The 139,472-nt window shown below is 44.9% G+C and overlaps 9 protein-coding genes and 1 pseudogene across 29 annotated transcripts; 3 read left to right on the top strand and 7 right to left on the bottom strand.

Annotated features, from left to right (window-relative positions):
- Positions 1 to 840: 840 nt before the first annotated feature.
- Lpar5 (lysophosphatidic acid receptor 5) lies at positions 841 to 1,977 on the bottom strand. Its single transcript, XM_026403273.2, has one exon. The coding sequence runs from the start codon at positions 1,975 to 1,977 to the stop codon at positions 841 to 843; it is 1,137 nt and encodes a 378-aa protein (XP_026259058.1).
- Positions 1,978 to 20,285: 18,308 nt separating this feature from the next.
- On the bottom strand, positions 20,286 to 22,899 carry Acrbp (acrosin binding protein). Its single transcript, XM_026403303.2, has 5 exons — positions 22,857 to 22,899; positions 22,356 to 22,574; positions 22,014 to 22,108; positions 21,406 to 21,523; positions 20,286 to 20,773 (listed from the first exon to the last, which is right to left on the bottom strand). The coding sequence occupies exons 1-5, from the start codon at positions 22,897 to 22,899 to the stop codon at positions 20,286 to 20,288; spliced, it is 963 nt and encodes a 320-aa protein (XP_026259088.2).
- Positions 22,900 to 23,561: 662 nt separating this feature from the next.
- Ing4 (inhibitor of growth family member 4) lies at positions 23,562 to 31,317 on the bottom strand. Of its 4 annotated transcripts, none has more exons than XM_026403245.2 (8): positions 31,254 to 31,317; positions 28,139 to 28,210; positions 26,324 to 26,490; positions 26,032 to 26,146; positions 25,759 to 25,867; positions 25,364 to 25,511; positions 24,586 to 24,647; positions 23,562 to 24,483 (listed from the first exon to the last, which is right to left on the bottom strand). In XM_026403245.2, the coding sequence occupies exons 1-8, from the start codon at positions 31,288 to 31,290 to the stop codon at positions 24,444 to 24,446; spliced, it is 750 nt and encodes a 249-aa protein (XP_026259030.1). In that variant the 5' UTR covers positions 31,291 to 31,317; the 3' UTR covers positions 23,562 to 24,443. The 4 variants fall into 4 exon arrangements, with proteins under 4 accessions (XP_026259030.1, XP_026259031.1, XP_026259032.1 ...); XM_026403246.2 differs by having other exon boundaries at positions 25,759 to 25,864; XM_026403247.2 differs by having other exon boundaries at positions 26,041 to 26,146.
- A 2,425-nt stretch (positions 31,318 to 33,742) lies between these two features.
- On the bottom strand, positions 33,743 to 56,472 carry Znf384 (zinc finger protein 384). 14 transcript variants are annotated; one of them, XM_026403291.2, is made up of 13 exons: positions 56,304 to 56,472; positions 56,045 to 56,106; positions 55,138 to 55,197; positions 46,753 to 46,823; positions 46,202 to 46,439; positions 45,919 to 45,966; positions 45,376 to 45,709; positions 44,397 to 44,489; positions 39,923 to 40,147; positions 39,052 to 39,234; positions 37,482 to 37,560; positions 35,785 to 35,943; positions 33,743 to 35,257 (listed from the first exon to the last, which is right to left on the bottom strand). In XM_026403291.2, exons 4-13 carry the CDS (start codon positions 46,816 to 46,818, stop codon positions 34,850 to 34,852), a joined length of 1,833 nt encoding a protein of 610 aa, XP_026259076.2. In that variant the 5' UTR covers positions 46,819 to 46,823; positions 55,138 to 55,197; positions 56,045 to 56,106; positions 56,304 to 56,472; the 3' UTR covers positions 33,743 to 34,849. The 14 variants fall into 14 exon arrangements, with proteins under 14 accessions (XP_026259076.2, XP_077654396.1, XP_077654398.1 ...); XM_077798270.1 differs by lacking the exon at positions 56,045 to 56,106; XM_077798272.1 differs by lacking the exon at positions 56,045 to 56,106 and having other exon boundaries at positions 46,753 to 46,819.
- Positions 56,473 to 62,586: 6,114 nt separating this feature from the next.
- On the bottom strand, positions 62,587 to 65,596 carry Pianp (PILR alpha associated neural protein). The gene is made up of 5 exons (XM_026403306.2): positions 65,557 to 65,596; positions 64,776 to 65,284; positions 63,955 to 64,036; positions 62,951 to 63,172; positions 62,587 to 62,608 (listed from the first exon to the last, which is right to left on the bottom strand). The coding sequence occupies exons 1-5, from the start codon at positions 65,571 to 65,573 to the stop codon at positions 62,587 to 62,589; spliced, it is 852 nt and encodes a 283-aa protein (XP_026259091.1). The 5' UTR covers positions 65,574 to 65,596.
- Positions 65,597 to 82,906: 17,310 nt separating this feature from the next.
- Positions 82,907 to 89,123, top strand: Cops7a (COP9 signalosome subunit 7A). Of its 5 annotated transcripts, none has more exons than XM_026403223.2 (8): positions 82,907 to 83,014; positions 83,470 to 83,674; positions 85,913 to 85,988; positions 86,209 to 86,297; positions 87,194 to 87,396; positions 87,693 to 87,798; positions 87,954 to 88,105; positions 88,261 to 89,123. In XM_026403223.2, exons 2-8 carry the CDS (start codon positions 83,513 to 83,515, stop codon positions 88,298 to 88,300), a joined length of 828 nt encoding a protein of 275 aa, XP_026259008.1. In that variant the 5' UTR covers positions 82,907 to 83,014; positions 83,470 to 83,512; the 3' UTR covers positions 88,301 to 89,123. The 5 variants fall into 5 exon arrangements, with proteins under 5 accessions (XP_026259008.1, XP_026259011.1, XP_026259012.1 ...); XM_026403226.2 differs by having other exon boundaries at positions 82,933 to 83,039; XM_026403227.2 differs by lacking the exon at positions 82,907 to 83,014 and adding an exon at positions 83,035 to 83,124.
- A 1,457-nt stretch (positions 89,124 to 90,580) lies between these two features.
- On the bottom strand, positions 90,581 to 93,939 carry LOC144254854 (ribosomal protein eL22-like pseudogene; annotated as a pseudogene).
- A 5,989-nt stretch (positions 93,940 to 99,928) lies between these two features.
- Mlf2 (myeloid leukemia factor 2) lies at positions 99,929 to 104,466 on the bottom strand. Its single transcript, XM_026403259.2, has 9 exons — positions 104,275 to 104,466; positions 103,645 to 103,723; positions 103,262 to 103,388; positions 102,977 to 103,012; positions 102,317 to 102,370; positions 101,783 to 101,911; positions 101,491 to 101,650; positions 100,735 to 100,949; positions 99,929 to 100,482 (listed from the first exon to the last, which is right to left on the bottom strand). The coding sequence occupies exons 2-8, from the start codon at positions 103,692 to 103,694 to the stop codon at positions 100,762 to 100,764; spliced, it is 744 nt and encodes a 247-aa protein (XP_026259044.1). The 5' UTR covers positions 103,695 to 103,723; positions 104,275 to 104,466; the 3' UTR covers positions 99,929 to 100,482; positions 100,735 to 100,761.
- Positions 104,221 to 120,600, top strand: Ptms (parathymosin). Its single transcript, XM_026403274.2, has 6 exons — positions 104,221 to 104,557; positions 115,611 to 116,296; positions 119,290 to 119,361; positions 119,568 to 119,646; positions 119,802 to 119,863; positions 120,043 to 120,600. Exons 1-6 carry the CDS (start codon positions 104,221 to 104,223, stop codon positions 120,091 to 120,093), a joined length of 1,287 nt encoding a protein of 428 aa, XP_026259059.2. The 3' UTR covers positions 120,094 to 120,600.
- A 1,575-nt stretch (positions 120,601 to 122,175) lies between these two features.
- On the top strand, positions 122,176 to 128,440 carry Lag3 (lymphocyte activating 3). The gene is made up of 8 exons (XM_026403313.2): positions 122,176 to 122,502; positions 122,807 to 122,954; positions 123,353 to 123,657; positions 124,296 to 124,559; positions 125,400 to 125,675; positions 127,304 to 127,543; positions 127,850 to 127,977; positions 128,246 to 128,440. Exons 1-8 carry the CDS (start codon positions 122,445 to 122,447, stop codon positions 128,438 to 128,440), a joined length of 1,614 nt encoding a protein of 537 aa, XP_026259098.1. The 5' UTR covers positions 122,176 to 122,444.
- The last annotated feature ends 11,032 nt before the right edge of the window (positions 128,441 to 139,472 follow it).

Below are 139,472 nucleotides of genomic sequence, written 5' to 3'. Positions count from 1 at the left end.
CCTATTACAGTAAATATTAAAACAACAAAGAATAAGCAAAAGCTCTTGGGGTCCTCAATTTCTATGAGTGTAAAGGGATCTGAGACCAAGAAGTTTGAGAACCAATGCTTTAATACAAAGACTGTTCTCCTTTCTTTGGACAAAGCAGGAAGACAGAGATGATATTAAGGATCTAGAAAGGAGGAGGTCCTAAAAACGATGGCAGGAGAAGCCATGACCTAGACAAGGGACAAAAACTAGGATTTGGGGGAGGGGGGCAGTGTTTATCACAATTTAATTCACAGTTTTGCCCTGCCCCTACCACCCCATGTTGGGTGTCCTAGCCTAAACCATTAGAAATCAATAATAAGGAATCCAGTTCTCTCCATATCAAATAAACACTTGTATGCTTCCTGCTAAGTAGCGGGGGGCCAGGTGGAAGTGAAAATGGTGGTGTCCATGGCCCTGAGATCAGCACAGAACTCAACAGATGGCACCAACTTCTCAGTAGCTTGATCTACCAAGGTTTGGGGCTCTTCAGCTCTTGGTCTGCGGTCCTGTGGCAAAATCCAGGGTATCCACTTTCCTTTCCATCTATCAGCTCTTAGCTGTGGTCAGGTTCATTGCATCACTTCCCACTGATTAGAGAAAAGGTCCTTTGCCTACTACCACCAACTTAAAGAAGCCATGGCTAGTAACAATCTTTCTTTCCTGTGATCTTGTTTCCACACTTTGTTCTCATCTGCATTCAAGAACTGGAGTTCCACTCTGAAATCCAAGCGCTCAGTGCACCTCCCCCATGGACATGGATCCAGAAGCCTATGAGAGAGGTACCAGACTGCACTATTGCGCGATATGCGTTCAGAGGGTGGAATCCTGAGGACACTCGGTGAAGGGCATTCTGGGTTTAGGTGGCTGGAGTAGCTCCTGACTGGTGGCATCCACTCCAGTGGTGTGGATGGCCTCTGAGGACCTTTCTGCACTCGCTCCCCTATCCCCATTGGTGGCCAAGGTCCGGACCTGGAGCGGAGTACCTAGGCCACGCAGGGTGTTACGGAAACCCTCGGCGCTGAAGTAGTACACCAGCGGGTCCAGCACGCAGTTGGCGCCGGCCAGCAGCACCATTACCATCAACACCCCGCGCACTTGATCGCGGGCCTCCTGGCTGGCCACCAGCAGGTTGCCCCGCAGCAGCCCATAGACAGCCAGAGTGGAGTTGTAGGGCACGAAGCACAGCAGGAAGATGACGAGGTTGGCCAGCAGAAGGCGCACGGTTTTCCGCCTCCTTTGGCTCTGCGTGGCGTCCGGCCGCGCTAGAGTCCAAAAGACCCGCCCAGATGAATAGAGGACGGCTGCCAGGGGCAACAGAAAGCCCAGGGCCTCGGCCAGCAGCACAAGGGGCAGCAGCCGGCCCTTCCATAGCTCGTCGCTGAAGCTTTCGAAGCACAGGCGCACCTCGATGCCCCGGTAGCTGCAAGGCGAGGGCGTGTGCACGCGGGCGGCGGGCACAGCAAACACCAAGATGAGTGCCCACACACCCAGACAGAGCCGCCTCGCCACGCGGGACCGTCGCATATGACGTAGACGCAGGGGGTGCACAATGGCGGCATAGCGGTCCAAGTTGATGAGCATCAAGAAGATGCAGCTGCCATACATGTTCATCTGGAAGATAGCGCCCGACGTCTGGCACAGGAGGTCGGGGAAGGGCCAGTAGTGCAGTGCGTAGTAGGAGATGCGCACGGGCAGTGAGAGGGTGAAAAGCAAGTCGCTGGCTGCCAGATTGCACATGTACACACTCACCACCGAGTGTACGCGCAGAACACGCAAGAAGATCCAGAGGGCCAGCGCATTAAGGGGGAGCCCGGCCGCCAGCACCAAGCTGTAGACCACCATGTGCAGGCGATGGGTAGCCCTATAGTCAGGGCACGGAGGACTAGAGCTGTTGGTAGAAGAGGCGTTGGCAGAGCAGTTGGCCAACAGGGAGGAGTTGGTCAACATCGTGAAAAAGTGAGAGAGGGAGCTAGGCTGGATACATCATGAGACACATCAAGATCCAGGCATCCCTTTTACCTCCAGGGTGGCAGCCTGGAGGTTGTACAGGGACCTGGAGGCTGTGCAGAGACCGTCCAAAAGCAAGGAGAAGCAGGTCATGGAAATATGTGCTATGGCTGCAGGGTCCGATGGCTGTAAAGGATTGGAAGCTTTTAGTCACAGCCTCATCAGCAATGGAGACCTGGAATGGAGAGGCAAATCAAAAGTCAAAGTTATGCAAGGACAGGGCAGCAGACACAAATGTTTAGCTATTTAAATTGGCTGGCCTCATGACTTTTCTCAGCCTGATCTTGCACCTCTTTGCACCCAGTCCAAAATAGCATCTATACCAGGACTGTACTATACAGTATTAAATGCCCTCCATCTGGAGTCAGGGACTCCAGACTGTCTGGTTTGTTTTGTTGTTCTTTGTGTGGTGCTGGGGATTCAACCCAGGTAGGCAAGTGCTCTACTTTGAGCTACATCCCTAGCCCTAGACTGTTTAGGTTTAAATCCTGGCTTTGCCACCTTGTGACCTCAGAAAAGTTAACCTCTCTAAACTTCATCTTATTTAACCTTGAATGGGGGTGGCACAGCATGTTAAAAGTGATCTTTACTAGACAGGTGTGGAGGCACAGGCCTGTAATCCCAGAGACTCCAGAGGCCAAGACAGGACCATCAAAAGTTCAAGACCAGCCTTAGAAATTTATCAAGGCCCTAAACAACTTAGCGAGACCCTGTCTCAAAATAAAAATAAAAAGGCCTGGGGATTTAGCCCAGTGGCAAATCAAACCTGGTTTCAATTCCCAGTATTAAAAAAAAAAAAAAAAAAAAAGCTCATGAAGGCTTTAATTCATGAAGTTGTTTAGAGATTAAATAAAATCATGTATATAAAATGCTTAGGTTGCTGTTGTCTTAAAAGAACTCTCCCTACCTCAAATGCTTACTAAGTCTTTAAAAGATTTCAGGCATGTTCAGGGTAGTGAGCAAAACATAGGCCTTCCCCCCCACACCACCTACTTTACATTCCACTGGAGGGAGGCAGATAACAAAGAAGTCCACTTAAATAGGTTCATCATGTGGGAAAAATAGTATGAAGCACCTCTCCAGGTCAGATGCTAGGCTGGCTCCCCATTATCTAAAGAATAAAGTTCAGAGTCCCAAGTCCTGTACAAAATCCCAGCCTCACTCATCACATCCACCCTTCTGATATTTGATGTCAGAGCAATATGGGTTCATCCTGATTGACTTCCCTAATGCTGTTTCTTCATCTGTAAAATGGAAATAAGAATGTATTGGTACCTTATAGGCTAATTGCCCAGCTGCTTTGGGCAGAGGCATGTTAAGAGTACTTTGGGCTTTTTCTGGGTGTTCCCCCTTGAGGGTCTACCTAAAGAGCTTCCAAGAGGAAGTTAGCTCTATGATAGGGAACACAGTGGTTTGATAGTGAAGACACATAAGGGACCCAGAGAGGGTGGAGGTAAGGAGTAGTACTGTTTCAGCTGCCATTAAAGAGCAGGCTGCAGCAACTTCAGTCCTCAGGCAAAGTTGGCTGATCAAGGACGCAGCCAAGAGGTAGACAAGCCAAAGAATAGGATGTGGTCTGAGTGTCCCAACTTCCTCAACTCCCTAAGGCCAATTAGTTTTTGTTGTTTTTGTTTGTTTGTTTTTTGAGACAGAATCTCACTATGCTGTCCAGACTGGCCTCAAGTTGCTGGACTCAAGTGATCCTCTTGCCTCAACCTCCTGAATAACTGGAACTACAGAGTATGGGAGGGAATATGCCAGTAGGCCCAGCTCTAAGTACTGGGCAGTGGAACCCAGGGCTTCATGCCTAACAAGCAAGCACTCTATCTTCACCTCTGAGCTGAGAGATAGGGTCTCACTAAGTTGTCGGGGCTGGTCTTGAACTTGTGATCTTGGCTCAGGTTCCAGAGTAGCTAGGATTATAGGCATACATCATGGCACCTAGCTCCTCAGACATTTTTTAAACTTTTTGTTTTGAGACAGGATCTTGGTAAATTATCCAGATTGGCCTTAAATTTACAATCCTGCCTCCGTTTCCCAAGTAGCTGGGATTATAGCATGCACCACCACACCCAGCTTCTAACATCATTGTTAAGTGTACTATTCCATGTCATGAAGTACATTTAAAATGATACATAATCCTCACCAATAATGATTACCAGAAATAGAATTTTTTTCATCATCTCAAACAACAACTCTATAGCCATTAAGCAATACTGTCAGCCACATCTTAAGGAGAGAAGTTGTCTCAGACCTTGAGCAAGTATCCCAAGACATGAATGAAGCTGGTTCCATCCAAAAGAAGCAATTTAATTTTGCCTATTGCACTGAGGAAGTGGCTCAGTGTGTATGTGGCTTAGCATGCTGAAGGTCCCCCTACAGTCCCTAGCACTACAAAATAGATAAACTCTTGCGAAAATTAAATTGTAAACCTGAAAATACCAGATTATTTATTTTTTCTCCCACCAATCATCACCACTGGTAGTGTGAGACTAGCGAGAGATGTTGTGGAACAGTTCAAGGAAATAAACATTTCTCCTATAAAGTGCCAATTTGACAATGAGAGTACAGTTAGCCTCCATAACCACAGGTTTCACATCCATGGATTCAACCAATTGCAAGTAATCCCAGCTACTCAGGAGACTGAGGCAGGAAGATCACAAATTTGAAGCCAGACTCAGCACCTTAACAAGACCCTGTCTTAAATTTAAAAAATAAATAAATAAAAGGAGTGGGGGGTTCAGTGGTAAAGTATCCCTGAGTTCAAATCCCAAGCATCACAAAAAAATAAATTTAAAAAATTATACTAAATATATACAACCTTTTTCTTGATGTTATCCCCTAAGCAATATAGTGTAACTTGTTTACATAGCGTTTATATTGTATTAGGCATTTTAAGTAATCTAGAGATGATTTAAAGTATATAAGATAATATGTCTAGATTATTTGAAAATATTATACCATTTTACTTAAGGGACTTGTGCATCCATAGGTTTGGGTATCCAAGGGGGATTCCTGAAACCAATCTCTCAGGGATGCCAAGGGATGACTATAATACCAAACGGGACTTAAAATTCTGAAAAGCAAATAAAATCAGACTTGTTTCTGGGTAGACATCCCCACTTTCACCCATTTCATCTTATTTCACTTTCACTTTCAGACCTCTGCCTTTGTATTGTTTCCTCTCATTCTCCAACTGGCAAATTTCTCAGGACCCTGTGATCTGCCTCCCCCACAGGGCAGATGTTGTCCCTTCAGCCTTGTGCTTTCCAGGGTGGAGGGATGCACAGGTCTATCAGCTATTCCCATGTGTATAGTAATTAATTATCCTTTTTTTTGAGAGACAGAGAGAGAGAGAGAGAGAGATAGAGAGAATTTTAATATTTATTTTTTAGTTTTCGGCGGACACATCTTTGTTTGTATGTGGTGCTGAGGATGGAACCCGGGCCACGCGCATGCCAGGCGAGCATGCTACCACTTGAGCCACATTATTCTAATCAGCCTCTCCCATTAGACTGTGAGCTCCTTGAGGGAGGGACTGTGGACTATGGCTTATTCATCTTTGTATCCCCAGCACCTACCTCAATAAATGTAGACTGAAAAATAATAGTAACCATATTCCAGGGTATGTTTCATACTTAATTTCTAACCCTTCCAAACATCCTTCGAGGTAGGTGTTTGTCCTCATTTTTATAGGAAAGGAAACAGAAGCCCAAGAGCTAATCACCAAGGAATGAGTTGAGGATAAAACCCAGGACTGCCCAGTTCCAAAGTGGAAGATATACTGTGTTGCTTCCAACCAGAATGGATGATTCAATAAGTGGATAGATGCTGGATAGAGCACCTAGTCTTCTATAGTTAACTATATGAAATCTGTGCTCAGGGGTAACTTATTTTACTTCCTCATTTGTCCAATTGATATACATTTTAATAACCCAATTCCTACTGGTGTTGTGGTTCAGTGTGGAGTGCTTTAGCCTGTGCAAGGACCTGGGTTCAATCCCCTGTACTGAAAAAACAAAACACCACTTCCTTCTTATTCCCAACTTCAAACATTGGTAGCAAACTCATCTTTCTTCATACAAACACACATATGTGCCTCCTTATAATTTCCCATAAGTACTTAAATACTTGAGCTGGGCACAGTGGTACATGCCTGTAGTTCCAACTATTCAGGTGGCTGAGGAGGATTGCTTAAGCTCAGGAGTTCCAAGCTAGCCTGGGCAACATTGTAGCTCCCCTTCTCAGAAAATTTTAAAAAATTAAAAAGTACTTAAACAGTTAAGCTGGGCACAGTGGCTCATGCCTGTAACCTCAGCAGTGGGAGGATGAGGCAGAAGAATCCCAAGACCAAAGCCAGCCTCAGCAACTTAGTGAGGCCCTAAGCAACTTAGCAAAACCCTGTCTCTAAATAAAATATGAAAAAGGGATGTGGATGTGGCTCAGTGGTAAAGCGCCCTGAATTTAGTCCCTGTTAGCAAAAAAAAAAAGAAAAATGAAAACAAAAGAGAGAGAGAGAGAGAGAGAACTCAAACACTTAATTTGCTGCTTTGACCCCCTCAGTTGTTTTATGCACATTGGTTCACGTTGATGGTAAGGCCCTGGGGTGGGGACCACACCCTGCAGATGTACACTTCAATCCTTGCACTTCACAGACTTGAGTGACACTTATTGGCTGCCTGGCAGGAAATCTACTCCCCACTCAACATGTTAGCCCACTCATAATCCTGTTATAACATTTCTTGTGTCAAAATCCAATCACCGTCTGGGCATAGTGGCACACACCTGTAATATCAGCTTCTTGGGTGGCTGAGGCAGGTGGATCACAAGTTCAAGGTCAACCTTAGCAACTTAGTGATACCCTGTCTCAATAAAAAATAAAAAGGACTGGGGGTGTAGTTCAATTAAGAGCACCCCTGTTTCAATCCATTGCACTGGAGGAAAAAAAAAAAAAAAGCCAGGCACCTAACCACTTCTTTTCACATTCCTATCTGGTTCCATATGTATAACCGACTTAGTATGAAACCATGTCTTTTAAAAGGACTGTTTAGAAACATCTCATATTAAGATTTCAATAATAGTTTATTCTATAATTCAATAAATCAATAAAGTTACACTTTATTGATTGATTGATTGATGCTGGGGATTGAACCAGGGCCTCTGAGTGATAGGCAAGGGCTCTACCACTGAACTACATCCACAGCCCATGCTTTATAATTTTTTTTTTTTGTAGATGGACACAATACCTTTATTTTGTTTATTTAGTTTTATGTGGTGCTGAGGATCGAACCCAGTGCCTTACACATGCCAGGCGAGTACTCTACCACTGAGCCACAACTCCAGCCCCCATGCTTTATCATTCTTAACCATTACTTGAGAACCATATAGTGGCTCCTTATAATTAGGGAACACACATTAGAAACTGAACAAATGAATTATTTTCCAAGAATCCCCAGTTGTTCTGTTTAAAAGTTGCAAAGTTACATAGACCAAAGTGGATTCCTTGAGCTACTACTCAAAGGAAAGGTTAGGAATCCTATAGTAAAGGAAATCTTGATGATTCTATTACCCTATTCCAAAGAAGAGAAGTCCCTAGTTTCTTTGTCAAAAAGCCACCACTTGCTGGGCATAATGGTGCATTCCTATAATCCCAGCAACTCAAGGAGGATGAGGCAGGAGGATCACAAGTTCCAGTCTATGTAACTTAGTGAGATCCTGTCTCAGGTCTGGGAAAGTAGCTCAGTGGCAGGGTACTTACCGAGCATGCAGGAGGCCCTGGGTTCCATCCCCAGTACTGGGGAGCAGTGGAGCTGGGGAAACTACCTCTTTCTGTCATTCAGAAAGGTCAAACTGAGCATTGAAAGCTGCCAGGCCCCTGCTTTGGCACAACCCTATTCCCCTGCTTTCCTGAGCCCTAAGGCTCCTATCTGTGTAGCTGTATGGGCACAGTGCCAGGCCAGATGGCAAAGATGGAAAAAACTGCCAAAGAGGAGGCAAATAGGAAATGGAAGATGGGATGTAGGCATGGGGGAGGGGCAGCACAGACCCTCTCCCCTAGTCCTGCCTTGAGGAAGAAGTCAGGTTGTTGGGGAAATGTAGGAATCAAAGAAACAGCAGCTGCCTCAGAGAGAAGGAACTCTGGGGTTTCATTTCACCAGGAAGGAGGAGGGACGTGGAGGCCTACATAAGTCCAGTAACATGGACACAAACTGATGTGGAAATATAGGCACACCATTACACACATCATCTGTTCACAGACATGGAGATGCTTTACATTCAAACAGTAAGAGATGTGCTTGATGCTGGGATTGTAGCTCAGTGGTAGAGCACTTGCCTAGCACGTGTGAGGCACTGGGTTTGATTCTCAGGACCACATATAAATAAAATAAAATAAAATAAAGGTCCATCAACGTCTAAAATTTTTTTTATATATAAATTAAAGAAAAAAGAGATGTGCATACAGATCCCCAGTAACATACAAATCAATGTTTACACACACCGGGTAATATACAAGCATGTGCACAGATGATGGGCCACAGCCGGAAGAGGAGACATAGCCCCTGCCTTAGGGATTATATCCTATTACACAGACTATACAATCAGGCACTTTCACAAGCATGTTTCCATGCAGACACCAACAAACAAATCTCAACTACAAGGCAGCAAGGTATAAAGAATCCACCATATACACGGAGGCTATGGGAACTGTTCTCACCACCATCCCACCCCACTATTACCACTCACACACCAGAGCATGTACCGCCACCTGCTGCTCACGGCATCTGTCCTTCAGCTTCCTTTCTGCACCTTCAGGGCCCAGGTTTATTACCTCCTCAGGGCCTCTGGGACCGTCCCATTGCCCTCTGAGCTGGGCTGGGTGCTGCTCTTGGCTGAGATAAGCCAGAAGGGAAGGGCTATTTTCTGCCACAGGCAGGAAGTAAGAATGAGGGAGTAAGAGTGAGCAGGAGGCTAGATCATGATCATTCCCTCACTGTTCTCCACACCCCTGCCCTTAGTAGCCATGTTATTTGGCAACTGGCCAATAATGCAGAGGGGAGCTAAAGACAAAGGACTAGGTGATTTAGGACAGGAAGGGGAACAGAAATACCTCTTCAATGTCCAACTTCTGTGTGGCACCATCTCTGTGCTGCTCCCCCTGGCCCTCTTGCGCATGCACCAAATGCCTTGTTCTCTCTTTGCCTTTTGTTTTTATTCACATCCTTCTGCCTTCTCCCCGAGGTCAAAAGTTTGAAAAGGACTCTCCTTGTCCCTTAAGATCAGCTCTGGGATAGCCCCAACCTCTTTAAACACCCAACCGGTGTTTCATACAGACACAGGAAATACCCCTTTGGTAAAAGTTCTAACCTGCTAGTTAAATTAGCTAGACCCACTTCCTTGCTTCTGTGTTCAGGCAATGTTGGGGGCGGGTGCACACTTTCCTCTCAGGGTTAATTATAAACATCCCTTCGCATTGGTATATTCAGTCTCTGCAAACAGATCCAGCTGGTCTGAGCCTTCAGAAGCTTCACCCAGTCTTACATCTTTGTGAAAACCTTGGTCCCGTGACTTCTTTGGGAGTACAAACAAATCCTGTTTAGCAGTTTATCTTGGGTCTCAGGTGCAGGAATGAGATGGGAAGGCCTGGGATATGGAGATAGTCTGAGCTCCAGGATGAGTGAGGAGGCTCCTTTCTGCCTCAGAGATCACAATCTTGCCTAAAAGTGGGGTCTCTTGGGCTCAGGCTGGAGTGGTGTTGTCTTATCACTATCTTCCCTCCTTCCCATTTCCTCAGCCAAACTTCCTACTCCAGTCTCTTGTACCACACCCCACCCCACAATAGCCTTTTTCCTCCAGCCTTTCCAACATCATCCTTAGCCATGTCTTCTCCCTTCCTGGGTGCCAGCCTTAGCAATTTAGAGAGAACTTAAGCAACTTAGAGATACTCATCTCTCCCAACATTCTTCTGGGAAAAGGCAGAAAGAAAAGGCAGCCCAAAGTTCAATTAGTTTCCCTGATATGTGGATGACATCACACCACCTGCACATCTCCCTCCACCCTGCTTTCAAGAGTGGAAGATAATAAATCCCAGCCAAAAAGTCACTGCAACAGGTTCAGCCCTTGATGACCTGTGCCCCATGTGCATCTTATTCTTACTTTAAGCCTGGCAGGTCCTCTTCTAGACAATCTCCTGGAAGTTTTCAGCCTCCCTCACCTTGCTCTTGCTGTTGGTGTGTACCATCGGCTTCAGCCCTCCTTTCCCTGCCACCAGTGCTGGGGACCCAGCCCAGGGCCTCACACACGCTAAGTAAGTGCTCACCACACCCACAGCCCCTTCAACTCTCACCCTTTTAGCTATCTTTTTTTTTTTTTTTTTTTACTTTTTCCCTTTCATTTTCTTTTTAAAACCAGAATATCACATTTATTTCAGAAGTAACAGCAATGTTAAAATTGACAAGTTAAAATTTTTTTACATAATACTTTTATTTGTTCATTTTTTTTTTTAATGTGGTGCTGAGGATTGAACCCAATGCCTCACATGTGCTAGGCAAGTGCTCTGCCACTGAGCCACAACCCTAGCCCTAAGTTCAGTTCTTAACTATACCAACTTTTTTCTCTTTTTTAATACTCCTGGGCATTAAATGTCTCTGGGATAAAGATTGAGGTTAGCAGAGTGGGGAGAGCTGATGACATCAGGCAGCACAGATGGAGCTGGGATCTTCAGTCTCTGGGTGGCTGGGGAGATGAGCAAGCATGCTCACACTCTCACACACACATACACACACACACACACATACATAAATACAGAATTAAGTTTCCACTTCCAATCAATCAAGACCCTCCATCTCCTGGGAAAAAGAGTTTTGCAGCCAGGTGCAGTGGCACACACCTGTGATTCCAGCGGCTTAGGAGCCTGAGTCAAGAGGATCAAAGCCAGCAACTTAGAGACACCCTGTTTCAAAAATTTTAAAAATGGCTGGGGAGGGCTGAGGTTGTGGCTCAGTGGTAGAGCACTTGCCCAGCACACGTGAGACACTGGTTTGATCCTCAGCACCACATAAAAAATAAAATAAAAGTATTGTGTTTATCTACAACTAAAAACAATGTTAAAAAAAAAGGCTGAGGATGTGGCTCAGTGGTAAAGCACTTCTGGATTCAATACCTGGTACAAAAAAAAAAGTTTTGGAAATAACAAAATAACAATCTGATATGATCCCCTTCTTGTTATAGAGACTTCCATAAACATAGGTTACAGATAGGCAACAGCCCTCATTGGTCCCAGAAACACACAGTCCCTCCACCTGGGCTTAATATCTGAAATTTCCTTCCTTTCAAGCCACATTCTGTCAGCACCTTGGGGACATTAGAGACCATCTAGCCCAATCCCTTTATATAGATGAGCCCAGGGGCTGGGGATGTGGCCTCGCCTGGCATGCCTGCGGCCGGGTTCGATCCTCAGTACCACATACAAAGAAAGATGTTGTGTCCTCCGAAAACTAAAAAATAAATATTAAAAAAATTATCTCTCAAAAAAATAAATAAAAGGTTTTCTTAAAAAAAAAAAAGGATGAGCCCTTTGGGTGGAGGCCATTCTTCCTTGAGAGTGCATTGAAATATGTCTTTGGGGGATGAGGCTAGAGCTTAGTGGTAGAAAGCTTGCCTAGCATCCTTGGAGCCTTAGGTTCCATACCCAGCACCGCAAAAAAATAAAAAATATATGTAAAATACACCTTGGTTACCTGAGAAGGATAACAATAAAAACACATCTGTGCCAGTGAACCCATTAACAGAGTTTAATCAGATTAGCTCATTGTCATAATTTAGAAGGCCTGGGGGCTGGGGATGTGGCTCAAGCGGTAGCTCGATCGCCTGGCATGCGTGCAGCCCAGGTTCAATCCTCAGCACCACATACAAAGGAAGATGTTGTGTCCGCCAATAACTAAAAAATAAATATTAAAAAATTCTCTCTCTCTCTCTCTCTCTCTCTCTCTCTCTCTCTCTCTCTCTCTCTCCCCTCTCTCTCTCTCTTAAAAAAAAAAAAAAAAAGAAAGAAAGAAGCCTGGAAAATATTGGAAGCATTCCCCAGAGGCCCCCTCCCTTTGGAAGCTCAAGTTAAGCAAGAGAGGGGAACCTCCAGGGTGAAGGGGAGGACCCTTGGGATGCCCTGGAGTGGAAGCTTGGGATCCCTTGGGATCACCTTCAGAGGGGCACTCCTGGGTGTGTCAAACATGTTGGCTGCTTCATCCGGCAGCTCTGAGAAGATCTGTTGGCTAAGGCAGCCCCTTTGGGCTTTTTACTGTATTCAAAAAGGTTTTCCAGGGCCCAAGTCCCACCCTCATCTACATCCCCACCTATGTCTCCCATTTCCACAAGAGGGGTCCTGCCCCTTGTCCCCCCTGGGCAGTTCAACCCCACCTGTCACACCCCCATACCTGTGCTCCCTTTGTCGCTCTGTGGCTGCCCCAAGCTGGCTTCCGCTGCCTGTTCTGTGCTGGGTGGGGCTGGTAGGACCTGCTCCTGGGCGGGTGGTGACACACCCACCCCAGCAGTTCTCAGCACATCCCTCCCAGCTCTTTGCACTCACCCAACCCCACAGGGCCAAGGAGAAAGAGAAGAGGAAGCATTGACCTCAGAGGCCTTCATGGACTAGAGAAGAAACCCCCCACTCCAGCAGCTAATGACACTTAATCCAGCCCTAATTTACCACCTACCTCCCCCACCCATCCCTCACACACTCAAGCAGCTTCCGGGAACTCTTACTGGCACACCCACCACTGATGCCCGATGACTAACCCACTGCTGCTCACTGTTCTCACTCATACCCTCTCCTGTGTGTCTCTTCCTCTCTTAGGTCGGCCAGGTGGTTTACCCCATGCAATTCTGCTTGTACCTTCCCCTGCCCAGGGTTCTCTCTGCATACCAGTGTTCTGCAAGGCCCTCTGTCTCTTCCTCTCTCCCTTCCAGTACACACCCAGCTCCTCCAGCAATGCCAGGCTGGATGCTTCCTCTTTACTCAGGTCTATTTCCCCAGGCTTGGAGTTTCAGAAGGGCAGAAAGCTCAGATGACATACCCTCACCTCTGTATCCTGCAGCTGAGCACAGCCCCTCAGAAAACATAAGCCTAAGTTTTCAAACGGCAAGTAGTACTCATTTGTGGTCAAATGAGTTTGGAAAACATTAGGTTAAAATTTCTTTATTATGAAGCTTTGTAGGACCTTTAACATTCTGTTGAATGATAGGTCATATAGGGCGGGGTGAAGGGTACACGAAGGTTCATAATACTGTTTTTTAGTTTTGTTTTTCTTGGAACTGGGAACTGAACCCAGCAGTGCTCTCCACTGATCCACATCCCCAGCTCTTTTATCTCCCTCCCTCCTTCCCTCCCTCCCTTCCTTTCTTTCTGACAGCTTCTTGTTGCCCAGGTTGGCCTCCTGCCTCAGCCTCCCCAGTAGGAATTACAGGTGTGTGCCATCATACCCAGCACATTATACTATTTTTGTGCATTTTTGAAATTTTCCATAAGATTTTTTAGAAATGTTGTTAATGGGCTGGGGATGAGCTCAGTGGTAGAACACTTGCGGAGTATGTGCAAGGCCCTGGGTTCGATCCCCAGCACTGCAAGAAAAAAAAAATACTGTTGACTACTGTGAGCCTATAGTAGAGGAAGAAATTCAACATATGTTTCTCCTCTCTTGAAAAAGTGTAAGCTATGCCCTACTTGTCCAGAGCTGATCCCCGTGGACATGATCTCAGGCTCTGACCCTTATCCTTTAGAGGTACAATCCTACACTCACTTCTAAGATCACAGAACCCAGAGTTTCAGAAATGAAGACACACATGCCCTCATAGTACACATAATCCCTAAGACCCTGGCCATAGCCTTCTTCAATCCAATTCCCTGACTGCTTAGGTTTTCTGCTTCTCTGACAGATGGCTGCTTCCCTGAGTACCATTCCCATGAGGTTCTCTCATCTGCAGCTGGATCCATAAAATTAGGAGGTTAGAGGTTGATTCCCAAGGGCAAGGTGGCAGTGCTGAGGATGAAGATCAAACCAAAAAAGGGCACACAGGCTGAAAATAAACACTTTATATAAAGACATTCTCCTAAGGCAGATGGAACTCCCATTGTGGACCTCTCTGGGACTGCTACCCCAACCCAAGGAGAGTGTTACTAGGGATTAGGTAAGAGACCCATGAGAGGCAGCCTGTAAGCAAACTGACAGATAAAGAAAGTAGACCTGTCAGGCTGGAGTGGGGCCAGAATGGATCCCAGCTCATCCAACTTGGCCTAGAGTCAAGGTGCTGAACTCCTGGCTCCATCGAAGCACAAGGTCCTCACTTTTGGTCAGGGATAAAACAGTGTAAGTTTCATTCTGCAGACATCTCGTGCGGGATACCTACATGGGGATTGTGCATATAATCTGTGACACAGAGCCAGATGCCAGGAATGTGTAGGTGAGGAGGTGTCAGAAGCATCACAAGAACCAGAGGTGGGCAGTAAAAGAGAAGAGGAAACTAAAAAAAAAATTTTTTTTTTTCTGTATGATGGAGGAAATACCAAGTGGCTCAAACCCCTTCTTTTGGAAATCAGGAATCTGAAGCACAGAGGGGCACTTGACTTATCCTAGGCTACCTAGTAAGTAAGGAAGCCAAATTAAAACTCAACATCCAATTTCTAGCCTAGGTGTGATGTCCTCAGTGTCCTCCCCTCGTCTGCACCATCTTCCTCTTGAACCCTTGTGCCTGGGAGGAGGGACTTGCTTAATCCAGGACCAGAGGCCTGGAGGAAGCACCCTGAAGAGGTCCCTGACCTACAGATGCAAGTATAGAAGTGGCTCCCCATAGCCCAACTTCTGGAAGAGGGGAACTCAGAATACACATACATGGTATGGGTGACTGAAGGGCTGACAGGAGGAGGTAGGGGCAGGTTGGGGTGCTCACCTTCCGATTCTGGTTTCTCATCAGACATTGCTGGCTTTTGAAGGAACAGTAGTTTGGATACTGGACATAGTCTGTGTCACAAACCTAAGCCAGGAGCAAGAGAGGGGAATATAAGAAGCCTAACAGAACATCAAACTCCAGGGGATACTGGCAATGGCAGAACGAGGGGCAGGGGTGTGGCTTTTGACAACCAGACCTTGCATACCTGGGATGCATCTCATTGTGCTTTCTGAGGAATAAGCCTCTGTTCCTCTGCCCTTTCCCTCTCACCCTCAGTCACAAGATTGTTAAACAGCATTCAGGAGCTTGGAGAAACAGAATTGGCTGCCCTACTGGTCAGCTTGCTGGGAAACTGACTGAGGAATGGGAATGGACAGATGGGTGGTTCAGGGTCAAGAATATGGGCTAGGGATGTAGGTCAGTGGTAGACTACTTACTTAGTGTTTATGAGGCCCTGTGTTCCACCCCCAGCAACAACAGCAAGAAGTTGTTCAGAACATGGGAAAGGGGACCCAAATAGTGGTCAAAATATCAGGGATCCTTTTGATAATGGTGAGGAGTGAGGAGGATGGTAGAAGAAACTGTTGTGTGACAGTGGGTCAATAACTTTCCTCTTTGGAACTTGCCTCCCATCTATAAATCCAGGGAGCAACTGAGATGATTTCTGAGACTCCTTCCAGGTCTAGAAGTTCAGGGACAAAAGCTAGGCACTTCCCTGAAGCTCAGCACCAGCCTTTTCTCCCCACCACCCACCACCCCCAGTTGCTGTGGATGAAATCCAGAGCCTTGTGCATGTCAGGCAAGCATTCCACCACTGAGTTATACTCCTAACCTCTACCAGCCCTTTCTTAAAATGGTCCTACTTTTCCTTGTCTGGGTTTTTCCTGTCAAACCACAGGAGGGAGTCTCAGCAACTACTGACAATCCTGCTAAGAAGTAACTTTGGGGAGAGGGGAGCCAAATTGCTGTCACTAAGCAGGGAATGCACTGGAAGTGTCAGGGAAGGAGTCTGGCAGGCTAAGACAGGGATCACAGGGCCAAGCAGTATCCTCCATGTCACCTAGTCTTTTATCATAGAGAGGAGTATAACTTTGACTGGATCCCCTATTTCTGTCTCTTGCTTTCTCATCTGGCTGGGTTCCTACTGCTTTGCCAAAAACAATCTTTTGGGGAGGTGTGCTATGGTCTGTTGGAATCAGGTAGGAGGTTCTGTGAGGAACTCAAGCCCCCTTCCATATCCTAGAGCACATACTTACAAGGAACTAGGGCAAAGGGAGGGGTGGGCTAAGCTTTGGGGTAAGGGTCTGACCTTGGTGGGGAAATCCCCATCATGGAAGCTAAGGAACTCAGTCTGGAGCCAGCTGGAGACTCGGACATCTTCACAGCCCTTTGTGGCAAGCCGGGCACACCAGAAGTCCATGCGGAGCCCACCATACAATTCCAGCCCATAAAAGCGGCCTGCTTCTGGGGACCCTACCTGTGGCACAGGAGACAGGCAAGAGGTGCACATCCCTTGCCCTCCTACAGGCCTCCCCACTACAACTTGCCTGGCCAGGTACCTGGGTGCCGACAGACACACCCTGGGCTGTGAGCAAGGGGCTGAGGAAGGGTGTCTTGTGGGAAGTGTCACATTCTTGCCGCCGCAGGTTGTTCTCTGAGTAGCACTGCTCCAGCTTCAGGGAGCAGAAGGCACAGAGGGGACAGATAGATGTATGTCGCCGCCCAAGACTGTCACAGACCTGAGGGAGGAGTAGGAGTGAAAAGCTGAAGCTGGGACTTGGTGGCTTGCTTTTTCCCCAACCTCAGCCCTCCAGAGAGGCCCACAGAATATTTTTGCTTTAAGGCTCTTCTGATAGCTTCTCTGGATTTTCTCCCCATTTTCCTCTCCAAGGACCTTGCCTTAGCTATTTCTTCACCCTTTTCCTGGACGTGGATATGGATGGTTTCTATTCTTGGGTAATTTTCATCTATGTGCAGGTGATACTCCACAAATTTTTTTGTGCTAATAGGGATTGAACCCAGGGGTGCTCTACCACTGAGCTATGTTCCCAGCCCTTTTTGAGAGGCTTTCACTAATTTGCTGAGGATGGCCTCAAACTTGTGATCTTCCTGCCTCAGCCTCCTGAGTCACTGGGATTACAGGTGTGTTCCACTGTGCCTGGCTGATACTCAAATCTTTATCACCAGCTCTGATCTCTTCCCTGAACACAAAATTTTCATTGTCAAGTACATTGGAGAACCGCCAATTGCCCCTAATTTATCTTATCTGAAAAGAACCCATAACCATCTTCCATTCTCTGCTAATGATAATGCTAATATTTGCAGAGAGGTGACAGTGTTTTGGTACTATCTATATAGTCTCATTTGTCTTCTGAAGAACCCTGTACCAATACTATTTCTCATTCACTGATAAAGAAACTGAGGCTTTCTTTATAAGTAATTGTTAGATTCAGTACATTGTTCAAAGCCACATGTCTAACAAAAGATGAAGTTGGGACATGGATCTAGGTCCTTCTAACTCTATAACCTATGCTCTACAAAACACCTAGGTTTGAAACCTTCAGGTTTTTGGAAGATCTTCTCAAAGTGGAGTTACCCATCTCCTAGCTGGACTCTATCCTGATTGAGCTTCCTCATCACTACAGAGGGATCTTGCTAAGCAGTATCTTCAGTCAATTCCATCATCCTCCTTTCTCACCAGTGGGTACAGCTTGTAAAGGTGTATGGAATTTCTTATATCACCTGCTTACTCTTTACAGAGGCACATAAGGGCAGCATCAAGTCCCTGACCCAAAATCTGCATTAAATTCCCCCTGCCTACAAAATTAAATACAAATGCTAAGACTGCCATTTAAGACTTTTAACATGTGTCTCCCTTTGCTCTGCTGCAAGTAAAATGCACTCTGCTGCACTCTTATCCAACTCCTTCAGAGAGTTTCTTTCATGACTCCGAACTTTCCACCCCCTCGAAATCCTGCCAGGCTGCTACTGGGTAATAAAGCCAGGGGCATTCCATCACCAAGCTATATCCCTAGTCATTTTTATTTTTTGAGACAGGGTCTCACCAAGTTGCCAAGGCTGGCCTTGAACTTGCAATGCTCCTCCTCAGCCTCTGAAGTAGCTGGGATTACAGGTGTGCACCACTGTGCTTGGCTCCCCCCTGAATTCCTGATAAATTTTTAAAAACCTCTAACTCCTTGTACCCTCCTTCTATAGGATGAATCTCCTTCCTGGGCTCTCAGCCTCTTAAAAGAAACCGTATGCTCATTCTGAGTCTGGAGATTTCCAGTTGCCTCAGAGCCTTTACCCATACTATACCATTTACCAGGAACCTTCCCTGGAGCTCCTTCTTTGCCTGGTTAACTTCTCTTGTCTCAGAGGAACAGATGTTAATCAGATTAACATCTGTTCCTCTGAAAAAGCACTCTCTAATCCTTCCAAACATGGAGAATCTGTCCCTCCATCCCATCTGTTCTCTGCACTTTGTTCTTATCCCTATTACTGATGTCTAGCCTGCCTGTTTCCTCATCTTTCTTTCCTACTAGATTCCAAGAAGACAAAGCATTGGATCTACTGCAACTCAGTTACCTAATACTGAGTGCTCAGTCAGTATTTGTTAAACAAATAGATGAATGCATAATATAGTGTCTCTCAAATATCTGCTAAGTTGTATTATTTGAAAATAGTAGTGCCAGGTGTGTTGGTACATGCCTGTAATACCAGTTACTCCAAAGGCTGAGGTAGGAGGATGACAAGTTCAAGGCCAGCCTTGGCAATTAGGCTCAAAATTAAAATAAATAAATAAACAAACAAACAAACAAATAAATAAAGGGCAGGGGAGTAGCTCAGTGTCAAAGCCCCTACTTCAAGTTCAGTCTCCAGTATTAAAGAAAAAAAGATGACTCAATCTAGGAGCTGAGTGCAATGGCATGCACATATAGTCAGATACTCAGGAGGCTGAGATGGGAGGATCACTTGAGCTCAGGAGTTTCATACTAGCCTGAACAATTTCATCTTGAAAGAAAGGAAAACCTAAAGTATATTTCCTGGGAACAAACTTGCTGCATGTGTTTTTTTTTTTTTTTTTTTTTTTCTGGGAATTAAACCCATACAGGGCTTTGTGTATGCAAGGCAAGCACTCTTATCAACTGAGCTATATCCCCAGGCCTAGACTTGCTATATTTGGAAAATATTGTGAGACTATAATCCTTTTACAGATTCCCTGGAATAGATTCTATGAACCTTTTGGAAAGGAGAGCTGCATCAGGTGCAACTAGGTATTGAAAATGGTGAACAGGATCAAGAGATGACTCAGAGCCTAACAAGTTAGTGGGCTGGAGGATGAATTCCAGACTAGGACCAAAGCCTTCCTCCTTGAAGATGGACTGACATGCTTCCAAAGGAGGAAGTCCTGCTTGGATAGAATCTCCACTACTATGCCTCATGTTTTCCTTGCTCATTCCCCTCTCCCATGGCCTCATGTAGTGCCAGACCCAAGGATGCCTAGTGGTACATATCCATTAAACAGCATGGCAGGCATACCGTCTTCCCGAAACCAAGGATCTCCTCCTCTAGGTACTTCCAGGCCTTGGCTGTGGGGGTCATGATGCAGGTATTCTCCACAATTGAATAGCACAATATCAGCAAGGACTCTGTGTGGGGTAGTTGCAGGAGGCTGCAAGAAGACAGTACTGACTGGTGGGGATGAGCTGGAAGGCTGGAGCAGAAAGACATATCTACTCTCTTGCCCTCCCCTGAGCATCTGTTTTTTTTTTTTTTACTAGGGATTGAACCCACAGGCTTTCTATCACTGAGCTACATCCCTAGCCCTTTTTATTTTTTTGAGACAAGGGTTTCACTGGCCATCCTCCTGTCTCAACCTCCCGAGTTGCTGGGATTACAGGCATGAACCACCATGCCCGGCACGGTTATCCTTTGTCATATACCTTCAGCATGCTTATCATGGGGCCTTTAGTATGGGGCCTGAGAAGCCTCGGGTCAATTACCTCCTTTTACAAATGAGAAACTGAGGTCCAGAATGGAGGAATAACTTTCTCACTGTTAGAATGCTAATCAGGGTCAGAGACAAGACCAAAACCCAAGCCTGGTAGCTCCAGGTTCAGGGCTCATTGTCCCACATCATGTAGAGAATGAGCACCTAGGTCAGGGATTAAGCCAAGGATAGGCATAGCAGTTGCTAGTTGTGCCTGAAGTGCAGGTAGGTCTGAGTGGGTTTGCAGGTCGGAGCTGGGAAAGTGAGCTTCTTGTTTTCAAAGAAGGCAGCAGGGATGTCAGGGCCCATGAGGGAGTCACAACTTCCTGTACCTGCCAGGGTTTTGACTTCTGCTCCAGTAGACATCCTCATCATATATTTCATTCATTTCATCTATTTCTTGTGCTGATTGAGTGACCTCTTGGGTGTTCTCCATGACAGGAGCAGGTTCTGCTTCTCGGACTCGGGGAGTAAAGGAGGGAGGGTTGGAAGACAAAGATTCAGACAGAAACTTAGCCTCTGCATTAGCCTGCAAACTAGACACTGTCTCAAGTCCCTCTTCTGTCCCCTGCTCCTCTTCCTGCTTTCCCTCCTCCTCTTGTTCCTCCTCTTGCTCTTCTTGCTCCTGCTCTTCCTCCTGCTTTTGTTCTTGCATTTGCTCTTTTTTGTGTTGCTCCAGTCTGTGTTCCTGCTTGTGATCAGGCAGTTGCTCTTGGCCTCCCAGGGACAAGGAGGATTGGAGCAGCTCCTCCACGTTGTTGTTCAGCCGCTCAGGCCAGGGCTGGAAGGCCTGCCGTTCTGTGGCTACCACAGGGTTTGGGAGGAACCAAAAAAGAGAAGAGAAAGAGACAGGCTTTTGGCACCTAAGTGTATGTTCACACATAAACACAAGGACAGTAAATGTAGACTAAAATTACATTTACCTACATAGTTAAGTATAAAAAACAAAAAATGAATATGAATATCAAAACGAAATATATTTCCATGGCAAATGTTGTGTTGGTGGTATGTGTCATACCTCTCTTATAGTGCTCTTCTTCCCTACCTCCCACCTCAAATGCAACTTTTTTTTCTCTCTCTCCCTAGGGAACAAAAAATATTCCAAGTAACTAGAAACTAATGCTTTCTACTGGTGCTGGGAATTGAACACAGAGCCTCATGCATGCTAAGCACATGCTCTACCACTGAGTTACACCCCCAGTCCTAATCCTTTCTAAAATTAAGATGTTAGATTATAAAAGGTCCAGAGAAGTTCCAATGCTGGAAACTAGGAAAAATGGATTCAGGGTAGGACTGTAAATAATGGCAGAAGATATTCTGGGGCAGAAGAGCCATATCTGTATTCATAAATTCCTATTCTCCCTGTTCAACATTCTTCCCCTTCCCTATTACCAGTGACCTACATCCTGGCTCTGGAAGTTGTGGTAGGGTCTCACCTGTGATATGAGATAAAAATGGGGAGGTCATGGTGGTGGGTGCGACTTCTGCTGCAACCTCTACCTCCTTGTAAGTATTAGGTGAGAGAATGGATACTGGCTGGGAACACCGAACTCTCTGCAGGGAGAGAAGGAAAATGGGAAAGCCTTTCCCAAGGGCAGACTTCTGCTCTAGTGAATTGATCAGTCCCTTTCCCAGGATGGCTCATCCCTCATAGATCCTGGGAAAGGATGAAGGAACATGATCTTTGCTGGAACCCTCTAGTCCTGAGAAAGGGTCTCTCTGGAAGATAGTCTTTTTGTGTGGGTCATACTCCTGCCTCACTCTTCTGCTGTTGACTAGAATAAAATCACTGACCTATTAGAAGAAATGGAAGGGCTTGTCTCTGCCTCTTCCCATCCCTCTTCCCTACTTTTCTTGAAGTAACAGGGTTTTTAGATAGTATGAATGTCCAGGTGAGACTATTCATATATAATCTGAGCAAATGACTGGCAAAATGGCAGAGAGGAAGGATCTAAGGAGGATGTGTTGGAGCCCTTCCTCAACTCCCCATTTCCACTCCCTTGGCCCTGGAGTTATCATATCCAACCTTTCTCCTGGGCCTCACCTTGGCATAGTAGACATGGTTGGAGCAGCGATACTGAGTAAACTGGCAGAACGACTCAAACCAGGAGGCATAAGGAAGGTCGGAGCAGACAGCGCCTGAGAAGGGGCAGGAGTGGAGAAGGTGAACACACAGAGGGAAGGCCCTCTGGGGAAGGCCTGGGAGAGTACAGTAGGAGACTCTGGGTTAGAGGCTGGCCATACCCTCCCGCTATCTCACATGAGCACAGGACTTCTGCCCTGGGCTTGGGTGAATTCTGGGTGTCTTGGTTTCCCCTATCTCACGTGAGTACAGGACTTCTGCCCTGGGCTTGGGTGAATTCTGGGTGTCTTGGTTTCCCCTCACCATCCGGCACCAAGCCGTGGTTTTCATATTGATCCAGCTGGACCAGAGTGGGGTTTCGGCAGCCATGGGTCGCACGAAGACGGCAGGTAGTCTCTGCCTTCCAGGTTGGGGTCAGCAGAGCAAAGAAGCGTTCATATTCGCTGGGGGAGAGAGGACTGCCTGGAGTAGAGGCTGAAGTTGACTCCTGGGCTGGGGCAGGTGCCAGAGGCAGGAGCAGCACTGAGGAGTAGGGTAAAATGGTTGGACACACAGCAACCCCAAACCCACTCCAGACCCAGGCAAATTAGGAACCGGGATGATCCTGCGGGTTCCCACTGAGAAGGATAAGGAAATTCTAGAGACAGGGGGGAGATCGGGAAGGATGTCAGAAGCAAGGGAGCGGACTCAAATCACCATGATAAAGCGTCTCAGAAACCATAAAAAAAATGACTCTCAGGCAGTAGAGGGCGAGGGCTGAGCTCAGGGAGGACCACGCTATTAGAACAGGTGGGAACCTCTCACCCTTCAGGAGAGAGAGAAGGAGGCCATCAGACAGTTTTGTCATGGCCCCGGAAGATCCGACCGTGTTTCCTGGCCTCTAACCGGCTAAGCCACAGACAGCGGTGGTGGCGCGGGATGGCGCGCAAGAGTGCAGGTGAGGCCCTACGTCACAAAGGCGGGGCCGCCGCGGGGGGGGGGGGGCAGGGGCGGAGCCAAGAGCCCAAATGGCCAAGTGGCTGGAGGGCATCGCTCAGGTCAGGGCAAATCCAGCAGAACAGTGAAGGCCACCATTCATGTTCTATCTTCGATGAGGCCTGTTGTTCTTGATTACCTCATTTAATCTCCACAGTAAACCCAGAAGGTGGATCTATTATGATCCTTATTTTACATGCAGGGAAATCAGGGTTTAGAGAAGCAATTTGTCCAGATGGTGGAGAGACCTAGATGTGAGCATAGGCAGGGTTCTGTGGCTGGCAGTGATGGAATGTCCAAAACAAAGGGTAGGAGATAGAGGATGCCTCCAGGTAAGATATAGGTCAAAAGGGAAAACAAGAGAAGGGTTCACAGGAGGGAGTGCTCGGGTATAAAGATGTCTCTGAAGCTCTAGGAAATGGATGCCAAGAGGGAGATGAGCAACACAATCCATTAAGGTATGGGAGGAAAATATCTGATGCTCAATGTTTAAAATAAGAAATCAAGCTAATATTTACTATAGTAGTACACATGTATAACACAAATACATCATTTATTGGAAATTAAGTAAAAAGATGTCTTATGGAGAAAAGATGCACAATTTACAAAGTTCTGAGTCACACCCTCCAGCCAGTGTTGCCTTCCCCAGGTTGAGAAGCTGTAGATGCTGGTGCACAATATTAATTCAGATTTCTTGTCCTAATTCTGGGATGTCATCCTCCCACCTCTCATCCAACCCAGAGGGTGCAAAAAAGAATGCTTAGCACATGTACTGAAATAGTGTCTCTCCAATAAACACAGCAGGCCAACACGTTTAGCTTTTATTTACCTATCCAGGCTCCTTTTACATGTGAGTTATCTGCATTCCACCTTGCCCCCTCTCCCATTCAAGGTCAGGATGAATCCCCTTGGCATAGAGGATGGGTGCCCCTTCAATGAGGGCCACAGCCCAAATGATCCAGGGCATCCCCACCATGAAAAAACAGGAAGAGAATGGAGAAGAGAGTTCATACCTAGCTCCCCACAGGGTAGCAGGAGGAGGATTAAGGGAGCCAGAGGAGTGCCCTATGCTACTTCCCCAGTCCTCAAATACAAAGCAAGGGAAATCAAGAGGACCCTTCCTCTGAAATACAGCACCAACCTCAGCATGGAGGCAAAAGGACAGTGGGCAAGCTTACTTCCCAACCAGGGGGAGGGCAGAATGAGAACACATACCGTTAGTGGTTGCGGCACCCCTCCCTACCAGGGTTTGAATGCAGCCTCAGCACCGGGAATGGGGAAGGGGAGGAGAAGGGATGACGATACCGCACCATCCACTTCTCCCTGAACCCCCTGGCCCCAATACAGGCATTCCTCTGCCCACTAGCCCAGATCAGGGGATGTTGAAGAAATTGTGTTGGAATCCAAGGCCCTTATCTATTTCTTCTTCCGTTCTTGGGAACAGCGTGGGCAAAACCTAGAAAGCAAAAACAAAGAGATGGGTGGGGGAAAAGTGAGTGAAGGGGAAAGTACCCTATGCCATCTAGCTTTGCAATAGTCCAGTTAGGCTGCAACTTACCATTTCCCCCGAGGCTTGGTTGTCAGTCCCACACAGGCGAAGTGGAACCACTCAATGGAACACTGGAAAAGGAAGATGCAGTAGTTAGGAGCCTGGGTGGTGGAAAGAAAGCCCTCATAAAGATTCTTTAGGAGTGTACATATATCCCATCCCTTTGGAGACTTTCTGGAAGGCACATGGCCACCCATATCCATTGTTTTTTGTTTTTAATATTTATTTTTTAGTTGTAGTTGGACACAATATCTTTATTTTATTTATTTATTTTTATGTGGTGCTGAAGTTTGAACCCAGGGCCTCACATGTGCTAGGTGAGCACTCTACCGCTGAGCCACAATCCCAGCCCCTCATTTTTTTTTTTAAAAACAGAATATTTATTTATTTAAATTTTTTTTGAGAATTTTAATATTTATTTTTTAGTTTTTGGCGGACACAACATCTTTGTATGTGGTGCTGAGGATCGAACCCGGGCCGCACGCATGCCAGGCAAGCGCACTACCGCTTGAGCCACATCCCCAGCCCCAAGCCCCTCATTTTTTGTTTTTGTTTTTGAGACTGGGTCTTACTGTGTTGCCCAGGCAATCCCTGAACTCCTGGGCTCAAGTGATCCTTGTGCTTCAGCCTCCTAAGTAGCTAGGATTACAGATGCATGCCACCATATCCTACTTTCAGCCATTGTCCTTCATTCTGAAGTCCCATTCTTTAATCATGGCTCCCCCATTTTAAACCCACTCCTTTCATGTCCCTCAGAACCCCACATCCTGAGGTAAAAGGTTCTCACATCAGGGTTGTCACAGCCAATCATCTCTCCATAGGAGACCTGGTGACAAAGGCAATAGGTGGGTTCGTTGGGATCCACAGGCATATCCAACACATCAGAGGGATGGACACTGCCAAAGGTCACTGAGGGCATCCCATACTCAGGACTTCTGTATGCCAAGAGGAAGAGAAATTGTCATTTGCAGGAAGGGAAGCTAGGACCTAAGGCTCTGAGGCGGTAGAAGGAAATCCTGGTGGGGCTTCTCCTCTCCATCCAGCAGATACCAAAGTGATGAGAAGAGTTATTAACAGAAAATAGGAAAAATGGCAAAGGGCAGTGCAGTGTAGGGTGAGAGTGATATGTCAGGAGAGAAGAGGATGTTACTTGGCGAAGAGTATGTCATCTGAAACACTCACGTGCGCACAAGTTTTAACTTCTTCTGGGCAGCCTTGGGTGCTTCTTCATCTGAGTTTTTCCCTTTGGAACGTGCACGGGCAGCTTTCTTCTCCTTTTGAGTCCGGCCTTCTAGGGAAGAGGGGGAAAGCCAGAAGGCAGGGAGATAGAAAGATGGGTTAAGTCCTCTTTCTTCCTCTTCTTTGCAACTTGGTATTCCTCCCTCATAGGTGAAGAGCAGATCTCTTCTCCCTCAGAGTCCTCACCCACTCTCACAGCCCCGCCCCCCTCCTCACTCTTTTTGCCTTTGCTAGAAGAGCTGTCATAGTCACTTGACTCGATCTGTTTCTCCTTCAAATCAGCCTCAAAACGGGCCAGGTCTGTGTCCAGTCGCCGAATGTGTTTGTCAACCTGGGAGAGAAGGAAGGAGAAGGGAGAGATATAAGCCTGGTTCTAAGTAAAGAAAAACAGGCTAAGGTAAAATCTATGGATCTCCCAGATCCAAAACAGATTCTGACAGCTGAAGGAGGAGTCTAAGACCCCAAAGATTAGATGGGAGGTAGTGGGGAGCCATGAACAGGGCCATACCATCTCATAGGTCTGCATGGCAAGCTGCACCTTGTCGTCACCAAATTCCTTGCACTTGCCATAGGCTTCCTGGATCTGTCTGAGAAGAGCCAATTTTTCCTCGGAGCTCAGGTTGCGGGCGCTACTCATATACTCAGTGGCCAACTTGTCAATTTCAGCCTTCAGGTCTACAACAGAGACAGAGGCCTGGTCACAATGGCTCCTGGGCGGCTAGATGAAACACACTTCTTGCTCTTGTTCCTTGGACTTTTTCCATTGACCATCATGACCTTTGAAATAAAACCTACTGAATGTTCACAGGAACTGTGCCATGTACTCATATCAACACTATTTGTTTTAAAGATGCCTTCAAGGTGTTGACAACATTGCTAGCATAGTTGGAACTTAAATTATTGCGATATATTGGGGGATTCTTTGCATACCACATTAATATGAAGTATATTTTTGTTGATGTTTGTAAATGCTTCTTTGCAGAGCTTGCTGCTTCTTTATCCATGAATGTCATTCCAAAGACTGCCTTGTTTATTGTCTCACAAGCATCCCTCAGAAGCTCTGACAGTAGCAAACTAGGCTAGGTCATCTGTTGCTCTGGCTTTTAGTTCTCACAATTTAAAATTAGGCCCTCTCTCTTCTGCTTGCTTATTGTCCACATATTTTGCTGCTCATTTGCAACTTGCTTATATTTTCCATTACTTTGTTCCTGTTTGTCCATCTTAGATATTTCTCCAAACAGTTTGAAAAGGTAGTGATATCCCAGGACACTAACTGAAGATGTCTACTCCCTAATGTATGATAGGGCTCAGAAAAAAGTCTGACTTTGTAACACCATACAGCTGTGTTAACACAGGTATCGGGGAAGATCTGCAAACATACTATGTTTACGTTCTACTTCATTCCAGGCCTTTGAAAGCAGCTTTAAAAAAAGCATAAAGTTCCATAATCTCCAGCTGGTTTTTTGCATGAACTGAAGAGTCAGAACTGTATAAATTAGATTCTCATCATTTGGCAAGCAGTTCTCACAGGTTGATGTCCAAGATTTTAAATGATGCTCACATTTTCATGAGTAAACTTAGCAAAGCAATTTAAAACACAGCTTCACGTAACCTAACACCAGCTTATTACATCCTTGAGCATGAATACAAAGGATGGAAGGTAAAAGCTATGTATCCTTCAATGGGTATGGCGATAGCTCCAATAGACATCTTGGATCTTGAAGAGACCAACTTGATAACTGTAGTGTAGCTTCCCTCAGGCTCCAGTAACTGCCTCAATATAGCCAAATATCCTCAATGTCAAGGCTGAAGATGTTATCTATTGCTTCTGTAAGATTGAAGAATACAGTGTAGCATCCTGATGTTAACTGCTTCTTCTCTTTTGTCTTTCACTCTCTTTTTAAGAACTTCTCATACAACAGAGCTCCTGTCTACAGACATGAAATGTAATCTTAAACCAATGTAAATTTTGTGAGAATAACATTAACAGGGAAGCAGAAACACTATAGTTATCCTATAAGTATATTGGACACATACAGCAGAAGTGATGCTAGAATCAATTTTGGTTTCTTGAATTCTTCTTGAGGTGTAGATATAAAGAAAATAGCATCTCTTGAGTTCTTGAGGTCTTGTCTCAATACTTCATTTGTTATGGAAAAGTGATATAGAAATGAGGATTAATAACCTCTTTTAAGAATTCCAAGAGAGTTTTTAAAAAACTCATAGTTCTCCAAATCACACCAGATGACGTGGTAATAGCAAGTAGGAAAATAAATGATTACACACACTCATCATACATAAGAACTGCTTACTCTTTACTTACCCTCTGTTCTTTGGTCAAGGTCCCTCATAAGTTGAAAGTTTCTCTGTAATTCAAATGGGAGGTTTTCAATACCTAGAGAATAGAGAGAAACATAATTACTGGACTATGCACAGATCTTGGCAAGAGCTCTACCACTGAGCCACACCCCTAGCCCCCATATTTACAATTTGTGTGTGTTTATGTTTACATGTATGGGGATGGGGATGGGGATGGAATCCTGTGTTTTGGACATACTAAGCATGTAATTCTTACCACTATGCCACAACCTCAGCCCTTTATACACATCTTTTTAAAGTGCAATTCCATCTACCCTAATTTGAACCTCTGGATTTGTGACAGCATTCATAGTTCCTTTCTTTCAAGAGTCATATTCACTTCTCTCTCCTCCCAACTATTTCTCCACCTCTGCACAACTATCCCATGCTTCTCTTCAGTGACTTTAGAAATCAGCCTTTCCCTTTCCTCTATTTTTTAATCTCTGTCTCCAAGCATCTTGCCCTCAACTTACAAATAACATCATGATATTCTCTACTACTCATCACAGATAATCCAATCAATTTTCTATAGGGTAGACCAAATGTTCTTTTAAAGAACAGAAACCAGTGATAGAGTGCTTAGGTAGCATGCATGAGGTCCTGGTTTTCATTCCCAGCACTGCAAAAATAAAATAAAAATTAAAAAAGCAAACCAGTGCATGTCTGTAATCCCAGCTACATAAGAAGTGGAGGTAGGAGGACCAAGAATTTGAGGCCACCTGGGCAAAATAGTGAGATTCCATCTTTAAAGAAAAGCAAACCCAATCAAGTCACTCTCCTGCTTATAACCTTCCAGTAACTTCCTTTATTTTTTGGTACTGGGGACTGAATCCAGGGATACTTTTACCACTGAGCTACATCCCAAGCTCTTTTTATTTTGAGATAGGGTCTCTCCAAGTTGCTGAGGCTAGCCTTGAACCTGTGGTTTGTTCTGACTTAACCTCCTGAGACAATGGGATATAGGCATGTGTACCACACCTGGCAACCTTGCAGGAACTTCCCATTGCTGGTTGGATGTTCTACACTTTCTAGCCCCTGCTTAACTCACACCAGTCATGTCAGTTTTTTCTTCTGCTCCAATCATATTGGCCTTTTCTGAGAGCCTCAACTTGCCAGCAGCATTCCAAAAGCTATCTTCTTTCCCTGGAATGCCTAGTCTTCCTCATTCCACTTCATCTCTTTGCCTACTAAATTTGTAAGTTTTTCTAAACTCAGCTCAAACCTAACTTTCCTAGACTTTTGACAAGTGCCCGATATATAGGCTATGAAGGTAGCCCATCTTTACCTTTTTTAGTGCTTATCCAACTGTAATTAAATAATTGTGTAATTAGTTATTTGGTGTCTGTCTCCTTAGCCCTTCAAGAGGATGAAAACACGTATCTTATTTTCTTCCATTTCCCTAGCCTTTACAAGTATAACTTGAATACAAAAGGTACTCAGTGAATACTTGAATAAATGAATGAAAATATTTAAGCCTTTCCCATACAAGAAAAATCTCTTCCCATGACTCCACCTAAACTTTTTTTTTTCCCCATGCTGGGGATCAAACCCAGAGCTTATTCGTGCTAGGCAAGTTCTCTACCACTGAGTTACATCCCCAGCCCTTTAAAAAATTTGTTTCCCTTTTTGAGACAGAGTCTTGCTAAGTTGCTTAAGGCCTCTCTAAATTGCTGAGGCTGGACTCAAACTTGAGATCCTCTTGCCCCAGCCTCCCAAGTCATTGAGATTACAGGCATGTATCACCATGCTTGGCCATACGCTACTTTAAAATGCAAACTTGTTAGCTTGCCTTAAAAGACTTTGTCCAGCTGGAACATTGGCACACACCTGTAATCCCAGTGGCTCAGGAGGCTGAGGTGGGGCATCACAAGTTCAAAGCCAGCCTCAGCAACTTAGAGAGGCCCTAAGCAACTTACTTAGCAAGACCCTGTCTCAAAATAAAATACAAAAAAAAAAAAAAAAAAAAAAAAGGGCTGGGGATGTGGTCAGTGGTTAAGTGACCCTGGATTCAATCTCCAGTACAAAATAAAAAGACTTTGTCCAATCTAGCACCAGTGTCTTTCCAGTTTCACTTCCTTAACTCTCACCTTAAAGTCATATATATCAAATATTATGAACTCAGTTTACCTAACCTAGCCACAAACCTATCACAATACCTGTGCTGATGCTTTCCCCAACCTGGAACTCCCTTTCTCTTTCCACACAAGCAAGTAAGCACTTATCCTTAAGACCCTATAAATATATGTCAGTAAAGCTTTACCTATATCCCCAGGTAATCAGCCCCTCTCTCAGGTAATCAGTGTTGCCAACTGTCCTTTAAATCTACCCCCAATATTTTGCTTGTCAAACTTTTAAAATTATTTATTTGCATAATCTGTTTCTTACTAGTTTGTGAGCTTCTTGAGGGCAGAGGAATGTGTCTTACCTATTTTCTTATATCCCCATTGTCAAAGCATTATGTTTCTCAATAAATTTGTTGAATGAATGACTCTCAACACTAAAACGTTAATTACACAGGGTGACAGGATTTGTGAAAGCACAGCTTACACAAATGGGGTAAACACCACCAGATTTTCATTTGATAGGAATTGGATTTGTATTCAGTGAGAAAAAGCGGTCCAGTTTATCATCAGATAGTGGTCGCTCATGCCCACCCCGCTATGAGATGCTACTTCTGAGAAAGAACAGATTGCATAAGACTTAAGCAAAGTCTTTGCCGCTACCCCCAAATGACAATGGTGATACCGATTCTGAACGACTTCGGCGGAAAAAACCTACCGAGATTTGAGACCCTGAAAAATAGGGGTACCAAAAAATTTCCCTGCTATGCCTACAAGCCCTTCAAGACCCACGACCTTGGGCCCCATCGCGCAGCCCCTCCCAGGTTTACACCCAACAGCGAGGCCTCGAGCCTACTGCCCCGCCCCCTCTTTCTTCACACCCTCCAATATTTCCTCCCACAGATCCCCTTCATAATTGTGACGACCTCGGTATCAGGACTTCGGGGCCATAGATTCTCTCAGCCCCTGATCCCCCCACCACTCTATGACCCCTGACCCCCTCCTCCAGACTGCTCTTACTGTCCAGATAATGTTCCAAATACATCCCCGCAGCCATCTTGAAGCAAAACAAAGCAACTTCCGATACGCCCCGGAAGTGACTGAAACGCGACAGGCGCTGCCTCTAATCTTGGTTTAAGAAACTCTCCGTCCTTAAAACAACTTCCGCCCTTACCCGAGAGGACATATCCGCCTGACGTTGAAACTTTTCCTTTTGCGTGAGGAGTCACGACCTCCCACAGCGAGGCTGCTGTTGTTCACTTCCGCCCTGAGACTCGGGTGCGCGACCGAGACAGTATGACGTCATGGGAGATCGCCATTTTGCATTTTCTAGCAACTTTTTATTTTCCCTCCAAAACGAGAATGTGTGGTAATAGGGGGAAAAGACGGTTCTCTTTAGGATCGTATTCTGTATATATCTTTTCAGCAACTTGGGAAGTTCAACTTATTTTACTTTTGCAGATTACGAATCTGGTGACCAAAGCAGTTTCCAAGATTTTCTCCAAGGCAGTGCGTTTCTTAAGAAGCTTTGGAGGAGTCATCAGGCCTTGTGTGATTTAAACCCTCTGCATTCCTGCTCATTTACATGAATATCATCTTTTAGGTTATTGTTATTGTGGCGCCGGGCACGGAACCCAGGGCTTCGCCCATGCTAAGCAGGTGCTTTACCACGGAGCTATATCTGCATTTTTTAGTTGAGAAAGATTCATAATTACAAATAAAGCTATAATTCTGTACACTTTTTGTCAGGGCTCTCTTGCCACTTTTTCAATTGGGGAGATCCCTATTTTTGTCGTTGCCCCCACCCCTCCGCCGCCGTTTTGGGTGATGGTAGGATTCAAGCTCAGTGCTTTGCACATGGTAAGCAAATATTCTACCACTGAGCCACAACCCCAGCCCCTAATTTCCCTTTCATTTTAATTTCTACATAGTAATTATTAAGGGATTGGGAAACAGAGTTTTATTACAACTCAGATGGCAGCCATCCTAGTAAGCTAACTATAAAGAACACAATTATTATTTTCATCGCAATCAAAAGCAATCTAGAGGGCATGACAGGCTGCTATCACACTGAGGAGTCAAAATTCAAAGCCCATATGCCAAGTTGTGTAAGGTAGTATCTTAGACAAAGGTGTCACCCCGAAATTACATTTCCTTCATAATGACATTACATGGCAGGTTTTTTTTTTTTTTTCTTTTGCAGCGGGGCGTAGGGGGGTTGAAGTCAGGGGCCCTCGACCTCTGAGCCATATCCCCAGCCCTCTTGTATTTAGAGACAGGGTCTCAGAGTTGCTTAGAGCGCACTTTTGCTGAGGCTGGCTTTGAACTCACAATCCTGCCTCAACCTCGAGCTGCTGGGATTACAGGTGTGTGCCATTGCACCCAACGCTGCAGGCTTTTAATATGACGATTTTCAGCCACACAATTTAGACCAAATATGTGAAGAAGGGTGAGATTTACTAGTGAGCAGGCACTAAGATAACAGCAATCTAAATACGTCATTCTGTCATGCTCTTCAATAATTTAATCTCTGTGCCTATTTACTTCTCTATACAATGCCATAGTACCTACTTCATTCGGTCATTGCAGAGTGGGTGAGGGATGAGTTTTTAGAGTAGATTCTAGTTCCAATACTGGTGAAAATAGGGCTGTCAGGAGCTTCTCTAATAAACAGTGGCATGTTTGGTTATATGTAAAACATTCATTAGTGTCAATCTGCATATTGAGACACTATCTTGAATGCTCAATCCCAAAGTTAAGTGGGGATTATTTATTTATATCCCAGTACTTAACGAGTACTGTGGGCCAGCAGACACAGACACCACCGGTTCTCAGACATGGGAGCTTGGTCATTTTTTCAGTACTTTAAGAAAGGAAACTAAAACGTTTTCAGAAAGTATTCTTGGAAGTTATCTAACTCAATACTGGTCAATAGTAGAGTCTGTGTGGGAAGTCCAGATGATTTCCTACTCCCCAATGCTATTAACCCTCCTTCATTGTGAGGTGTATTGATAACCACTATATTATGGACACTCAATTGTGTTTTATACTGTTCATCATATATACCCATTAACTTGTTATGGTTCCCACTACTACAAACCTCTGGTTTTTGGTGTCACAGAGCAACTGGGGAGTTACAGGTCCACTCAAGGTCTTGCTTCCATTTTTTTTAGATAGGGAACAGAGATGTTAACACATAACTGAAATCTTGTTCTTATCTATTTAGAGGATGCAATTCTCATGACAGATCTTCATAAGCAAAGATTCCACTTGAATAAAACCAAACCTTTCTGAAGCAGTGGAATCTCACACATGGAGCCTCAGCACACAAGTATTCATTTTTCACACACTATGGAGTAAATCCTTAGTACTGCCCTTGAACAATTCCCCAAATACTTTTTTCATACTCGCTCACTCACACCAGTAGCTCCACTCACTGCCTCTGATCCTTTTACATGAATTTATTTCTATACAATGTTCTAAAAACATCCCTTGGTTTGTACACAAGGTTTTTTTTTTTTTTTTCATTTTTAAATTGCTTTATAACAACTGGTTTCCTGATTTTTTAAGTGTTCTTCTTTCTGAAATCTGTCATGATTTAAAAAAACAAAAAACAAAGTTAAATGAAAATAAAAATGCTGTGGCCAGAGGACAGGGTGGAGGGGGAAAAAAAAGACAAAAATAAACAAAACATCAAATATGAAAATTCTCAGAGATAATGCATTTATAAACACAGAAATGGTTACAACAAAGATGGCCGTGATGAGCGGGTATATATATATTTATATATATATATTTATATATAAATCCATGTCCGGCGTCTGATCGTGGCACCTAGGGAGCTAAGTCCAGTCCTTTTGTCTACCCTGAACACTCCCTTCTCTGCAACACATTTGTTCTGGGGGTTTCACAGAGAACACAAAGTTCTCATAGATCCTTGGGGGATCAGATAGGGAGACAGAGTACAGGGCCTTGACCACCTGGGAAATCTCTGGCCCTTGGGGATCACATCTAAGCCCTTGCCCCCTTACAAATAAAAGGAGGTCTAATCCCCACCCAAATCATCTTCTACCAGCAGTAGGTAGGAAGTGAAGTGAGACCATGTAGAAGAAAATGGCTCTCAGGGGTTGGGGCACACAAAACAAACAAACAAACAAAAAAAACACCTCTATTCTTTTGCAGGCAAGCATAGGACAGGAGGCTGGTTGCATCTGGAGCTCCCTTCTCTTTGTTATCTGGAGAACCAGCCTCTAGTCTTCTTTTAGCCTGAACTTGGAGGATGAGGGAGAGGGTAAGTGCCCACACCAGACAAGTTTCTGTGAGGTCACAGCAAATCCTTCCCTTGAGCACCAACCCCCAACTTTAAAAGCTTTGCTTGGGAGGGGGCTGCTGGATGACACAATCAGCTCAGTATCCTTTGCAAATCAGGAGGGCTGATGTTCCTTTTGAAGAAGAGTTGAAAATAATGATGGTATCTTGTAAAGGAAAGCTGTGCCTGAGGCCCAAGGAGATGGTGCCAAGGCTTGTCCCAGAAGAAAAGGACTTTTCCCAAGAGGAGTTGGAGAAAGAGACCAGAACTTCTTTCTCCTATTCCCAATGGGTGGCAGCACGGATCTCTAAGAGCTGGCCAGGTGCTCCACCTGGATGGTGCTGGTGGTGACAGTGAGACAGATGTCCTTATGATGCTCCGCCGTCTTATAGGGGGTCAGGTCAAAGGAACACTGGGGTGGAGGGTTGGGGTTGCTGTCCCCACCACCCCCACCCTGGGGGGCTGCCCCAGGGGACTGGAAGTGTGGTGGCTGTGGCTGCTGTGGCTGCTGTTGCTGCTGCTGTGATGCCTGGGAGGCTTGGGCTTGGGCTTGGGCTTGGGCTTGGGCCTGGGCCTGGGCCTGGGCCTGGGCCTGGGCCTGAGCTTGAGCTTGAGCTTGAGCTTGGGCCACTGCTGCCGCTGCTGCCGCTGCCTGTACTTGTTGCTGGAGATCAGGAGGGTTGTGTTTGCGCATATGTTTCATAAGGTATGTTTCCTGAGGGAAATGGTAAAAAATTGAGGGATGAAAAGGGAAGAGAGATTACTTGTTAACAAGTATCCTGGGCTCTACTGTGTTCAGCAGAGTACCTTTATACAGAGATATTCTGGAGCTGGGAACATGCAGAACTCAAGTAGCACTTTCAGTGCACACTGCTATGTAAAAAGGAAGGGCGCCTTTAAAAGTCACTGTGGACATTCAACTGGAAGAAACGTATTTTCTCAAATACGTTTCAATCAAGCAATTCATAACCTTTTTCTGGAGTCTAATGGAAAATACCTACCTAAATCTTTCTCTTAACATTTCAATTGGCTTTATTTTGCCTAATGTGTAAGTAAATGAAGAATCATGGTTTATTACTCTTTATAGGTTTAGGGGATCAGGCGCCCCCTATATCCTCACGTATGGGTCTAATTATTTCTGAATTACATTTGTTGGAACAGATTTTTGGCCGGAAAGAAGAGGTAGAGTGAACTGATGTCTTACAGGGCTATGGGTAAGGCAAGAGAAGAAACAGCACTCACCGATGTATATGCCCGACTACATATAGTGCAGGTGTACACCTTGGCGTGCTTCACCGTATGCGTAGATAGGTGCACCTCTAGTGAGGCTGCATCTGTGTACGCCCGATGACAGTTGTGGCACTTGAAGGGTTTATCTTTGTTGTGCTGCCGTCTGTGGGACTGAGAAAAATTAGAAGAAACCAGATGGGTAATGAGTGTATTGTGCTCATCCCTCCTGCCTCCTTAACTTGAATGGAAAACTGTGAGGTGGGCACCAGGCTTCCAACTTCACTTTCCACGTGAAGGCAATGGAAATTGCTTCAAATAGAACTTGCTCAAGCTCAGGGCAGAAGCATACCTTCATATAGCACATATCAGAATTTGCAAGTGCCGCAGTCTGGCTGGGCACAAAATCACGAGCCACTCACAGCCTTGTAGATTCAAACAGCAATTCTTTATTCCCGAACTCCACCGGCACTCTGGGAAAATCCCCACTCTCCACAGGGCTCTGCATCCCAAAATACCTCTGAATCCTGTGAGAACTCAAGGAGCGGGCGCCCAAGGCAGCAGGATACGCCCTATTCCCAGCAGGATCCACCTTAAACCCGGATCCGCCCTAATCCCTGAGCAAGGTCACCTTTCATGCAATGTCACTGCAAATGACCTGGGTCCAAGGCAAGCCCATTTCCACAATGGAGAGTCCTCCCTCTAAGCAACATTGGGTAGGCTGACAAGGAAATTGCCATGTGTCATTCCTACTTGGCTATGGCTCTCAGCAGCAAGTTAGAATGATGGCTTATACCTGTTCTTCCTCTTACAGCAGTTCTTAAAGTGAGATATGGGGATCTCTATGGAACACAAGGACCTTTTCAGGAGCCCTTAGTATCAAAATAGACAGTGTCTTTTCACTCTTGTTCTCTCACGACTGTACAGAGATTACATGATGTATAACATTGCAACAGACTGCATGCAGCAGATGTGAACATACATTCCCAGCTTCAGTTAAGCCAGGCATTAAAGGAACTTGCAAAAATGTAAAACAAAGCCATTATTCCCACAAAGTTCCTTCTGAAGGATTTTGGAATAGTTGTTTATGTTGACATGCAATGAGTTTATATACTTTTTAAAAAAAAGGATTAATAAATATTTTTTCAAGTTTCTAGGTTTCATATTTACATATATAGCTATTGCCCACATAAACCAAAGTTCTTTGGGTTTATCGGTAATTTTAAATCCCTCCCCTGCACCCCGCCGCAGTGCTGTGGCCTTGAGCATCCTAGACAAATGCTCCACCACTGGGCCACACCAAGCCCCTAAGTAGTTCTGTTTTGTTTTTTAAAAGAAAGAAACATGAAAGCTTCTTTCTTTTAATGTTATTTTTTTTATACCTTTTATTTATTTTTATGTTGTGCTGAGGTGCCTCACACATGATAGTCAAGTGCTCTACCACTGAGCTACAACTGCAGCCCCAGCTTTAAGTAGTTCTTTAAAAAAAAAAAAAAAAAATCTTTATTTTACATTTACGTGGTGCTGAGGATCAAACCCAGTGCTTCATGCATGCTAAGTGAGCACTGTACCACTGAGCCACAACTCCAGCCCTCTAAATAGTTCTTTAGAGTAAAATAGTTCTGAAAAGTTGGAGAACCATTGTATTAGTTAAATGGTGCTCTGACCCTAATCTCACACTCAAGGTCTTACATGGAGGTAAGAACATTTACCTGCAGATTGGAGAGTTGTGTGAAGGCTTTCTCACAGCCTGGGTGTGCACATTTGTATGGTCTATCACCGGTGTGGATTCTGTACAGAATGAGAAAAGAGAGAAATGGATATCAGCAAGGCCATTTAGAGAAAGACCTCCTCCAAGCATAAATTAGGTTCCCTCCTGAGGAAGCTCAGCAGATGAGCCTGCAGGAGGCAGCAGCCTTAGTTCCTCTCTAATAGGAACAGATTGTAATGCCTGATTCCCAGGCACTGCCTACATCATTCAGCTCAAGGTAGCCCCCTTTCTGCTGGGGCAGCAGGGACTAAGGCCTTGGCTCCCGAAAACAGGTAGTTCATAATTTCGCATACATTTCAGCTCCTACAGTAACTGTCCTAATAAATATTTAGAAACAAGGCAAAATCAATAGCAAAGAAAAACATTATAATACTTCTTTGGTCCCAACTCTACAGTCAGAAACTCTTCAGACTTCAGTATCACGTCCAAAGAAGTTCTGGTATCAAAGAAAAGCAGTTAAGCTGATTGTAGAAAACAACAGTGGTATTAATGAAAACTTACAGAAACTCCTAGGGACTTTCCCCTGGCTAGCCCACTAATGTCAGGAAATGCCTAGGCTAGTAGCAATTTGACCTCTTCCCCAAATGCCACAGGATCCTTTGCTAAGATGAGCCCAGGACTTGAGGATACTGACACCTGCTCCTTATCAGGGACTTCACAACCATCCCTATGACCAGGTGCTTTTCTGGACCTCTGGTACAAAAACCTCAAAAATATCACAGAATATGTCTCTAATGAAGAAAGCCTGACTCCTCAAAGCAAGATATCATTATGAGATGGGAATATCACATCTAAAGAAGCCAGTGAGATGGACTATGGCCAGTTAAGTCTGGACTGCAGTTCAACTTGAGATATCACCGAAGGAGACCATCAGCTCTTCCAGTTGGCAGATCCCCTTCTAAATCCAAATTCACGAGATAAACAGTGTGTATCCTTATGAAGTAGGAGCCTTTTCATTTTCTGTATGCCATTTCTGTGTAATATTTAGTACATGTTTTGTTCTTTACTCCTGGTATTCCTTGGAGCCTTGCTTGTTGCTTGGGTGTCACAGGCTGGTGCCAGATAATGTCTGATTATATCTCCCATTCATAATTGATGCCCTGAGGGCTAGAGGTATGTCTTCTCCAATCAAATGCCTCTGCTTTGGCATCAAGGAGGAAATCTTGTAAGATCCACGCAGGGGTATTTTCTCAGAGGGAAATAAAGGAAAGAAAAGTTGTTTCTGCTCCAGGTGTGTCTCTTCATCCCATCAATCAGGGAATAACATAATAGTCAATGTATCTCCCCAGCATAGCCCTTGCCCCAGAAAGGTTTGCTTAACATCCACTTGAGTCTCCAATGTTGCTGCTTGGTCTTCTTTCTTTCAGATGTCTGCCATGTCCTCCAGTCATGTTCTCCTCCAGCAAGGTCTCTCCCCCGCCCCCCGCATGCGGGTTGTTGTGTGTGTCCGGGGCGGGGGTGGGGAGGGCATGCCAGCGGGGCGGGGTCAGTAGCCCGCCACTCTCCCTTACCGTGTGTGCTGCTGGAGGTGGGAGAGCTGGCGGAAGGCCTTCTGGCAGTAGGAACAGTTGTAGGGCTTGGCCCCCGAGTGGATACGGAGGTGCTGGGCCAGGTAGGAGGTGTTGGCGAAGGTCTTGGAGCAGTGCGGGCACTTGTGGGGCTTGATGGTCTCCGTGTGCATCTTGGAGTGGATCCTGCCGGAGAGGAGAGGAGGGAAGGGGGAGGAGGAAGCAGTTCGACACCTCGGGCTCAGCTCTCTGCTGGGTGAAATGATGTTGCTTGACGGATGAAAGCACCCCCTCCTCCCTCCTCCCAAATACGCTCCGGCCTGGAGAAGCTAATGAAGAGGAAACCCAAATCTAGGTTGCTGCTGATCCTAAGTCGGTGGCTAAAATGGCAGTGAGATGATGAAGAGCAACCCATGGCTCCTGGTAACCTTAAAACAAGTCAGTCTCAAAACCCTTGGCTTTCTCCTAAGTTTACAAACTCACCACAGATACCCTGCTTCCAAATAGTAATCTGAACAAAGACCAATATCGCCTGTTCCCCATGGACCTGAAGTTGAATGCACACCTTGGTTCTGAACTGAAGCATATAGTAAAAGCAGGGCCTTCTCTGCAGAAGATTTCCAAACATAGACATAGAGAGAAACCACAAAAATTGTTCCAGACTTTGGAATTGGAGACCACAAATTTTGAGAACCCCCACACTGCTAGGACATGTAGCTCATTTTTCATAGACAATAACAGGAGAGACTTAAATATTTCAAAGGGAAAGGTTAAAAAAGAAAAATACACATGGAAAGAGTAATCAGTTCAAGCAATATGGCCTTGGGGACAAGTTCACAGCCAGGTGGTGGAGTAAAAGCAAGAGCAGCCTTACCGGGTGTGCTGCTGAAGGTGGGAGAGCTGGCGGAAAGATTTCTCACAGAAGTTACAACTATAGGGCTTAGCGCCTGAGTGTATACGGATGTGCTGGGCCAGGTAGGAGCTGTTGGCGAAGGTCTTGGAACAATGTGGGCACTTGTGGGGCTTGGTCTCGGTGTGTGACTTGGAGTGGATCTGCATCTCCGACTTTGAGTAGAATGTCAGTGAGCACATCCGGCACCTGGGCCAAATGAGGGCAATGGTTAGAAAGAATCCTCCCCACCAAGAGGCCATTGCTGAACCCTCCCCTTAACTTCCAAGAGAATCCCACCTATCTAATCTTACATTCCAACTGTATCTGTGAGACCCTTGAGAATAGGAGCTTGTTATTATTCATCTTTATAACCTAAGCTTCTAACAGTATCCATCAGATTATAAATATTCAGTAAATGTTTCCTGAATGACTGGACTCCTAACTGAAGAAAAAATAGAATTCAACCCTAGTAAGACAAAAAAACTATTATAGGATTTGGGTGAATGTGAATTTCACTGGACCAGAAATATCAGGTCATTTGATTTCAAGCTTTAAATGAACTCCTTTCCCCAACTTCTCCATGTTTAATTTAATGTCTGTCCTTCATTATTCCTCAACCCATCTAGATGGAAATGAAGAGAACAACTGACTAGATTCTAGCCTGTCTTCACAGATAATTATCTTCCCTCAGATTTTTCCTACTTCCTTTTTGGCAGTGATTCCTAGAGGGATAAGGGTGGGGATGTATAGTAATTATTTGGAGGGCTTTTCAAAACCATATAATGTCCGGCCTTTACCCTGTAGGTGACATTCCATCAATCATCTATCCCCTGCATCCAGCCTCCTGGCAATCAAGCAAGAACCACTTTTGCAATAAGACAAGTTAACTGTTGGGAATAGGTTGTACTCCTCAAGTCTTTAGGAGAATAAGTTTGCAAAACAGATTTTCCTATGCTAAACCTTTCTTCTTTCCTAGCACATGAAGCTAATGTCTGTACTTTGAGTAACATCAACAGCACCCAGTGTGCTTTCACTCATCATCAACCGGAGTTGGTGATCCTTCTCTTCCTCTGACACTGTCCAAAAGTATCAAATAAGGAGATATTTGTATGAGTTAAGTCACAACTCTTTAGACTTTACTGGATAAAAGCTATTTATATATGGAACCCTGTCATTTCTGTAAAACTCACTAGTGCCCAAAGTTGAGCTAGCAGGAAGAAGGGTGGCTTGGGAAGCCAGGTGACTAGGGCAAGCTCTCTTCTCAGGGTACTCCCCACCTTACATTTATTAATTTACTTATTCATTCCAGTATCTTCACAATACCTTTATTTTATTTATTTATTTTTAATGTGTTGCTGAGGATGAAACCCAGTGCCTCACGCCTGCAGGCAAGCACTCTACCATTGAGCTACAGCCCCAGAGAGGTTTGGGATGAGGTGGGGTGATGACTGCTGCATTTTTTTTTCCCATTTCAGAATTTCTTAGAGGATAACTGAGATAAGAACATCAAGTTTCACAGACAAAAATTTTTATCACTGTTAGTTTAGTCCTTATAGTAAGGATTTTACTAAAATTCCAATCATTAATGCCCAATGTCCTTTCTTCTACTTACTTGATAACTCTGAAAGAAATCTGACTTTTTAGTTTATTAATCTGAAAAGCTCAATCACTTCACGAGAAGGGGGAAAGTTCTGTTTATAATCATCATAGTCTACAGGGCACAGACAATAGTTTTTTATTACTGGGTATTTAACCCAGGAGCACTTTACCACTGAGCTACATTCCCAGACCTTTTTATTTTGAAACAGGGTCTTGCCAAATTGTTTAGGCCCTCACTAAGTTGCCGAGGCTGGCCTTGAACTTGCAATCTTCCTGCCTCAGGCTCCTAAGTTGTTGGGATTACAGGTGTGCATCACCATCTCCAGCTAGACCTCAATTTTCTGGTCTGCAAAATTCAGGGATTTAGTTTTTGCTGCTAGAAGGACCAGCAAACACCCAGTATAGTCAAAGTTGTAATAAAATGGCATTAATGCTAACAGCCCCAGTGCTGATGAATGAGCTTATACTATGAAGTATTTCACTAAAACTGAGGTTAGCAAATGGGCACAGTGTCACTTGGAGTAACAGTACTAAAGTTGCAAGATAATTTCCCTTGACTGCTAAAATTTCTCAAGTCAGGTAGAACAGCATGTCCCTACCCCCCACCCCAGATGGACCCATGGCACTGCGTGAGCTACATTCCCAGCCAATATGTTCATTTTAATTCAAGTAAAGTATCTCATTAATTTGTGTGAAGGCATTCAACACACAACTGTACTCTTAGTGTAAAAGTTAATTTTTTATATTTATATTTTAGTTTTAGGTGGACATAATATCTTTATTTTACATTTATGTGGTGCTGAGGATCGAACCCAGTGCCTCATGGCCAAAACCCCAGCCCTAAAAGTTAATTATAAAGAAGAAAATATCTTCATTGAAGTTCCCAATTAGAGAAGAATCTGAAAAAATAAATAATGGACTGGGCACAGAGTGAACAATCTCAAAGGTACTATATATAATGATGATTATAATAGTTGCCATTTGGTGTTATCCCTGATACTATAATTTAGACACATTGTTTCTATTCTTCACAAACACCTGGCAAATAGTACCCCTGTTTTACAGAAAGGAACACATAGGTTCAGAAAGCAAGTAATTGGTAAAAGGGCAGTTACTCACTACAAAGCCATGCTGCTGACCTAAGATTCCTGACACTAAAAACTCAAGCAGAGGCTAGACAATCATCTGCCTGGTGAAGGGACTGGCCCACGTGACTACTAAAGTATATACTGAGCATCCCTAATCCAAAATCTGAAATGCTCCAAAATCAAAAACTTTCTGAGCACTCATGTGACATCACAAGTGGAAATTTCCAAATCCACCCTCAGGTAACAAGTCACAGTCAAAATGTGGGCTGAAAATACTATATAAAATTACTTTCAGGCTCTGCAAATAAGGTACATAAGAAACACAAATAAATTTCATGTTAAGACTTGGGTCCATCCCCAAGATATCTCATATATATGTAAATATTCTAAAATCTGAAAAAATAAAAATCTAAACACTTCTGGTCCTAACAATTTTGGATAAGGGATATTCAACCTCTTATTTCCAACTCTAAAATTTTATGAAGCCAAATAAAAGAGTAAAGGTCCTCTGAGGCAGGGTGTTGGGTGACTGAAAAGAAATCTGATTCAGTAGAGGTGTGGTAGTACGCAGATGGCAGAGGATGGAAAAGCCAGCACTCCACATCACAGGGTGCAGTGCTCCAAGGGGCACTATTCACACCCATCATAGTAAGAATGATGTCCTTGGAGCATACAATGTCTTGATTACAGTAACTACTCTGAATTCTCATCCTAAGGTGCTCAAAATAATTTCAAATACTCTATTTTTCCCTCAAAACATTTGCATATGATAAATAAGGGTGTGACTAATTTTCCCATTTAACAGATGACAACAAAGATAAGTTGTCTAGCCCAGAGTAACAACAGAACCTAATTCCATCAGTACCCAGTCAAATGCTACTGATCACTGGAATGGAGGTAGTTGACCCACAGCTGCATCAAAATTGGGATTCTTTGTGATTAAGAAGAGTTCTTTGCAACTTCAGAGTTCTAAGATTCTGAATTAATTTTGTTTACCAAGGATACAATCCTTCTTCAGAGTTCTCTTTAGTCACTTGGGTGTAGGTCTTTCAAGAAAATCTCTGAGGGTACACAAAGTCCTAACAGGCTTCCTTCCAACTATATATTCACATTTCTTTTAATATATAGAGTTTGGGAAGTTCAGAGGTAGCTTTAATGTGGGTCCAAAAAACTAACAAACATAGAAACTGTATCAGAATCCTCTGATTCCAATCTGTCAGAAGTGCTTCCCATTACTCCTACATTTTATATAGATTCATCTCCATGTTATAATGCCCTCATTTTAAATAAACACACAAAAATCTGAATCTCTACATGATAAAAGGGATTTTTCATTTTATGAAGTGATATAAAATGCCTTTAAATGAATCAAACTTGTCAGGTACCTTTATAATATGATATGATGTAAACATTTTCCAGGAACACTTTTATTGTATAAAGTGGGATACACCTGTAATAATAAAGCTGCAATGAACTTTCAGATTATGAGCTGGAATTCTGCAGTGCTCAATACTTTCTGCATAGCAACACTCCTCTCATTTCCATGCATAAAAAGGAAATTAAACACTGTAGTTGTGGCTACTCTCCATAGTAAAATTATACAATAAAAATAAATGCTAAATAATGACTATTTCTTATCTTTCTATTGAAGCTCCCAACATTTCATAGCTTATCTGATATATACTCCCAAACAAATGGGAGTTATAAACAGAATTCTCCCCATTTTACAGATGAGGAAACTGAGGCCCAGAGAGGGGAAAAGGACTTGCCCAGGGTCACACAGCAAGTTCGTGGTGGAGCCGGGAACTGAATCCATGAGCCCAAGGCTCTGTCCATTTCCTGTGCCGCAGTTCCCTTCGCTCCTAAAATGGGAACAACATTGCCCATCTCGGTACACTAAGGACAGACCCAATCTCCCAGCCATGCACATATGCCCCTGTCTGCATCAAAGCTCTGATAGTGGTTATCCCACTTTGCATATTGGAACCAAATTCCCCAAACCCACTAGGGACCCTGATAGCTCTCAGAGTATTAACAGATTTTCAACTTTCAAAGGGCAGGGAGTTTACTTATGTAATTATTTTTGCATAGTACCACATGCAAATATGAATATAAAGCTTTTTGGTAATGGACAACTTAAGATAAAGTAGAGGATTAAATTACGTCCACAAATTAAAAAATAAGCAGTCATTTTACAAACATATATTTCAAAAGGGGGAGGCTTCCTATTCCTCCCACCTTTTTATGTAGACCCCTCCCATCATCCTAACCATGCAGGAACTGGTGGATTCAAGTGCTCAAACATGGTACAGGAGCTCGTGTATGGTACACAGGTTAGGTTAGGTGCTTACCAAAAGAGATTTGTTTGTTTGGAAAAATAGAAATGGGAAATGCAGAAAGCCAAAAAAAAAAAAAAAAAAAAAAACCCAAATCCCCTGCAGAGTCTCAAACCCAGTCTAAAGCATTAGTACAAGAGACAAACTCTCCTGTTACTAAAAAATCAGTCAAGGCTAATGACTACCATAACCAGGGTTAAAAAGGAAGGGGGAAAAGAGGTCTGCATCCTGGGGGAAGAGCCACTAGAGCAGTGCCAGCAGCTCTGCCTTCCTACCCCACGACAGAACATCTGACATGCAAGTGACTCTGAGGAGTAAAGCTGTCAAGAGTATAGCGCCTGATCAGGGCAAGACATGGGGAAGCTGAGACAATGACCCTCACCCCCATCTTGCTCCTGGCTCTGATTCCTACCTGTAGGTCTTGCCGTCTTTCTGATGGTCATCTTCATCCTCAGGGGAGAGGACATAAGGGTCATTCATCTCAGGCAGTCCTGATTCCAGCATCCGCTTCTTCTTGCGGCCCCGGGGGGGCTTGGGAGCCACATTGCCACCTCCACCACCACCTCCGCCTCCTTCCTCAGTTAGGGTTGATGCTACCTTCTTGGAGAGGTCAGGGACCACCTGCAGGGCTTGTGAGCCAGGGGGAAGAGCTGAGACAATCATAGGAGCCGAAATGGGGAAGGTCTGAGCTGATGAGGCTGTGGTCACGAGAGAGCCTGAGGGGGATGTGATTACCAAACCAGGACCTAAGATTGGGGGGAAAAAAGAAGATGGTGTCATGTTGTTCAGTACTAATCCTAATCCTATTTCATATTATCCCCCCCAAATTGTTGTCTTATTAACCCCTCACCACCACCACCCCATCCCATAGTACATACAGGAAACCCCAAACCCTATTGAAGAATAATGGTCTCCTAACCCCTGTCCCCACCCCCCTGGTAACAGTGAGATTTACCCCTTGATTGACTCCCTTCTCTTCTCCACCTCTGAGAACAGGAGACTCCTTGATTCAGAGAAGGAAAGAATGTCACCTCCTCAAAGGCAGGGACCGCATCTTCTACTTCTTTGTATCCCCCACAATGCCTAGCACATTGCTAGGCACACAGTAGGCACTTAATAAAAATTTGATTGAGTAATCAAACACATATCCCACTCCCCATGTCCTCAGAGCCCTCCAGCCTGGGGTACTGATCATGGAAGATCAACACCTCAGATTGGAGAAGAGCAGAGGTGCTCACCAGCAGTCATCAGTCCTGTAGACGGCACAGGGACCACCGTAATATTCTGAGTAACGGATGCCTGGCTGTGTGGGGTCAGCTGGTCTGACTTGGACTCTGTGTCCATGCTGATGCCTGAGGGCAGGGACACTGAGGCAGGCACTGTCAGCAAGGTGGGGTAATGGGGTGGAGCCAGCCCACAGCCCTTCTCTGGCAACAGCTGATCCTTCATCTTGTTGATGAACATTGTGTTCTCAATCTGAAAGGAAAGGAGAGGGGAGAGGAGCACCCTCTTCAGACTGAGAGTCTAAATTTTGCCTGTTCCCTAAACACTTTTCAGTGTCATTCCTCCTTGGAGATCAAGGAATAAGAAGTTAATATCTTTGTGCTTCCAGACAGCAGCCAAAAGAGAAACAGTATATAATTCTCAGTGATTGAGGATGCAGTGAAACAGCATGTGATTTATCTTGCTTCAGTCTCCACAGTAATAGAACCTACTTACTCAGTAACAGAACTTTACTCACTAGTTGAAAAAAAGTACTTAATGAGGGGCAGAAAAAAACACCACTTACCTGTCCTGAGACTGTGGGGATAGAAGGCCAGAAGTATGGGTTAGAATTGAAATGAGATTCTTCCATTCTACCTGAAGAAAGAGAGAGAGAGACCATATTATTCCCTGGAATAAATCTGTAGAAGCTTACCAATGGAGGAGAGTTGAGGGATTCCTAGTCTCTTCTTTGACACCTGATACTTGGCTGGGAATTAGCAATCATGACATTAGTGTCTAAAATACTAGTTCCCTTGGTTGGAGCTACTCAGCTTTATATCCCCACCCAAAAGAGGCTATCTTGGTTAATGCTTGTGACAAAACTTAAACCCATCTCACTGAACGATAGAATGTTTGCCAAGCCCCAAAGACACAGATTTGGTATTATTTTCCTTTGTTGACAAGAAGAGAAATGAAGTCAGAGAGGGAAAGGTCACAAAAAGCAAACCACTGACTGGCTTGAAAATAGCCAAAGTACCTACCACTGTTCCTTCCCCTTTTCCCTTATCCCTTATGTCCAAATCCTTTGAAATAAAATTTTTAAGATTTCTAATCAATATACAGTTCTGCTCAGCTTGAAAAGTTTTTAGACAAGAACACAATATATCCAAGAAACTACACGAATGAAATGGCAGAAATCAGAACCAAGGTACTTTTTTGAGTTATCAGGCTATATAGGGACACTATCACATTGATCCCCCCAAAGTCAAACGACATCTGTGGTGTTTCGCTGGATATAAAACAATCTGAGCTGAGCAGTGGGAACCAAGGAACTACCAGTTTAAAAAAGTTCTGGCGAGAGCAGTAATACCACAGATTTCCACCTAAGGAGATTTAGACTCCTGCTTTGTATTTCAAATTCTTCTCTGTATGCAGGAGATGATTAAGCTTAAAACTCTAAGAAAAAGCAAGGAAAATAATCCCTTAGAATTACACTGTCAAGTCACAGATGGAGAGAGAATCCAGGCATCCCACCACCTATTTTCTCTCTGATCACTTTCTCTAGGAAGGCTTAACTGGCAGTGTGTCAGTCAAGAACAGTTTCCCAAAATCCTGGACCAAAAAAGGTGCAATCTCACAAGAGGCAAGTTAGGAGAGAGTATGAGACTGGTGGAATAAAGAAGTGAGGAACAGCAGGAGTAAATAAAATGTTATTGCCAGGCGCAAAGGCACAGACCTGTGGCTCAGGAGATTAAAGCAGGAGGATTGCTAGTTCAAAGCCAGCCTCAGCAACTTAGCAAGCCCTGATGCAAAATAAAAAATAAAAGGGGCTGGAAATGTGGCTCAGTGGTTAAATGCCCCCAGGTTCAATCCCGTGTGTGTGTGTGTGTGTGTGTGTGTGTGTGTGTGTGTGTGTATGTACATAAAGTATACTTTATCAACCAAAGAAATGATCAATCTTAAGGAGAGGGAAATACCAGGTTTGATTTGATCACACATTATGTACAGGTATTTGATTATCACACTGTACCCTATAAATATGTACAATGTCAATTAAAAAAATTATCACCATTCCACTACACTGAGCCAAGAGCAATCAAAGTTCAGAAGGGGAAGGAAGATGTGTGACATACACTGCAATGACTGAGGTTATAGTGAAGTTATGAAGGATGATCACAATTTTTGCTCCTATTAGCACCCTCATTTTTCATACAAAACATTTATATAAAAATAAATACAAAGAAAATAACTCTATTTCAGTATAATTTTTCTTTTCTTTTCTTTTTTTTTACTGGAGATTGAACCCACAAGTGCTTTACCCCAGCCCTATTAATTTTTTATTCTGAGACAGGACCTCAAAGAGTTGACCAGTTGAGCTATATCCCCAGCCCTGTTAATTTTTTATTCTAAAACAGGGCCTCAAAGAGTTGACCAGGTTGGTTTGGAATTTATGATCCTCCTGCCTCAGTCTCCTGAATAGGCATGTATCATTGTGTTCAAACTGTTCTTGACTGACACACTGCCAGTTAAGCCTGGTTCAGCCTACTTTTTCTAAAATGTAGCAACAGAGAGGAATGCATCAAATATGAAACAGTTTCACACAAATAAGGCTCAACATTAAATGACAGAGGATCAGCTATAGGCAAATCCTGTTTCCTTAGTTATAAAATAAAGAACAACTTTATAAAGTACCAATTTTCTAAAGTACTTCCAGGATATTGGTTTCAAAGCCCTATGAATACTCAAATCCACAGACATTTAAGTCCCTTTTGTAAAATAGTATAATATTTGCATATAACCTAGGTTGGCTGAATGCACACCTAATGCAATATAAATGCTATGTAAATGGTAGTTACACTATATTGTTTAGGGAATAATGACAAGAAAAATAAGGCTGTGTGTTTATAATACAAACACATCTTCTTAGGCCTAACTGTATAGTGCATGTCAGCAACAACATAACATTTTTAGATGAATCCAAATACCAAGGGCCAAATGAAGAATAAAACTGAATAGTTTCCCATACAGGTGATATCCTACAACTCCCAGGCCTAGCTTTAAAGGGTACTCAATCTGAGGGTCCAATCTTGCAAAACTTTTTGGAAAGATCACATATTCTACATTTGTGTCTCCTAATTGTCCCTGATATAGGATTCATCAACCAGGTGCAATTATAATATTTAATGACTTGAATATCAGTGGACTCTATACATATAGGTTTTGACAATAACACTAGAGACACAAACCTTAATCCACAAATCCCTGTTTAATGCTACTTTTAGCTGAGAAATATTAAATGGATAAGAGGCAACAGTGGTAATGAACAGAAGGAATGAAGTAGAGAATTGGGCTGCAGAGTAAAAGAAAGGTCTGATATATAATTTCTTCTTCTTTTTTTTTTTTTTTTTTTGTAGTGTTGGGGATTGAACCCGGGGCCTTGTGCATGTGAGGCAAGCACTTTGCCAACTGAGCTATATCCCCAGCCCCTATAATTTCTTCTTGATTAAAAAAAAATCAAGGAAGTAGCCAAATGTGGTGGTTCACACCTGTAATTCCAGGTACTTGAGAGCTGAGGCAGGAGGATCAAAAGTTCTAAGCTAGTCTAAGCAATATAGTGAGACCCTGCCTTAAAAAAAATCAATCAATCAATCAAGTAAGTAAAAGCATTAAAGATGTGAAAATTTAGGAGGGAGAAACTGAAAGCCTGAAAATAAGAATGTACCTATACAGAACTCCTATGAACAAGCTCCTCCCCCCAAAGATTACATTCATTTGTATTGTCCTTTAGATAGCTCAGGTCAAGCAGAGTTTCTGAGGGTTCCTCTGAGTTTGGAAGGGAACCCTGTAAGCTCTTATAAACAGGGCATACAAAGTGATGTGGGAGACAATATCACCACCATGGTCATCATCAATAATATTCATTAAATGCTTATTGTATCCAAGGCAGTGTTTGAAGCACCTTACAACTCTTACATTATTTAATCCCCTTAATTCTATAAGGAAGGTACTACAACCCTGATTTTTCAAATAAGGAAACTAGAGGCACAGAATCAAACAGTAAATATCAGAGCAGGGATCTGAACACAGGCATCCAAGATTAGGTAAGGAAAGGGGTTCTGCAAGGTATCAAAACCATATAACTGAAGTATACATTGCAGTGTTGAGGCTTAATTCAGAAACTAAAATTTAGAATCTTTCCAGAAATAAATTATATTTTTCAGGCTGGGCACAGTGGCACTCACCTGTAATCCTAGTGGCTCATGAGGGTGAGGCAGGAGGATCACAAGTCAAAGCCAGCCTCTGCAAAAAGTGAGGCACTAAACTCGGTAAGATCTTGTTGCTAAATAAAATACAAAATAGGGTTGGGGATATGGCTCAGTGGTCAAATGCCCCTGAGTTCAATCCTGTAAGCCCAAAATGACTAAATGAATGAATGAATATTATTCAGGCAGTTCTTAATAAATGTTTTCAAGATTTAAGTTTTTGTTAATAGTAAAATGACGTGCAGTTCAAGATCATGTTCTCTGTCTACATCTTGTGAAACCTCACTTGGCTACCAACATAACTCATTTTGGAATAATGTAGTCTGAATAAAAAGTCCAGACTTGGGGCTGGGCTCGGTGGTGCATACCTGTAATCCCAGTGGCTCAGGAGGCTAAGACAGGAGAATAGCAAGTTCAAAGCTAACCTTAACAATGGCGAGGTGCTAAGCAACTCAGTGAGACTCTGTCTCTAAAAAAATACACAACAGAGCTGGGGATGTGGCTCAGTGGTCAAGTGCTCCTGGGTTCAATCCCCAGAGAAAAAAAAAAAAAAAGTCCAGACTCAGGGATGCGGTGTACAGTGCTTGCCTAGCATGTGCAGGGCACTGGGTTCAAGCCTCAGCAGTACATCACCATATAAATAAATAAATAAGTAAGTAAGTAAGTAAGTAAGTAAGTAAGTAAGTAAATAAATAAATACAGGTATTGCAGGCATTATGTCTATCTTCAACCAAAAAAGAAAGAAAGATGGGCTGGGGTTGTGGCTCAGCGGTAGAGCACGCTCGCTTAGCGCAAGCAGGGCCCTGGATTCAATCCTCAGCACCACATAAAAATAAATAAAATAATAAATAAAAATCCAGACTTTCATTAGAAAAAGAAAAGGCCTCTGTATTTCTTTCTTTTTTAAAATATTTATTTCTTAGTTTTAGGTGGACACAATATCTTTATTTTACACTTATTAATAAATGGTGCTGAGAATTGAACCCAGTGCCTTGTGCATGATAGGTGAGTACTCTACCACTGAGCCACAACCCCAGCCCCCAAAGGCTCCTGTATTTCTTGAATACCCAGTCTATTTCTGTTTGGATTCTAAAGAGAATGAAGCTGAAGGTCACAATCAGAGTTGGTCCTGGGACAAGATAAGACCATGGGTTTAAGGGACTTCTAATATATAGTACAGCCCCAAAGGGGACACAGGAACAGTATTGCTCTCCCAACTACAAGCAATAATTACTACAAAATGATAACGCAAAACACTACATTACTGTTCTATCAATAGAATTGACTTAACTATGGCGTAAACCTTAAAATGAAATCAGCAATAGAGCCAAGAATGAAGACTGTTGCTAGAATACAATGTAAATGGTGTTCCCCAGAATTGTATAAAAGGATGCTTTGGGACTAGATCACCTAATATCTGTTTACTGTACATTTTGCTTCTTATCCTTTTATTCTTTCATGGAGAAAATTTCATCAAACCATCCTAACATGTAAACAGGTACACATCAATATTCTTACAACCTTAAGTCCATTTATTTAAGGAAAAATTCACCTCCACACAAAGTGTCAGTTTGTTTGTAATTTTTGTTTATAGAGTTACTGGGGATTGAACCCAAAGCTTTTCATATGCTAGGCAAGTGCTCTACCAATGACCTACATCCCCCACCCCACCCCCACCCCCTCCCTTTTTTTGAGACAGGGTTTCACTAAAGTACCCAGGATGGCCTTGAACTTGTGATTCTGCTGCCTCAGCCTCCCAAATACCTGGTGCACCATCATACTCAGCCTCAGAGTGCCAGTTTTGATGATAATCCCAACTCCCCCCACCCCACCCCCCAACCCCCGTACTGGGGATTGAACTCAGAAGTATTTCCCACTAAGATATGTCTAAGATTTATTTATTTATTTATTATTCTGGGGATTGAACCCAGGGCCTTATGCATGTGAGGCAAACACTCTACCAATTGAGCTATCCTCAGCCCTTATTTTGATTTTGATATAGGGTCAAAATTGCAAAAGTTGGCCTCAAACTTGTAATCCTTCTGCCTCTGCCTCCGTGTCACTGGGATTACAGGCATGTACCACCATGCCTAATCTACCATTAAAAAAAAAAAAAAAAAAATCTAATTTACCCTAGACCAGGAAGGAAGAGGAAAGCTTCTCTTACCATTCCACAGAACAAAGGAAAACTATTCTAATAGATGGAAAAAAAAAAGAGTGCTGCACAGAAAATCTGAGTTCTAATTTCAATTTCACTACTGTATCTAAGCCTCAACTATTCTATTAATAAGAAGGCCTATTATAATTAAGTTAGTATTTCTCTTCCTAGTTTTCCAATCTCAAAAGAAATCTTGGAAGAACTACGGAGGTGAAAGAGAGACATTATTAAGTAATATCCATGAAACACAGAGTAGGACTTGTATCTTGCATCAGAGTTTTGTCCATTTGATCATATCCTTCCATAGTGCCAATCATCAAGGAATAAAGGTGTCAAGGCCTCCAGCATGTGGTTTTGGCAGATACTGTGAAGATCACCATCTCTTTCCCACTACTTACTTCTGTTTTTCACCGTTTTAAAAGTAAAGCATGATTTTTTTCCCCCAAGAAAATAACATTTTCTTAACAAATGTAACCCTGAAAAACTCATGAAGAGAATCAAAGAAATACTTTCACTTGATGAAGACTGTTAATAACAATTAGTGAAAATTACATAAAGACCATATAATTACAAAGGAACTACCAAAATAACAGATCTGTAGCCTCCAGCTTAGTAATCATCTACAAGATGTATCAAGACAACTCAAAAACGAATCAACTTTAATTCAACTCCAGAAAAAACTTAGATACTCTATTGAGAAAAACAATATCAAAATATACAACTGCACAAAGTTTACAATATTAGCTCAGGATCATTTTCTTCTCAATAAGGAAACAGAATCTCTCTCTCAGGTTCTAAAGACATTCAAGAAGGGCCACTGCAGAGATAGGGGTGTAGCTTAGTTAGACTAGCATGCCCAAGGTCCTAGGTTCTATTCCCAGAAATACAAAAAGAAAAAAAATGGGGAGATCATCCTAGTAGACTTTAGGGCTTTTCTACTATTACTCGGTGCACTTTTTCAATTACAAAATAACTTGGAATGCCTTTAGCCCAATTTCACTTGGAAAGACCACCAACCATATTACACAAACACAACCACCACATGGCTGGCAATCTCAGCCAGCAGCATCTACCCAGGGTACCAATGAACCATTGTGGGAGGGACAATACTGTGGTCCTCTCCTTGTGCCTATTATACTCTAAATGAAAGATCTGGGAAATGTGAGAAAACAAAATACAAGACTGGGTGGGGTGGGAAGTTCAGTGGTTGAGCTTGTGATTAGCATGCCCAAGGTCCTGGGTCCAAACCCAAGCACCAAAAATAAATAAATAAAACAAAGTTTTAAAAATGCATAAAGCAGGGCTGGGGATGTGGCTCAAGCGGTAGCGCGCTCGCCTGGCATGTGTGCGGCCCGGGTTCGATCCTCAGCACCACATACAAACAAAAATGTTGTGTCTGCCGAAAACTAAAAAATAAATATTAAAAAATTCTCTCTCTCTCTCTCTCTTAAAAAAAAATGCATAAAGCTTGGGGCTGGGGTCATGGCTCAGTGGTAGAGTGCTTGCCTAGCATGTGTGAGGCACTGGGTTTGATTCTCGGCACCACATATAAATAAGTAAAATAAAGGACCACTGACAACTAAAAAAATATTTTAAAAATAAATAAGTAAAATAAAATAAATATTAAAAAATAGCTTGGAATTAGTTCTTGAGACATCGATTGCTTGCTTGGGCACAGTGGCAAAGACTTCAAATCCCAGCTACTCAGAGGCTGAGGCAGAAGAACCCCAAGTTCAGCCTGGGCAACTTACAGTCTGTCTCAAAAACAGAATTTAAAAAAGGGCTTGGGATGTAGCTCAGTGGTAAAGCACTTGCCTAACATGTTTGAGGCCCTGGGTTTAATCCCAGCACCTCAAAAAAACCCACAACCATCTAATTTTATAAACTCAACTCAAAACTCAGAGTCCATACATTGCCATTTTCAGTATACCTAAAATTCTATTACCATCAGGTCTCATACAATGAATTCTCCCAGGTTTACTTCTGGAGTCTACTTCATACAGTTTTACCCATTTTACTTCAAACTACCCAAGCAGCAGCTTTTTTCCTGAAAACTTTACTCTGCCACACCATATTCAAATAACCCTATGTCACCAATTTTAATTTCTCAACAGATTCACTTCAAACACACCACTGGAATATTAAGGATAGGAACTCCACTCTAACCTCAGCTCTGCGTGTTCCAAATACAGGAAAGCAATTCCATAAGCTATACTATAAGACTATATTGGCAATTAGGGCTCTTGTGTCCCTAAAGCAGAATAAATTTCTCCTTTGGACAGAATGCAACACTATTCAGTAGTTTCACTTGAACAATTTCATAGTTCATTCCTGCTGAGTACTAGTGGCAATGGAAGGTAACCAGGGTACAGTGCCAACTTTTTACACTGAAACTTCTTGGGCAACCTCAAGAAATAACTGATTTCTCTTCCACAGCAAACACCAGTATTACAAATTGCTATTATTTAAAGAAATCTGTCACACTGTCCCTCCAAATTATGACTCCTCCCCCTAAACCAGAAAAGTTATTAACCCAAAATTTTCTTACCCTCTCTCTCTCTTCCTCCTGTCGTCTTATTCTTTCTCCTTTCCAGGGCTCCTGAACTTTCTGTAAACAAATTGTCTAGGTTACAGGAGCCAGTAAGGGTGCAGAACTGTGAAGAACTCTTTTGACTGTCAATAGTCAGTCTGGAAGGCAGGCCGACCCCACAACCAACAATTACATGATGGAAGGACAGAGTAACAGGAGTTCAGTGCCACCCCCTACTAAGTGGATACAAGGATCTAATTCCCAGGAACCTAGATGAACTCTATCACCAGCATCTCGGTTCCACTCCTAGACTCAGACACTGATTCTTCTTCGTTTAGGACTACAAATAATCAGGGGTCAGAAAACAGAAGAGTTGGAAAAGAAGGAGGATTCCTGTCCCTGAGAAGTGGCTTCAGAAGGCAGAGCTGAGGGCTGGGGGATGCACAAGCCCTTGTGTCAGGCACAGGGCCAAGTTCAGGCCCAGCCACTTCCTCTAGCCTCCCCCACTTCTACGAGGACTTCGCCCCCTGCCTACCCAAAGGCCTTGTGCCAAGAGGTACCTCCTTCAGCCTGCACAGTCGTCTATCTACTGGAGACCTCAGTTGTGCCCCACAAACCCTCGCTCCCCTGAGACAGTCCCTGGGAGCTTTCTCCTAATGTCACCCCCAACTCCTTCCTCAAAGACCCTTCCTTGGGACGTCCCTCCTTCCCCTCCAGGGAGCTGAACTCTGCCACCCACCAGACAGGCACCCGCCCCCTAAGCCCCCCCATTTCTCCCCATCGCCCGCTCCTCCATAACCACTTCCGGTTCCGGGACGGACACACGTACAGTCACACCGTGGACCCCCCCACCCCCCCAAAGGAAAAGGGGAGGGGGAGGAGCAGGGAGCTAGGCGCGCGCCGACTGTAGCGGCGCGAGACTCACCCGGCGGCGACGGCTGCGGCGGCGCCAGAGCCTGAGCCAGAGCGCAGGAGGGGCGGCGTTTGCTGGGAAAGGAGGGAGCCGAGTGGGGTGGGAGGATCAGTAGGGGCAAGGGAGGAGGGTGAGCGCGAGGCGGAGCGCGCGGGCACGCACTTCAAGCGCGAGACAGACCCACACACTCACACGCACGGAATGCGCGCGAGACACCCGCAGGGCGGGGGCGCGAGGCAGTGGGTGGCCCCCCTCCCTCCCTAACACTTACCCGGAAGTGGTGCTGCAGCTCGTGCTCCCGGGAACTCCAATTCCTACACGCCCCCCTCCCTCCCCCCCCCCACAGGCTTACAGAGGAGTAGCCCCGGAGAGAAGGCGGGAGCGCCGGAAACGAAAAGGGGGGGAGGGAGGGAAATAGCTAGGTAGGGGGAGCGGCAATGAGGAAAGGGGGGGAGTGTAAAGTGCGAGTCACTTCCGGGAGCGTCCCGAATACATCCTGCGCTGCTCGCGCTCCAGGATAATCGGGGCGGAAGTTACGACAAGTAGGGGCGGAAGTGGCTTCTGCCCAGGAACAGAGCCCTCGGTGAATGTGACGCCATAACGGAAGTGAAGGCGGGTCCTGTTAAGGGCAGAAGCTGAACATTCAGAATTGCGGTACCAGGCTTCCGGAAGGGACTTCTGGGGAAGTGGGAGGGTGGAAACACGACAGGTTCATGAATTATGCATCAAGGTATGAGAGGAGATATAGCTTCTTAAAAGGGTCCCGTTTCCTTTCCCTCAGGGTGGATTAGTAGCCCAATATCCTCAAGACAGTCTTAATGCTTTGAGAAAGGATAAGGATGTGTCAGTTGTCCAGGGTACCTACTTAGGCCCATAGAAATCTGACCTATTTTCTCTGACCACACTCCTTACTCTGCTTTGGTCTTCTCTTTGCCTTCACCAACATCCCTGACCCCTTAACCCCATTTTTCTTTTAAATATAACACTCTTAGCTATGAGTGTTTGCCCACTAAGGTACCAGGGCCGTGAGGGCAAGGACTTCAAATTGTTGACTGCTCTAGCCTCAGATTCTGACACTAAGCAGTTAGTAAACGTTTGTTGCAAAGTGAGTTACAGTTCATTATGAAAATCTAATATGAACTCCCCTGATTGCACCCCACAGGTGAATTCCCACAGCATTTAGTTTAGTTTTTTTTTTTTTTTAATCTTTATTTTACGTGGTGCTGAGGATCGAACCCAAGCCCCGCGCTTGCCAGGTCAGCGCCTTACCGCTTGAGCCACATCCCCAGCCCACAGCATTTAGTTTTAATGGTATCTTTATTGGTTTTTGTACGTGATTCTCAAACAAGATTGTCAACTCCCCAGGGAAGAAAACTACACTTTGCTGAACGAATAGAATAGTAGGTGCTGAATAAATATTACTTTAGTAAATGAGTGTTACCACAAGCTTGTACCATGATCTACTCAGAATCCCTCTGGGTTCAGCTTTATTTTAGCTGAAGCAGAATTGAGGTCCACCCTATTAACAGTAATGATCCCTTTCTGACTTAAAAAAACAAAACAAAACAAAACCCTAACAAATAATTATAATGCCCATTTTACAAAAAACAAGATTGAAGATTTAAATGATTCCTGTCCGCCAACCCCAATCATAAGCAGCAGCAAAGGATGCTTTTAAACATTTAAATAGATGATATATATCTTTAGTTTATAATTGTAGTTTGAATCTTTTTAAAGGTGTTTACTCCCTTTATCACATTTTTTTTTTAGGCTCAGGACCAAGTGTCTGTTAATTAGCAACAGTTGGTAAGATGAAGGACTTAAAGGGTCAGGTGTGTCCTGCCTGGGTTTTATTATTATTTGGTACTGAACCCATGAACTTGAACATGCTAGGCAGGCACTCTACCACTGAGCTACCCTCCTAGTCCTTTTTATTTTGAAACATTCTTTATTGCCTAGCCTAGCCCCAAACTTGCAGTCCTCTTGCCTTAGCCTCTGCAGTAGCTTGGATTACAGGCATGTACCACCATGCCTGGCTGCTGCATGGGTTATTGATGACTGATTCAAGAAACTTTGACTTTTGGGCTGGTATAAAAAAGTGGAAGAAATAACAGCTCACTCTTTCTGAGGCTGGTTTTGAACTCAGCAATCCTCCTGCCTTAGCTTTCCAAGCTGCTGGGATTACAGGCATGGGCTACCATGCGTGTTAATATTTTTTTTTAATATTTATTTTGTAATTGGACACAATACCTTTATTTCACTACATTATATTTTACACGATGCTGAGGATCGAACTCAGGGTCCCCTGCGTGCGAGACTAGCATTCTACCGCTGAGCCACAACCCCAGCCCCTCCCCCAGCCCATCAATATTTCATCATAATTTTTTAAATGCTCCCATGGCATCTTTGTTTTTTAAATTATCAAATTCACCATTTCAGCAATTTTAAAGTGTACAATTCGGTGGTTTCTGTATATTCACAATTTTGTGCAACCATCTGCACTAATACTGATCATTTCCTTCTCTCTCCAAAAAGAATCCTTTACCCATTAGCAGTCACTCTCAATTCTCCCTTTCCCCATCCCCTGGCAATCAGTAATCTACTTTCTTTCTATGGGTTTGCCTATTTGGGGCCATTTCATATGAAAAGAATCAAACAATATGTGATCTTTTGTGTCTGACTTTTTACATAGCATGTATTCACGATTCATCCATGTTTGTAGCATGTATCAAAATTTATTTCTTTCTAATGGTTAATTACATTTAAAAAGTGGAAGAAAATAATAGTAATCTCAGTAAGTTCTGGTTCTCCTGTTTTTCTGTGTACATAATTAGCTAGCTACTTCAGAACCTAAATGCCTTTGTCAACCCTGCTCCTGCCCTTGTTGTTAAGAAGCAAGTTTTAAGTGCTTTTAACTCCTTAGAGCAAAGCTTTAGAGCAATAAATGGGCATGGGGGAGGAGGGCTGTTAATTTTAGCCATGGGTTCTCCAGCTGGCACACTCTTTCCATCTTGAGTCACTTCCACACCCTGAGCTCTGAGAGATTCCTCCTCTTGGGGGCTTCCCCATTCCCTGGTTAGGTCTGAGCCACAATGGTTGAGCATTCCAGAAACATGCTTAGGAGAAACCTGGCTAAGTCATTTGATCTATGGCCCAGGAGGCAAAGAAAGCATGGTGATGAGATGCTTTTTCCAGTGGTTCCTCTCTTGTGTGGCCTTAAGAACCTTTCAATTCCCCAAAAAGCCATATGGCTCTTGTTTTGTGAGTCTTCTATTACTTGCAGCCTTCTGAGGTCCTTCCAAGACCCCATAGTTTGTTTCAGTTACAGGAGAGAATTGTTAGGGTCTGTTCCCCAGGACTTTATACTTCATGTCATTTCTTTCTTGCTTTTTTTTTTTTTTTTTTTTTTTTTTCTGTACTGAGAATTGAACCCAGGGCACTTTGTCACTGGATTATATCCCCAGCCCTATTTATTTTTTATCTTTAAACAGGGTCTCATTAGGTTTCCCAGGCTGAACTTGAACTTACTGTCCTCCTCCCTCAGCCTCCTAAATTGCTGGGATTACAGGCATGCATGGTAGTGCTTGGCACCTCGTGCCTTCTCATAGTTAGCATGACAATGTGACTTAGTCTGGGTTAATTCTTCTAGAACAATCTAGAAATCTAGGATGTCTCCTTTCTTCTCTCTTTCCAGCCATTTGACTTCCCATGGGGAAGGTAGCAATTAGGGAGAGGGAACAGGTAAGAATTTCCAGTGTCTTGCTGGTATATTTTAATTTATTTAAATTTAGGGAAACAGCAGTCTAATCAGGGGATAATTAATTCCCTCATCATTAGGGGCCTTCATGTGTGCCTTTTGCATATGGATGAGCTTCAGGGTCACACTGTCCCTTTGAAGGGAGACAGCTGCTGAAGGTGAGAGCCCAGTAAGCTCTCTAGGCACTTGAGACAAGTATTTTTCTGTGCCAGTGTTCCTCCCTCCACTCCCCAAGAACTGGATTCCTATGGGGAAAGCAGAAAAGGTTCATGGGTGTAAATTTCCCAGCCTCCTCAGATTCCTCACAGCCCATCAGCACCTCAACCTGTACCCTCAGGTTCCATCCAGCCCTCTCTCTTCCATTAGCTGCATGTTGTGATCTTTTGGGGTGGGGGTGGGGGGGTGGGGTTGATGCAGCCCTCCTCAGAAGGTTGTTTGCCTTGCACCTCTGCTTTACGTTGGTTCATCAGTGCAGGGCCCTGTTTGCTTCTTTTCCCTGTAGCAGTCTTTTTTGAGGGAGTTTGATGCCCTAACATACATTCTGCTCCAGTCCAGAGAAACAGACTTCTTCCTCCTCACAATTACTGTTATATGCTACAGGGACTCAGGGAGGCTCTCTAACACCTAAAGCACATACCTACTAACATGCATTCCCAATTCTAGTGTCAAAGATAAACACATGGAGGCAGGTACAGTCCTAGGCAGCCCACACTGTCCTCTTGTATACTACACTATCTCCTAACCTCCCTGGGGCTACCCCATTTCCAGGGAGCAGGTGGGGCACAGATGGGGGTGGGGAATGGGACCTGGGTGGTTACCATGGCAACACAGCCTAGCAACAGCTGAGAAGATGATGTGTGGGCTCTCATAGGATTGTTACAAGAGCCAAACCTAGAATTGGGGCCTCAGAGGTGACTGATCCCAGCTGGGCAGCCTGTGTTCCCTCCCCCAAACACACCCCTTGATTCCACCCCCACACCCCAGCAGTCCCTCTTTCTCAGAGAGGGCAGAGTAGGGAAAGCTAATGAGCTAACCACAGGGCTTCTAATGCTGCACAGCTTTTGGGGGGCAGCTATGGGTGGGGGCAGGTTAGGGAGCAAAACTGAAAATAAAAGAAGCAGGGCAGTTACATTTCCTATGGCTCAGTTACATTCCTTTTCCTTTCCTCCATTTTTCTTTTCCTTTCACCCTTTCCCTCCATCTTTCTTAGAAGCTCTCTCTATTCCTTTTCTGGATTAGTCCATTGCCTTTCCTCCTACATAATTTTCGCCCTTTTCTCTCATCTTTCTCTTGGTATCTCCTGACCTTCACTGACAAGGAACAAGCAAGCCACGCTTCTGATTCTAGTTTTTCTCTTCCACTGGTGCTCCTGAGGACTTTCCTGTTCAGTTCCTTTTCCCTTCCTTTCATTCTGTCCCAAGTTAAAACCCTTATCAGTCCCCTGCTCTAGGTAGGCAGGCCATATCACATCCAGCCTGGAAGAATTTTCCACCTCATCCTTATTTTCACTCTTCTTTCCTGCCCACCCCCTTCTCCTCCTCTCTACAGCGGTGATAAGGCAGAACCAGGGGATTCAAGTATCTTGCAAAGGCTTTATTTGAAAATTTTGAAACTTACATCCCACAAGAATTCAAGATTATCACCACAAGAAGAAAGAGATAATACAAAAATATATATCACAGCATAGGAGCCAGGTAAGAGGGGAAGAAGGTAGATGGAAAAACTGGTGGAAGTAGGGAAGGACCTGAGGAGAGGGAGAGGGCAGAAGGTAAAAGGAGAAGAATGAAGGAGGGAGGAAAGGAGAGGAAAGGGTAGATGTGGAGGCAGAGCTCCGGATGGCCTTGAACCAGCTGGCTCCAGTCCCTGGCAGCCTAGGTGGAGTGAGGGAGGCCCTATGAGAGGCTGGGAAGTGGAGAACTGGCTCTGGGGCTCTGAATTCCAGAGAGGCGCGCACACACACACACACACACACATACACACATACACACAGCCAGGACAGACAAGACAAAAGGGACTTGGGAGGGAGGGAAGGGCAACTGGGAGTCCCTTTCTCATGTAGTGCAGCAGGCAACTCCCCAAAATCCATCTCTCAGACAACAGAATTAGCATTGGGGCCTCATTACCCACTTTCCTGTGGGGGAGCCCTCCGGGTAATACCAGCGCCCTTGGAGTGGTATGTAAAGACAGTGAAACTCATGACATGGTATGGGATGGGGCCATGATAGATGAGGGCATGAGGAGCCCCAGCTCACTTCCCACCCACCTCTTGGGCAGCATGCAGGGGCCACAAAAACTAGACCAGTGGGCATGAGCAGAGAGTGAGTATGCAACACTAAGCCACAACATTGGGCCAGAAATGCTCAGGAGAGGTGAGGTGTGCATGAAACATGGACTCAGCAGTGACTGAGCCAAGGAGGGAGAGAGAAAATGTGAAACAAGAGGGAGAATGTGAGCAGTCAGCTGAGCAAAGATATGTGGATGGGGAGAGGGTACAGAAGAGTGGCCATAAGGAGCATGAGTATGTGCAGTGGCCTATGAGGGTGGAGGTGAATGTGCAAGGCTTTCATGTGAGTGTGCGAGAGTAGGGATGGGGGACCCAAAGTCACAAGTATGTGAAACCCCCAACTGCAGGAGGGTGGGCAAGTATGCTTGCCCATGGGGCCAGTGAGTGTTCCAGGTGGTGTGCAAGGGCAGGAGCCCGGAGCCCCTGTGGCCCCAGCTGCCCCACCCTCAGTGGATGGCGGCTATGCAGGCCTCTTGGCCTCCTGCTTGGCAGCACCCCAACATGGGGGGGGCATCACAGATTCACCAGGGGAATCCTGAGAGGAAGAGGGAAAGGGCACAGTCAGGAACCAAGAGGTAGGCCACAATCGAAGGGGAAGTTCAAGACAGAAAAGGGGCTCAGGGTTAAGAGGGCAGAGTAGGAATTAAAGGTCAGCATGAGAATAGGACACAGAGCCTGAGAAAGTGGGAGAAGGAAGGGCCCGCCCTAGAGAGGAGCTGGCCTGGTCCCCCTTAGGAAGGCTTGGGACCAGACCAAGAAAGAGAGCCAAGGGCTGTGAAAGACCAGGCTACCCACCAAGGGAACACCCCCATCCCAGCTCTGGAAGCCTAAGTTGCCTTCCCTCCTCACCCTCCCATCCCATTGCCCCTGCCCTCACCGGTTCAACTGGAAGGCTGGAGCCCCCTTGGGCTGGGGCATCCCAAGCCGGGGTCCCCCTCGGGGCTCCTCATGGTCAGGGGTGGGGGTGGGCGAATCCCCGAAGGCCCCCAGCACAGTGACTCCAGCTGGGGACAGGTCCGTCAGTGGCTGCTGGCTCTCCTCCTGCCTTAGGGCACCTTGCTGCCCGGAAGGTCTGCGCCGCTTCTGGCTGCGGTCCCAGCTGGTACATGGGAAGGAAAGAAGTCCTCTCACACACTCAAGTAGCCCCCATTCTGGGCCTATAGCACTGGTCACCCCAGCCTTTCCAGGGACTTCCAACATCCTACGGTAAAGAAACTGGCCTCTGACAGTTCCCTATACTAAATCTCCTGGAACTATAGGCCCATAAAACCATTCCCAGGGGGCTCAGGAATGTAGATCATGCTCCCAAACTGATCCAGATCCACAAGATTAGTATCCTCTTCCCCACCAACACAGAACACCCTAAATTTGCCCACTCCCCCATGCATGGCGAGAAAAGCAATTTCTCTTCTTCATAGCATGTGGCACATTTAGTTCTAGTTCAAAGTCAGCTAATGACCTGGACATCTGAGTCTAATGATTCTCTCAGTAAAGTGTGAAGGACTGAGTGACCCAATATTAAATACGTGCAAAGAAAGCTCCAGATTTTCTTCCTCCTGCCTGGTAGCTCTACGAAAGAGCCTTGTAGCCTGGATCACTTTTTTGTGTCTTGGAGAAATGTCCCCTCAAAGCCCCCAGTACACATAAATAATGCCCCTTTCCTCCCAATATCCTTGAACTTCTCTGTAAGAAAGAATCTGCACTGATTCACTGTTTTCCCCTACTCAAATCACTACCTTTCCCAAGGTCTTGCCTTCATCTACTATTTCCTACCCCAACCCCAGCAAAATTGCTGCTCTTGTCCCCCTTCCTGTTCCAGCCTCCAAATATTTGCAAACATTCAGTCCCCATCCACCATCAACATTCTCCCCGCCAGCTTACCAAAACTTGAAGATGATTCCAGTAGCCACAAGAACAATGATGATGGAGATTGTGATTGTGACATAGAGCTGGGGGTCCACACCTGATTGGGGTGGGGAGAAAGTTGTAGGGAGGCCTGAGGAGGTAGGAGCCAAGAGGCAGTGGGGATGGGGTTAGACTAAGGAGTATTGACGTATGAACCCACATTGCTCAACTCTTTCTGCTTCTCTGAAGCCTCCCTCTTTATTCTTATCACCAACTTTCCCAAGTTCTCAGCTATTTTCCACTTTCCCAAATGTATTTCACCTAACGTTACATGTATATGTGATTAGGATGAGGAACCAATATCAGAGAGAACATACCTCTCTGCATAGAAATTAGAGGGTGAAAGTGTCCTAGTCTCTGCCCTCTCCTGACCCTATACCACTGGCCCCATCCCTCTACTGGCACTCCCTGAGCCAAGATATCACCCTTGTCGTTCTTTTTCACTGTGGTGTACTTCTATCTGGATACTCCCCCTGTATCAAGGTCCAGCTCAGATGTCAATTCTCTGAAGGTGTCCTAATCCCCTGGCATAAGTATTCTCTTACTTCTCTATTTTCCTAACAACAGGCTGTTTCTGCCTCTGTTAGAGCATTTATTATGTTGACTCATCCCTGAGTGTTTACACATCTGTCTTCAGTGGACCTGCATTCCTTGAGGACTCAGAAAACATCTTCATCTCTGCATCCATGCCAGGATACAGCCTGACACATTCACTGAAAAAACTTAAATAAGGCCTCCCTTAGAGTCTTCAACCAGCCTCCCCACCCCTCATATCCCCACTATTCTTGCCCCCTCACCTTCTCCATGCCCCCACAGGAATGGCCTCAGGGTAGCAGGTGTTTCTCCAAGGATGAGCCCATCTCCATCATCCCGCATGGAGTCTGAGTTGGGATGTGGAGTAGCCAGCCCATGGGGGGCTGCAAAACCATAGTCCAGGGGCAAAAATCCAGGATTGACTGAGTTGGGGTCCCCCCCATCCTCTCGCGACACTGTGGGGCCCCACACAATAGCCCAGGGATACTGAGATGAGGGAGGACCCTCCTCAAAGCCTGATGGGGTAGCAGGGGGCGCAGTGCCTGGCAGAATTTGTCGACGTGATCTTGGTACCCGAGGGGACCGACTTGGTGGAGGTGCCCGCTCCCAAATGCACACATGTCGTGGAGCTGAGGGGCCACCCCGGGCACATGGGGGGCGGGCAGGGGCTGGTGGGGTTCGAGGGGAGGAGGAGGAGCCCTGAGCAGGCGGTGGGAGGGGCAGTAACAGCAGTGGCCAGAGAGGAAGGACATGGGACAGCAGCAGAGCAGGCCTGTAAGAAGGGAGAGAAAATGGGTGAGACACAGGCCAGTGTAGGGGTGTGGACCTGTGTAGGGGTGAGGACATGCTCACACTAGAAATCCCAGGCTGCCTCCTTCCAGGTTTCTCTGAGAGCAGGCAGGCCTTGGATAAACTCTGGCCTCTTTTCCCTTTTGTCTTAGGGGCTAGGTCCCAGGATGGAAGGCCATGGATGGGCCTAGGTAGGAAAGGTCCAAGCCCCCAGGGAACGAGGTCTCCAAGCTCCCCCTGCTGGGCCAAACTTACCACATCCTGGACTCCATGTCTGAGGTCTTCCTCAGCTGTGACCCAGATTTTCAGCCTTTACTGGGGGAAAAAAGGGTGGTCACACCACAGCCCTACTTCCCCAGCTCATTCATCTACCAGTTCTATTCCCATCTCCCCTCCCAGGGTGAATGGCTGCAAGGCATGCTTCTGACTTCCAGGATCCGCTGATGCTTAACATTCTTTTAGGGGAAAAAAAAAAAAAAAAAAAACCTTCCAAAGTGGTTCCCTCACTAGCCCCTAGCCCCATTTACAACTTCCCAGGTCCCTGTTACCTCCATACCCCAAGGTCTACTCTTTCTTCTCTGGCTTCCTTCCTTCTCACTTCCTCTGCCCACAGCTTAGGCTTTTCTTGGATCTTAATTTAGAGCCAAGAACCTTGTGATTCCTTGAGCACCTACCGCTAGGGAGGGAGTCTCAGGGTTGGGGGAGGGAAGGGAAGGCAATCCCAGCAAATATGTGCATGTGTTTGCACAGGAGAGCCTTCCAACCCTCCCACCCCACTTGTAGTCCCAAGCATTTGTCTTATGATCTGCCCTGGGAGTCATCTGCATCTTCAGGAGAGAAAGAGGAAGAGAGGGAGAAATAGAAGGAAAGAGAGGTGGGTGGGAGAAAAACTACAGAATATAATTTTGCTCTTAATGTTTAATCATCCAAATGCATAGGTACCCTCTAAAGAGAGGTTGAGTTGAGAAGAAGCCACCCCCTCAAATGTAGCTCTCCTGGGTAGAGTCTTCGGAGAATCTGGATGGTTGGTTTTGAAAGAGGGGCATGTTCTCAGAGCTGAGGGTGTTAGATCCAGGGGGCAGCCTCCCCAGAGTGAATAAAGACATGATATATGTGTTTTAAAATATGGACATTGAATACCCTCGGAGAACAGCAAGGGAATAAGATAAGCAAGTATGGGCAAGGGAATGGGTAATGGACAGTGGGGAGAGATGGGAAGTGGGTGAAGGCTGGGAGAGGGAAGGCTGGTCAAGCGTGGAAAGAGAGGAGAGAGACAAAAAGGAAGTTAAGCCTAGGTTGAGTGCAGGGTAAGGGAGAGCAAGCAGCCCTAAAAAGGAATAGACTGGGGAGAGAAGTGGAGAGAGTGGGTACACAAGACCAGAAATGCTGAGGAAGCTAAAGGGAGAAAAGAATAGGATAAAAGGTCAGGGAGGGGAAACAGAGCAAAGAGTCAAGGGGCAGGAAGAGGAAGAGGAAGGGTCCAGGTAGAACAGTCAGAGAAGTGAGAGTAGAAGGGGAAGGGAGAGAGAAAGATGGATAGATCAGGGATAGAGAGAAATAAGTGAGAGAGGAGAGAAAACTGAATACAGAAGACGTAATGAGGAAGGGACTGGGGGCAGAGAAACAGGGAACGGCAAAGATGGAGGAGTTGGAAATTTAAAGGGATATGGAGACAGGGCTGGGGCATGGTGAAAAGGGATAAAGAATAGAAGTGAGAGGGCTGGGTCCATGGTGGGGAGAATGAGGCTAGAGGAGGGAAGGGAGCAATGGTAGAGGAAACCAGTGGAGCGGAGAAGGGCTCATCTGTGGCCACCTGACTCCAGGACCCAGTTGTCCCTCCGCCTGATGCATTCCCTACCACAGTCAACTCCAGTGCCAGCACCCCATACCCCTTTGGTCACCCCCTCCAGGAAGCCCGCAGTATCCCGGCTGGCGCGCCACCCCCACACTCTCCTGCTCCTCACCGACCTGTTGTGCGCAAGAGAGGAGCTGGGGGTGGGGCGGGAGCTTTGGGGTGCGGGAGCCGGTCCCCATCCCCAGCATTGCGCCTAATCCCGCCCATCCTACGGGCTCCCGCTCTCGGACAGGGCTGGAAAGCGGTGGGAGTGGGGAAAACCAGGAAAAGGTGGTCGGCAAAGGGAGGGGAGTGCCTTAAGCGAAAAGGGGACCCAAGGCAGAAAGATGCACGGAGCCCGCGGGCAGAGCCAAAGGCTGAATGGAAGCAGCCGCGAAGACGATGACTGCTGCACCAGGGAGAGCAGGATGGAGTCCGGACAGCAGAGGAATGGAGGGCAAGGTGGAGAGCCAGCTTTTGGGGGTTGGAGCTTGGGCCCGACTAGGGTCGTGCAAAAGGGCGCGGGCCGGGAAGGGCAGGGCTGGGCTCCCTCCGGGTGGGGACGTGAGGGTCCCCTTCACTCACCTGCATGCCTAGTGCGGAGATAAGACGACTGCAGGCATTCGAGGTTGCACTGGACTGGGGGGTCGCAGAAGCAGGTGGGGCACGAGGCATGGTCGGGAGGTTTGGCCCACTGCAAGGCGCTGGAGCCGGAGGGAGGCGGGCGCTCAGGGCGCGGGGCGGTGGCGGCGGGAGATGCTCCCCTCGGCTGGGTTCGACTCAGCTCGGCTGTGCTCGGCGCAGCTTTTACGGCTCGGTCTCCGCCTCTCCCCCTCCTGTCTGTAGTCCACTCACGGGTTAACCCTCCTGCTGCCGCGCTGCAGAAGTGGAGACCAGTGTTTTCAGGGTGGAGGACTGGAGAAGGCAGCGAGAGTTTGAAGGGGTTCTGGTGGTTGGCTTCCCGCCCCTCACCGAACTCCAAAGACACACACGATTGCCCCAGGTAGTTCTGAGATTTTGAGTCACCCAATATTCCTGAGTACTCAACTCTATGTTGCCCTGGTAGAGAAGGGCCGAGCTCAAGGCTGTGGGGATATAATGCAGAGAGGGACTGAGGAAAAGCTCCTACAACAGCATTGGAGTATCTCAACAGCGTATCCCCTATTTATCGCTGACTCTGCTACAAGGCATTCTCCCTGAAGCAACCCAAATGATCTTTAAAATAAGTGGATCAGGTCCCAATTACTCTACTTGGCTTTTCCAGTACTCACAATATCCAAACTCCTTACTGTGACTTACAGGGCAGCATAAAATCTGGTCCCTGGGTGTATCTGATTTTCTTCCCTGAAGATCTCTATGTCTCAGCCTCAGTGGATCTGATCTAGAAGACAAACTGAATCTACCTCATAGCTTTTACGTTTGCTGTTCCCACTATCTGGAATACTTTTCCTTGACATTTCACAATGACTCACCTTTTTTATTCCAGTTTCATTTAGCTCCAGTGTTTTCTGGCAGGCCTTCCTTAAACTCTTTACCAAATGTAGACTTCCCTAGCCCTACTCCCAACCTATCATGCCCCATACTCTTCTTTTATGTTACGGTTGTTTGTCCTTGTTGCATTTCTAGGATACTGCACTCTTCCTAGTTGCCATCCACTGGCTGTTCTTTCTTAGTCTTCCTCAGCTCTGGCCTCTAAATGTTGGAGCCTTCTAGGGCTTGGCCTTCTCTTTCTACATTCTCTGTCCAGTGATCTCATCCAGTCCCAGGGCTTAAATACTATGTAAATGTCAGTGAGTCCTAAATTTATATCCAGAGCACCAGACACATTTATCCAACAGCCTACTTGACATCTCCGTCTAATAGCCATGAAAAATTAATGTGACTGGAATAGATGTGTTGAATGCTCCCACCCGCAATCCATTGCTTTCCCAGTGTTCCTCATGTGGGGACATGACAATTCCTAGTTAAGGTTAAAAACCTAGGATGGTTTGTTTTTACTGATTTCTTCCTTTAGTTTAGTTCCCCAGCAAGTTCTATGGGCTCTGCATCCAACATATGTCCTAAATTCATGCCCTTTTCTTCATCTTTGTTGCTATAGTCCTGGTCCAAGCTATCAACTCTCATGTGGAATATCACAATAGCTTCCTTACTGGTCCCTCATTTCTGGCTTATCCTTTACAAACTAGTCTCCACAATATTAGTAATACTTCAAAAATCTAAATCATATCATGCTTTTATTTGTTTAAAAGTTCAAGTGGCTTTTTATTATACTTAGAATAAATCTGAACACCTTGTAAGGAGAAGCCCACCAACTTGTACTCCCATTCATACACAAAGACAAATCAGACTTCTTTGTGTGGGCTGGGGACAAGTAGTAAGGAATCAACCCAGAGCTTTATATATACTGGGCAAGCACTCTACCACTGTACTACAGCCTCAGCTCTTTTATTTTTTTATTTTGAAATAGTCTCATTAAATACCCGAAACTGGAATCGAACTTGTGAGTCTCCCATCTCAACCTTCCAATTATCTAGGTTTACAGGCCTGGGCTACCACACCTGGCTCAAATCAGATTTCTTACTGTTCTAGAACATCAGAAATTATCTTCTTAACAACCCTGCACTTTGAGTCCCTTTTCCTGAAATATTTTGCTACCCCTTTCTCCATGTTTACCTGATTGACTTCTTCTTGCCATTCAGATCTCTACTCCAAATCTAAAGTGGGGGGCTGGGGGCATATCTCAGTAATAAAGCATTTGTCTAGCATGCACAAGGCCCCGAGTTTAATGCCCAGCACCACAACACACACACACACACACACACACACACACACAAAAAAAAATCTAACATGGTCCCCAAATTCTGCTTCATCATTGTTTCATTGTCTTTCAGACCCATTGCTTTCTGGAATGATCTTATATCTCTTTAGTGTCTGTTCCCACATACGCTTGAGATCAGAGACTTCATTTTTCTTGTTCACCCTAGATCCCAACTACACCCTATACTACCAACTACAGTACCATGGCACATGGCAGATACTCAATATTTATTGCTTAGTGAACTCCTTCTAGGACCCTTGCCCACTCTAAACTCTTTTCCTTTTCTCCTCTGCTCTTATCTTGAATTTCCTATCTATCTGCCTGCTCTCCCTGATCTCTGCCCACAGCTTCAGGTTGAGTCTTTGCTGACATGCACACCCCTCCAGACTCTCCCCCTTCCTATGCTGCATTATTACCATCATTAGCCTGGCACTGCTGCCTCCCGGAAGGAAGCCTGCTATTCTGACCAGCATCTGCAATGACTGTCCTCCTCCTTGCCTGTCCCTGACAGCCCTTCTTTTGAGGTCAAATACCAAATGAGTGAGCCATCCTCTCAGTGTCTCCCAGTGGCACATTAGATGGGAATGGGACCATGGAGCCATGTGAGGTAGTTTGTGTGAAACCTGCCACATCTTTGTCCAGTGAACCTAGTGCATCCTGAGGATATGCTTTCAGTGAACTCATTGTGTGACTGATGTGGACCAGTCACATTTATCAGATGAATAGTTACTTTAGTATAAATACCTTTTACAGCTGGGCATGGTGGCACATACTTGTAATCCCAACAGCTTGGGAGGCCAGAGCAGGAGGACTTCAGGTTCAAAGCTAGCCTCAGCAATTTATCGAGGCCCTAAGCAATATAGTGAGAACCCTGTCTCAAAATTTAAAAAATAAAAATAAGAAGGTCTGGAGATGTGGTTCAGCCTCTGGGTTCAATCCCTGGTACACCCCACCCCTAAATTTTAAAAAAAGTCACCACTGCCTTTGTAGAGTTTATTATTTAGTTAGGGAGACAAATATAGAGTGATAGGCTGGGGCATGGCTTAGTGGTAGAGTGGCCCTGGGTCCAATCCCCAGTAGTCCTCTGACTCTATGATATCTTTTTTTTTTTTTTAAGTTTTTTTAGTTGTATTTGGACACAATACCTTTATTTTATTTATTTATTTTTATGTGGTACTGAGGATCAAACCCAGGGCCTTGCATGTGCTAGGCAAGTGCTCTACTGATGAGCCACAACCCCAGCCCTCTATGGTATCTTTATCATCACCTCTGGACTCAGGTATATGATCTTAGTATCTGTCAAGGTGAATTGTCTCAATGTCCAATGTCCTGAACTCTTCTCCCTTTCAGCTAATCTTGCTTGCTTCTTTTCTGAAAAAAATAGAAAAAAGCAGAGAAAATCTTTTCCACTTCTACCACCACCTCCCAGCCCTGTTGCTCCTTCTATGTGAATTCTAGACCCTGTCACCCACTCAAATATATTACTTCAGTGACTGTCCCTCCCTCTTCTGCAGCACCACTTTTCTCTTCCTGACTCGATTATTGCCAGCAGCATGTAAGCATGCTGTAATTTCTCCCACCTTAAAACAAATCCTCGGGCTGGGGTCATGGCTCAGTGGTGGAATACTTGCCTCACACATTCGGGGCCCTGGGTTCAATCCTCAGCACCACATATAAATAAGTAAAATAAAGGTATTGTGTCCAACTATGGCTAAAAAATAAATACTTGGAAAAAAAATCCTCCTCAGCTATGTGTTTGCCTCCAGCATCTGCACTGCTCTGCTTCCCATTACAGCAAAGCTTTCTCAGAAGATGGCTTCCATTTGCCCTCTCTACATTTCCTCCCCACCATTCCTTCACTTTCTCTCTGGTCAACTCAAATATAAACAGTTTAATTTTCAAAATTCATTATTTTGGTAATAACTGGTAACACATTGGCATGTTTAAAGTAAGCTTTAAATATATAGAAAGGTATAGAGTGAAAGTTTTCACCCCACCCAGTTCCCTTCCAATTCTCATCCCTGATCTCAGTGTGGCTCATTTCTATGTATTCTTCCAGAGTTTCTTTATGTATACAAATAGCAATATAAATTTTCTCTCCCCCGCTCTTTTTTCTTTTTTATATGCAGCATTGGAGGTTGAACCAAGGGGTGCTTTACCTTAAGTTAGATCCCAGCCCTTTTTGTTTTTTATTTTGTGACAGGGTCTCACTAAGTTGCTGAGGCTGGCCTCGAACTTGCAATCCTCCTGCCTCAGCCTCCCAAGTTGCTAGGATTGCAGGTGTGCATCACCACACCCAGCTCATTTTAACCAATTTCAAGTGTACAGTTCAATGGTATTAAATACATTCATAATGTAAAAACATCACCATCATCTCCATAACTCTTTTCATTTTATAAAACTAAAACTCCAGGGCTGGGGATATAGCTCAGTTGGTAGAGTGCTTGCCTTGCATACATGCACTAGGCCCTGGGTTCAATCCCTAGCACCACAAAAAACAAAACAAAACAAAAAAAACCCTCCATACTCATTAAACAATAACTCTCCAGTACTGCTCTACTCTCCTCAGCCCCTGGCAACCACCATTCTACTATCTGGCTCTATGATTTTGATCACTGCCTAACTCAAGGACTAAGTTTGCCAGTGACTTTCATCCATGGGATTCCTTCATCCTCCCATCCCCTATTTTCTTTCTATAATTACTATCCCCAAACTTTTTTTTTTTTTACCATTTTGTTATTTTAAGACTTTTTATTATCTTTTTTTTTTTTTAGTTTTTTTGTTTGTATGTTTTTGTTTTTAATCAAAGGTCCCTTACTGCTTCTGAGGCACTGAGTTAGATCCTCAGCACCACATAAAAATAAATAAAAAATAAAGATATTATGTCAATCTACAACTAAAAAAAATTTTTTTTTAAAAGGAGGGGAGGGGAACCAGCTGGCACAGAGAGGGATCATCTCCACAATATTCCATTTATACACAGAACTAAACAGACAAGCACAGAGTCTCTATTGGGGTTAGAAGTTGGCAGCATGGGATGGGGGAGGAACATGTGGGAGGTAGGCATGTCAAAAAAAATACAGTACCCCCCCACCCCCAAACTGGGTGCCTAGGGGAAGACTTGGTCTGTTTCAACCCAAGAGGAATCAGAAGATCAAGAGTTTGAGAAGTACAGAGCCCTCTGGGATGGAGGGAGGAGGAAAGTCCAGAGGGTGGGGGTACTGTTTGGCAACTAGGGTGAAGGGAATGCCATCCTTCTGCTGGGATCCCCCCATCCCCTCTAGTCTGGCAGGAAGGGGGCAGACTGCAACCCCCTAGGGCAGACCTGGGGCTTCCAGATGCTCCAGGCAGGGGATTGGAAGCGGCTCACAAAGGCTTACTCTCCAGAGAGATGATGGCACTCCCCCCAGTCTTATTTTGTTGTTTTAATAATATAATTTTTTCACAAATTGATACAAGCTTAAACAAAATGTTGTTCAGTCTTACTTTCAAGTTCTATAAAAATGATATTGGGACTGGGGTTGTGGCTCAGTGGTAGAGCGCTTGCTTCACACGTGTGAGGCATTGGGTTTGATTCTCAGCACTGCATATAAATAAATAAAATAAAGGTCCATCAACAGCTAAAAAAAAAAATTTTAAAAGACATTGCATTATATGTAGTCTTATGGAATATTTACTTGTCTTTTCATTTAATATGTTTCCAAGATTTATTCATATTTTTGCTTCTATCTAGAGTTCATGGGCTGAAATAAAGTATGCCACCTGTATGCTTATACCAGACATAATCTCTTCTTCTATTGTAGATTTATAAATTATTTTATTTTATGTTATTATGAACATCATTGCATTTTTCTCCTGCACATATGCAAGAGTTTTTCTAGAGTGGGACTGCTAAGTGAAGTATAAGAATAATAATCTTGAGAGAGAGTGCCAAATTGTTTTCCACTTACTCTCCTTCCATCAATCATTGAATCCTCATCGACCTACATTCTCTCCAACACTTGTATTTTTAGACTTCTTATTTTTATTTTATCAGTCCAGTAAGTATATAATAGTCTATCATTTTGGTTTTGTTGATCATTTCTCTAATTACTAATGCAGTTGAGCCTCTTTTTATATGCTTATTAGCTTTAAATTTTTCCTGGGAAATGCCTGGTCATTTGGGATTTTTCTTTTTTCTTTTGTTTTCCTTTTTCCTTATTGGTTTGTGGTTTTTAAATATATTCCAGACACTAATTTTTTTTTTTTTTTGTGTGTGTGTGTGTACTGGGGATTGAACCCATGTCCTTTACACATGCTAGGCAAGTGCTCTATTGCTGAGCTATATCCCAAGTCCTTTTTTTTTTTTTAAATTTAAGACAGGGTCTCAAAATGAATTTCTGAGGCTGGCCTCCAACTTGTGATTCTCCTGCCTCAGCCTCTGGTGTAGTTGGGATTTTAGGCATGTGTCACCAGGTTTGCTGGATACTAATCTCTTAACAGTTATATATGTTGCAAATAATCAGCTCCTTTGTGAAGATATTTGGGAACTTCCAATTTTTACACGATATCTATTTAGATTATTAGAAATTCTAAAAGACTTTAAGCTTTTGCTCTCCATACTTTAGTCCTAAATCCATATAGAATTGTTTTTTTTGTGTGTGTATATTTCTCATTTTTTAATATTAGAAAATCAATTATCCAAGCCCGATTTATTAACCAGTCCCTTTCTTCTGCCTGACCTGCTTTGCTCTCTCTGTTATGGGTCCAAGTTCCATATGTACCGAGAGTCTATTTCTGGATAATCTAATCTATTCCATTGGTTACCTGTTAAAAATTTGCACTTTCTTTAATTTTATAGAGTAAGCTAGAGTGTAGCTTGGTGCAGTGTATGTGATTTAGCATGTGACAGGCCCCAAGTTCAATTGACAGCACCAAACCAAACCAAACAAAAACAAAATTTCTATACTTTTAAAATAGATATAGATATTTCCCATAGTATACCACTGTGCCAATATACTCATGTCATTTCTTTTTTTTATTTTAGTGGGTACTGGGGATTGAATCCAGGGGCACTCGACCACTAAGCCACATCCCCAGCCCTATTTTGAATTTTATTTAGAGACAGGTCTCACTGAGTTGCTTAGCACTTCACTTTTGCTGAGACTGGCTTTGAACTAGCAATCCTCCTGTCTCAGCCTCCCAAGCTGCTGGGATTACAGGCCTGCGCCATCACGCCTGGCCTCATGTCACTTCTTATTCCTTGCTCTATATGAGAATCAACTTGTCAAGTTACACAGAATTTTGATTGGAATTACATTAAACCCAAAGTCAATTTAAGATAAATTGTTATATATATTTTTTTAAATATTTTTTTTTAGTTGTAGGTGGTGGACACAATATCTTTATTTCATTTTTTGTGGGTGCTAAGGATCAAACCCGGGGCTTCACCTGTGCTAGGCAAGCACTCTACCACTGAGATACAGCCCCAGCCCATATTTAGGTCTTCTTAAATATCTTTCAGTGAAGTATAATTTTCTGCATCCAGATAATACACATCTTCTCTTTCATTTATTGCTAGGTGCTATTTTGATTTTTTACTATGGTTAATGTTATTTTTTTCAAGATTACATTTTCAAAGTACTTTTTGCTGGTAAGTAGAAATGAAGTTGATTGGCAATATTGATTTTAGAGTCAACAACCTTGATAAGCTCTCTCTTCTAATAATTTTTCTGTAGACTGAATTTTCTATAAAAGCAATCACATCATCTGCAAAAGATAGCAGTTTGCCTTTCCTTTTCCAATGTTATGCCTCTAATTTCCTTTTCTTGTGCTATCCCAGACCTTTAGTACAATGTTGAATACAAGCAGTAATAAGCTTGTTTCTGTTCCTGTTTTTTCTCTTCTCTCTCTTTTTTTTCTCCCCTATTTAAAGGAAGTGCTTCCGTATTTTTCCGGTAAGCATTGTGTTTGCAGCATGAAGCCTTAGATTTGATCCTCAGCACTACTAAATTAATTAATTAATAGTATTTGCTATATTGTTTTTTGTTTTGGTGGGGTTTTTGTTGTTGTTTGTTTGTTTGTTTTGTGGTGCTGGGGATAGAACCCAGGGCCTTGTGCAAGTGAGGCAAGCACTTTATCAACTGATCTGTATCCCCAGCCATTGTTTATATGTTTGAATAACTTTATTTTACAAGTTAAGGAAGCCCCCTTCTAGTCCTAGTTTACTAAGAGTTTTGTTATGTATGGGTGTTGAATTAAATGCTGTATGTGTGTGTGAGTGTATGTGTGTGTGTCTGTGTGTGTGTGAGAGAGAGAGAAAGAGAAAGAGAGAAAGGTGGGGGGTGGGGAGAGGAGAGAGAGAGACTGGGGATTGAACTCAGGTACGCGCTCTACCAATGAACTACACCATCAGCCCTTGTTAATTTTTTTTTTTTTTTTTTAATTTTGAGATGGTCTCACTAAGTTGCCCGGGCTGACCTCAAACTTGTAATCCTCCTGTCTCACCCCTCCTCAGTTGCTGGGATTATAGTTGTGCAACCAGGCCTGGCAAGTTAAATGCTTTTTAAAATCTCTGTTACTGTGAAATATAATATACTCAAAGGTAAGTGCAACAAATCAAAGTATAATGCATACTTACAGAGGAAATACTAATAAATGGAATAACCACCATCGAGGCTGTGTGGTGGTTACACAGCCTCAATGGATCTGTCTGTCCTTCCCAAAGGATCTGTCTGTCCTTCCAAAGGATCTGTCTGTCCTTCCCCAATCATACACTATTCCTTCCTTATCAGAGGTAAGTAGTATTCTTATTTTTATGGCAATTACTTCCTTATTTTTCTTATTAGTTTTCCCAGATCAGTATACATTCATTAATAATATAATTTTTTGCTTTTGAAGATATAAATATAATAGTATTGTATGTATTTGCTATATACATGAGAGTGAATTGCTTTCACCTTGTTGGTTAATGCTACCGTCTTTTCCAAAGTGTTTTATCCAGTTGTATTCTCATTATCTATACATGAGAGTTTCTTTGCTTCGTATTCCTGTCAACAGTTGATATTTTCATACATTAATTTTAGCAATTCTGATGTACACATGATATTCATCGTGGCTTTAATTTGCATTTCTCTGATTACCAATAAGGATGAGCAAAATTTTTGTTGTTGTTGTTGACCTTGTGGATTTCCTCTTTTGTGAAGTGTTACCTTAAATCTCAAATCAGGCATGGTAGTACATGCCTGTAATCCCATAGGGTTCGGAAGCTAAGGCAGGAAGATTGCAAGTTCAAAGCCTGCCTCAGCAATTTAGCCAGACCCTGTCTCAAAATAAGAAGGGATGGGGATATGGTTCAGTGGTTAAGTGCCCTGGGTTCAATCCCTGTTATCAAAAAGAACGAACAAACGAAAAAAAGAACATTGTTTTTTGGTACCAGGGATTGAACCCACAGCACTTAATTTGTAATTAGAAAAACAGATTTCTTAGCACCCAAAAGGCACCACATCCCCAGCCCTTTATATATATATATATATATATATATATATATATATATATATTATATTTTATGTATATATATATAATTTTTTTTGAGACAGGGTCTAAATTGCTTAGGACCTTGTTAAGTTACTGAAGTTGGCCTTGAACTTGTGATATTCCTGAGTTGCTGGGATTACAGGCATGTAACTGGTGTTTAGTTTTATGTTTTTCTTATAAATATCCGAGTGTCACAGTATCAATGAAATATGTGTCATTTCTCTTTTGCTGAAAAGTGAAAATTCTATCATAAATCAAGTGTCATATATGTGTGAATCTGTTTTGGGACTCTAGATTATGTTGCAGTGGTCAGTATATCTGTGCCAATACTATACAGTTTTGTTTGTTTGTTTTGCTTTGCTTTTGGTGCTGTAATTGAATGCTGGTCCTCTTGCATAATACCACTGAGCTACAACCCCAATACTCTATATGATCTTAATTATTATAGTCTTCTAATTATGAATAGATATCTGATAAAGTAAGTGTTTCCACCTTATTCCTTTTCAAAAGGCTATTCTTGGTCTTTTGAATTTCCATGTAATTTTGAAATGTCTGTGTGTCAATTCCATATGCTTACTAAAAAGTTTGTTGAGGTTTTGATTAGAATTGTACTGAATCAATAAATCATTTTAGGGAGAATTGACTTCTTTATGGTTTTGAGTCTTCTAGTCTATAAACATGATCTATCTCTGCATTTATGTTAGGTCTTCAGTGACTCAGTAAATTATAATTTACTTCATACAGAATTTATACATGTTTTGTCATATTTATACCTCAGTATTTGATATTTTTCATACTTCTCAAGTGATAATTATTTTTAAATTATATTTTGGAATTATATTTTGAATTATTCCTCTGGACTTGAAATAGAGCGGTTGCCTAGCATGCAGAACACCCTGGGTTTCATCTCCAGCACTGAAAAGATAAAAATTAAAAACTATATACACACACATATTTATATTCCTTATCTTTTTGTTGCCTTATATGTTGATTTTTGCATATTGTATCTAATGACTTTATTAAACTCTAATAATTTGTTTATAGATTCTTTAAAATTTTCTCTATGCTTTTGTTTTCCCAGTACTGAGGATTGAACCCAGGGTTTGCACATGCTAGGCAAGTGCTCTACCACTAAGCTACATCCCCAACCCTATGATATCATATTTTCTACACATGGTAACAGCTTTTACTTCTTTTTACAAAGTATTTTGTTCTGTGGGTACATCTTCTTGCTTTGGCTAGAATCCCAATTCTCCTAATGGAGACCTTTATTTTTCTTTCCACTTTCCCCTCTTCTTTTCCCATTTCTATTCCTTTCTCTTCTTTCTCACATCTGCTCCTTCTTTCTCTTTGTTCTTAATAATCTTTTTTTTTTCCAATTCATTTCCTTCCCTTTCTTTCTTCAAAATCTGTTTTTCTACTTACAAATTTTTTCTCATGTCCCCCTCTAATTCCTCTTTGTGGGCTGGGGATGTGGCTCAAGTGGTAGCGCTCTCGCCTGGCATGCGTGTGGCCCGGGTTCGATCCTCAGCAACACATACAAACAAAGATGTTGTGTCTGCCGATAACTAAAAAATAAATATTAAAATTCTGTCTCTCTCTCTCTAAAAAAAAATCCTCTTTGTTATAGAACCATAAATTATCAAAGCCAGACTTGACTTTACATTTAATCTCTCATTTGGTCAATACATAAGAGGAAGTACCACAAGATGGCATAATTTGCTTTAGGGTCACAGCTAGTTTAAGGCAAATCAGTAGTAGGTCCTAGATAATCTATTTCTCCCTCCTCTTTTCTCTTTTCTTAATTTCTTTTTTTTTCTTCTAAACACAGTGTTGGAATCAAATAAACATAAACTTGGATGTCAGTTCCACCACTTATATTGGCGACTTTTGACAAATAATTTAGGGCTGGGAATGTAGCTCAGTGGCAAAGCACTCAGGCTTAAGACCCTGGGTTCAATCCCCAAAAATAAATAATTAAAATTATATATAAAATCATATACAAGAAAATAAGTAAAGTTAAAAGCATTTTAACCTCTTTGATTATTAGTGTCTTCACATGTTAACTGAGATATTAATATGCACCTCAAAATGTTGCTGTAAAGACTGAATAAATAAGCCAGTCCCAAAAAACCAAAGGCTGAATGTTCTCTCTGATATGTGATGCTAACACACAATAAGGAAGGTGGGGAGAATAGAAGTTCATTGGATTAGACAAAGGGGAATAAAGGGAAGGGAAGGGGGATGAGGGGGTCGAAAATATGAAAGATGGTAGAATGCAATGGACATAACTTTCCTATGTTCATATATGAATGCACAACCAGCTAACTCCAAATCATGTACAAACACAATAGGAAATTATACTCCATGTATGTATAATATGTCAAAATGCATTCTACTGTCATGTATAACTAAAAAGAACACATTAGAAAAAAGAATTAAATTGTGATGTTAAAAAAAAGACAATAAAAAATGTATTGTAGGGCTGGGGTTGTGGCTCAATATAGAGCCCTTGCCTAGCATGTGTGAGACACTGGGTTTGATTCTTAGCACCACATATAAATAAATGAATAAAATGAAGGTCCATCAACACTTAAAAAAAAAAGTGTATTGTAAATAAAGCACCTGGCACATAATAGAACCAATATTTTTTTTCATTCTTTTTTTTAAAACTGGGGATTGAATCCAGGTGTACTTTACCACTGAGCTATATCCCCAGCCCTTTTAATTTTGAGACAGGGTCTCACTAAATTGCTTAGAGCCTTGCCAGATTGTTGAGGCTGGCCTTCAATTTGTGATATTCCTGTTTCAGCCTCCCAAGTTGCTGGGATTACAGTCATGTACTACTGTGCCAGGTTTCCTCATTCTTTCTTCATGGTTTTCTCTTTCCCTCCTTTTAAAAAATGATAAGTTTGTGCTGGGCACAGTGGCACACACCTACAAACCTCTTCCAGTGTTTGGGAGGCTAAGACAGGAGGATCCCAAGTTCAAGTCCACCCTCCCCTCAGCAACTTAGTGAGACCCTGTTAAAAAATAAAATATAAAACGGGCTTGGCATATACCTCAGTGGTAAAGCATATACTGGGTTCAATCCCCAGTACCCCCACAAAATAATAAAATTAATAAAATGGTAAGTTTGGACTCTCAGGTTCCTTCACATTTTGGCTATTATGCCTTTGATTCCTTCTCCTTGTTTTTGGTTTCATTCTCCCATTCACTTCTCTTCTTTCTTTATTTCTTTCAATTCATTGTTTCTACTTATTTTCTTTCTTTCTTTTCTTTTTTTTTTTTGGTACCAGGGATTGAATTCAGGGGCACTCCACCACTGAGCCATATCCCCAGCCCTTTTTTGTTTTTTATTTAAAGACAGGGTCTCACTGAGTTGCTTAGCACCTCTCTTTTGCCAAGGCTGGCTTTGAACTTGAGATCCTCCTGCCTCAGCCTCCCCAGTGGCTGGAATTACAGGCCTGCACAACCGCGCCCAGCTGTTTCCTGTCTATTTTCTATTACAAGCCAAGAAATGTGGACAAAAACCTCTATTTAAAGTCTTTTCAGTCCTACCAGTATTTCAGTCTACTAGTATTATGATTTTCTCTTTTTCCACTTTCTCAACTTCACATCACTTACAAGTTAGTTAACTGCCCTGGGCCTCAGTTTGGTTCTCAGGAAAATGGAGATAATTATTAGATTATTATAAATATGAAATGAATTAAGTAAAGCTTTTAGTTCAGTGCTTAACAGAAAGGCTTCCAAGATGTCATTAACTTGGGAGCGGTGGGTGTAACTCAGTGGCAGAGTTCTTAGCACCCAAAAGGCCCTGGCTTTCATCTCTAGCACACTGCCTCTTCCCACTCCACCCCTCCCCCCCAAAAAAAAAAACCCACACAGAATAGCAGTAACTTTCATTTGTCCTTCTGCAAGCCTGGTATGAAATAGAAAACATTACAGAAGTGTTTTTGTGGTACTGGAGATAAGCCCATAGCTTCACACATGCCAGACAACTGCTATACTAATGAGCTACACCCCAGACCCATTTTTTTGTTTCCTAATTTATTTTTGTATTTGAGGATTGAGCTCAGGGGAGCTTTATCATTGAGCTACATATATCCCCAGTCCTTTTTTTAATGTAATTTAAAAAATATTTTTTAGTTGTAGTTGGACACAGTACCTTTATTTTATTTATTTTTATATGGTGCTGAGGATTGAACCCAGGGCCACACTCACCCTAGGCGAGCATTCTACTTTGAGCCACAACACTGGCCCCTCCCCAGTCCTTTTAAATTTTGAGTCAGGATTTTACTAAATTCCTGAGGGTTATTCACCAAGTTCGTAAGCTGGCCTGGGATATTCCATCCTCATGAGTCTCTGGGATTACAAGCCTGCATCACCGCGCCTGGCTGTTAGATTTTTAAAAATATTACTGGGCTGGAGGTGTAACTCAGTAGTAGAAATGTTGCCTGGCATGAATGAAGACCTGGGTTTCCTTCCCTGCACCACAAAACAAAGACAAAAATAAAGTATGGTGAAGTTGATGGGAAAAACCTCGGTTCCAGGTGAATCCCTGGATTTTCCCCCCTCCAGAAACTAAGAACCAAGGTACTGTCAGGGTGATGGTGCATGCATATAAACCCAGTGACTCCAGAGAGTGAGGCAGAAGGATCTCAAGTTCAAAGCCAGCCTCAGCAACTTAAGCACTCAATAACTTAGTGAGACCCTGCCTCAATATTAAGAATAAAACAAAAAGCACCGTGGATATAGCTCACTGCTAAGGCACCCTGGGTTCAATCCCCAGGCAGGGTGGGGGCTACCTACTGAAATCATCACTTAATAAGCACAGTTGTAACCACGAGATTTCCTGGAGTCATACTGGGGAGGCGATATAGTTGTGAGGATTGAACGGGATAAAATTCTCAATGTCTAACCAAGAGTAAGCATGATAGCTGTTTCTGTTTTACTTTTTAACTTATTTTCTCCCTCTCCTCAAAAGGTGAGTGGTTGAACTACCCAGATGATCTTAGCCGCAGCTAATTTGTATTACTGATTATGGTTTCTTCCTCTATCACGTCTCTTCCCCCTTTTCTCTGCTCCCTCACTCCTTCCACTACAGCTTTCCTCTTCTCCCACGAACCGCCAACTGCCGCGATCACCACATCAATGGTAGATTAGAGTTGACAGTGAGCCAGCTACAGGCAACAGCAGGGGACCGAGGATTCCTCGGTGACTCTCGCTCTTCCCCCAATAAAGTTTTATTGTAACATAGCGCAGGGTGGGTGGGGGGACGGGACCCGTCATTCTTCCCCAGCAACCAATCAAGAGAATAGAATGCTCGCATCCCCACCCCTAGAGCTTCGGCGGTCCGAAGGCGGAAGCGGGTTATGTTCCTCCCGGAAGTACGTAGTAAAAGCGGAAGCACTACCGGAACCCGGCCATAGAAATGAGTGGCTAGAGCGACCCTGAGGGGGCGGGTGGCAGGAAAAGCTCGGAACAGCTGCCGGAGGTGACGGAGCAGCAGCCCCACCCGGTGCGCTGGAAGACGAACCTTCCAGGTAGCGGTCCGCAGTCTGGCCCAGGGTACGGCTGGGGCAGTCGGCGGTCCCACAGTCCCAGGGCTGCCTCTTTAAGGGAGGAGGTGGAGCCACGTGTAAGGATAGTGGTGGTAAGGTCACGTGGTTAGGGCACGTGTAGGGCACGCGTGGAGAGCTGAGAGTGCTTCCTGGTTGGGATGGACACTGTGTGAGACCCCTTACTTGGCTGCAGCCTGTACCTTGATGTCAGTGGGGTGCACGTGATGGGGCTTGGGATTAGGTTTAGAGGCCGTTATGGAGGGTGGGCATGGCAGCCGTGAATTGACGAAGATTTTTAGATCCTGAGTAGATCGTTCCAACTCTTAGTCCTCACTTCAGTAGTAATTTAGCCCCTCTACAATCCGGCTCCTTACCCTTGGGCTTCCTATCCTGCCAGTGTTTAGGGACCTCTAGCTTCACATCCTCTTTCCTTACAGCTCCAGACAACCTGAGCCCAGGTTCCCACAGCTCAGTACAGCCATGAGTGCGGAGGTGAAGGTGACAGGGCAGAACCAGGAGCAATTTCTGCTCCTGGCCAAGTCGGCCAAGGGGGCAGCGCTGGCCACACTCATCCACCAGGTGCTGGAGGCCCCTGGTGTCTACGTGTTTGGGGAACTGCTGGATATGCCCAATGTTAGAGAGGTGGGTTGCTGGCTTGGGTAACCCACAGGGAAGCTTGGGACAAAAATTTTGACTTAAGAGTGGGCGGGCAGGCTCATTTTGCAACCCTGGCACCATTTAGTTGAACAAGGATACTGTGGTGATTAATGGCAACTTGCAAAAATAAACAAGCAGGTAAAGCTCTTTTTCCCTTTGGAGATGAGGAATCTGAAAAATGTAATATTTTTCATTTTTAACAAAGGACCATGTTATCATCCTAGCTTCTGAGGGGCTGAGGCAAGAAGATGATGGTCTTAAGTTTGAGGCCAGCCTGGCCAATTTAGTGAGACTATCACAAAATAAAAATGGCTGGGTCTGTAGCTTTAGTGAATGGTAGAGCACCCTTGGTTTCAATTCCCAGTACTGCCCCCACTCAAATGGAAATAACACTATACTTAACCATTATTGTGGGAATCATATAAAATCATGAGAAAGTATAAAGTTTGGTACAGATGGAAGGATTGAATAGGCCAAATTGACATGCCCTGTTCTCTCCCTCAGTGTAGTGTATGTTAATTCATTTAAAGTAGGCAAAGGAGAAGGAACTCAGCAGAGAGAACCATTCACCACGTAGAAGTGGCAAAGTGTAAAGAGTTTCAAGTCAATAGTAGGTGGGTCATGAAGACTTGTGGCATCAGCCCATGTCCTATGATAGTGATATATGGGTAGGCGGTGAGCCAAGTTTTTGAGGACCTATGGTTGAATCAATGGATTTAATTGTAGATGAACACAATATCTTTGTTTTATTTATTTATTTTTTAAATATGGTGCTGAGGATCAAACCCAGTGCTTCACCCATGCGAGCTTGACAAGCGCTCAACCACTGACAACCCCAGCCTGGATTTAGCCTTTTTTGATTACTGTGGTATGGGGAAAACTGTGGTTATCATTATACCCTGCTTTCATATTCAGTGGAACAAAAGCATATCAATCAAGGTGAAGAAAAAGAAGCACTGTTCTTTTTTCAAATTTTTATTTATTTAATTGTTGATTATAGACCTTTATTTATTTTTTAAAGTTTATTCACATGCAGTGCTGAGAATCGAAAGCGAGTGCCTCACATGCCAGGTGAGTGTGCTACCGCTGAGTCACCACCCTAGCCCCAAGAAGCACTTTTTATTTTTTATTTATTTTTTTTTTTTTATTTTTTAATTTTTTTATTGTTGGTTGTTCAAAACATTACATAGTTCTTGATATATCCAAGAAGCACTTTTTAATTGAGTACCTGTTTAATAATCTGCCAGTGATCTGGGAATACCAAAAAAGTGCATGACCTAAGGCTTACCCTTTCAAAGCTTATGTTCCAGTTGAAAAGATAAGATGGATGGATATAAATCTTTACTTAGCAAATATTTATTGAGGGAGTCAGTAACATGAATAGCTCTGCTAAATGCTAGTGGGATACCAGAGACTGGGTCTATAATCTTTTTTTTTTTTTTTTTTGCGGAGGGGTACTGGGGATTGAACTCAGGGGCATTCAACCACTAAACTACATCCCTAGCCCTATTTTTTTTGTATTTTATTTAGAGACAGGGTCTACACTGAGTTGTTTAGTGCCTCACTTTTTGCTGAGGCTGGCTTTGAACTCAAAATCCTCCTGTCTCAGCCTCCCATGCCGCTGGGATTACAGGTGTACGCCACCATACCCGGTGGATCTATAATCTTGATGAAAGGAAAGATATTCTTAAAGTAAGAACCTTCTGCAGGAATTAATTAAGTGCCAGAATAAGTGATCAGTGATAGGAGGAGAGGATCCTTCTGGTGAGCTGGATCCATGAGATGGGTCTGATTCAGAGGCCACAAATATAGGTGTCTGTCTAGGCTGAGTCAGGAGCCTGGTGAATTGGGAGTACCACAGACTGCCTAAAGATACTTAAATTCAGAAATATTACATATACTCTGATGGCCAAACAACACAATTTACAGTGCCTAATGTGTGTGTGGTCTGTTAAATTCCAAACTGAATGTTTTCAACCCTAAATATAAGGTAGGAATTGGATGGTGGATGGAGGAAGACAACATTGCTATAATAAAGACCTGGAAGTGGAAGTTAGCCCTTCCTATAGGAAGATTAATCACTGAGAGACAGAGAATGCCTCTTGGTGAATTAACATTGATTGAAAAAAATGTGGCCAGAAAATGGAGTTCAAAAATGATAAGGTTGGGAGGGTAATGAGGGAAGCCCTCTGTCACCTCTTCTCTTCCTTCATATTCTTGCAGCTGGCTGAAAGTGACTTTGCTTCCACATTCCGGCTGCTCACAGTGTTTGCTTATGGAACATATGCCGACTACTTAGGTAACCAAGAGGGATTGGAGCTCTGGAGCAATGAAAATGGGAGAAGGGCAGTTTCTGGAGGGACTAGAACATAGGATGCTGCACTTAGATCCCCTGGGCATAAAGGTTTGGAGTCGTGGCCTAAGCTGGCATAGAAAACGGGGGGAAAATGCAGGAGAAGGCCAAAGTTTTCCACAAAACTGAAAGTAGGAATTTATACAACTTTGTCCTTTTTCCCTAGCTGAAGCCAGGAATCTTCCTCCACTCACTGAAGCTCAGAAGAATAAACTTCGACACCTCTCAGTTGTCACCCTGGCTGCTAAAGTCAAGGTGAGTGACAGTCCCTCCAGTCCAAAGCCAGCGAGGTCTAGAGCATCTTTTATGTCCCACCGGGATAGCCCTTGACCAGACTTGCTTCTTCTTGCCCTTCCCTTCTCCTTTGCCAGGGTCTATATCTAAACTTCAATCAACTGAAGTTCTAAGTAAAACATCTTTTGTATTTTTGATTAAAATAGTAATAACTAAGATGCCAATCATGTGTCAGTGAACAAGTGCTTTCCTTGTTCATGTAATTATTTCATGCCAGCAAAGTCTGATAGCTGGAAGTGGGGCTCTCTTCTAATGAAATTCTGGGCTTCTAGTGTTAGAATAAGCAATATGTAACCCAAAGATATATCTGTATTCCTCTTGGGCTGTTTTTGTTAAATATCACCCCTTAACTCCAGTCTGTGTTCTCCCAATTATTATTAGACAATTAAGTTGTTTCATGGTTTTACTGAAAATAGGCTCTTTTGGACGCCTGAAAAGCAGATGGAATATAAATGATAAACAGAGTCACTATAGACCTCACACAGTATCACATACTTGCATCATGACAGGCTGATCTTGGCCAAGGGCTGTGGCATGTCCTGAGCTATGACCAAAGAATGACACCCACACAGAAGTCACTTTCTCCCTGTGTGGTGTGGGGGATAAAGGTCTTGGGGGAGCATCAGTCTGGTAATTTATTTAAGCCATCCTTCTCATGATGCTGTTTTGAGGTGGGGGGACTTTTATTTAATTTGCTTCAGAACCAGCCTTTTAGAGGAAAGGATTTAGGAATAAGAGTGAAGAGCAGATGGGCCTGGGCAGGGGAAAATAAGAGAAGATTATTTTTGAAAGCCCTTCTCTGCTGAGGAACTTTACAAATTCTGTTCTGACCACCCCGCTCCTACCCTTGGCTCCAGTGCATCCCATATGCAGTGTTGCTAGAAGCCCTTGCTCTGCGTAATGTGCGGCAGCTAGAAGACCTGGTGATTGAGGCTGTATATGCTGATGTGCTTCGCGGCTCACTGGATCAACGCAATCAGCGTCTAGAGGTTGACTACAGCATTGGACGGGACATCCAGCGCCAAGACCTTAGTGCCATTGCCCGAACCCTGCAGGAGTGGTGAGATCTGTATCCTGGTCCTGTCCCTTTTTTTCTCACTCCAAGAAAGCAAGCAGTGCTTCAAGATGGGAGAGGGTAGGACCTGGGCTGGGCTGTAGAAGTGGAACCTGAGAGGAGGGAGGGAAAGGAGCTCATTCCTCTACAGACCTCTGAAGGAAGGTGTAGAGGGGATCCTGAGAGTAGTAGTTGGGGAAGTCAAAGAGGAGGGAGTGCCTCACTCTTGAGGGATCTTAACTGAGAAGTGAGTCTGATGGTAGCCCTCATCTGAGGCCTCTCATCTCCCCTAACCCCTGCAGGTGTGTGGGCTGTGAGGTTGTGCTGTCAGGTATCGAGGAGCAAGTGAGCCGTGCCAACCAGCACAAGGAGCAGCAGCTGGGCCTAAAGCAGCAGATTGAAAGTGAGGTGAGCAGGCAGGAGCAGGATGGATGCAGGCTTCCCCAGTCTGGGCACCTGGCCTGTGCAAGTGCTTTGGACATGGCTGTAGCAGGCAGACAAGATAAGTAGGAGCTGTCAGGTTTTGGAACCTTTTTGCTGTCCCCTTCTTTTCATCTTGATAGGTTGCCAACCTTAAAAAAACCATTAAAGTTACAACAGCAGCAGCTGCTGCAGCCACATCTCAGGACCCCGAGCAACACCTGACTGAACTGAGGGACCCAGCTCCAGGCACCAACCAGCGCCAGCCCAGCAAGAAGGCCTCAAAAGGGAAGGGGTAAGCCAGTGTGGTAGTGGCCCACTTTTACCTCAAGGACCTGGCTGCTGCACTTACTTTAGTCATTTGTGTGGGATGGGGATTTGGGGAAACCTCCAGGGATTAGGGAGATCCCCTGCATCCTCTCTCTTTCTCTCTCTCTCCCCCCTTGCCAGGCTCCGAGGGAGTGCCAAGATTTGGTCCAAGTCGAACTGAAGGGATTCATTATTTCTTTCCTGGGGAAATGGGGCCCCAGCTGCCTGACTACCTGCCCCTTAGGAATCCTCAGAGAGCCTTCCTGTGCCCCTGGCCAGCTGATAATCCTAGTTCATGACCTTTCACCTCCTGCATCCCAAAGCATAGATTACATCTTTTCTAGGGAAGAGGCCAATACAGGTCATGTTTTTATTGGTACTTTTTGCTCTACATGATTTTCCCATGTGTTTCATTGTTCCTTCTCCCTGTCATGCTCTCCTCTCTATTTCTTTAATAATTCAGCATCTGTTCCTGTTTATTACTTCTGTCATTGAGTAGGTGGGTAGTACTGAAGGTTGCTCAGTCTGCAGCATAAGCCTGGGGTGTTCCTTCTACCACCCTTTCCCTGCATGTCAAATACCTGATTCCAACTCCCTACCCGTGCCTATGGGCTAGCATCTGAAGAGTGAGGGCCCTACCAGAATTCTTACCGTGAGAATTCTGGGAGCCAGTCTGCCATTCTGGGAGTGACTGGACACTTTCATTCTAGAGTCCCAGCACACTACAGTTTCCTTTCCCCCATCTTCCCCTTGGATCCTGGGAATGCTGCTGCTTCAATGATTCTAGAGCCTAAGAAGGACAGCTGTTGAGATGTTGAGAAATAGTTCTTTCTTGGCTCTGACCATCTTGGGAAGCCCAATGGCAATCCTGGAAAGATTTATATCTCCTTTTGGAGTTTGGTGGGGAAGGGAATATAGATTGTATTAAAAAAAAAAGTATATATGCATATATCTACCTATAACAGAACAGAAATAAATCTATAAGAAGTCTATCTACTAACATGCCCAGAACTCAATATCTTCTGTTATTGATATTTGTGGATGGGAATGAGATTCATTCCTAGACTACTCTAAAGCAGAATACTAGAAAACAAAGAGAACCAGATATTATTTGCGTAGTCCTAGCCCCACAGCTAAGACACCTAGCTCTTGGGCTTTCACTTTAGATAAGTTACTCCATGTCTCAGCATGTGTTCAGAAGTAATGAATACTTAGTACCAACACGTGATAGATACCAGAGATGCAAACTGACCATTGCTGTCCTTGTTCTCAAGAAGCTTCACTTCATCTTGTTTCTTTCCACCTCAGATTTTTTTTTTTTTTTTTTTTTTTTTTTTTGGTGCTGAGGATTGAACCCAGGGCCTTGAGCGTGTGAAGCAAGCACTCTACCAACTGAGGTATATCCCCAGCCCCACCTCATAGAATTACAAGGGAAAGAGTTGATAGTGAGCTTGAATCTTTGCATTAAAACCAGATTAAAGTACCATGTCTGTTGGACTACTGCCCTCTGTCCAACTTAGCACTTCCCAAGAAGTATGCTGAGAGGATTGGACTCCTCCTGCTATGTGTTCTCTAGAATTAGGAAGCTCTAGTCTGAGGGACAGTTGAGCCCCCACATGCAAAGTGCTTTGTTGTATCTCATGACTTAACACTCAAGGTCACTCCAAGTGAACTGGGTTGCATGAAATAATCACACAGAGACAGAGAAAATACCTTTTTCTTTGGGTCCTGTGACAGCTCTGACCTTAGGGGTCCATGGTAAAAGAGAAGAGCACATGCTGAACCCTTTTATTGGGAAGAGGCCATTTAAATGAGGCAAGGGATAGGATTAAAGGGAACAGGTGAGTGTAGCTCAACCCCTCTGGGTGCCACCTACTCCTAGGGCTACTCCCAGGGCCATACCTGTGATCTTTTAGATTCCCTTGGTGCATCAAGACTTAAAGGTGCATGCATTTGGAGTGGCTCCCCACAGTGCTTGACTTCTGCGAGTCCAAGTGGTCTTAATGTTGACTAAGCTGCTTGCCAAAGCTAGTGCTATTCTCTGGAGATTTAGGAGAGAACATTCTTTGTGGGTTCTAAAGCTTTTGTCAGTCATGAAACCAGAAAATGGGAGTGGAATTCTGATTTTTTGATTAAAGGTGGACCAGATAAACTTAAGCCTTGAGGGGGCAATGGAGACTTAACAAAACCTATCCAGTGAGCCCCATTTTAGGAGCTTACATTTGTGGCTTCTCAGCTTTGCTATAGACAAACTTGTTGAGCTTGTTACCCCTGAAATAAACTCCTTCCTCCTAGGCCCTCCATTGTGTAGAAGTTGATAGTTTCTGGTGCTTATTTAAACTTGTCCCCAACTACCACCCAAGCCCCAGTTTTTCCTTTGGAACCTAGTATCTCCTTTTCCCCAGAGGCTCCTCCCAGTTAATAGCTGCTTAAACTTCCCACTCCTAGAAATTTCTAGTTCCACACTTCAGTGAATGTCTCTTAAAGTCCATTGTAGAGTGGGCTTCGACTGCCCAGCTTCACATCAAAAGAGGGAGAGAGAACCATTCACATCTCTAGGGACAGGTAAATATAATTTGTTTTTTATTTATAAAGACAGAGCTCTTGGTTACCAAGGCATGGGGAAAGGGCAGTACATTCTTTCGGAAGTAATGAGGGCTCAGTTTTGACCATGAAATTTGGCTCAAGATTTTGGGAATTGTTGTGTAACCAAGAGAATTTTTTTGAGATGGGATCTCACTAAATTGCTTAGGGCCTTGCTGAATTGCTGAGGCTGGCCTCAAACATGCACTCCTCTTGTGTCAGCTAGGATTATAGGCATGCATCACTGCACTGGGCTCTTCCTAAGAATTTTATCACTCACTTGCACGCTCATACATGCTGATCCCTACTGCTTAGCAATCTTAGATGATTTTAGGACTGGACACCATGTTAATAGTAGGAAGAATCAGGCACAGTGGCACACTTCTGTAATCCTGGCAGTTTGTAAGGTGAGCAGAAGAATTATATTTGGGGTTAGCCTCAGCTACTTAGCAAAACCCTGTCTCAAAATGTAAAAAAATTAAAGGAGTTGAGGATATAGCTCAGTTATAGAGGGCTTGTCTGGCAAGTGTGAGGCCCTGAATTCCATCCCCAATTCAGCAAACAAAACAAAAAAACATTAAAATCTCTGGAGCTAAAAATGACAATTAGATGGGCACACACCTTTATGCACAAAAATGGTAAAATGTGTACTGTCAGTATTTTTTTTCTTTGAGAACAATTTTTTATTCCATGATGGTCCATCTTTAGATGTTTCTTTTTCATATACACTTCATTTGTTTTGTTAAAAAGTAAAGCCCTAAAAAGGGAGACCAGTTAGTCCTCAAACTCTAATCCATTTTCATCTTGACTAATTTGGAAATTTCAAAGTTTGTAAGTCTCTTTGTCAAAATGCAGCCATACGCAGCCAATCACGAAGATGATTATTCTTAAGGTATTTCTTAGTAAGATATTTCAAATACCTCTTAGAGAACTGTTTCTCAGAAACAACTGAGATTTTATTCTTGAAGCGTTCAATGTGAATAACATTCCCGGGATTTCCAGTTTTCCCATTGACTTTAACCTTCTCCCTCAGAAACTGTTAAAAATATCCAGAATCAAAAATCCCATCTTTTACAGGATGAGTAAGGTCCATATTAAACTTCCAAGTAGTCCTCTTAGGCTTCTTGTCTTTCTGCAGCACCATCTTGAAAGCTGGCCGTGTGATCAGAGAGCATTAGAGATTAGAAATTCCTCACTTAGATGGGCATGGCAATGCATACCTATAACGCCAGCTGCTTAGAACACTGAGGCAGGAGGATTGTGAGTCCAAGGCCAGTCTGGACAATGTGACAAGTCTCTGTCTCAAAAAAAAAAAAAAAAGAAGGGCTGGAGCTCAGTGGCAGAGCACTTGCTTAGCATATGTGAGGCACTGGGTTTGATCTTTAGCACCACATACAAAAATAAGCAAATAAAATAAAGTCATGCTGTCCATCTACAACTACAAAAAGAAAAAAAGAAGAAGAAAAAAGTTCCCAATTTAGATGAATCTTCCAACAGGGATAGATTGATCAGAGTTTACAAGGGCATCTAAGTAGTATATTAGTTATCCATTGCTGTGCAACAAATGACAGTAAAATTAAATGGCTTAAAACATCTCAGCCAGATGTGGTGGCATACACCTATAATCCCAGTGGCTGGGGAGGCTGAGGCTGAATGATTGCATGTTCAAAGCCAGACTCAGCAATTAAGCAAGGCCCTAAGCAACTTAGTGAGAACTTGTCTCAAAAAATAAAAATGGCGATGTGGTGTAGTGTTCAAGTATTCCTGAGTTTAGTCCCTGGTACGAATAACAACAACAACAAAATCCCAAATTATCTCAGTTTTTATGGGGAGAGAATCTGAGTTGCACTATTTTCTGCCTCAGTGTGTCTCCCAAGGCTATATTCAAGGTGTTAGCTAAGGCCATAATCCTCTCTAGGTTCAGTGGTCATCAGTAAAAATCACTTCTTCATGGGTGATTGGACTGAAGACCTTATCAGAAGATTAAGAATTGGCCAGCAGTTGCCCAGAAGACAACACTAACAAGCTGAAGTCACAGTCTTTTGTGACAATCACAGAAGTGACATCCAGTCGCTTTTTACTCAGTAGGCCAGCCTGTACTCAAGGAACATAGATTAGACAGAGTATGACTGTCAGAAGGCAGAGATCATTGAGACGCATGTTAGAAGTTGTCTGCCACAGGCAGTGTTTCTGTGGACCACCAGCATCAAAATCATCATGGGAGCTTTTGAAAGTAAGCCTTGCAGCCAGTCCTACCCTAGTTCTTATCAAATTAGAATCTCTAGGATGTGAACGGGAAATGTGCCTTTATACCCTCATTGACTCTGTCAGGTAGTATCAACATGGATCAAATGAAAGGTTTCTACTGCAGGACCTGGATGAACAGGTAAGAGCCTAGGGTCACCATCTGGGAAGAAAGAATGAGCAAAGATAAAATTTCGAGTACAGGGTGTAAGACACCGCATGGCACTACTAATGGAAGACACCACACAACACAAATCACCGGAGAGGTTCCGCTTTATTACAAAAGGCTTATATAGATCTAAGGGGAAGTGGCAGGGCTTAGGTAAGTGATGGGTCACCCGTTTATTGGCAAGTTCTTCCAGATGTCAGTTCCGGAGCCCAAGAAGTTAATTCTTATTGGGGCTAAGGTTTCCCACCCGCAGGATTTGAATAATGGCGCCAGCGGGAACTTTTCGCGCCAGTGAAAAGAAGGGAAAGTAGGAAGAGAAGGTTGTTAGGCGCCATGTTGGAGTTTTTCTTTGGGGTGCGGCTGCCGTTTATATTTTTCCCAACAGAGGGTAAGAAAGCATGACTTCTTCTGCCCTTTAAGGTTTTTAAGTGCATGGTTACAAATTATCTGTTTAGTAGGTGCTAAGAAGTATTGAGTAAGTTGAAAGTGGTTAACAGGGACCTATATCTTGCCTGGGGTCAGAAAAAGACATGACCTTTAAACTGAAATTAGAAGCCAAATAGTAGTTAGCCTGATGAAGAGAAGGGAGGATGCATCTTAATTGGGAAGAATGTCAGAAAGACTTTAACCTGTATCCCTCATAGGAAATGCATAACTTTTGTGATACATCGGCATATATGGTCCTATACTTACTATTTATTTTCATTGAATTGGTAAATATATGTTGGCTGAAAAATCTGAAATATATCAGCCATGAAGTTTGTGTTATATACTTTTTTGGGATTTGGGGTGATTTTTGTCTTTTTGCTTATCTATTTTTCTATGATAATTGTTAATAAAAGCTAATATTTACTAGGTCTTTACTGTGGTCAGGCAATATTCTAAGTGAAATAGAAAATATGAACTGCCAGGCACAGGTGCATGCCTGTAATCCCAGTGGCTCAGGAGGTTGAGGTAAGAGGATTATAAAGTTTAAGGCTAGCCTGGCCAACATAAAAAAGGTCTGGAGTCAGTATTCTATGCTTCCACCTTGAGAAGGAACATAAGGGTAGCCAGGCACGGTGGCCCATGCCTGCAATTAACCTCAGTGACTTAGGATGCTGAGGCAGAAGATGATGAGTTTGAGACCAGCCTCAGCAATTTAGTGAGACTGTCTCAGAAAGAAAAATTTTAAAAGGGTGGTGGATATATAGCAGTGGGAAAGCCCAGTACCCCTCCCCAAAAAACAAAAAGAAGGAGCTAATAGTCCTTTAAAAGTATTTAAAAAGATAAAATAAGGGCAATAAGCTCAAAGCAAGCAAAAAGTGAGATTAGTGAAATTGACGGCAGAAAAAAAATATTTTTAAAAAATGAACCCAAAAACCCAAATATTGTTTTTTTTTCCATGCTGGGGATCAAACCGGGGCCTTGTGCTGTGTGCTCAGCCCAAAAGTCGACCATTTTAAATGACCAATAGAATTGATAAACCTCTAGCCATACTAATAAAAAGGAAGGGAGGAGAGAAGACACAAATTACCAATTCAAGAATAAAAGGGGATATTACCAGAGATCACAAGGGTTAATAAGAGAACCCTATAATTCTACACACAAATTCAGTAGTCTTGGCAAAATTGGCCAAATCCTTGTCCTGTGGTATGAATCTTTTTCCCCTCCATAATTCATATTGGAACTTAATTCCCTCTGCAACAGTGTTGGGAGGTTGGCCTTAATGGGAGGTGATAGGTCATGAGGGCTCTGACCTCATGAATGAATTAATGATGTAATAGAAAGGGTTTTTAAGACTGGGTTCACACTTTTCCGTGAGGAACATCACTCCTTCCCTGTAGAGGATGCAGTATTCAAGGTTCCTTCTTAGGAACAGGTACTGGGAACTCACCAAACACCAAGACTGCCAGCACCTTGATTTTGGACTTCTCAATCTTCAGAAATGTGAGAAATAAATTTCTGGGTTTTCTTTTTTTATAATTTATCCAATCTGGGGTATGCTGTTATAGTAGCACAAAAGGGTCTAAGGCATCTTGAAAGCCAAAAATTACCAAAACTCACACAAGAGAAGATGTAAACACAAAATGTACAGCCATAAAAATTATAGAAGATCTTATAGGAGAAATCAACTCATAGTTAAGCAAAGAGTTCTTATGATATAAAAAACATGATTCATGTCTTGCAAGGTGGCACACACTTATGATGCCAGCTACTCTGGAGACTGAGGCAGGAGGATCACAAGTTCAAGACCAGCCTGGGCAATTTAGCAAGACCCTGTTTCAAAAGGATAAGTAGGTGAGGATGGTAATTCAGTGGTAGAGTGCCCCTGGGATCAATTCTCAGTGCCACAGAACAATAAATAGCTATAATGATGGTAAATAAGCATATGAAAAGATGCCCAATATGGTTAGCCATTAAGGAAATGCAAATTAAAACCACAATGAAGCTTGCACAGGTGGTGCACACCTGTAATTCCAGCAACTTGGGAGGCTGAGGCAGGAGGATTACTTGAGCCCAGAAGTTCCAGACGAGTCTAGGCAACACAGTGAAACCACTTCAAACAAAAAACCAGACATACTGAGTTACTGGCATACTAATAGCTATTGTTTCAAACACTGTGCTATTACTTGGGTAAATTTTAATAGAAAAATGTGTTTAAACCATCAAGAAACTTTTTATTTAAAGGACTCCAGTGGTAAATCATTCTGTACAGTACATTAATAACATTTACCTCAATGTTTTGTGTGATATTGACCTTCACCTGTTTCTTCAGTAGTAAACAAGAGCCTGGGGGGTGGGGGTTAGATATCTGTAATTGCTGCATTGGATCCTTTGCAACCTCAAGATTTTGCTTTTGTAAGTCTAAAGCGGTCCTACTGTCACATTTCAGAATTCCCAGAGCAAGTGATCTGTAAAGTTTCATCAACTTTGAAATTGTCATTTATATCAAACACTGGGTTGTTTAAATAAGGCTCATCTATACTGAGATTCAGCTTGTCTTGCTAAGTTGCTTAGGGCCTCTCAAAGTTCTTGAGCCTGGCTTCAAACCTGTGATCTTCCTGCTTAGGCCTCCTGGGCCGCTGGGATTACAGGTGTGAACCACCACACCCATTGGCTCCATCTTTTTTTTTAATATATTTTTGGTTGTAGGTGAACATAATACCTTTATTTTATTTTTGTATGGTGTTAAGGATGGAACCCAGTGCCTCACGCATGCTAGGTAAGCACTCTATCACTGAGCCAGAACCCCAGCCCTTGGCTCCATCTTTTAAAAGACTCAATTCAAGTCCTACAGGCCCTTTTCTATCCTCCCACTTGATGTCAGCCTCAGACTTCTCAGACACTTGGTTGGCCCTCTTGGCAGAGGATACTGATACCTTGGAAAATGATACAGATCCTGCAAGGTCTTCAGATAGCAGGTGACAGTAGACAAAAGGAGGGGATGGATGCTGGAAGAAACCAGGAGCATTCCCATCCAAAAGATAAAATGTTCACGAAGAAAGAATAGCATGTTAAAGGGCATAGAGAGGGTAAGGAACTCTGAATGCTAACCCAACTTACCTCTTTTAGGGATTGTTCAGAGGGCCTGAGCCTGGAGGGGGATGTCTTATCTACTTCTCCTGGCCCCTCCAGAGGTACCATTTAAGACCAGACATGAGGCTGAGACATCTCAGAGCCACCAGCACTCTGCGTAGGGGAAAAATCCCCTTTTGTAGCAGCCCTGCCACACTTTTGCACCCAGGCCTCTGTTGTGCCCTTCCCTCAGGGCCAGTTCTGTACCCTGCCCCCTTCCCCAGGCTCTGCCCAGGGATAATGCTCCTTGGGAGAACCAGCTACACAAGGATTCCTCCCAGGCCCCGGCCTACTTGTTTATTTCTCTTATCTCCTATGGCCTCCTATGACTGTCTTCATCTTCATCTCCCCCTCCAGTGCAGCCGCACCTGTTCCTTGCCTCTCTCATCTGAAAACCTCGGTGATAGGAGGAACAGCAAGTAAAAACTACTCTTTTTACCCCTAACCCACAGAAATTATTTGAGTGAAGGAATCCTTGGCCCTTGCTGTTCTCTCAGCCCCTAGAATGACATTCTCAGGACTGGGAGCATAGGGCAGGAAGATATATGTAGTTAAGTAGACTTAGAATATTTAGGCTGTGAGACCAAACTACTGGGTTCTTATTGTGGGTCAGCCTCTGGTATTTTGGGTAACCTCAGTTTATATACTTGGACACTGGGCAGAAAAAAGGAGAGAAAGGATACTACTAGGATCTGGAGGGATTGTTCAGTGGGAGGGAAAATTTCCCAAACTAACAGATGAGTAAGGGTAACCCAAAATATTTGTTTCTACTTGTTAGTTTGTGGGCTGGAGGCAATAGAGGGGGTAAAAGGTGATGAGAGTAGAGAGCTGGGTACCAATTCCAGGCCAGGAGGATGATTTCCATACTGTATCTAAAGCATTTTAGACTGAGAAGGAGTCTTCATCTCTCTCACTATTAGTTCTCTGCTTTGTAAGACGGTCCTTTCTAGTTACTGGTGGCAATGAGGACATATATTCATACCTAAGAATTGTGAGCATTGAGTTAGTGTAGAAAAACCATTTGACACAATACATGGGATATGAATGACCGCTCTCTGTTCCTGGCATTTTCCTTAATTACTCCATCCCTGTCTGTTCCTTCAGTGCTCTGGTCTCCATCCTCAGCTCCTAAAATGCTTTAGACACAGTATGGAAATCATCCTCCTGGTCTGGAATTGGTACCCAGCTCTCTACTCTCATCACCTTTTACCCTCTCTATTGCCTCTGGCCCACAAACTGACAAGTAGAAACAAATATTTTGGATTACCCTTACTCATCTGTTAGTTTGGGAAATTTTCCCTCCCACTGAACAATCCCTCCAGATCCTAGTAGTATCCTTTCTCTCCTTTTTTCTGCCTAGTGTCCAAGTATATAAATTGAAGTTACCCAAAAAAACCAGAGGCTAACCCACAATAAGAACCCAGTAGTTTGGTCTCCCAGCCTAAGTATTCTCCCTACCTAGTCAGAGTATAGGCTACACTTAAAAATGAGGGCTGGTAATGCCTTTGAGTTCCAGCCTCCATCAATCAGAATCTAGCTGGTGATGGATAATTTACACTTGTTTGACTGCTGGGATGCCTGGATTCTTTCAGTTGCTGGGTTCCCTTGACCCAGTCATGAATCCATACTGGCCCTATTTTTATTTATTTATTATGTTTTTTTTTTTTTTTTAGGTGTAGATGGACACAACACAATGCCTTTATTTTTATGTGGTGCTGAGGATCGAACCTGGGTCCCGCCCGTGCTAGGCGAGCACTCTATCGCTGAGCCACAATCCTAGCCCCACTGGCCCTATTTTTAATAACTTTAATAACACACTGGACTAGGAAGTCAGGGCCTGCTACTGAGCTCAACTTTACCTCTCTCTTGTCCAGTGACTAGACAAATTCCCCCTTTTTTTTTTTTTTGTACCAGGGATTGAATTTGGGCCACTCAACTACTGAGCCACATTCCTAGACACCTTTGTTTGTATTTTGAGGCCAATTTACATAGGGCCTAAATTGCTGAGGCTGGCATTGAACCCAAGATTACAGGAGTGTGTCACCACACCTGGCCCCCTCTTGTTTTTAAACAGGGTCTAATTTGCCCAGGTTGGTCTCAAACTCGTGAGCCTGCCTTCTCAACTCCTGAGTAACTGGCATTATAGGTATATACCATTGTACAGGGCTCCCCTTATCCTTTTGAATCTACTTGTCCCAGACATGGGGAAAATACTCCCTGCCTTAAGAGACCCCAAAAGTCTCAAGAGTGTCCTTTGGCCCTTCCCATTAGAAAAGATATTTATTTTTGTACTTGAAGTCAAACCTAGGTATGCTCTACCACTGAGCTATGTCCCTAGACCTTTTTGAGACAGGGTCTAATTTTCTAAGGCTGGCATTGAACTTGCAATCCTCCTGCCTCACCCTCCTAAGTTGTTGAGGTTGAAGCTTGCAACACCACACCCAGCTCAGGAAGAATATAGACTGGCTGGGGTTGCAGTTTAGTGGTAGAGTACTTGCCTAGCACGCATGAAGCCCCGAGTTCAGTCCCCAGCATTAAAAAAAGCAAAAAAAAAAAAAAAAAATCCTGAGGGTCTCATAAGCATCTGCCATCATGAAACAAGTTCCCTAGAGGGACAGAGTGACCTACTTGGCTGCAAATCAAGAGTGAATATCTTTAAGAAATGTGAGCTCCCCCAGCACAGTTCAAGTTCCAGGTTAGTTTTCTTTGTTGGTTTCTTTCCTGAGCTCAAATTCTCAACAAGGTTAGCGGGTTTGAAGACACCGCTCACTCCAGAGCTCTTCTCCCTTTAAGGCCTTTGTGTTGTCTGGACCCTGCCTGCTCTATACAAGTGTTCCTTTCCACAGTCTCAGGGAGTAACTCTGCGGGCAGTCAGTTTCTCAGGTACCTGTGAGCTATGCCCTACATGCCCCTAAAGAGTAAAGTTAAAGGGGATGGGGTTGTGGCTCAGTTGTAGAGCGCTTGCCTTGCATGCATGGGGCACTGGGTTCGATCCTCAGCACCACATACATACATACATACATGAAGGTACTGTGTCCTACAATTAAAAAAAAAAGAAAGAAAAAAGAGTGAAGGATATCTGGCAAGATAGTAGCTTCAATTTCATCCCCTAGCCTGGCCCAGCTGACTGCTGCTGCCCTCCCCTGCTAGCCCACAGCCCCACTGTCACCATTAAAGGGGCTGAGACACAGCAAGAAACAAAGAAGAGTAAGAATATGACTAGGAGAAAGGAAAGTTGAACAAGCAAAGTACAGCCAGAATCCTCCTCTTTTTTTTTTTTTCTCATTCTCCTTTATTCCATAAACACCTAGTTACAAGTTGCACAAATCAAAAAATAAAGGCAAAGAAGGGTATGGGGAAGGTTTTTGTGATGTAAGTGAATGGGAGCGTGGGGAGAAGGAGATAAGAGTTGGAACTCTCCACAGCCCTGGACAGGACTATGACTCCTGTACTAAGGGCTCTGAGGAACAGGTGGGCAAAGATCCAGGGTAGCTAAGGGATGGAGGTCTCTAAACCCAGAGCTCACCCCTTCTGCGCATGGCAGGGGTACAATGGAGAAAATGAGGTTTGAAGATGGAGCAGCAAAATGAAAAATCAAGTTAGTGGATAATAGAACAAGTGGAGTCATTGTGTGGTAGGGGGATTAAAGACAGAAAATGTAGGTATCGAGGGCAGTGTAAGGTTCTCCCTGAGACCCCCAGGGAGAGGTGGGGGCCAGCTTGTCTGTTAATTTAATATTAAATTGGGGGTGGGAGTTGGACAGGAAAAAGTTTTTTCAGGGGATGATTTCTCAGCCTCTCAGCCTGTACCTGGAAGGGAAGAAAGATGAACACATATCAAAAGGAAGAAAAAAATATAAAAAAGCCAAAGATTAGGATTTGATCCTCTATTCCAGTGAGAGCATTTTTCTTTCTTTGCCAGCTAGAAGTTAAACTATTAAGAAAAGTATTAGCTGGGAATCTGGATTGCTTCTGCCTGATGGCAGAGGAAGGTGCAAAGGTATGCTCCCCAGCCCCCTTCTGGGCTTGTCACCTTACCATTCCTCCCCCTCAGATACTTACATGAAAGGCTGAGGACCTAGAGGGCCTTCACCAGTCATAGCGGCGGGACTGTCGGGAGGGGGAGTCCTCAGGTCCCTGGATGGCCAGGCGGGGAGGCCCCTCGGCCCTTCGACCCCCACTCACAGATGCCTCATGCCTTCGAAATTCCAGAGGGCGCTGCTGCCGGAATCTGGATGTCTCTCTTCGCCACTCATCATCAAATGCTGCTGCCTCACCTGAGGAAAACACAAAACAGATATGGTACCTCCACATAGCATGCTGCTGGAGGCAGATGCTACAGTAAGACTTCTAAGATAAAAACTAGTGGTGAAGATGGAAGGGATGTGGGGTTGGGGGGACAGAGGCATGGAAGGGAACAACTTTACTTAGCTCTTTGGGTTTCCACATGGTCCCTGGACACTACTGGCAGGCCTAAAGCATGACTACTCAAGAAAGAGGAATTATACACACCCTGGGTATTTAATAAATATTTACTGATTTGAAAAAGGTGAAATAATAGCAGGAGAAAGGAAAAAACTGATCTAGATAGGAAAGGGTAGAATACTAACAATATTTGATTTCAGTGACAAAGTCTTCTTCTGGCAGGACAATGCCAGCACCTGACTGGGTGCCTAACCTGACAACAAGTCTCAAGTATAGGGTTTGCCCATAATTTTGCACAAGAAATATCTGTGGGAGCAGGCAGACAAAGCTATGATATAGCTCAGAGGAACTAGACTTGGAGCTGCTGGGCAGGATGTGGGAAGGAAGGCTTACTCTCATCCAGGTTGATATAGTCCTGCCGTTCCTCCTGGTCTCCTGTGCGGTGATTTCGGGAACGCTGGAGGATGTGAGCCCTATCTCGGATGTGATGCCCAATGGACATCTGCTCTAGTCCACTGTCTGAGTCGCGGACAGTCCTCCGTGTCTCCCGGATCTAAGATGAGGCAGAACATGGCATACTTGGTTGTCCCTTCCAAAGCCCTGGCTACAACATCCCAGGATGAACACACCACCCACAACTTATTTCTGAAAAAAGGTGGTGGTGGGTGCCACTGTCCCCACATACCCCGCCTGGTGCTGAGCGCATCTCTGATGTCTCCTGATAGACCTTGGGGGCACCATCACCAGTATTGGAGTAGGAGATGACAGTAGAGGATGAAAAGGTCTGGCAATTGCCCCCAGCTGTCATATGCTCCTGAGGAGGAAAAGGGAGGGCAGGACTGAATGGGGAGAGGTTCTCTCTGGAGGAGGGATTTCCTTCCCCTTCAGCTGTTTGTTCTTGCCTGTACCTTTCTCACAAATGTGAGAACAGAGAAAACATCATTAACCACCTACGCCCAATTCTTCTTGAGTCCAACACTAAACAAGAAGAAACTCAAGAGATAAAACCCAAATTGCATATTTAAAAAGAATACTGCTTTTCTTTACATCTGGGCATGAGAGCAGATTCAGAATCCCAGTGTTCTGATTCAGTGATTTCACCCAGTTCAACTCCCTCGCTAGCAGTCCCCCAATCCCACCAAAGAAAACACAAGGTATTGCCAGCCATCACTAAGGAAAGGATATGGGGCATGGGAAGGATGTGGTGCAAAAGTCTCACCATATTCCCAATCATGTCATTCATCATCCCAAACATGTCCATGAAGCCACCCGACTAGAGGAAAGAGATGAAAGACAGAGTTAAGGAAGCAATGTCAGGGCTCGGATGGAATGTTGCTGCTCAGGTACCTTCCAGAAACCTGGCTATACATCCCCTTTCTCTTCTTCCTGCATATCTAGCAACTGCTATTTATCATTTTCCATTAACATAGTCAGAACATTCATTTCTCCTCCATAAACTGCTGGCCCCTTCTTCAGTCTCTACGGCTGCTCTAATCCAATTTTCCCTCTCCTGACTGTCATATTTCCCTGTCTTTGGAAATGATCCAGTCAACGGATTCTAAGCTCACAAGGCAGAGCTTGAGAAAATGTTAAAATCCAAAATCCATCTCCTTGGCTCTTCAACTGCCCCTGCCCCCTCAAAAGAACAAATTTTGCTACACAATTACATCTTCTGAATGGGTATGTACCTATAGGAGCACAGAAGTGAGCAGTATCTTTAGCTCACAGGACTCCTAGCACCTCATCAACTCTAAGTTTTGTGAATAGTATCAAAAGTAAAGATTCTGGGGCCACCCACAAGGCTATTCCTGAGTGGCACATTTGGAAATAACATCTAAGGTTATAGTGTCTGAGACTGAGGAACACAAGAAGGACTCACCATTCCCAGCATCCCAAAGGGGGAGACAGCCCCAGCCTACAGCAACACATGAGGAACAGCAATTAGAGACCACATCCTTTCTCCTTACCACCCCAAACCAGACTCATAACCTCCATTTTATTTTTCCATCCTTAAAAGGGGCCACAAAACACTTTTTCCAGACCCAACTCCACTCCTAGGAGATCACTGCACTTGCCAAGTTGGTTCTAGTACAAGAAAATTAATGTGCTTTACTAATTGCCCCCAACCTTTCTCTGGGTCTCAGGTATGTTTCAGCACTGTTACCTGCATTCTGCGGCTGGCAGGCCTGGTCCCTGGCATGTTGCCATCTGTGATGCTAAGGAAGGGGCTATAGCCAAAGCCACCTGACAACATGCGGCTCATATGCTGACGGTGAATAGCAAAGGGGTCCCTGTTGAGTGAAAATACAGTATGGGTGGCAGAAAGGCCAAGCTGTCAAACGCCTATCCCCCAACCCCCAGAATAATAGTCACAGGGCACTCAGTGACACAGATGCCGACTTCCCTCTAAGTGGGAGCTGTAGCTGAGTATCCAGCCAGTTCCAACCAGTCCCAGCCTTGGGAACCCAGATGTCAGTTTCAACTGCTCAGAGACCTGAAGTGGAGTGGGATGAGAGCTCTAAAGCATGAGGGGGAGGGAATTCTCACATCAGGAACATGGGATCCTCAGGCTCCACGTCCCTCATGAAGCGGAACATCCTGATCTCAGCTTCAGGGGGGCTCCGCACTGTTAAGATGTTGAGACTCAGTTACTTGGAGGCAGCCAGGCTTCTAAAATACCCGCTCAGGTTAGTGCGACTCTGAGCACTGCTCCTTTCAAATACTGACTCCTCCAAACTCCAGGGAGACCCTTCTCCAGGTGTCCCACAACGCTTTAGAAGAGAAGAACGCTCCAAACCCCTCTCTCTCATTTAGAGCCATGGAAAATTTTCCCAAGTCTCTCAATTTTTGGCCTCCCCCACTCAAAGCCATCCATTTCCCAAAGCCCTAGCTTGGAGCACACTCCCCGCTCCTCCCCTAACGCCACAGTCCTTCACGAGAATCCCGAGTGCCGGCCCTCCGCCCCATTAATGACCCCAAACACCCCGCCCTCCACAAAACACCCGGCTGCTGTCACCCCCCCCGCCCCCACCAGGCGGCGGGCCTCCCTCTCCCACCGCGCCTGCCCGTGGCTGCCCCAGCTCCGGCCTCCCCGCCGGAGGGAGCAGGAGGGAGGCCTGAGGCATGCCAGACTCAGAGACCCTGCAGCCCCACGGGCCCGCTCTCCTCGAGCCTCACCGGTCCCCGACTCGGGCTCAGCGGCCCATCCGGTCGGTTTCGCTTCTCACTGCGCTGCAGGATCAGGGTCGTGGCCCGGGACGCAGGGATTGGTCTGGGCTGGAGCTCCACGGCCTCCCGCGCCGCCTACTCCCTCAGCTGCCACCTCTGTACCCCCGCCCTCGGCCCGCGGAGCACGATCCTGGGCCAGGCCCGGACGGAAGTGACGTCACGATAGACCGCCCCGGGGCCGGGCAGCAAGAGCCCCGCCTGCTGGCGTGGGTGGGGAGCAAGCGAGGGGGCGGTATAGCTGAGTGGGGCCAAGGCCCACCAGTCCTGTGGGGATGAAGGGGAGGCCTCATTAATAAATTGGATCTTGGTTGTGGGGACTGGAAGAGACTCCCTGTGAGGGTGGGAGGAGGAGGAGGGGAGTCGGTTCCTCGGAGAAGACCGCGAAGAGAGGGGGCTGGGCGGTGCAGCACTTTCTTTGGGGAAAGAGAATGGGGCAGGCACCCCTGGGGGGTGGGGCTAGCTCTCTGTGGGCGACGGGGTGGGGCGGATCCCTGGGGGGCCCTTTAAGCAGACTGCCTACGGAAGCGTTTAGCCTGGGAGGGAAGGAGGGAGGACAGCCTTTCTGCGCGGGAGGCATTAGGACCGGTCCCTTCGGGAGGGCGGGGTCCGTTGGAGTGACGTAGAGGAGAAGGTGACAACTCTCTAGCTCAGGTCTAGTTCAGGCTTGGAAAAGTCTGACTGGGGCAGAGAATCAGGTTGGGGGAGTGGCCGCCAGGTGGCGCTCCTCTGCCAGGCTGGAACTTAAGCCCTTTGGGAATTGGTGTTGGCAAGGCTCCTGAACCACTCAGTGACCCATCTGTGAAGGGTCGGAATGTCAAAGCTCTGCTTCTGAAATGTTAGGTTTTGTTTTTTGGTGCTGGGGCTGTACCCAGGGCCTCGCGCATTCCAAACATGTGCTTTACCATTGAGCTACACCCCAGTCCTTGAAATCTTCGTTTAGTGCTAATTTCTCCTTTCTTTAGCTCTTGTGTCTTTAAAAGCTCCCAGTCCGGCACCAATCTTTCTTCCCTGTATTTAGGTAGATAGGTCAAGGGTCTAAAGTTTGGGGGGAAAAGAGGTGGAGAGCTCAGTTAACCAGGATCACCCCGGGTGAATCTAAAAGCGACCCAGAAGACCTGACTCCAATGCCAGGAACTGATACTTTGACATAGTAAATGTCTTGCATAAAATGTGACTCTGCTGAAGAGAAGTGCCCTCCCCCTTGGGGTCAGGGATTTCAACTAAATAGTGTAGACTTTGAACCAGACACATCCAAACTCCAACTCTGGCTGGTTCTTTACTCTGGCTTTTAGTCTCATTGGTGCTGACTGGAGCACACCTGTAATCCCAGAGGCTGAGACATGAGGATCAGGAGTTCAAAGCCAGCCTCAGCAACAGCGGGGCACTAAGCAATTCAGTGAGACCCTGTCTCTAAATGAAATATAATATAGGGCTGGGGATGTGGCTCAGTGTTCAAGTGCCTCTGAATTCAATCCCTGGTGAGAGAGAGAGAGAGAGAGATAGATAGATTTGTTCCCACAATTCCCTGGGGGAAGAGGAGATGGTCTTTGGTACTCAGGAAAAGGTGCTGGGAGCAGGGCTTCTAAGGTTTCCTTGGACTTGATTATTATTAAAAAGGAAAAAACAATAGTGGAGACTGGAGGAGCAGACAGTTAAGCCAGACTTGCAAAGTCAAAGAAAACCGGAAGAGTACAAAAAATTTTGTTTTCCATTGATATTTCTGGGAAAGAGACTTAGTAAGATCTTAAGTTTCTATGGGGACATCCCACCATGCAACTACCCTTTCCTCTTGCCCCAAAGGAAAGTAGTTTGGAATAAGACAGTGACCCCAGCCTAGTGGAACACATCTGTGATCCCAGCAACTCAGAAGGTTAAGGCAGGAGCATTGCCAAGTTTGAGACCAAACTTGGGGAGACTCTTCCTCAAAATAAAAAGTAGAAATGGGCTGGGGATGTAGCTCAGTGGTAGAGTGCCCTTGAGTTCAATCCTCAGTACCCCAAAAGAAAGTTACCCCACTGAAAGTTCTTCTACCCAGACTTAACTAAGAACATTTATTTTTTCGGGCTGGGGATGTGGCTCAAGCGGTAGCGCGCTCGCCTGGCCCGGGTTGGATCCTCAGCATCACATACCAACAAAGATGTTGTGTCCGCCGAGAACTAAAAAAAAAATAAATATTAAAAAAAATTTCTCTCTCTCACTCTCTCTCCTCTCTCACTCTCTCTTTAAAAAAAAAAAAGAACATTTATTTTTGTCTTCTCCTCCTTCCAAAGCAAGTATTTTCTTTTTCTTTTCTCGTTTTTGTGGTGATAGGGATTTAAACTAGGGCCTCACATATGCTAGGTAAGTGTTCTATAACTGAGCTACACCCTAACCCCAAAGCAAGTTTTTTTTAAATTTTTTTTTTAATATTTATTTTTTAGTTTTCGGCGGACACAACATATTTGGTTTTGTATGTGGTGCTGAGGATCAAACCCGGGCCGCACACATGCCAGGCGAGCTCGCTACCGCTTGAGCCACCTCCCCAGCCCAGCAAGTTCTTTATTATCCAGGCAATCAACAAATGTTTAAGGATGTCTCTCTTAGGTATATTGTACTAAACATAAAAAGAAAAGGATAAGACAGACCCTGCCAATGTGAGGCGTAAAATCTTCTAGTCTCCTTGTTTCTTATTTGATTATATGGTATCTACTGTCTTTAGGTGGCTGCAGCCCTTTTCTTTCTTCCAAAACTCAAGAATCTCATATCAATTATTTTTATCTTTGCATGATTTTAAATAAATGTGTTATCACTCCTGGGAATATTTATAAATTACAATTTAGCTCTTAACCATGAGACATAGCTTGAAGACTAAGGTTTCTTTCTTTTTTTTTTTTTTTTTTTTTTGTTGTTGTTGTACCAGGGATTGAACTCAGGGGCACTTGATCACTGAGCCATATCCCGAGCCCTATTTAGTATTTTATTAGAGACAGGGTCTCACTGAGTTGCTTAGCAGCCTTACTTTTACTGAGGCTGGCTTTGAATTTGCGATCCTCCTGTCTCAGCCTCTTGAGCCACTGTTATTACAGGTTTGCATGACCTTGCCAAGCTAAAGCCTAGGTTTGGATTCAGGAGAAAAAACATTCTTGAGACTAGGTGTGATGGTGAATGCCTGTAATCCCAGCTACTCAGGAGGCCAAGATATAAGGATCACAAGTTCAGATTGGAGGCTATTTAGTGAAACCCTATCTTGAAATAAAGAAAGCTGGAAATATAGCTCAGTGGTAGAGTACTTGCTTAACATGTATGAGGCCTTGGGTTCAATCCCAAGGAAAGAAAAATTGTCAAACAGGTAGGGATGACAGAGATGTATTAGCTTATTTTCAGCAGCCTCTATCTTACCATATAGGTGGCTATCTACTGTAGGAATTGAAAGGATACATACAATTTTACAAATAACTAGAGTTTATACCTGTATTCCTTCTCTTTCCTTCTCCTTCCTTCTCTTGCCCTCTCCTTCCTTTTGCTTCTTTTCCCTTCCCTTTTCCTCTTTCCCTCCCTCCCTGCCTGCCCATCTTCCTTCCTTCTCTGTCCAATGAATTTCAAGGAATTCTTCAGTCTTTCAAGTTTTCCATAAATATGAATATAGAAGGGAAATCAGGCCCTGCCAGGGGTAAGGCAAAGGAGGATAAATATCATTGGGAAGGAAGAGAACCAAAATGATTCCTATCTTTACTACTCTATCTTGTAGATCCAAGTCAGGAAATCCTTGAGAGGGTAGAGCTAGACCAGAGAAGAGGCCTTCTTTAAGTGTGAGGTCACACATCTGGAGCAAACCCAGGGCAGCTAGATATTTGAACAGAGTGAAGGTGGAGCAATGATGTTACATAGGGTAATTACGACATTCTGTTTATTTTTTTAATTTTTTTTTAATTATTCATCCATTTAATCCAAACAATGTTGATTTTTTTTGTTTGTTTGTTTTCCATCCTGGGATTGAACTCAAGGGTGCTCTACTAGTGAGCTACACCCCCAGCACTTTTTTTACTTTTTTTTTTTTTAAGAATTTTAATATTTATTTTTTAGTTTTCGGCGGACACAACATCTTTGTTTGTATGTGGTGCTGAGGACCGCACGCATGCCCGGCGAGCGCGCTACCGCTTGAGTCACATCCCCAGCCCCAAAATTCTGTTTTTTAGTAGAAAGGTATTTCAGGAAATATTTTTGAACTTCTATAAAATGCCAGGCATGGATATAGGTGCTAAAGATACAAAAATCCTTAAGTCGTGATTGAAAACATAAGGAGTAAGGCTCAGTGGCGCATGCCTATAATCCCAGCGCTCAGGAGGATGAGGCAGGAGGGTCATGAGTTCAAAGCCAGCCTCAGCAACAGCAAGGCCCTAAGCAACTCAGTGAGACGCTGTCCCTAAATAAAATACAAAAAGGGCTGGGAATATGGCACAGTGGTTAAGCACCCCTGGGTTCAAACCTCTGTATCAAAAAAAAAAAAAAAAAAAACATAAGGAGCCTAGGCTTCAAGTCAGTGAGTGATGCTGACCCTTTAAGTAGAGGGAGGAGGGGGCTTAGAGTCAAGAGGAGGCCCTCAAGGACTATAAAGAATCTAAAAAAGGAAAGGAAATAGAAGGTGGATGATGGCCCCTTCCCATGTATGCATGGGTGGATGAGAGTACTATCAATTGAAATAGGAAACACAAGTGAGCTGTGGAGCTTCTGGGAGAGAGAAACTGAAGGGAATTGGAGTGAGGACTCTTAGAGATCAGGAGAGAAGCTAAGCTAGAGATTTGAGAGTTACCAGTGTTTGAGATCTGTGCTGGTAACAGGACTTCAAACCATGAAAATGCACGGTGAAATAGCTTAAAGGGCTGCAAAGAGTAAGAACAGGACCTCTGAGACTGAAGTCACCTAGAAGGGTTCAGCCAGCACACATTTGCTCTTCATAGTGATTAAGTCCTCCTTCAGTTTTTTTCTTTTTTTTTTTTTTAAAGAGAGAGTGAGAGAGGAGGAGAGAGAGAGAGAGAATTTTTAATATTTATTTTTTAGTTCTCGGCGGACACAACATCTTTGTTGGTATGTGGTGCTGAGGATCGAACCCGGGCCGCACGCACGCCAGGCAAGCGCGCTACCGCTTGAGCCACATCCCCAGCCCCCAGTTTTTTTTCTTTTTCTTTTTTCTTTTTTTATTTTTTTTTTGCATTCAATAAGTTTCTAACTGTCACTCCTGGTCCCATTTTCCCTAGTGTTTTCATGTTCACTTTATTGGTCCCCTGGATCAGCTACACAGCCTGTTTTAGTTTTGCTAGTTAGTTGGTTGATAGCTATTGGAGATTGAACCCAGCATGCTTCACCACTGAGCTACAACCCCTGCCCTTTTCATTTATTTGGAGACAGGGGTCTAGTTAAGATGCTGAGAAGCTGGCCTCAAACTTGAGATCCTCCTGCCTCATCCTCATTAGAATAAAAAATACTCCATGTCAAAAAATACTCTACTGTCATGTGTGTATTATAAGAACAAATAATTTTTTTTTTAGTGAGAAAGAGGGAGAATTTTTTTTATTTTTTATTTTTTTATTTTTTTAAAGAGAGAGTGAGAGAGGAGAGAGAGAGAGAATTTTTTTTTTTTAATATTTATTTTTTAGTTCTCGGCGGACACAACATCTTTGTTGGTATGTGGTGCTGAGGATGAGGATCGAACCCGGGCCGCACGCATCCAGGCGCGCGCACTACCGCTTGAGCCACATCCCCAGCCCAAAAACAAGTAAAATTGAAAGAGAGAGAGATGGGAGAGAGGGAGGGAGGGAGGGAGGGGAGGGGGAGAGGGAGAGAGAGAGAGAGAGAGAGAGAGAGAGAGAGAGAGAGAGAGAGATACAGATATCAAGATAGAGATCCTCCTTCCTCAGCTTCCCAAGTCATTGGGATTACTAGACGTGTGCCACTAAGCCTGTCTGCACAGTCTGTTTAGTCTGAAACATTAAACGTGAAAATCTGAAAACACACACACACACACACACACACACACACACACCCCTATGGTAAAGTATATGGCAACAGTGGTCTAGATGACCTTAAACAGCAACTGTAATTGTCCTCTGTGTGTGTGTGCTGGCAATAAAGCAAAGGCCTCATGCATACCTTGGCAAGTACTCTACCACTGAGCTACATCCTCAGCCCTTTGGCTTTCTAATTACAAATCACTGGGGCTGCAGGTGAGACAAGGAGGTAGAAAAGGAAACAGGGGGTCTGGGGATGTGGCTCAAGCGGTAGAGCTAGAGTGCTCGCCTGGCATGCACGTGGTCCTCAGCACCACATACAAATAAAGATGTTGTGTCCGCTGAAAACTAAAATATATATAAAAATAAATATAAATTCCCTCTTTAAAAAAAAAAAGAAAGAAAGAAAGAAAAGGAAACAGGGGTTTTATTTTTTGATGTTGTGAATTGAACCTAGGGCCATTTGGGTTCAATCCACAGCACACACACACACAAAAAAAAAAAAGAGAGAGAGAGAGAGAGAGAGAGAGATGGGCAATTTAGAGTCAAGGTTTGGTAGCCACTAGTATATATGGCTATTAAAATTTAATTTAAAGTTAGGGTTGGAGTGTAGCTCAATGGCAGAGTGCTTGCCTAGAATGCATGAGGCCTGGGTTCCATCCTCAACACTGCAAAAAGGAAGTAATTAATTAAAATTAAAAATTCACGGGCTGGGATTGTGGCTTAGTGGTAGAGCGCTTGCCTAGCACATGTGAAGCCCTGGGTTCGATCCTCAGCACCACATAAAAAAATAAATGAATAAAATAAAGCTATGGGGAAAAAAGTTACCTCATTAAAAAAAAAAAAGAATTTACTGGCTGGGTGCAGTGGCACAAGTCTGTAATCCAAGAGACTCAAGAGGCTAAGGCAGGAAGATTGCAAGTATGAGGCTAGCCAGACCCTGTCTCAAAACAAAAAAATGGAGAGGGCTAAGGAGATATGTAGCTCAGTGGTAAGGCACCCCTTTCAATCCCCAATATTTAAAAAAAAAAAAAAAATCCTAAACTAAAAAACTTCACTTTCTCAGAAAATGCACTAGCCACATTTTCAAGTGTTCAATAACTACATGTAGCTACTATATTGGAAAGAATAGATGAGGAACATTTCCATCATCACAGAAAGTTTTATTGCATAGAGCTAGAAAGCACTATAAATGATGTTCTCCTTCTGGGCTTTTCTGAAGACCATGAAAGCTTTTTGAAGAGTACATATAAGGGGAGAAAGTTAAAGAAGAACAGAGGAGGCTTGGGCAATAGCAAACTATTCTACGTGTAAAAGAGGTCATGAAGGAGAGCATAAAGAATATGAAAAGTCAGTCAAGAATCTGAAGGATAGGTATAATGATAAAACCAATTCTTTTTACTGGAGAGAAAGTTCAGGGAGAAGTAAAAAAGCCAGAGAAATTTTAGTTCTGATGTTCAAACATGAAAGATAGTGACCACTGGAACATCAATAGTTAATGACAATCTCAAATCAGACAAGATCCAAGCCTGGTATCTTGGCAGCATGTTGTATGTTGATGTATGTTTTCCCACCCCACCTAAAGAAAAAAGGTTTTAAAAAGTAATCTCTGAGATTGGATCCAAAATGATATCCCTGGGCCAGGAAATAAATCATTTATTGAGCTCTTCATCTTGTGCCTAGTATTATACACAAAAAGATATTAACAGTATGGGTGGAAGTCCAAGGAAGTCTGTTTGGTGTTAGAAACACTGGACATGAAGCTCTGCAAAGTCAGGAGAGATCAGGGATAGACTCCAGGAATGGAATACTAAGAGGAAATACTATACAGAGAGATTTGACTGATGGAAAAAGAGTGCTGGATACAGGTCCCTTATCAGGGTGAGCCCTTATCAGCTTGTACTTTGATTTACCAAGCTCTCTCCATCTATTTCTTGAGGCAGGCACCATGTCTTTTTCATTCAGCTTTGTGTCTCCATCATATAACATAGTCCTGACTACCTAGTAGAAGATCAATTATAGTTTGTTGACGTGGAAAAGTTAAGCTTTTTATGGAGGGGCACAAAGAAACTTTACTTTTTTTTTTTTTTGACATGGGGAATTAAACCCGGGGTGCTTAACCATTTTGCCACATCCCCAGCCCTTTTTTATATTTTACTTTGAGGCAGGGTCTCACTAAGTTGCTTAGGGCCTTGCTAAATTGCTAAAGATAGCTTTGAACTCAAAATCCTCCTGCCTCAGCCTCCCAAGCACTGGGATTATATGCGTGTACCACTGTGCCTGGGTCCTTAGAATGTTTTTAAATTAATTTAAATGTAAGTAGAATTTTGATGACTGATAAAGACCAATTAGACTAATAGCATTCATGATGAATTGTTGTGAGGGTTATTTCTTATTTAACACGGTTGGGGATAACATACTCGAATATGATCCAAAGTTAGATTGAGTGGGGTTTCTCTCTCTCTCTCTCTCCCCCCCCAACCCCTACCTCCCTGAGCCCATCTCTTCTCAATTCTCCAGACTTGTTTTTTTTTTTTTGGGGGGGGAATGGGGAATAGGTTATTGAGAGTGGAATGGGGATAAAAAAGTAAAATGAGTGGAGATGGCCCCACACTCAGGTTTCTGTCCTCTAATGCCTTGAATAACAACTAGACTTTCCTTTGCATTTAACCTGTGGGCTAAATATACACACTGAAAAAATTCAGGAAATTGGAGAGGGAGAATTTACTAAGAATGACATGAAAGTAATTAGAATTGAATTTTCTTCCACATTCAGTAGTAAGGTAAGTTTCTAGGATGTCAGATCAGAGGGATCAGGCCTCTCTTGTTGTCACCTGGTCTTCTTTTTCCCACTTTCAGAAAATGTGTAAGCAGCACAGTTTCTCCATTCAACCAATGGGAGAAATTCTCAATTGGGCTGTAGAGTAATAGAATTCCAGGAATCTACAAGCCTCCACAAAGGCTCAGAAGTAGTTTTATGAAAAGGAGCAAAAACTGGCATGTAACACCACTGGCCCCAGAGGCCCAGAGACTAACTTCAAGGATTGTTGGGGTAGATTTCCAGTATCTCACTCACTACAAATTCATCCTATCTAATTTCTAGCTTCTTTCTCTTGAAGCCTGGGGTCCAACCAGCAAGAGAAAAGATAAGGGTTGCTTCCCCCTTGCAGGAAAGGAATTAGATCCAGCATCCAGCCTCCTAAATTTTCCCCCTCGAGTCCCTGTGGACCCTAGTGTCCAAGCTCTTAGATTCTCAAGGCGCTCCCTTGGGCCTTGGGGCAGGATTCCCATTCTCTGCCTCTCCATCTCCCTGGAATTTTCCACTGCAGCTGCCTCCGCTCCCAGACACCCCTCCCTGGGCAAAATTCCCGGCTCCCTCCGCCTCCCCTTCCCTAATCACACCTCATTCCCACCCCCAGCCCTAGGCCCAGCCCACAGTCCGGCCCACACCCCACGCTAACCCTGGTGGTCTCAGTTAAAGAAGTGGGAGGCCAGACACTTTATGAAAGGGTGAAGAGGGTCCACATCTCCCTTCAGGGCGGGGGAGAAAGGACTATGGAGGGGCTGGTCCCCTGTGGGGCTGGAGTGGGGGGAGTGGCCCTCCTCACATCCCCATATAAGGCAGGGCAAGCAGCTAGGCTTCTGCATTGGCTGATTCAAATGAGCATTCCACCTGGCAACAGGGTTTCTATTGGTTCTCAGGAAAAATAGGAGGAAGGTGGATGGAGGTTGTTGGTGGCGGTGATTGGAGGGGGGAGGGGAGTGGAGGTGACCGGAGTGGGGGGCGGTTACCAGGGCAACAGGGTAAGAGCCCAGCAGGGTGTCCGAGACAGCAGGCGGGGCAGGGAGGTGGAGAAGGGGGACAGAGGAAAAGAGGGCGGGAGGGAGAGGAAAGAGACCGACCAGGAGGAGCGAGACTGGGAGACCTGTGGCGGGGGGGAGGGCTAAGAGAGGGGACGGGTAGCGAAAGAGGGGGAAAGAGGGAGCTAAACGAAGCAAGAGAGAAAGTATAGAGATGGAGATGGTGAAAGATCGCCAGAGACATCAGCCAATGAGTCACAGAAACAGATTGAGAGAGGGAAATGGAAAGATCTCAGAAAAAAAGATGGATAGTATCAGGCAAGGAAAAGCCTGGGTGGAGCCCCAAGATTTCTGAGGAGACCAAGACTGAGAAACTGATAGAAGAGTCAAGAGAGAAATTGCGAGGTGTGTATATCAAGGGATCAAAAGATGGTGTACTTAAGCACTGTATCATAATGATGATGATGGCTCAACAAGGAATGCCCTTTTATTAAGAAAATGAAATGATAAAAAGGTGAAGAGTAATAATAATGTCAATTATGGAATATGACACACCAAAGATACACTTTCTTCCAAATCACAACCTCCAGCCCATTCACCTTACTGATTTTTAGAACAACCCAGGTCCCCGACCTGAAATCCCAAGCTTCTCAAAATGACCCTAAACACACCGTGGTTGAGGGTGAGAGTAAAATGTCCAGAATAGGATGGGGCTGAAACTCCAGATCTGGACGTGTATTATATTTGCAAAGATGGCAGCAGGAGAAAGAGAAAAGCAAACAGGGGGAAAATGTAAAATAAAAAAAAAAAAAATAGGACATGAAGAGGAGTTAAGGAAAATCAGCTAATGATATGGGGCCAGGTTGACTTGACTGAGTCAGATAAAACAAAAACAGCATTGTCTAGGAGAGACAGGGAAAGAGTCCTGAGGTGCAAGGGTAGAAGAGGATCAGTAAGAAGTGGAGAATTGCTTTCAGAAGAATGAAGATGTAGATTGTTGTAAGAGAGGAGTCTAGGGAGATGAATAAAGAGGGCTGAAGAGAAACAAACAAAAAAATCAGATAAATAAAAGTGAGGTTAGAGAGGCGAGTAATAAAGGTGGAAGTTGGAGAGAGGAAAGGAGGTTGCAGGGCCTCTGATTCCCCGTCAGATCACAGTAAAGAATCAGGAAGGGAGGAAACGGAACAGGGCCACAGAGGTCAGTTTCAGCAGGAGAGAAGGCCAGGCTGCCCTTTTCCGCTCTCCCATCCCTTCCTTCCTTCTCAAGGCTACCCAGAGAATGTCGATGGACGACTAAGATGGGAAATCTAGCGTCATGTAGAAGTAGCTTTCAACCAACCTTCCTCCTCTTCTTTAAGCTTTTGGTTTCTCAAATACCTGCTCGGCCTCCCAATCTGCACCCCCGCCCCGCCTCTTGGCAACATCTCAGGGCTTTTGGGGGTCAGTAGGATTCTGGCCACCTCGCTAGTCCGCCCCCTGAGCCAGACTCCACATTCGCAGGCAGTAGGTTGGGATTTGGAGAGGTGTCTTCCCGCAGGAACCCCACCCCTTCCCACCTCCTCTCCCCACTCTTCTCTCTCAGCTGCCGTCAGTCTCTCCATTTCCCCCTCCTGGTCTCATTCTCCCTCCCGCCTCTTTCGCTCTCCCTCCCCTCGCTTTCATCCTCCTATCCCCACCTCTCCAACCTCCTCTTTTATCCCCCTCCCATCTCCTCTCCTCCCCGCTCTCTCCTGCCCCACCCCTGGGAAGCCCCTCCCGTCGGGCAGCGCCGCCTTATAAGCGGGTTCCCTTCCCGGGGGCGGCAGCGGCTGGTCGGCGGCAGCTCTGCTGGTGCGGGGGCGGCAAGCTCAGGACCAAGCGACCGCGGCCAGAGCGCGCCGGCCACCGCCCGCACCGCCCTTCCGCCCGCCCTCCGGACGGCCGCAGCCCTGCGGGTCTCAGCTCCGGACCCACCCCCGCCCCACCCCGCGCGCCTCTGCCGCCTCTTCCAGAGACACAGCTTGCCGAGCGGCCGCCGCTGCCGCTGTCGCCGCCGTCGTCGCCACCGCGCTAGGTTTCGGCCGCGGCCACCCTCCGCCGTCCAGGGCTTCTCCGTCTCGGCCCCGGGACCCCGGCTCCCCGCCAGCCCCGGCCCCGGCACCATGTCGGAGAAGAGCGTGGAAGCAGCGGCCGAGTTGAGCGCCAAGGTACGGGCAGGGGCGGCGGCGGCCGGGCCTCCGCGCTGCCTCTGGTGGCGGTGCGATCTACGGCCCTAGGTTGCCCCCGACGGCCCCGTGCGGCCCTGGCGCCCCGCTCCCGGCGGACCCCACTCCGCCCTCCCCCAGCTGCCCGGCCTGGCGCTGGTTACCCCGCTACGCGCGGCTAGCGCCAGCGCCCTCTAGCTTCCCTGCGCGCACGGCGTCTCGGTCCTGGCCTCGCTGCTCGGTTCCGCGCCCGGCCACCACCGCGTCCCCACCCCCTCTGGCCCAACCGCGCCCGCCTCTACCTTGACTGCTTTCCCGTCGGAGCTCTCCGTGCCTCGCTTTACATTGTCCCTTCCCTGCATCCCGTTTCTCTCTCTCTCCTCTGAGTCCGACCTCACCTTTCCGCTGCTAAGCGGTTTGAGATCCTCAAGTGTAAACAGGACTCTCCTGGGAGGCTACTCCTCTCGGGCCCCTCCCCTAGCGGCCTGTCCCTTGCTTCTCTCCCCGGACGGCATCTGCCTCTTTTCTCTCATTGCCTCCTTTCTGTCCATCGCCATGCATTCCTTTCCCAGCACCAGCTTTCAGTTTTCTCTTCGTTTTCGCCTCCCCCGACCCCGCCAAAAAAATCTTGAAAACCTAAAAATCAGAAGGGGGTTGGGAATATAGCCTTTGGAAAAGCTGAGACTTGGCACTTCATGGCCTTGCATGGAGCTGTCCTTGCCCTCATCAGCTCCCTTCCCGGCCTCATCCCTTTGCCCTTGCCTCTCTTCCTGGCTTCCTCTAATTTCCCTAGGGAACCTGCGGAGTGTCGCTTTGGGAAATTAATGCGGCCAGGATTTGGGGGCTGGGAGCTGGATTTTGTTGGGGGGGGGGGCGTTGCTGAGGAGTCACACAGTTCTCTTGGAGGCCAGGGAAGTACAAGGGGGGAAGACAGTGGGAGAGGGCACATGTATGAGCTTTGACAGGTGTGCCTGTGTGGCCCTCCGGTGGGCTGTGCGGTGGCATGTGACTTCAACGAGTAGGTGTCTTTGTATGTCTAAAATCTAGCGAGTGTGTGGGACTGCCCGTGTCAGTTACATGTGTGCGTGTGGAGATGTAGACGTTCTGGAGCCATGTTGTTGCTTTGTGAGCACCGAGTAGCTCCACTGTGCTCTTGTGCTGTCTCAAGAGTGTGCCAGAATGCCCAAACACCGAGCCATGTGTCTCCAGATCGCGTGGGCGCTCCTCTGTGGCTGTGTGAATCAGTATTAGTCTGTGTCAGTGAGTGCCTGTGTTGAGGCCAGAGAGCTGCTTAGCCCAAGACCTAGAGCCCAGGTCACATACTCTCCTGGAAAAGGGATCATGGAAGGACAGTGACCAGAAGGACAGTACAGGGGAGGAGAGGGTCCGGCCCCTTGGACTTTGGACTCTGGTATTCTCCCTCCCTCTCCCTCCCTCCCTTCAACTGCCCAGTTAGAAAACTCAGGCCAGGATCTTACCAACCTGGTACAAGCCCCCTAGGGAGAAGCTGAATTAGCCCCTGGGTCTCTTGATCCTGGATATAGGGAAAAGCCCACTAGGTGTTAGAATTGCCAAACCTGCCTTGTGGCAAAAAAATGAAGACAGCAGAGTAGGATGAAATAGAAACTTAGAGTTAGAGGATCAGGTGTGCTATGCTTACCTTGAAGGTGAGAAGGGAACTGAGTGTGCCCTAGGCCAGCCTATTGGCACCAAGCCCCTCTCTAATCCCCAATTCTGTTCCAGGGTGATCTGTTCACACACAAAACTTCCATCCATATGGAATCAGGTACACAAGAGTTGTACACCAACACCAGATCAGATCTCAGGAGGATATCTGCAGTGTCCTCAGAACCTGCCAAGTGATGGGATAGGGAGAGAACTGAATCGGAAGGCAGGTGTGGTGTCCAGAGGGGATGCCCACATGGGCATCCACCGGAGATGGGATAGGAGATGCCCATGGGCCAGATCAGAATAGGACAAGTGTGTGCCTGACCACATCTTGGGGTGAAGAAGAGGGGCAGTGTGGTGGGAAGATTCACTGGATGGTACCTGCCCCATCCATCTTCCCATTCCCCTGTTTTTTGCTCTCTTCATCTACCATGTCTTTCCTTTCCATGTTTCTTTTATCCTACTTTTACCTACATTTCCATTGGAAATGGCCACTTCTACTCTTCCATCACACCAATGTATAGACTATGGAGGTAGGGAGGAGGAAACTCCTGAAGCAGTTTTGGGATAGGCATGGTAAAATGGGAGTAAGGTTCTGGAATTATGCTGGGGTGCTCTCTCTATTTCTGTAGAGTTTGACCAAGTTTTTTAAGTTGTGGGTACACATAATATTTTATTTATTTATTTATTTTATGTGGTGCTGAGGATTGAACCTAGTGCCTCATGCATGCCTGGCAAGCACTCCACCATTAAGCTATCATGTAGGACCATGTAGGATCAGCCCACCATGTAGGATCTTGAGGATTAGGGAGACACAGATTGGGAGAAACAAAGGCCTGAGGAGCTGAAGGGGAAGCTGGGAGAGATGCCCAAGAGAGAAAGTACTCAGGAAAAGGCCCCAGAGGTAGACAAAAGGCAGAGGAAAGCCGGCAGTGGGAGGGGGCAGGCAAAGGAGGAGGAAGGACATGAAGGGGGTGGGGCATTGAGGCTGCCAGCAGATGGAGGGGATTTGCTTTGCTGAGCTGAACTCTTCAGCCTGGGAGGTTTGGAAGAACTTGTCAAGGATGGGGGATCAGTTACCTTGGCTGCCTGTTCCCCTTTCATTGGGACTTTTCTCACTCCCCTTGGGTCTTAGGGAAGAGGTGTCAGGTGTCAATCCCTCTGTGGCCCTAATATAAGGACCCTGGTACCTCTGTTCTAAGCTGTGGCCACCTTCTTCACTCACACACCTCTAAACTTAATGCAGAGAGGGAGAACCAGGTCTGGAGGCACTGAAGGGCTACACATCATTTGTGGTGAAATAAAGGTGACTTCTTTTTCCCTTGCAGGATCTGAAAGAGAAGAAGGAGAAGGTGGAGGAGAAGGCAAGCCGGAAAGAGCGAAAGAAAGAAGTGGTAGAGGTGTGCAGGGGTCAGGTGGGAGGTGACCACACGTGCTCGACCATCTTCCCTCCCTATTATTACGTCCTTCCTCCAGCTACCTTCTTGGGGTGTTGGCCCATGTCCCATTGTCCCACCCTGAGGCCTGTTGTCACCCAGTGCCCCTTACCATGGTGTGTAGAGGCGCGCAGCTAGCCCTACAATACTCCCTATCTTGATGCCCTCAGGAGGAAGAAAACGGAGCTGAGGAGGAAGAAGAAGAAACTGCTGAGGATGGAGAGGAGGAAGATGAAGGGGATGAAGAAGGTGGGGAGGGGCAGTGGAGGTTGGGCTGGAAAAATCAGGGCTAAAAAGAACAGTCAGGGTGGGTTTGAAGACCTGAAACAGGGCTGAGGGCAACCACAGGGGGTCTTTGCCAGAGCTTTCTGCTCTTCCCCAATGACCCATTTCTGGCTCCTCAGATGAGGAAGAAGAAGAAGAGGATGACGAAGGGCCCGCGCTGAAGAGAGCTGCCGAAGAGGAGGTTTGGGCTGGTTGCCGGGCCTGAGGGGCTGTCAGGGATGCAGCAGGGGCTGGGTGCCCTTTGGACTTGGACCCAGATCCTAGCGGTGGCACGGGCGGGGGCTGGAGCATGGCTAGCCGGGACAGGGGGAGGTCCCCTCTCCCATTTTACAACTATCCCAACTCTTTTCCTCTCCTCAGGATGAAGCGGATCCCAAGCGGCAGAAGACAGAAAATGGGGCATCGGCATGAGCCCCCTGCCAATGGGCTGGGGGTAGTAGGCCCCTCAGGGCCTGGAGGTGTGGGTGGAAACAGACAAGTACAGCCACCCTTCACCTGGCTCCCTGCTCTGGATCCTGCACCAGAACTGCCACCCTTTCTCCCCAGCCTTCTCATTTCCGCCTCTCCAGACACTGTCCCTCCACCCTCACTCTGCCATTGTTCCACCTCCTGACCTGCTCCATTGAGCTCCCCAGCTGGTCCCCAGTGGCCCTTCTCCCCTCCTTGCTCTCTTCCTCCCTTTCCTCACCCACCATGGCACTTGTCCTCGTCCTTGGGTAGCCTCTCCTACCTACTCTTTGCATCCCCCAGCCTCATGTCCTGCCCTATCCCTCTCCTGCCTGATCCCTGGGTCTCCCTCAGATCCCCTCCTGTCAGACAGCGCCAGGCCGGGGTGGGGCCGGGGTTGGGGCCGAGCCCCACAGCTGCCCCCCTCCCCTCCCCTTTTTGTATAATTTAATAAAGAAATGGTCGCGCTTCTGTTTTTAACCTGTCTTCTGCTTTCCCGAGGTCCAGAGAGTACACTGAAAGGGTAGAAAAGGATGAGGGTAACTGGCTGACCTCACACTCAACAATTCCAAATGATAAGTCAGCCTTCCAGGGATGCAGTGGAAGCCTAGCTCTTCTTTTGAGAGCTGACTTATGTCTCGTTTGGCTTCTTGGGGATGCTCCTCCCCAGCAATGCACACACTTCCCCGCTAACCCACACAAGATCTAGACACTGCTGAGCCCAGTGGAAAGCTACCAGCTCTATTGTGCTGAACCAGGCAAATAGAAACAGCTCCAGAAACAGGAAGTCCCGCCCTTGAAGTGGGAGAGGCTAGTAGACTTGGGTCCCTACTTCCTAGGATCTGGAGGGAAAACTTCCTGGCATTGAAGATGCCCTCTGCCTGACACAGGAAGCAAGCTCCTTTCCAACAAGCAGGGGAGAGCTCCAGAATTTGTTCCCAGGCCTGTCTCCTTGTCACTGGCCCTCCAACTCTTCCAGCTGAGCTCCTTGGGCTCAGAACAAGAGTTGTCTGTCTCAGCATTTTTTCCCTAACCTTTCTGCCTTAAATTTGATCTGGTATAAGATTTAGCATTTTTCAAAGTCTACATCACCCTTGCCCTTAGTACAGAACCTGTGGATTAGAAACTTTGGACAGGGAAGAGGGATTGATTAATTGTCAACACCGGAGATAAGGAAATACCCACAACTCACCCAGGGTCAGGACCACACACAAACACAGCTTTTGCCTTCATACAAATTATTAATTTTTGGCAAATTATTAATTTTTTGGGGGGATGGGGTACTGGGGATTGAACCCAAGGGTACTTAACCACTTAGCCAAATCCACAGCCCTAAACATAAAGTTGTTTAAGGCCTCCGTAAGTTGCCATAGCTGGCTTTGAACTTGTCCTCCTGAGTCACTGAGAAACTATTAAATCTTTTTGAGAATCAGTTTCCACATCTGTGTAATGGAGGAGAAACATTTCATGAGTGACAAAGTGTCCAATATAGTGACAGGCACAGAATGAAGGCTTGAAAGAATGTAGCTATTCACACACTGACATTCCCTTCCCCACTTCTACTGTCATGTAGGGTGCAGTGAAGTTTCATTTCTATCTTGTTGCCAGAAGACACTGTATAGACAGCTGGGGAACAGGTCTACAGGGGTGAATGAAATTCTGGGAGGTTAAAGGAAGGAGGAAATGAGCAGAGAAGGAAGTGTGAATGCTGGGACTGAGGAGGTAGTTTAGAGATGGACAAGTGGGTAGTTCTCAAATATTTGGAGAGAAGAGTGTGAAGTACCAAGGAGAGGGAAGAGTCTGCAGGGTGGGGAAGGGTGAGAAGGCTGTGGTGGGGAGACCCAGGACTGAGGAAGTAAACAAGGGGAGTGCTACCTCAGAGGTGGAGGGTGATGCTGCTGGGAATCAACCCCCTCAGACTTTCCACTGCAAAGCGAAACCATAAGCCCCGGGGTGTGGGGGGCGGGCATTGGGGAGGGTGGAGGGAAAGCAGAAGGACAGGGGCCAGGGCCCTGGGAGCAGTAGAACAACATCCCAGCTCAAGACAGCCACCTTGCCTCTGCTCTGCCCTCTGCTACTCACAGCCTGGTTCCTGGGGTGTACCACCCCTGCCTTATCTGGCCATCTTTCCCCTTGAAATTCAGCCTATTGTTCCTCCTTCTTTCCAGGCCTCCCTCTTGGTGGTCTCCTTTCCTCTAGATTTCCTCCCTCTACCTTTCTTCTTGAGGAATTTCTCTTCTATTCCTCAGACCCCCCACTCCCTTTTCTGACCTCCTTTTTTTGGAGGGTTCAGCTCAGCCCAGGCCATAGGGGAGATGTGGGAGGCTCAGTTCCTGGGTTTGCTGCTTCTGCAACTGCTGTGGGTGGCTCCAGGTAAGGTGGGGATGGGGGAAGTTTGACCTCCTGACCAACAAGAGGGGGCCAGCAGGGAGCTCTCCATGGCTTGAAAGGTCCTGAGGTCCTTAGCTCTGTGGTGGAGTCTCCTAATGCCTTTCTTGAGCAAGTCTTTCCACTCCCAGAGCTTCTCTTCAGTCTCTCCCTTGGCAAAGAAGAGGCAGAAAGAAACCCAGGCCCTTCCTCTATCCTGTTTCTCATTTGGGAAACACTGAGGTCCTTCTGTACTCTTAAGTCTCTTGGCTCATGGCCTCTCCCATTGGCCTCTCTTTTGCTTCTCCAGCGGAGGCTCCAGACCCTGGGAAAGAGGTCCTGGTGGTGTGGGCTCAGGAGGGGACTCCTGCTCACCTTCCTTGCAGACTTAAAATCCCCTTCCAAAATCCTGGTCTTCTCCGGAGAGGAGTTGTCACCTGGCAGCATCAACCAGACAGGTATGTACTCCAAACTTGGGCAACAGAACCTCCCAATCTAGCACTAATGGTATCCAGACATAGCTCAACATCCAAACCAGTCTGGTTCCTTCCTCTGAGATGTCACTCCCTCTGAAGCCAGTGACAGCCTCCCCTTTCCTCATGCTCCCCTTCTACCCTTCCGCTGCAGGCTGCTCTCCTACATCTGCATTCCATAGTATGTAACTTCTCCATTAGTGGATGGTGCTGGCCCAACAGGAAAGGGGATGGGGTTGGTGTGTGAGTGTGTTGGGGAGTGCTTTGGAAGTCAAGAGATGTCTTGGGGACGGGCTTCCTCTACCTCAAAGCGTTGTTGGACTGTATCTTCTCTGGGGCTTCTTAACCCCTAATTTCTCAATTTCATTATTTCTCTTGCCCAGTGACCCGCCTGCTCCCACCCTAAGCCGTCCCTTGTCTAAAAGCTTCGCCCCCTTGGTGCCCTCGCCCCGGGGCATAGGGCCCCAACGCTACACGTTGCTGAGTGTGGCTCCAGGAGGCCTGCGCAGCGGGAGGCTGCCCCTGCAGCCCCGCTTCCAGCTGGAGGAACGCGGCCTCCAGCGCGGGGACTTCTCACTGTGGCTGCGTCCTGTTCTGCTCTCCGACGCTGGCGAGTACCACGCTGCAGTGCGCCTCAAGGACCGCACCCTGGCCTGCCGGCTCCGTCTACGTGTGGGCCAGGCCTCTAGTAGGTGGGGCGGTACGAGGGAGAGCGGTGGGGGAGGTGGTCCCCCATTCGCCGCTGCTGCTCCTGAGGCAGGAAGGGCTGTGGTAGAGGCTGTGCCCTAGGCCCTGCCAGAGGGCCTCCAGCAGGGTACAGGAAGCAGCGGGAACTTGATTGATGAGTGAAAGGTGCCCCTGGATAAGCACGTGTAATGCGGGGAGGGCCCTTTGGAGAGATTGTGTCACCCCTGGAGCCCCCCTCTCTTTGCCTACCCACAGTAGGACTGCCCTGGCGGAGGTGGGGAGGCACCTATTCTGCAGAGAGAGGGTAGAGCATGGCGCCACAGTGATTCATTTCAGATATGTTTGGAATGGAGGGGCTTCATGGGCATCCTCAGGCAAGATACCGAGAAAGAGAAGGGAAAGCCATGCCTAGTAAACTGGGGGCAGGGGACAATAGAAAGAAATCAAGGATTCTTAGTGATCCACATTAAAACTCCTCCAGGTGCTAGCTACTGAGCTGGAGGGAAGTAGAGGTTGGTGGGGAGGGGAGAAGGCAAATCTAAAACAAGATCCCTGTTTCTGGGAGCTTCTGGCTTGGTTAGGCCCTTAGGTTGGAAAAGGTTTCGGGTGGGGCTGATCAAATCTTCTTTCTCCTTGCAGTGACTGCTAGCCCCACAGGATCTCTCAGGACCTCAGATTGGGTCATTTTGAACTGCTCTTTCAGTCGTCCTGACCGCCCAGCTTCTGTGCGCTGGTTCCGGGGCCAAAGCCAAGTCCCTGTCCAGAAGTCCCCCCATCACTATTTAGCTGAAAGCTTCCTCTTTCTGCCCCAAGTCAGCCCCTTGGACTCTGGGACCTGGGGATGTATCATTACCTACAGTGATGGCTTTAATGTCTCCATCATGTACAACCTCACAGTTCTGGGTAACTACTCTTTACCCTTGACCACTACCCCTTCCTACCCCACCCACATCCCCCCCCCCCCCCCCCCCCCGACTCACGGGTCCCAAAACTAGTTTCTTAGCAGTTGGTGTCACTTCTGATTGCTCTGGGCCTACATGCCTGACCCCTTTCTTCTCTGGCAACCTTTTAAAAATTTATTTATTGCAGCATTGGGGATGGAACCCTAGTCTCCTGCATGCCACTGAGTTGCATCCCCAGCCGCATGTGGCAGCCTTTTAACTGCCATCTCCCCTTCTAGCTTTTCTCTTGGCCATCAGCCTCATTTGCCAACCTTTGGTTTCCTGCTTGCCCAACTTACTTTTTCTGGATCTCACTCCCCATATGTTACTGGGGATAGAACTCAGCATCACTTTACCCTTGAGCTATATCCCCAGCCACCTACCCTCCTTTTTTTTTTTTTTTTTTTAATTTTGGGACAGAGTCAAGCTAAGTGGCCTATGCTGGCCTCAAACTTGGCCTTGAACTTGTAATCCTCTTGCCTTAGCTTCCGGAATTACTGGGCTTGATGGCATGTACCACCATGTTAGAATCACTTTCTGGATTTCTGAGCATCCTAAATTCATCCACCTTATTTTTTCCTTAGCCCTCTTCTTAGCCCGATCTCCCTGCCCGCCCCCCTCACCTTTTTTTGTTTGTGATACTTGAAATTGAACTTAGGGCCTAGCAAGTGCTTTACCACTGATCTGCATTCCCAGCTCCAATGTCACTCCTCTGCCTCCCTTCCCTACAACTGCAGCATTCCCATCCCACTACACTGGAACATTCCCCTTGGCTTAACTTTGGGTTTCCTTCTCTCTCCAGGCCTTGAGCCCCCAGTGCCCTTGACAGTGTATGCTGGAGCAGGTTCAAGGGCTGAGCTTCCTTGCCATCTGCCTCCTGGTGTGGGAACCCAGTCTTCCCTCATTGCCAAGTGGTCCCCTCCTGGGGAAGGCCCTGACCTCCTGGTGGCTGGAGACAATGGCAACTTCACTCTTCATCTAGAGGCTGTGAGCCTGGCCCAGGCTGGGACCTACACCTGCCACATCCATCTACAGGGGCAGCAGCTCCGTGCTACCATCACTTTGGCAGTCATCACAGGTTAGCCCCAGGTGGGAAAGGAGTAGTTCTCATCCCAGGGGAGCAGGGACTGGGAGAAAGAAAGGCTGGTCAAACACTGCAAATCCACTCCATGATGCCAGGATCACAAGTTGTGGCTTCTTTATTCATCCCCTTCATAAAGAACCGAAACTGAAAATCTCCCCATTGAGTCACAAAATAAATGTTCCATTGTTCTCTAAGGGACTCCCCTGCTCTGAACTGGTGGGAGGGTCTGAGAAGTTCCGAGAGGTGACAAAAGCTTGAATGATTCAAAGTAGGTAGAATATATTTCTAGAATTCTTTTTGCTTTGGGGCTGGGGCTCTGGATAAAGTTTCAGGAAGTTGCCTGGATTTGGAAGGAGTTAATAAATCAGCCCCTCGGTCAGCAAATATTTACTGAGCAAGGGTTTTTTAAGACAGTATAAAACAAACATAGAAAAAAAGTATTCAAAAAATGTTAATTGATTGGAAGCTATCAGCCATGACATTTTAGCAACATCTGCAGTAGTTACCTGTCACCTGTTACTGTTTAGTAACAGTAGCACCACATAGTAGGTGCTTAATAATGCATATTGATTGCAAAAATAAATGAATACACTAATAAATAATATGCCTCCTCAGAGTCAATTCCAAATATCTACCTGCTTTTAAAATATCTACATTCCTCAGCCTCATCCTGAACCCCATTATTGTCTTATTCCAATTCACTTTCTCACTCAGCCTGTCATTAACTCCATTGGAATTCCACTCATCCTAACCCTGGAGTCCTCCTTCCCCATGTCCAGTCAGTCTCCAAAGCCCACCTATTCCTTCTGTCCAGTGTCTTCTTTTAGGCCAACCATTTTACGTGCAACAACTCAATTGGAGAGATACTGTTACCTCCATTTTATGTTTTGTTTTGTTTTTGTGGTGCTGGGGATTGAACCCAGGGCCTTGAGCTTGTGAGGCAGGCTCTCTACCAGCTGAGCTGTAAACCCAGCCCACCCCCATTTTATGGAGAAGGAATGTTCTCAAAGTCACACAGCTGGGACATGCCAGACTCATTGTCTAAACTCAGGTGTCTGTGTCATCAAATCTTACCTCCCCCATATGCCATACTCAGACAGGTCAAGGCCCTTCACCATTTGTCTGCTCCAAATATCCTGTACAGCTTTGAGAATGCTCTGCCTCTCAACCACTGGGTCAGTTCATTGTCTTCTAAACTTTCAGAAAGGGGGATAAGTTCATTCAGAGGTACCACAAAGGCAGTGGGCACTGATGTGAGTCAAATCACAGAAGGGGGACTATTGCAAGGCATATTGGGAGCCAAGTTACCTGATTGATATTGATGGTGGGAGCATTTCAGGAGAAAGTAATGTAAAAGAATCTGAAATAATATTGCTTATGTGGCCTTTAGTGCCAGTTTGAGTTTGAACAATGTTGTAAAGGCAATAGGGAATCTGGAATGTTACTGAGCAAGGGGAAATCTGACCAAGCATTGTCAAGATTAATTTGACTATGACCCCTAACCTTCTTTCCAGCCTTGCCCTACCAGAGCCCTGGTGAAAGCAGGGTGACTGAGAATCTGTGGTATTATAACCAGGTCAGGACCCCAAGAGATCTCCTCTCTCTAATTTTTTTTTTTTCAGTGACTCCTAAACTCTTTGGGTTACCTGGCTCCCTGGGGAAACTGCTATGTGAGGTGACTCCAGCATCAGGACATGAGCGCTTTGTATGGAACCCCCTGGACAGGAGGTCCAGGAGTTCCCCAGGACCCTGGTTGGAGATGCAAGAGGCCAAGCTCCTTTCCCAATCCTGGCAATGCCAACTTTACCAAGAAGAGAGGCTTCTCGGAGCAGTGGTGTACATACCAGAGCTGTCTTCAACAGGTCTGAGGCCCCAAAATGCCATGGCCCCAACTCCAAAGCAATCATCTTGATCACCCTTCCAGAACACCTCCTGCCACTCCCCATCCCCAGCTCTTTTCTTTCAATATCTCTCCAGTTGAGTTGTTGTTCCAGTCAGGGACCTGACCTCAAGTCCAGGCCTAACCCATTGTTCCTACTAATTAGTGGAACCATCCTGGACAAGTCCCTGAAACTCTCTGAACCTTACTGCATCTGTAAAGTATGAGAGAGTGGCACAATGTCCATGTTATCCCTGACCCTATGCCTAATTATGTGTTTTGTCTATAGGTGCCCAACGCTCTGGGAGAGCCCCAGTTACCCTCAAGGCAGGCCATCTCTCTCTCCTCATCCTTGGTGCCCTCTCATTGCTCCTTTTGGTGACTGGAGCCCTTGGCTTTCACTGCTGGAGAAGACAGGTGAGCCAGGGATACTCACCCACTGGCTTCCTCTCTCAATTTCCTCAGAATGCTATCCGGCACCTGTCTCAGGGAAGATGATCAAAATGGATCCTGAATTTGTCATCAGCCCTCCATCTTCCTTCATAAGTTTCCACCTGGGAAGCTTGAAGGGGCTGAGAGAAGGCCCTGAACCAGATGGAGAAGGCAGAAGACTGGGGAAAAAATAGAAGGACTCAGTGTCCTTTCTATTCCTTTTCCCTTTATCATTCTCCATCTCTTCTCTCAGTGGAGGCCCAGAAGATTTTCTGCCTTAGAGCATGGGATTCACCCTCCTCAGTCTCAAAGCAAAATAGAGGAGCCTGAGCAAGAACCAGAGATGGAGCTGGAGCCAGAGACACAGCCGGAGCCGGAGCCGGAGCCAGAGCAGGAGCCAGAGCCTGAACTGGAGCTGGAGTCAGAGCTGGAGCCAAGACACCTCTGACCTGGGGCTGAGGCAATCAGCAGATCTCAGCAGCTTAGTCCAAATAAATCCCCTGTCAGCAGCAAGTCTGAGTCTGGCTCTTTCTTGTCCAGTGAAGGTTCCAATCTCTCCCCAGCCTCTAGAGGCCTCCCACCCCAGCCAGCCTCCTAACCTATTTTCTCCAGCCAATCTCCCTCATCTTCCCCTTTTCTGTTTCTGACCGCTGTGTTTCTTCCTTGGTCTCTCTCTTGTTCTCTCTCCTGGGTAATCATCTTTCTAAAGCTCCCAAAAGCCCTCTCTTACCTCTATAGCCCCCTCCTCCGTCCTTCCGCCCACATTGTGCTGGCTGCCCTGGTTTCCTTTAGATTTTTGTGCCTCTGGCCCACCCCATACTCAGCTGCATTTCAGCACTTGCTCTAGACCCCCTGGCTGCAGCAGAGGAGCGCGCGGCCACAGGCATGTATGCGCGAGTGCGCGCACACACACACACACACAGGAACCCCGTCGTGTCAAGCCCTCCAGGAGGAGAACGGGTCTCTCACAACCTTTCTAGGCAGTTGGCTGAGGTTCCTACCTCTGCCCCACCCCCACATTCCTTAGCCCTGGCCACTTTTCTAGAACCAGGCATGAGAACACACTGCCACCCAGTGGTCACTGCTTGTTACACCCCACAGGAGGTCACTGGGCCGACTATGAGATTTCACACTGCAGTGAATAAAGCCGGGCACAGATCAACAGGGTGTGCAGGCACTGCTTTGTGGTATGCACATTCTCTGTGCACCCAACAGCTCTCGCATGTCCTACACACCTTGCAGGAGAGGAACCGAACTGCTTGCTTCAGGAGATACAGCCCTGACCCTTGCAGAGTTATCTTGCAAGTTTGACAAAGGGGAGGAAAAACAGCATCCAGGCAACTGGCTGTTGCTGGAGCTGTGAGAGTAAGGAGCCCTGGCTTCTCATTCTGGTTCTGCTGATGTGACTGTCACCAATCTCCTAGAGCCTCAGTTTTCTCACCTATTAAATGGGATAATGGCTGGGTGCTGTCATGTGTCTGTAGCCCCAGCTACTGAGGAGGCTAAGACAGGCAGATGGCTTAAGTCCAGGAGTTTGGGGCCAGCTTGGACAACATAGTGAGACTTATCTCAAAAAGAAAAATAAAAGAGATAATGATAACAACCCACCAAAATGGGTTGTGAATATGGAATAATAAAAGAACTTTGAAAACTGTGAAGTGCTCTTCATATGCAATGTACTTGTCTGAATTTCTATTATTGAATGAAGGAAAAAGTGGGCCTGTTCTGGTTATGCCAATAATGATATTGAAGACCCCCATGCCCATTTGTGCTCCTCTCTGTCTTTCTTGGAGAGAGCCTCTGGACCATATAGTTGGCCTTTTTTAACATAGCACACTGGGCCTCAGCCCATGGCATACTCGTCTCACCACTTGTAATGGGTAGAGGCCCTAAATTTTGGTTGCAGACAGCTCTGTGTCTGTCAGGGAACTTTAGCCCTCTACAGGAGAACAAAATATTGAAAGCAAATCGTGGGGAGCCTGCAGGGGTGGGAGGTACAGGGTGGCATATGCACTGCTGTTGACAAACTGCCTTTTTGGTTGTTGCACTGAACCTGTATGCCATGTGCAAAGTGACATGAAGGGACAAATAATGAGGTTGAAGGCTGTCTCTGTGGAGATAGGAGATACAATAACCATAGACTTGGGGACGGAGAATGGAGAGAGTGACACCATCGTTCTGTGTGAAGCCTTAGGGAAAGGGGTCCACCCTCAGAAGCCTGAATAATGAATCGTTTGAGGTAGTCTGATGTTTTGAGCCTCAAGATGGTGGTGGTGATTCTTGTTTTGCCTCAGGTAGAGAAACAGCTGCACAGAGAGGAGGAAGTGGTAGCACTTACCAGGGATGATCACACTAAAACAAAGTCCTAAGGGCTTCTTTGAAAGTCTCCAGAGCATCATTCCCACCACCTGCTGTGGGGCAGGGGGAGCTGCTGAGGACATTCCACAGCTCTGCCACAGGACCCTATTCTCTACAGCCTTAGTGGAAGCCCCGTGCTTTCACAGGGCAATGGTTTCCTGGAAAGTTCTGTGGGTGGCTTTTTTCCTTTCTACTATATAACATTCTATGCCCTTTGGGCTTATGAGAGGAATCATCAAAGACTCACTGGGGCTTATGCAGGGACTTCCCCCATGCTCTTTCATGAAGGGACAGAAGCGGAGTGCTGGACCACCTTGTTGCTCCACCTCCCAGAAAGAGAAAATAAAGGATGGAAGGAAGAGGGGGCCGAGGGCTTGTGCATACAGTGTTTCTCCTGAGGCCTCTCCTAGAGAGTGACATCCCTGACTCTTCCACCTTCTCCCTACAAAACCCCACTCTCAGGAGGATAATCTCCAGCTCTTTGGGGGGATAATCTCCAGCTCTTTTGGGGGGCCTCCTAAGGCCTCCAGAGAGAAGGGTTAATTCATTCGGCATTTCCTTTCTTTTTTAACTGGAGTGTTGAGGATTGAACCCAGGGCCTCATGTATGCTAGACACATGGTCTACCACTGCGCTACACCACACAGACCAGGATTTCTGTAAACCAGTGTTCTGGAAGGGAGGCCTGGACAGGAAGAGACATTAGGAGTTAAGGAGCTCAAGGGCTTCAGTGGGAGAGTGGGTGGGGAATCATCTCAGGTCCTTAAGTAGAAAGGGAGTGTATTAGTTATCCATTGTCAAATTACCCCAAAACTTAATAATTCAAAATAATAAACATTACCTCACACAGTCAGGAATCAGGAGTGGCTTAGTTGAGTAATTTCAGTAATGAGTCTCTCATGAGATTACTGCCAAGATGTGGACAAGCCAGTGGTCATCTGAAGACTTGATGGGGTTAGAATATCTGCCTACAAAAAGGTTCACTCAGGTGGCTGAGGGCCAGAGGCCTCAAAGTCTTCCCACACAGCCTCTCATGACATAGCAACTGGCTTCCTCCTGAGGGATAGAGTGGACAGATGAAAGTTACCACTTTCTCATCACTTATTCCTTTATTTATTTATTTTGGTACCAGGGATTGAACTCAGGTGTGCTTAACCACTGAACAACATCCTCAGCCCTTTTTATTTTTTATTTTGAGTTCAGGTCTCACTAAGTTGCTCAGGCCACAGGTCTAATTGCACAAAGTACTACAGTGGTAAAGACTGACAGGGCCTCACTAAGTTGCTGAGGCTGGCCTCAAACTTGAGATCCTCCTGTCTCAGCCCCCCAGCTGGTTGGAATTAAAGGTATGTGCCACAACACTCAAGCTCATCGTGTAATTTTTTGTTTTTTTTTTTTTTTTTTTGGTACTGAGGATAGAGCCCAGAACCTGGCCCATGCAAGGCAAATGCTCTACCCCTGAGCTTCATCATTTTGTTTTATCCTAAATTGTCCAGAATGGCCTGAAACTTGGAATTCTCCTGCCTCCTAAGCAGCATGTGCCACCATTCCCAGCTATCCCCAGTCTTTTCATGGCCTGGACAGCCTCCTCCATTGTCTACTATTCACAAGTTCTGGCAGTAAACAGAGGTACAAGAACTTGGCGAGCCAAGCGTGTCTGGCAGGAAGCAGTACTTTGTGCAATCAGACATTTGCCAGTGTCTATCCTGCCCCTGAACTGGTCTCAGCTCCATAGGACAGGGCAGGAGTCTAGGCAGGCCCAGAAATTGCCCTGCCCTACATCCTCCATCAGTCAGAGGTGTTAGGGTTCTGCTATCCTTCTACAAAGAAGAAGAACAAAGGGCTTAGGTTTCTCTGTTCAGACCCACCCCAAAATGGAGTTCCTCCTTTGAAGGGAATGGGGTTGGGGTGGGACAGGTTTTATTTACTCCATTCTGAGGCTGACAGTTTCTCCAGAGGCTGCAGGTGTCAGCTGGTTGAGCCCATGCTGGGCTCTGAGATGTGACAGTTCTAACCTTCCATGGGGTGGGGGAAGCCCAGGCGCTATACTTTGAGAGTTGCAGAAAGTGGTCATGGAGGCCAGACACAGTGGCACATGGTTATAAATCCAGCTGCTTGGAAGGTTGAGTGGGAAGATGTCAAATTGGAGATCAATCGGGGCAATTTAGAGAACCATAACTGAAGAAAAAAAAGAAAGGAGAAAAAATTATGAAACTTGGGAGAATGTGGGTAGGGGGAGGTGGGTTGGCCCTGCTAGACTCTGCCTCCCAGGGAATAGCTTCTGCAACCCTTCCCCACCTCTTAGTCCCAACTCCAGCCCCTTTGCAGAGTGTGTCAGTGCAGTTGCAGATGACCCTGGTAAGGAGGTCACCGAAGGCTGCACCTGGTTCCCCTAAACTTCCCTACTCTGCTGCTACCTTATGCGTTTTCTGATAAACTGTTTTCTGCACTCTGTAGCCTCCCACCATGCTGGGGTCCCTTTGCTTACCATTTTCTTCTTTCTCTCCTTGGCCTACTCCCCCTCCTTCAGCCTGAAGACACAGAATACATACAGCAAAAAAAAAAAAAAAAAAAAAATAGCTCTTCACCAGACCACTGGAAAGCCCCATGCTCCATGCTTACCATCATGTAATGTGGCAGATTGTTAAACTTTAGTTACATCCATGAAATGAGAATAGCAATATTACCAAAAGAAGTTTGTTGTGCAAAAGTGTATGTTAAGGGTGGGGATATAGCTCAGTTGGTAGAGTGCCTGACTTGCATGCACCACCAATAAATAAATAAATGAACAAAAATATGTGTTAGAGTGCATTTTTTAAAAATCTTATTTATTTATTTATTTTTGCAGTGCTGGGGATCAAACTCAGGGCCTCATATATGCTAAGCAAGTGCTCTACCACTGAGCTACACCCCCAGTATTATTTTTTTTTAAAGAGAGAGTGAGAGAGGAGAGAGAGAGAGAGAGAGAATTTTTTTTTAATATTTATTTTTTAGTTCTCGGCGGACACAACATCTTTGTTGGTATGTGGTGCTGAGGATGGAACCCGGGCCGCATGCATGCCAGGCGAGCACACTACCGCTTGAGCCACATCCCCAGCCCCCCCCCCCAGTATTATTTTTTAACTGGTACATAAAAACATAAAAATTGTATATATGGTGATGTTACCATGTGATGTTTTGATACATGTTTACATGATGTAATGCTTAAAGCAGGTTAAACATATCCATCATTCCCCATAAGTGGGGAAAACTTTCAAAATCCTTTTTTTCCTAGCGTCTTTAAGTGTACAGTTCATTATTGTTCTCTATAGTCACCCTACTGTGCAATAGCACACCAGGATTACTCTTCCTGTCTAACTGTAACTTGTACTCATTGATCAACCTTTCTTATCCCTTCCTCAGCCCTACTCTCCCAGCTTCTGATAACCACCATTCTATTCTTAACTTCTTCTTCTTATTAAGATTAAATCCTGGGCCTTGCACATTATGAACAAGTGCTCTACCTCTGAGCTATAACCTCAATGTAAATGTTTAGATTCCATATTGAAAGTGTTTTAAAAATGGGAAAATGGGGCTGGGGTTGTGGCTCAGCAGTAGAGCACTTGCCTTACATGTGTGAGACACTGGGTTCAATCCTCAGCACCACATAAATAAATAAATTAAATAAAGGTATTGTGTTACGTACAATCAAAAAAGAAATTTTTTAAAATGGGAAAATGTTCTATAGAGGTGAGGATATGGTGATGCTAAGTCTCAGAAGCCCCAGATGAGGCCAATGGCCTCAACCCACTCTCTTGCTATGGGAAAAGACTTCTCTTAGCCATAATTTTCACCTTTCTTTGTTTTTTTTTCCCACATTTTCAAAATTGTTGCATTATAGTTGAATATATTGATGGGATTTGTTGTTACATAGTCGTGCATGCACACAATATAACTATATAATTTGGCCAATATCACTCTCCTGCATTTCCCCATTCCGTTCCCACCTTCCATTTGCTTTTCTGAATGCAGAGGAGAGGCAAATGTGATGAGGGGCACATCCAGGGACTGGAATCCAAATGGACAAGTTCAAATCCCAGTTCTACCAGTTATGGTTACAAGCTCTGTGACCTTCAGCAATTTTTTTTCTTTTTTCTTTTTTTTTTTTTCTTTTATGTTTTCAATGTTGGAGATTCAATCTGGGGCCTTATGAATGTTAGTCAAGCAATCTACCATTGAGCTATACCCAAGTTCTAAGTTTTTTGAGTGTAGTACTGGTGATTGGATGTAGGAATGTAGGGGTACTCTATCACTGAGCTACATTCTCAGCCCATTTTTACTTTATTTATTTATTTATTTATTTATTTATTTATTTATTTATTTATTTATTTATTTGAGTCAGGGTCTAAGTTGCTTAGGGCCTTGATAAATTGCTGAGGCTGTCCTTGAATTTGTGATCCTCCTGCCTCAGCCTCCTAAGTGGTTGGGATCATAGGCATGTACTGCCATGCCCAACTTTTTTTTTTTCATGCCCAACTTTTTTTACTTTATTTTGAGACCGTGTCTCCTGCTAAGTTGCTCAGGTTGGCCCTAAATTTGCAATCCTCCTCCTCAGCCTCCCAAGTTTTTAGAATTATGAACTCTTTGGGTCACAGTTTTCCCATCTGTACGGTCTGGAAAATGATATTTATGCCCTATTACTTTTGTGGGATTAAATAAAATATATAACCACACAAAGAATAACACAGCTAAATATTCATTATGAACTTGCTCTCTCTCTCTCTCTCTCTTTCTCTCTCTTCCTTTTTTTTTTTTTTTTTTTTTTCCTCTTTGGAAAGCCTGAAGGGTAAGCCAGATTCTTGGAGTCTGTTGACTCCTAGGAACCCATCTGCATAGACAATTGCAGAAGATACAGACGAAGAGCTGGAAGGCTTTACAAGTCCACCATAGGTTGCAAACTGGTGGATCTGAAGCTAGAGCCAGCCCTGGGAAAGCTTTGTTTGAAGTGCTCAGGGTTAAAACAAGATTAAATTCATTGCCAACATTAAAATGAGGAGATACTATATGAAGGTCTGGTTTTCTACTTTCTATACAAATTTTGATAGAGCTAGCAACTCTGGGTTCACATTTTGGTATTACTTGACTGGGGCTACATAGGTGGCAGCTGCACTTATTAGATGAGGCAGGATATTCTTCAGTTTACCTCAGTCCCAACCCTCCCTCTTGTTTATAGTAATGAACCTCCTTTGTTTGTCTTTTTCTTTCTTTTCTTTTTCTTTTTTTTTGAACCCAGGGGTGCTTAACCACTGAGGCATATCCCAGCCCTTTTTAAAAACATTTTATTTAAAGACATGATCTCACTGAGTTGCTCAATACCTCACTAAATTGCTGAGGCTGACTTTGAATTCGCCATCCTCCTGTTCTAGCCTCAGGAGCCACTGGGATTGTAGGCGTACATCATCATGCCTGGCTTTTTTTTTTCTTTTTTTTCTCCTTCTTTTTCTTTGGTAGTATTGGGAACCAAACCTAGGGATTCACTCATCCAGGTAAGGGCTGAGCTTAAACCCTCAGCCCGAGCCAGCTTTTTAAATTTATATTACCTGGCTCCTGAAGTTGATTATACTGTGACCTCTGCTAAGGTAGTTCTATCGTCTTTATTCATTCCTTCAAGAAGTATTCGAGGGGCTGAGGTTGTGGCTCAGCGGTAGGGTACTCACCTAGTACATGCAAGGTGCTGGGTTCATTCCTCAGCACCATATAAAAAATAAAAACAAATTAAAAAAAAAAGGTATTGTGTCCAACTACAACTAAAAAAAATTTTTAAAAAAAGTATTCAATAGCTAGGAACTGAGGGAGAATGAGGAGTGTTCAATGAGTGCCAAACTTTAGTTGGGAAAGATGAAAAAGTTCCAGAGATAGATGGTGGTGATGACTGCACAAACATGTTGATAAGAGAAAAATTCTAGGATGTCCCAAATTTAATTTAAAGGGTCAGAGAATGGAGGGCAGGAGAGATAAGGGAAGTTGATCAGTTAACAGCTCTGCTACCAAATCAACAACAACAAGATCAATTTCACATTCTGAATGCGTATTAAAACCTTGACTCAAACCCCAGGTGACCCACCAGTTGGGCTATTGAATCCTGCTTATAACTCCAGCCAACCCAGAAGCAACAATTTAGGATTCCTCCTTATGGACTGTCTTATTATCCCAAAACTCTCCCTGTATCACATTATCCTGCCAGTCTTATCTATAGCCAGGGTGAATAATTTATGTTTTGGGCTGGGGCTGTAGCTCAGTGATAGAGCACGTGGGAGGCACTGGGTTTGATCCTCAGCACCACATAAAAATAAATAAATAAAATAAAGATATTGTGTCCATCTACAAATAAAAAAAATTTAAATTAAAAATGTATGCTTTTTGGGGCTGGGGATGTGGCTCAAGTGGTAGCGCGCTTGCCTGGCATGCGTGTGGCCTGGGTTCGATCCTCAGCACCACATACAAACAAAGATGTTGTGTTTGCCGATAACTAAAAAATAAATATTAAAATTCTCTCTCTCTCTCTCTCAAAAAAAAATGTATGCTTTTCTTCCTCAAACTTTTGTTATAAAAGTACTTTTGGCTTGTAGGTATAGCAGATATACTTCCAAATGCTATTTAAGCTCATCACTGGAAGTTTTGGGAATTGTCCCATCTGTGACAGTTCAACAAACCCTTTATTCAAAGATCTCCTGGTGTCAGAATTTTGGTTTAATAATGTGAAAGTACTTAAGCCTACACAGCTGTGTATTTAAAAATGGGAAAAAATGTAGGCTGGGGGTATAGCTCTGTGGTAGAGCACATGCTTAGCATGCTCTGGCTCTGGGTTCAATCTATAGCGCCAAAAACAAATAAATAAAAATGATTAAAATGATAAATTTTATGATATATGTATTTTTACCCCAGTAAATTTGATATTCATTACTATCAAATAAAATTGATATATAAAAAATATTCAGAACTGAGTGCAGTAGAGCACTGCAATAATCCTAATAGCTCAGGAGGCTGAGGCAAGAGGATCACAAGGTTGAGATCAGCCTTGGCAACTTAAAGACCCTGTCTCAAAATAAAAATAAAAATGAGCTGGGGCTATATAGCTCAGTGATAGAGTGCCCCTGGGTTAAATCTCCAGTACCTAAAAAGAAAGAAAGGGAGAAAGAGAAAGAGAGAGAGAGGAAAAAAAGCATTTAATAAGTACTGAGCATCTACCAGGTGGCCAAGCTGCTTTGCTAGTTTGCTGAGGGTAGAGTGCAAAGGGAGATACAGTTACTATGATCTTGTTTAGTGAGATAGACACTAAACAGTGAGCCATTCCATTTGAGTGGACAAGTACTAAGAAGGAAGAAGCACTAGGTACTGAGAGATCTTATCATAAAGGAAACACATTCCAGCCAAGGAAATTTGGTAGCCTTCTCAAACTTTGGAAGTCATGATCATCAAAGTTACAGGGATTCAAACAAACCCAGATCCTGGGGCTAGGGTATGGCATGGTGCTTCCTCATCTCTGACTGCCTTCAAACTTCTTTCATGTGGGAAATAAATTACAGTCTCATTTGAACTTCTACAATTATTGTTATATTTTTTATACCAGGGATTGAACTTAGGGACACTTAACCACTGGGCCACGTCCAGCTCTTTTTATATATTTTTTTTAGAGACAGGATCTCTCTAAGTTACTTGGGGCCTTACTAAGTTGCTGAGGTTGGCTTTGAACTCAAGATACTCCTGTCTCAGCCTTCCTGGTAGTTGGAGTTACAGGCACAGGTCACCACTACTAGCTTCATTTTGATTTTCTTTCACTTGTAGTGGAACCCAAACTCACAATGATTACAATACACTTCTCTCAGTTGAAATAAGGCTTCCTTGTGATAAGCTCTCCCAGTACTCTGGGCTTCTCCCTTTGTAGCACTTGGCTACTCATAATGAAATAATTCATTGTTTAGTGTTCATGTCAGAGCTTGGGTGAAAATATCTGTTATACCCAACATCACATCCCCAGCACCTAGCAGAGTTCTTTGCACTGGGAGACACTTAACACTTGTTCAATATGTGAATGAATGATTGGAGAGGTTTAGACTAGAGCAGAGGACACAAACTTAAACGCCTACAGGAGGCTGCTCCGTAATGTAAATGAGGGAAGACTGGCTGTAAGCTATAGGACTGGTGTTCCTATTCTGCCCAGCCTTCAAGGAGAAAGCCTGAAGAAGGGATATCCATAGTTGGCTTCTTTCTTTCTTTCTTTTTTTTTTTAGTTGTAGTTGGACACAACACTTTTATTTCACTTGCTTATTTTTGTATGTGGTGCTGAGGATTGGACCCAGGGTCTCCCATGGCGAGGTTAGCACTCTACCGCTGAGCCACAACCCCAGCCCCCATAGTTAGCTTCTTTCAAGGAACAACCCAGAGGTTGCACCTAACATTTTTCTTTCTTTCTTTCTTTCTTTTTTTTTCCCAGGTACTGGGGATTGTGGGAGGCCAACCTTACACGTGACTGAGTTACACTCCCTGGCTGGGTGCTGAGGCTCTCAGTCACAGAAATGTGGCACCCTTCTTGGGTGCGAGGGTCGGTGTCTCGTGCATGGGTGTGTCTTGCTACAGCCCCATGGGTGAAGCTATGCTCACCTGTTCCTTTGTAATAGAACCCCTTGCCCTGTTTAGGATAGAATCTTCCATGGAAGTGCCTGTGTGTGTCCCCTTCTCTTACTGTGTCCTTGGGTGTGGCCTACCCAGGTGTCAGTCAACCTGCTGACAGTGGACATCATGAAGACACTCAGCCCCCTGAAACCTGACCCCTTGCCTCATTTAAATAACTTCTCCTCAATAAAAGGGGTCAGCGCGTGCTCTCACTCTTTCTCTTCATGTGGACCCTTAAGGTCAGAGGAGCCATCACAGCGACCCCAAAGAAAAAGGTATTTGTGTCTCTTGTGTGGTTATTTCGTGCAGCCCAGTTAGCCCAGTTTAACTGGAGTGACCCCTGAGCCTTTTAGTAGCAAACAGAAACCTGGCAGGGGATTGAACCCAGGGGCATTTAATCACTGAGCTATATCGCAGGCCTTTTTTAATTTTTTTTTTTTTTTTTTGAGACAGGGTCTTGCTAAGTTGTCC

Source organism: Urocitellus parryii, chromosome 5, assembly GCF_045843805.1.
Source record: "Urocitellus parryii isolate mUroPar1 chromosome 5, mUroPar1.hap1, whole genome shotgun sequence".
Taxonomy (NCBI): Eukaryota; Metazoa; Chordata; class Mammalia; order Rodentia; family Sciuridae; genus Urocitellus; species Urocitellus parryii.
Note: the sequence above shows the minus strand (reverse complement) of the source record. Positions and strands in the feature narration are given on the sequence as shown.

Excerpts from the sequence above, each read along its gene's own strand:
- Znf384 (XM_026403291.2), bottom strand. The coding sequence starts at position 46,818 with ATGGAAGAATCTCATTTCAATTCTAACCCATACTTCTGGCCTTCTATC. Across the intron at positions 39,235-39,922 it reads CACCTTCAGCAGCACACCCG|GATCCACTCCAAGATGCACA; the intron begins GTAAGGCTGCTC and ends CCTCTCCGGCAG. Across the intron at positions 35,944-37,481 it reads CACAACTCTCCAATCTGCAG|TCCCACAGACGGCAGCACAA; the intron begins GTAAATGTTCTT and ends AATTTTTCTCAG.
- Lpar5 (XM_026403273.2), bottom strand. The coding sequence starts at position 1,977 with ATGTTGACCAACTCCTCCCTGTTGGCCAACTGCTCTGCCAACGCCTCT.
- Mlf2 (XM_026403259.2), bottom strand. The coding sequence starts at position 103,694 with ATGTTCCGCTTCATGAGGGACGTGGAGCCTGAGGATCCCATGTTCCTG. Across the intron at positions 103,013-103,261 it reads CTGCCAGCCGCAGAATGCAG|GCTGGGGCTGTCTCCCCCTT; the intron begins GTAACAGTGCTG and ends GTGTTGCTGTAG. Across the intron at positions 101,651-101,782 it reads TGCGCTCAGCACCAGGCGGG|ATCCGGGAGACACGGAGGAC; the intron begins GTATGTGGGGAC and ends GCCTCATCTTAG.
- Ptms (XM_026403274.2), top strand. The coding sequence starts at position 104,221 with ATGCCAGACTCAGAGACCCTGCAGCCCCACGGGCCCGCTCTCCTCGAG. Across the intron at positions 104,558-115,610 it reads GGGGAGCAAGCGAGGGGGCG|GCAGTAGGTTGGGATTTGGA; the intron begins GTATAGCTGAGT and ends CCACATTCGCAG. Across the intron at positions 119,647-119,801 it reads AGATGAAGGGGATGAAGAAG|ATGAGGAAGAAGAAGAAGAG; the intron begins GTGGGGAGGGGC and ends CTGGCTCCTCAG.
- Cops7a (XM_026403222.2), top strand. Across the intron at positions 83,675-85,912 it reads ATATGCCCAATGTTAGAGAG|CTGGCTGAAAGTGACTTTGC; the intron begins GTGGGTTGCTGG and ends ATATTCTTGCAG. Across the intron at positions 87,799-87,953 it reads AGCAGCAGATTGAAAGTGAG|GTTGCCAACCTTAAAAAAAC; the intron begins GTGAGCAGGCAG and ends TCATCTTGATAG.
- Pianp (XM_026403306.2), bottom strand. Across the intron at positions 64,037-64,775 it reads CCTGTGGGGGCATGGAGAAG|GTGTGGACCCCCAGCTCTAT; the intron begins GTGAGGGGGCAA and ends CACCCCAATCAG. Across the intron at positions 62,609-62,950 it reads CCAGCCTTCCAGTTGAACCG|GATTCCCCTGGTGAATCTGT; the intron begins GTGAGGGCAGGG and ends TCTTCCTCTCAG.
- Ing4 (XM_026403245.2), bottom strand. The coding sequence starts at position 31,290 with ATGGCTGCGGGGATGTATTTGGAACATTATCTGGACA. Across the intron at positions 26,491-28,138 it reads CCTTGACCAAAGAACAGAGG|ACCTGAAGGCTGAAATTGAC; the intron begins GTAAGTAAAGAG and ends TCTCTGTTGTAG. Across the intron at positions 25,868-26,031 it reads TTCTAGCAAAGGCAAAAAGA|AAGGCCGGACTCAAAAGGAG; the intron begins GTGAGGAGGGGG and ends CCTCTTCCCTAG.
- Acrbp (XM_026403303.2), bottom strand. The coding sequence starts at position 22,899 with ATGACAAAACTGTCTGATGGCCTCCTTCTCTCTCTCCTGAAGG. Across the intron at positions 22,575-22,856 it reads CCTTCTCTCTCTCCTGAAGG|TGCTGCTCCTGCCTCTGGCA; the intron begins GTGAGAGGTTCC and ends CCTACTCCTCAG. Across the intron at positions 20,774-21,405 it reads ATTTTTATCTCATATCACAG|CCACAGAACGGCAGGCCTTC; the intron begins GTGAGACCCTAC and ends ACCCTGTGGTAG.
- Lag3 (XM_026403313.2), top strand. The coding sequence starts at position 122,445 with ATGTGGGAGGCTCAGTTCCTGGGTTTGCTGCTTCTGCAACTGCTGTGG. Across the intron at positions 122,955-123,352 it reads TGGCAGCATCAACCAGACAG|TGACCCGCCTGCTCCCACCC; the intron begins GTATGTACTCCA and ends TCTCTTGCCCAG. Across the intron at positions 127,544-127,849 it reads ACCAGAGCTGTCTTCAACAG|GTGCCCAACGCTCTGGGAGA; the intron begins GTCTGAGGCCCC and ends TTTTGTCTATAG.